The sequence below is a fragment of the Acartia tonsa genome, chromosome 10 (genome assembly GCF_053477335.1).
Source record: "Acartia tonsa isolate MP-2025a chromosome 10, ASM5347733v1, whole genome shotgun sequence".
NCBI classification, from domain to species: domain Eukaryota; kingdom Metazoa; phylum Arthropoda; class Copepoda; order Calanoida; family Acartiidae; genus Acartia; species Acartia tonsa.
In genome coordinates, this window is record NC_137269.1 from 38,440,184 (window position 1) to 38,584,362 (window position 144,179).

General features: G+C 33.6%; 1 protein-coding gene across 1 annotated transcript; it reads left to right on the top strand.

Moving 5' to 3' along the window:
• The first annotated feature begins 11,183 nt into the window (after nt 1–11,183).
• On the top strand, nt 11,184–62,876 carry LOC145330602 (glutaminase kidney isoform, mitochondrial-like). The gene is made up of 24 exons (XM_080175241.1): nt 11,184–11,312; nt 13,055–13,122; nt 13,552–13,642; nt 14,888–14,958; nt 15,405–15,476; nt 23,107–23,166; nt 23,527–23,571; nt 24,105–24,154; nt 24,606–24,670; nt 24,969–25,052; nt 25,720–25,789; nt 26,695–26,770; nt 28,337–28,375; nt 28,872–28,933; nt 31,087–31,133; nt 31,652–31,726; nt 33,605–33,679; nt 34,684–34,770; nt 34,879–35,010; nt 35,191–35,277; nt 59,122–59,189; nt 61,272–61,348; nt 61,558–61,621; nt 62,391–62,876. The coding sequence occupies exons 1-24, from the start codon at nt 11,235–11,237 to the stop codon at nt 62,527–62,529; spliced, it is 1,782 nt and encodes a 593-aa protein (XP_080031367.1). The 5' UTR covers nt 11,184–11,234; the 3' UTR covers nt 62,530–62,876.
• Nucleotides 62,877–144,179: the final 81,303 nt, after the last annotated feature.

The window sequence follows — 144,179 nt, forward strand, 5'->3', positions numbered from 1 at the left end:
ATAGTTATTTACAGCTTCGTATTATAGACAGCTATCCGCGGATATTAAAATAAAACAAAAGTTTAAAACAGTTTTGTTAAACCCGAAGTGCCAGAGGCCCATTGTAATAAAACTTGTATAAACGTTATAATTTTTAATTTAAAAATTTGATTTTAATACGATGCATGATTTTTCAGTATATCTAAGAACCGGTTCTAATCCAGTGGATATTAATCGGTTTCGAAGCCATACTTGAGAAAATATTCCCTTTCTGTTTATTTTAATTTTCAAAATTATGAAGAATTAAATCTTCAAAAGTTTTTTGAGCGAAGCTATCATACACTTTTTTTTCACAAAACATAGAACAGATTGAGTTCTCCATTTTAAGGAAGACAAATATATGTCAAATAGGAGGTTTTATGCTATTTTATTTTTATTTGGGTCTTTGGGTTTTTCTATACACACGCATCCTCTAGTAATAAATGTGATAAAAAACATTCAATTATCTAATTATGAAATAAATTTAAATTGATAGATAGGATGAGATATAAAGTTGTATAATAGTTATTTCTCGCATCGTATTATAAACGGCTTTCCGCGGATATAGAATGTACAATTATAAGATTAAAACTAGTTTTTTTAGCCCCGAGGTGCCGGCTAAAAAAACTGGTTTTAATCTTATGATTGTACATTTTTATATTCGTAGAAAGCTGGATATAATACGATGCTAGACATAGTTTTTTCGGTGACTACTAAAATGGTGGGTCCACGTATTACGTGCATGACAGATATCTTGAGTTTTTTCCGTCTTAATTTCTTACGACTTTTTATACAGTTTTGTATTGTGGGAGGCGTTGTTAGACAAATTAGTTGGGGGGGAAAGTACCAATTCAACGGTGGGCGTTCATTTCCGCATGCTATCACTTCAGCATATTGTTTCATCAATACACAAAAGCAAATTAAATTAGAAGGGGTATACAGTAGTGGGTATAATGGATCTAAAGGGATAAAGATAATAAGACAATGGCCGATAAATTAATATATACCCCAATGATGATACTTAGAATAACCCCTTCAGTAGATTAAAATTTGTGGTTGAAAAGTGTGAACAATCAACCTAATGAAGCAACCAATTTAAATTGACCCAATCCCCAAAATTGTTAAGCCAACTAATGAAAAAACGTTATTTTAAAACTTTGGGTACTATTGTCATTGCCCACTCTTTCTCTGCTGTACAAAGTTTGTACGGTGTTAACAAGGACAAAAGGGATGTAAAGTAGAAAATATTTTTTTCGTGAAATAAAAGAAATTATTTTTTTTTCATTAAATAAAAGATATATAAATATATTTTGTATCTTGTTTATAAAAATATTTTAGGTTCTAAATAAATTTTGCTGAGTAATTTACCACATCATATTATAGACATCTTTCCGTGGATAATAAGTGAAAACAAGGTTCCGAATGCCTTAACTATAAAAACTAGTGCTAATCTTATAATATTTACTTTAATACTCATGTAAAATTTCTGTAATATTAGAAGTAATAGAGTAGCCTCGCTACTAGAAAACGATTTATCTTTGTACTTAATACCCTTTCTTTAAGAGAAATAATTCTTCAATTTATACATGGGAACGTTTTATGGGGGCGTTCAAAAAAGTGGTGGTTTATGCACCACCAATAATTAAAATTTAAACAAAAATAAAAATCTGTATTTTAATGTATTTTATATACGTAAATATATTCTATTCCTTAGTATCTTTTATTTGAATGCTTACAAGCGACTTCAGATAAAGTATCAATTAATTTGCATGCGTCGCATGTGTTTTAATGTGTTCGTATGAAAGTAAATTTTGTTTGCATGAATAAATGGAGTTGAAATATGGATCTTGAAATTGTTGGCGAAGTTTATCTATAATTTGAAATGTCTGTCAGCTTGTCTATGTAACATTTTTTCTGCTTTTATTTTTAATTTTTTTTGTATTTTCCTCATAGCTTTTCAAACAGAATGACTGATTAACAGGTAGAAAAACAAAGTGAGTTACAGAGTAGATTTGCTTTAAAAATGTGTTTATCTGCCAACATTTTTATTTTGTTAGTGAGTGAATAAATATTAGTTTTTTAAAAGCAAAGCTTTTCTATAATTAGGGTCTGTCCGTCTGTATGTGAGTTTATTATTATGGGACAGTTAGCTATTCTGGTTAAAACTATGCCCCGCCCCATAACTCAAACAAGAATTATTCCCTACTCCTCCTATTTAAAAAACCAATGTTTTAATCTTTTTTTAAAAACTTTTTCAGTCGTCATACCTAAGATTCAAAATAATTTGTGACATTGTTCTATATAAATGTATGTTTAATATCTTTGATCATATTTGCTGTTATCTAATATGTCTCATACCTATATTTTTTAAGACAAAATGAATTGAAAATGATTGCTAAAATCGAAATATATCTTCATGTCTTAGAATAGTGTATTTTTTAAAAAATAGGTTGAAAAACATACTAACTTTAAAATAGGTTAATTTATATAAAATATAGGTGTTCAAGTCAATTTCAGGCTCCAGGTATGATCCTGCAGCTCCTGATCCTCGAGGTCTCCAGAAATCTTTAAAACCCTCCTGTGACCGCAATTTTTGACATAGAGCCTTCAAATTTTAAACTTACGCTTTTCTTCTACGTCTACATAATGTATTAAAATTTTATGAAGATCTGCCGCCGTTCTCCCGCTGACCGCCAACTGCGGCGGCTGGCAGGTGCCAAGTACAGCTGCGGCCGACGAAATTTATGTTTTGAGATTTCTAATATAAATTTTACATAAATATAAACATTTTCTGAAAAAAATTATTTTTCTTGTTTCAAAGATAAAAAAAAATTACAGCCTTTTGAAATTTTTAAGTAGAAAAGGAATTAAAAACAAAGGTTGTTAAATAAAATGGAGAAGAAAGCGAAAATTGACTTAGGCTCAGTTTTAGTCGGAAATTCATTATCAAACAGGGGACATGCACTGAGATAATAGGGGGGGGGGCGTTGAGCCCTACCTCCAAATGTGCGGCAAGGGGCCTCACTATTAAGGGTTAATGTCTAGTATACTTATTGTTTTGTATTAGATATATTACTTAAGGGGGGGGGGGGGGCGGATCTGACACTTTTGCGTAAACTTGGAGTATAGGCTTTGTCTTAGGAGTGAGAGGTTAGGTTATTTGGGGGAAAAGTTTAGTTTTGGGTGTATTTTCCTAATATTTTATTAAATTTATTTTATATGTCTCCAGGTTCAGGTGCTGCAGTCTGGAAGGTCACTTCTGGAAAGGTATAAATGAAAAAAAATAGTTTGAAGAGTTAGAGATCAACTTATTCAACCAAATATGCATCTTTTGGGATGTTATGAGCGTATATAAAGAAAAAATAAAAATCAGCCTCCACGGTCCTGCAGGTCTCCAGGTGAATTCTGGACAAGTAAAAACTGAAAATTTTTAATTTTATAGTTAGAACAAAAAAAACTGAAAATTTTTAATTTTATAGTTAGAACAAAACTTATTTTACAAAAGTTTCTACTTTATTAATGGTATGAACTAATTTGAAGAAAAATTTGAAATCAGGCTCCAGGTTCAGGTTTTGCAGGCCTCCAGATAAATTCTAGACAGGTAAAAACTGAAAATTTTTACTTTTGAAGTTAGAACAAAACTTATTTAGCAAAAGTTGCTACTTTATGGATAGTATTAACATTTTTGAGGAAAAATTTGAAATCGGGATCCAGGTTCAGGTACTGCAGGCCTCCAGGTGGATCCTGGACAGGTAAAAACTAAAAATTTTCACTTTTAAATTTAGGGCATAACTTATTTAACAAAAGTTGCTACTTTACGGATAGTATTAACTCATTTAAAGAAAAATTTCAAATTGGGCTCCAGGTTCAGGTACTGCAGGCCTTCAGGTGTATCCTGGACAGGTAGAAATAAAAATTTTCACTTTTAAAGTTAGGGCATAACTTATTTTGAACCTGGAGCCCAATTTCAAAATTTTCTTCAAATTAGTTAATACTATCCATAAAGTATCAACTTTTGTTAAAGAAGTTATGCTTTAACTTTAAAAGTGAAAATTTTTATTTCTACCTGTCCAGGATCCACCTGGAGGCCTGCAGGACCTGAATCTAGAGGCTGATTTTTATTTTTTCTTCATATATGCTCATAAAATCCAAAAATATGCATATTTAGTTTAATAAGTTTATCTCTAACTCTTCAAACTAATTTTTTTTTCATTTATACCTGTCCAGAAGTGACCTTCCAGCCTGCAGCACCTTAACCTGGAGACCTATCAAAAAAATTTAAATACAGTGTGTTTTTTTATGAGAACTTTTTTGAAAGCAATTTTACCCCACTTATAGTTATCAGAATTTAATGATTAATGGCTTATTTTCTTCGTTTTTTAAGGGAAATTATGAAACAACCAAAAAATGTTGAAAAAGTACAGAGCTGGATCTTTAAATCGTTTTTATAGTGCGCTGAATCGGGGCGATTCAGAGGTGAACTGTAGGTGCGCTGGTGGTTAGCCACAGCTCGCCTATAAAACAGGGATTTTTAAAATTTCGGCGCGGTGTTGCTAGATTGCTGGCGACACTCAATAACATATCCATACGTGCCGGTACAATTTTATAACTTAAAATGGGTCAGTACGGTGTTTTATATAAAAAAATATATAATTTATTTTAAAAATAACTATAAAAATGTTTTCACTATAGTTTTGCAATAAAATATTAAACTAATTTTTAAAAAATATTTATTTATTAAATATGAATCACCCCGATTTAGCGCGGCAATGCCACTCGTTGAGTGGCATTGCTGCGCCGGTTCGGCGCAACTGACTGCGCTGAATCGCCCATGCCATTTCTATTTAAAGATTGGTATTTAATAATTTGATGGCGCGCTGAATGAATCGCCCCGGTTTAAATCACCTATAAACAATTTAAAGATCCAGCTCAGTAAAGTTGAAAATTAAAAACTTAGGTGTCAACATCTAAAAATGGTTTTAGCGCATTTTTCTTATGTTCAAATATTCTACCTTTTGCAAGAATGGCTGCAAAACGCTTCAAAGTTGAGATATAGAGCTATAAATTTATACAGATACTATTGGGGACATGTACTAGAATAGGTCAAAGTTTGAAGGCCATATCTCAATCAGGGAGAAAGTACTGGCCCCCCAAAGTCGACTACTGAAAATCCAATTTTTTTCTTGCAAAGGGTAGAAGATTTGAGCATAAGAAAAATGCGCTAAAACCATTTTTAGAAGTGGTCACCTAAGTTTTTAATTTTCAACTTTACTGTACTTTTTCAACAAAAACTGTAATTTTTTTTGGTTGTTTCATAATTTCCCTTAAAAAACGAAGAAAATAAGCCATTAATCATTAAATTCTGATAACTATAAGTGGAGTAAATTGGCTTTCAAAAAAGTTCTCATAAAAAAAACACACTGTATAAGGAAAATACACCCCAAAACTAAACTTTTTTCCCAAAAAACCTATCCTCTCACTCTGAAGACAAGGCCTATACTCCATGGTTACGCAAAAGTTTCAGATCGCCCCCCCCCCCCCCACATATCAATCAAACAACAAACCCTTTGAATTCATGAACTTTTTTTTTGAAAGGCTCTTGTGACCGCAGTTTTTGACTTAGAGACTTCAAATTTTAAACCTAAGCTGTTCTAACATGTATACATGACATATTTAAATTTCATAAAAATCCAACGCTGTTTTCTTGCCGACTTCTGTCTGCAGCGTCCGGAAACTGCCAAGTACTGCTGCCGCCGCCGAAATTTATATTCAAGATTTCTAATATTATATATACATAAAGGTAAACATTTTCTGAAAAAATCTTCTTCTAGCTTTAAGAGTACAGAAATTACAGCCTTTTGAAATTTCTAAGTAAAAAAGGACCTAAAAACAAGGTTGTTCAATAAAAAAGTAAAAATTACTTTGATCCACTTATTGTCGGAAATTCAATATTAAACAGGGGACATGCACATTAGAAACAGAGATAACAGAGTGAACGTTCAATTCCCCCCTCCCCCCCCTCCTCTCCTACCCTCGACCTATTAAGGTCAATAAAGGGGACCAACCGTTAAAGGTTAAACATAAAATTCGCTACTAAAAATAAACTGTAAAGTCATCTTAGAATTGATTAAAATTTTTACTTAGTTTCCTGCGAAGAAATCTGCGATACCGTCGCTAATTTTTAAAATTATAATCTATGCTATAAAAATTGAATTCTTTAATAATTTGTATTAAATTTAAATATGGAATGTAAATATAAGTAGAAATTATTTGTTTCTATCAATGCGTTGCAAAATTTTAAGTTCGCCAAATTTGAGATATGTCAGAGAGCCAGACCCACCATTTTAGGGGTCACCGTTTTTTCGTATGGATGAGAACCGGATTCGAATGAATACGAGAAAATAAGATATGAAATATCCAATTAAAGTTTTGATATATCCATAAATATGATATAAATTAAAGTTTTGATATTTCCATAAATATCATATAAATTGCTCTGCTTATCCTATTATGCAAAGAAAAAAACTTTTCAAAAAACTTTGTTTCTACATTCAAGCAATTTTATCCTTATACTAAAGTAACAGGATGTTTGTGTGTCTGTGTGTCTGTACCGAAGGATCTCGCTAACCGCTGAACTGATTGGGTTCTCCTTAACAGGGTAGATTCTCCATAGGTTCTGGGAAGGTTTATAACTATTTTGGGGGAGGGTATAACCACCCTCCCGTTAGAAATAAAAAAAAGCTGAAAAAATTTAAATATTTGAGAGACTTGATCGAAACATAAAGAGGTATCGTAGAATTTGAAAGCATTGAAGAGGTATCGTATAGACTTGAACAAAAAAAACATTTAAAGTGCCACTAGAGGCCTCTAGGGGCGTAGCCGCTAGTAAGTAATAAGAGACTAATTAAGTTATAAGACTAAATAAGATATAAGGAGTATATTTTTTGTCATATGTTTGTTTTGTGTTTGTGTGTATTGTTTGAGTGTACTGCGTAGAGACTGTATTCTTAATAAGTACGGATTCCCGTTGGTGAAGTTAGGTTAGGTTATTTTTGGTATAGTGTAGATCCGCAGGGTTTCCATATAAAGTAAAAATATCCCACTTTCTCTTTTCTTCGAAAATTTGGAAGGATTCTGTTTTCGCCATGCACTTTTAGGAAATGCCCCATTCTTCGATTTTTTTTGCAGTTTTATAAAAACGTTGCAGAATTGTGCATAAAATAAATCCTTAAACCAATCTTAAAACTTTTCTTGTAATAAAGGAATGTCTCATAAAAGATAACTTAATCTCCATTATGGCTTCAATATCCGCTGGATTAGAACCGGTTCTCAGCCATACTAAAAAATCGTCCTATCGACGTTTGAAAGTTTGGCAACTCTATAATCATTACAAGAAAGTCCGTTCATCCATAATCATGTTGATTATACAGCTTTTCTATGATTAGGGTCTGTACGACCGTACGTCACGGTTAGCTCTTTTTATAAATTTAGGCATTGTCCTATCGATTTCAAACGTTGGATGATGTTTCCTGTAACAGGTAGGTACGATTTAGAAAGCGAAGTAACTCTATAACTGTTACCAGAAAGTCCATACTTCTATTCAAAACATATTAATTAAAAAAAATGATTTATTTATAATGTTAACATTAAAGTTCAGTAGCGCATAATACACAACTTCAACTTCATATAGCATTTTTTATTTATCCCTCTTTCCTTGTAAAGATTTAAATATAACTCCCTTGATATGTGAAATAATAAGGGAATTTTACTGAAATCTTAAGGGAAAAGACAATAGACGATAAATTGATGTACATCCACAATGATGTTTAAAAATTGGACACCACTAGTTTGTACACTTCATTTATAATTATATCAGTACCCAATATTCTAGAAAAGTGTATTAAAGAGCGTGTTTTGTTTATAAAACTTTGGGTTTCATACTAATTTATAGTCCATTGACCCCTCTGCCTCCTTGGAATTTAGGAAGAACAATGTATAAATACAAGAAATGGAGGGCTTATCAATCCCCCTTTGAGGTTTGTGGTATGTTAAAACCAGACCGCAGGTCAGCTTCCTGTACGTTTCTGGGAAATAAACCTTTTTCAATTTTAACATCAGCTAAAGTCAAAACCTGATCCAAATATATAGCATTCCCTCTTTAAAAAAAGCATCCAAACGGGTCAATATTTGGGGCTTAGTCGCCTATTGATTCATTATCTATCTAAATAACCCAAAATAAATGATAATTCATCATTTTATTGGAATTTAATGACACTTTATAATTATCAATAATAAATTTTTAATTTGTAGCACAATATCTATAATAACAGAAAGGTATATTGACCAAATAGTAAACAAAGTAATCACCAAGGCATCTGGTCACTCGAATATTATTACTGTAAATACATGGATTATTATCATATTGGTAGCAGACCTTTACAGTTATCTCATCCCCAACCTGTAGTTCTGGAATGGCTCCTTGTGTGTCATTGATCCATCCAGGTGCATAGGCACCACATTGCTCTGGTCCAGGTGATATGGTAGGTATCTGTACTCCAGCTGGGGCTTCCAGTCTATAATAGTTAGACTCATGCCAGTCAGGGCTCGTGTGGTAAGATTCATGATCACAATATTGTTCAAAACCATGGTTAATATTTCTTGTTGGATCATCAAGAATATGGTAGTCTGTGCATTGTGCTGGTCCTGGTGATACTGATGTTGTTGGTGATTGTGTGCTTGTTGGCAAGGAATCAATACAGGACATTGCTCCGCTGGAACAGCCTTGGCAGGTGGCAGTTGAGGTATCATCACTGTATTTGAAGCAGTAATTTGGAAACAGAGAATCTAAACCATACCAGGTATAGCCTACACAGTCTTCAGTATCCACACATGATTGGAAACAGTCTTCAGCTGAGTCTTCACCAACTACGCCAATAAGGAAATCAGGATCTAAATTAAAATATTCTCCATCTAATTGCTCCGGAACTGTTTTACTATGGCATTCTCTGCAGTCATGGAGATCTTCTAGGACATGGAACAGGTAGCAAATGTTAACTACTTGATCTGCAAACCATGTGTATCCAAGACATTCAGAGTTATGAAAGCAGGATGACAAGCAGGACTCAGCACTGGCTACATCAAGCAACATGTCATCTCTGTCAGCCTGGAAACTCCAGGTATAACCATCAGCTGTTGTCTGGCACTCTGCCTGCACTACAGTCAGAACAGCAGATCCAAGAAGGATTGCTCTCATGTTCATTCTGAATGATTTAGTAAAATAATTTAAAAATAATATCTATTTAATTATATTTTTATTGCAATCCTTATCACTTTAAATATTAAGTTTCTTTCAAACAGTATTAATAAATACTGCTTCAACATTGACCACAAAATGTTCGTAAAATCAAATAATTTATTAAATAATAGGGAGGGAGGAGACATTGGGATGTTTATTACTTTAGTCCCCAAAGTTTTATTATAACATTTTCTTATTCTTTGTTTTGGAAATTTCACTGAATTTTGATTGGCTGGTTCGTTAAGTTGAGTTTCCAAACATTTCAACCACTAATAAACTACAGAATGAGAAATTTTGTGTATTAAAAATTTATCTGCTATTTCTTTATCTCTTTATCTCCCTGATTAAATAATGTTGTGTTATTGATAAACAAAAATGACAATACCAAAAAGAAGAAAACTACAAAAATAATTGACAGACAATCAAACTGAATTATAGAACAGCTTCTCACTTGCCAGACAAATTAGTTTATAACAGAACTAGCGGCTGCGCCCTTACCACATGGATGCTCTGTATTTAGGAAAAATAGCCTAAAACCCTCATAAATCTTAAATCTCAAAATGAATTAGCCTAAATTGACTCAGGTATCCATGTAAAGCTTTCCCGAAAAGAATAACTTAATCACTTCACTAATTTATTGAAATCATAAGCTTCAGACAAAAAATCATTACTACTTTAAATAATTCGTCCAACAAATTTGGAGGTAACATTAATATTATTTTTTTTTAGAAATACAAATTAAAGCTTTTATTTTAGTGGCGCGATAATTTTTAGATTCGGATGTATTCATTGGCCAACCCCGCAAGAAAATAGCTTAAAACCATAGTAGTATAATTCGGAGAGGAGGAGTTCAAACAATCCATTAGTTATTGAGATCTTAACCTTCAGACATACAGTTAAACAGACATATATTGTTGTACTTAATATACTTTTCAAATATCATAAGAATTATATTTAGCTTAGTATTGCTACGTTTATCATGGGTATAGCTGTCCTTGTTAAATTAAAACTGACGGTTTCCTACATTCTGAATTAATTGTCGTACTTACGGAATTAACTGTCGTATTTACGGACAGACGCTATACGCATAAAAGCTTTGTCCTTAAAAAAGGAAAGTCAAAAAAGCAGACTCGTATTCGCTAAACTGCAGTGTCTTTTTAAAACACCATTTTTAATTTATTTTACAAAAAGATAAATTTTTTAATCGATTTATATTACTTGAATTTCTTAGCTTTAAATCGTAATAGGATTGGAATTGCTTTACTTTTTAATATAGCACTAAATTTTAAGCCGCGCAACTTATGGACAATTTTGTTCTTGTGGTATATATTACGTTTATTTGACATAATTGTTTTTGAATATTAAAAAACATCTGAAAAAGTAATAAATACTATGTTTTCTGGGCTATAAAATTTAGGATTTGTATCTTTTTTAAAAACACTGAAAATTGCTTTTCTTGCAAAGATATTTCCAATAGATTCTAAATAATTAGATTAATGAAAAGCTGCATATATAGTTTAAATTCCGATGTATTTAGGATAAAAATGCCCATAAGTAGCGGAGCACTAAAGGTTTACTTAGGATTGAAATAAGACATGGGATAGACGATAGATTGATGTACATGCCCCAATTATGATTAACATAATTACCCTTTCCGTAGATTCAAGTTATTTGTTAAACATTTTTGACACTGAAGGTTTGTTAAACAATCAAGATTGACAAAATTTAGCCGACGAATCAGAAAACTTGTTTAAAAAACTTTAGAGACGAGTATAATTTAGCGGCCAATGTCTCCTCCCTCCCCGAGTTTTGCCCACTCTATAAAACTCTATACAAAATATCTGCTAAAAGCTATGGGCTTTCCTTTTTTTCTAGTTTGTTTATAAATTGTCAGCGATTGGCTAATTTTTTTTTAATAAAAATGAAAAATATTGTGAATTTCTTGTTAAATAGTAGTTTTAATAATAAACATAATTATGTTATTCTTTTTAAACAAAAGGTTAGTTGTATTTTATTTCATTATGATTTAATAGTTATTTCTCGTATCGTATTATAAACGGCTTTCCGCGGATATAGAATGTACAATTATAAGATTAAAACTAGTTTTTTTAGCCCCGTGGTGCCGAAGGCACCGGCTAAAAAAAATGGTTTTAATCTTATGATTGTACATTTCTATATTCGTAGAAAACTGGATATAATACGATGCTAGACATAGTTTTTCCTATGGATGAGAACCGGTTCCTATCCACCGGATTCGAATGAATACGAGAAAACTGTTTAAAATGAAAAACGTTTTGTTAGTAGCAAACCTACTCTAGTATCTTGTCAGTCGTCTGACTTCTTCGTAATGCTATACACAGTGCGTTTGAAGGTGCTTTGACTTTTGTGTCAGAACCTAAATTGGGACATAGTGCATTTCATTACCCTAGGTTAGGTAACTTCATTTCACTTTTCAACAAAATCTAAAATGCAGCAGTTTTTGAGAAAATTAGATAAAATTTTAAGTATAATTTTCATCCACTAGGAGTTACCGCAAAATAATGACAAGAAAAGCAAAGATTATTTATTTAAAATTTTGAACAAGTTTGCTTCTATAAAGTTCTTCATAAAACCACTCCTTAAGTGAGTTGATTCATGGCCATTTTTATCAGTTGCTTTGCTAAGGTCACGGAAATTCAGCCTTAAATAAATCATATATAGAGAGGTTTTATGACAGACTTTATAAAAGCAAATTTGTTCAAAATTTTAAATAAATAATATTAGGTTTTCTTGTGTATAACGTAACCGTACCGTAAGCGAAAGAAATGGTTTTATTTTATTTTTCTTATTTAAATATTCGGGAAAATGGTAGGTTATGCGATACTATACATGGTTTTGTAGTATGGCTGACAACCGGTTTTAATCAAATAATATTTGTAGAGTGCAAAAACTTAATAGCAGAATATTAATTTACAAGTCTAAACAAAAATTGTATTTAGATTTAGTACAAAATTGTTCAATTACCGGATACTTTTTAAGGACACACTTGCAAAATTAGAACTTGATAGGACAACTCTACAATGCCAAAAAAATTCGATTAGAGCTATCCGTAACGAACGAACATACGGACTACCCCTAATTAAGGAAAAATTTCGCTTTTTAATTTCTCTATCTTTGTACAGAAAAAGTCACAAAGAAATAGTTGAAATATTTTCTATTGTTTGACTAAATAAAACCGGTAAAAAGTGGAATTAAGAATTATATATAACCTACACCTCTTGGCTGCATTTTAGAACCGTAACCTATAGAAGAGGGTTTTCTCGTATTCATTTGAATCCGGTGGATAGGAACCGGTTCTCATGAATACGAAAAAACTATGTCTAGCATCGTATTATATCCAGTTTTCTACGAATATAGAAATGTACAATCATAAGATTAAAACTAGTTTTTTTTAGCCGGTGCCTTCGGCACCACGGGGCTAAAAAAACTAGTTTTAATCTTATAATTGTACATTCTATATCCGCGGAAAGCCGTTTATAATACGATACGAGAAATAACTATTATACCCCTCAGACCCTTATTATCCCAGCTTTAAAATTAAGCTATAGGGCTAAAAAATTACTTTTCTAGTGTAGTGGTTTTAATAACCCATAATATAAAGGAGTATCAATATGACTTTGTTTTAATAAAGAATTAATAACTTTTTAGATTTTTAGTCACTTATATTTTCTTTCCAATAATTTTTCAATTTTTTTTATATAGAAAAGTTACAAAAATTTGAGAGGAATATCGTCAAGTTCAACAGATCATGTTCAAGAAGCATTTGATAGGTCAGTTAATTTTAAAAATAACTTTTCCAGTATGGCTTCGAAACCGATCAATATCCGCTGGATTAGAACCGGTTCTAAGCAATGATGAAAAATCATGTATTGTATTGTATTATATCCAGTTTTCTACAAATATCAAAATGAACAATTATAAGATTAAAACCAGTTTTATATCCGCGGAAAGCTGTTTATAATACCAATACGATGCGATAAATAACTATTCTATCATATTTTGTATGATATTTGTAAAACATCACTACAAGTTTAAATATTTAAAAGAAAATTAAAACTATTATTTAAGTTTTGTTTTTAAAAAGAAAATTATACTTTTTGTCGGGGATTTACTTTGCTTCCTTAAGATTTTGTTAGTACCCTACCAAAAATAAATAAAATTTTCAATCTATCTATCTATCTATCTATCTATCTATCTAGAGCTAAAACTGGTAAAGGAGTGGCAGAAACCATATTTAATCTGTACAAGAACGCAAATACAGACACAATAAATATTGGTTATCTATTTAGTGTAAGATAAATTTCATTATTTGTAGAAGCTAAGCAACTCCATAATTAGGGTTTGACTGTCTGTATGGCCTTTAGTCTCCTTCAGTACTCAGTCACATGGAGTTGGACACGTCCACATTTGTAAACTCACGAACAATTAAAGCTTGTGTCATTAACATATGCCCTCTGTTTTTTTTATCTTACTCTTTTTTAAAGCGAAGCTTTTCTATAATTAGGGTCGGTCCGTCCGTACGTCTGTCCGTCACGGATAGCTTTTTTTCATTAATTTAGGCATGTTAGAATTGTCCTATCGATTTCAAATTTTGCATGGTGATTCCTTTAGTAGATAGGTACGATTTAGAAAGCGTAGAAACTCTATAATCATTACCAAAATGTCCGTACGTCCATTTTAAACATGTTGATTTTTTTTTACTTTTTTAACAACAAATTTTTATGTGAACTAATCATCTGATTGATCTGATTTTTGCTATATTGATTCCTGAGACAACAAAGTATAATGTAATAAGCGAAGCAACTCTATAATCAAGTCCTAAAAATGTAAGTATGTCCATAAATATTATCCTGAATCAAACAGTTTTTTTCAACAAATTTACTTACAATTTTACTTTGACCCTTATACATTTATATTATGATTATTCAGTTCTGACACTATACAATTGTTAATGTCCGTTTGTCCTACCGTTTTAGTGCTTCGCTTTTATGGATGTTGTCATCCTTGTTTAAATTTCATTACATTTTAACTTTTTTAGTAACGTAGCCACTCTATAAATATAAACTAATGCGTTCGATTGTGCTACATTAAATTGTATGATTTATTATATCTTACATTAATGTCATACTCAGTGATTTACCGACAATATCTAAAAAAAATCATTCAACCAATTAAAACAAATTGTCTTATCGTTTGTTTTTTTATTAGAAACATTTCAAGCTTGTTATTGTTGCACCACTTATTGTCATGATGCTATTTAATTAGGTTACTAAAGACTACGCCACTAGGGGCCTTTAGGTGCACTTGGGGTAATATTTTAGAGGGAGTGGGGGAAGGATGGGTCGATCCTCCATTTTCAGTAAAAAAAAGTTTTTGAGGTGGGTGACTTGGAAAGGGGAAGGTACCCTTCCCTAAAATTGCTATAAACCTTTCCTGGAACTATTAAAAGCTTCTCTGTAAAGTAAAACTATATAGGCCCTGCGATCAGCAAGATCTTTCGTTACAAACACACAGACCGACATACTTTTATAATAGGTTATTGAAAGGACAGGAATACGGCCGCGTACAGATCCCAGGCTCAAAGTATTCAAAAATAATATTTTAAGGTATGAATTTTCTAGTAGCGACGCTACTCTAAGATTATGTCCGTCCGTTAAAAACTTTATGAGGAAAACGTAAATTCATCGCCTGCAATTTAAGATAGACGGCTGAATTTTTATACAATTGGCAACCTACCACAAAAAAATTAGGAGCTCTTATGAGTAAAGTCATAATGTGCTTGAATGTGTTGCTTGATTAGCTCTAGTGGCAATACAAAAGTGTTTCAGCTTACTCCATGACGACTTAGGTCCAAACCCTAAGAAACTGTGGATAATCAATCAAAATCGTTATAAATTTCTATTCATCAATGTTATTAAGAATAATTATATTCTACAACACCCTCCTCCTCCCCGGCAAAAAAATAAGAGGGATGTCGTTTTTACAAATTTCTCCGATAGTTTTGAAGATTCTATTCGTAAAATTTTCTAAATGTTAAATAAATATATTTCAGTTACAGCAAAACGTATGGAAAAGAATCCGACACCATTGAAAGTTTAAACGTTGACGAGGCTACTTTTATAAAGTAAGTATACGCATACAGGGATCCGAAGGGATAAGACAACAGACGAATGTTTTCCCCTTATGTAGATGACATTTATTGGTGCAAAAGATTGGACACTGAAAGTTTGAACCGACCAATAAAGATTTAATAAAACTACCCAAAGTTTTTTAGCCAACGAATGTATACAGTTTTTTTCCCGTAAATATGCTACCCTATAAGTCAATTGTATTTTTCAAGATAGACGGCTGCAAGTGTTAGTGAGGATTCCTATAACTTTATGCATCCGGTTTATATCGTTGGTCTGTCGATAATGCTACAAAAGTCATGAATATAATCATTTTCTGTTTATTTTTTGTTCATATTCAAAACCGAATCAACTGCTTTGTAAATATCAAAGCCACACTAATTATCTTATTTTTAGATTATACAAAGTAGAATGATGTCAGTCCTTCCGTCCGTCTATCAGTCCGTCTGTCTAAAGCTGATATCTCGGTAACCGCAGAATAATATTTCCAATTTTTTGTTGTTCACGTATAAAGTTTTTGCTGTAAATATGGATTCCCATACCAATGAGCATTTGATGTATAATATACTTGGTTCGCTGCTCGGTAATGCTTCAAATGATTAAAATCTATACATAAATGTTTCTTATTTGTTTATTTATTGTTTACGACCTATGAACATATGCTCTTTAACTAACTTCTGTTTGTCTATCCATTATTTTTGGTGCTTCGCCACTTATGGATGTTGCAATCCTTGTTTTAAAAAAATCTTTGGGACTTAGTCAAATGCTTTGTTAATATCAAAGATAAACTTATTATCTAATATACAAAGCTCAAGAATGTAACATTGTATCAAAAGTTAAAGAACTACCCCCCATCCCCCACAAAAATACTGAAGATGGTTCTCTTACTTCCCTTATTTGAATACTTTTGATAGAGGTTTCAATTTCAGGGGGGGGGGTGTATATAAATATGTATATAATTACTTTCCCACCCACCACCAATTATAAATATGTATGCGCCCTTGGACTTTGAGTATTCTTAGGTAATGGTATTCTTTGTTTTCTGTGCAGTTGAATTTACATTTATAATGCCTAGCAGTTCATACATTACAAACAAATAACAACTTTAATTTTAGAAATTCTCCTCTCTTAATTTTAAAATAAGTTAAAAATTATATGGGAGGGGGATAGTTTTTCGTTAAAACGTTGTTTGGTACTTAAGTTGGGTTATGTTAGGTTATATTAGGTACTTGATAGCCCCGCAGGGTTAGAGCACCGCAGTTATACTCCCCACAGAGGTTAGGCATAGGGGAAAAAAACCTTAATTTTTTCTCAGTTTATATATCAAAATAGTAACTCCCACTTTTATTTATCGTTTAGATGGACAGACGGACGGTTGGATAAAGCAAGTTGTAAAAAAATGAACTCAGTGATACAAAAACCAGCCATGCTTTAAATAGCTGCCAAGAAAATTATTATTAGTTGTCTGTATTACAACCCCCTTGGTTTTTAGTTTAAGGTGGCTATTAAAATTAATTGAATTAAATTATTAAAATTAAATTATTAAAGGCTGAAAGTGTCTTCAACCATTTACATCACATCCAGGGATCTAAAGGGATAAGACAGTGGCCTATAAATGGATGTTTATCCCTAATGATGATGAAAAAAATTACCCCATCTTTAATTACAATTATTGTTTAAAACGTTTGGACGCTCAACTTTATTAACCAACCAATCAAATTTCGGCAAAAGTCCCCAAAGTTGTTAAGTCATCGAATAAGAAAATGTTATTACAAATCTATTGCGAAAAGTGTATTAAACAGCCAATTGCCCCCCCTCTTTCTCTGCAATGGCATCACATCCCCTTTTAATATGCCGCTCTTACGTGGTTTTGAATTCATTGTCTCAAGGTTTGAACACCCATGCACTTGAAATTAAATTAAAACTTGACCTTGTCTTAAAGTAAACACATTCCAGAACTGGCCAGCCGCTGAATTTTAAAGCGGCTGGCTGGTAGCTCTGTGGATTTGTTTGCATAACGCAGTTGCATATTTCTAAATCTTTTATCGGATGATTAGCAAAATGCAGGATTCTTTATGAAAAATTACCTCTTCATCAAATTAAAATTATTGGTTTAAAAGTTCGGCCACTCCAAGTTTTACCAACAAATAAGGATTTTACAATAAAGCTAATGTTTTGGAGCCAAAACATGACCTTAAAAAGTCTGTTTTAAAACTTTGGGTACCGGTGAGTTCAAAGTCCTACTATCCATGGCAAGATGGGCGGTTGGCTGATTGCTGTAGATTGTTTTAATGCTTTGGCGGCTGGCTCACAGGTGCATCTGCTGGTACATTGCATAATTCCCTTTTTATTTGCATTTAGATATTAAGTTAAACACTAATGAATTTTGAAAGGTCAACTTAAAAAGTACTTTTAGCATCATTGCTGTGAAAATGCAAAGATAAAGAGATAAACACAATTGATGAAAAAATAAACTTCACCTAATTGTAATACAACTTTAGTACATAGGTTTTAATTATTTGGATTATCTTTTATTCTTATCTTCTTTATTCCAAACAATTAAAAGCTACAATAGTCATAAACTAATTCATATATTTTTTTTTTGGGGGGGGGGATGGTGGATATTTTTATAACTTACCCCCTTTCTAGAGGAAATGTTTTTTTTAATATCTCATCTGATACCTAATAGAAGCTACTCTGTAAAGAACTAAAACGGTTCAATGGTTAGCGAGATCCTTTGGTGCACCCACACAGAACCTGTTTCTTTATTTAAAAATAATAGTTATTTCTCGTATCGTATTATAAACGGCTTTCCACGGATATAGAGAGTACAATTATAAGTGTGGTATCCGCCTAGGATAAATGGCAGACACCAGAGTTCAAATGACTACGGCAGTGTGAACAGACGTGGACACCTATACTATAGAGAAGCTACGCTTCTCTAGCAATCACTAAATAATAAACAGAGTCTATTCAGTTGTTTCTTTATTGAGGGTCTAAGGATTACTAACGTTATATACAACAAACAATAACTACACAGATAGGAATAAATAATCATAAATAACATCAATATAATACATATACAATAGTCAGTTTGGGCAATAATGATCCCCCATCCCTGGAAAGGGTGGGGGGAATTAACAATACAGCTTAACCATAATAAGGCTGTCAGAATTTATCATTAATTTTAGGCATAGGGAGGGGGTCGGCAGACCCCTTCCCCAGGACTCGGGGGAGGGCCCTTGGCCCTTCCCCGAACCCAGGTCAGGGTTGCCATAGGCATGGCTCACGGTTGCCGAATACCACAACTCTCCCCTCGGAAGGCTGGGAGGGGGTCTCCCTGCCAGACTTCCGACAGTGGTTGAGGCCTTCGGCCCGCTCCTTAGGGCTAAGTTATATACAAACGATAATGATTCAATGGAATCCTAGTGGTGATTTTCATGGCTGATGGGCTCCCAACGTGGGATAGAAGGTAGAGGCTGGCTTTTGTTGGACACGTAGCTCGGCGCCAGCAGGTGTCAGATTGGCGTGGGGCACAGCCGCTGCGGGGCCGGTCAGTAACGGGGCATTCTGGTTGTTGTTGGCAGCGGCTGGGCGCTGGATGGTGTATGGCTGGGCTCTCCCTACGGGCTGGTGGCGCTGGCTGACTGGGGGTGACGGTTGTCACCCCTTCCTCTGGGGCTGCTGGCTCGTTCCAGGATCCAGGTATCTCGGTGGCGGCGACGGTTGTCGCCCCAGGCACCAGGGTGGGGGCGCTGGATAGCACCCCCCAGTCATCGCAGGTGGCGGCGCCGGATGGCGCCCCATACATCGACTCCGATGCGCTGGCTAGCGCCTCCTGCCTCTCTCGTTCAGCGGCCGCCAGGGCCTCTCCGTACACCGTCTCAGTGGCGCTGGGTAGCGCCTCTCCACGCTTGCTGGGTAGACTCGGTCTAGCAGGCCCCATCATGTTGAGGCTGAAGGGTTGAGGCCTCAGGACTTCTGGCTCGGCAATGTTGGTGGGCTGCACGAACTCCGGCCCCAGGTGATTGAGGCTGAAGCCCAGGCCAACCCGGTTGGGTTCAGCCGCTCCTCCCAGTACGTTGATTCTAGTTGGGACGGTTCCAAACTGCGGCACTCCGTCGGCTCGGCCCGCTGCGTTGGGGGCGGCTGCTTGCTGGAGTGTTGCTGGGGGCGCGCTCCCTTCCATGTTGGCTACTCTGCTGGGCTTTCCTGGGGGAGCGCCCTTGTCAGCAGCGCGCCTCCGGCCGGCTACCTGGTCCCAGTCGGCTTTGCACTCGGCCGCCGTATGGCCGGCATAGTGGCAACGGTCACACTTGGCAGGACGGTCACGGCGTGGCTGGGTGCGTCTCTCTTCTAGGCTGACCTCCATAGGCGTCGGACAGTCTCGGACTCGGTGGCCTTTCCCATGGCAGCGGTAGCAGCGACCTGGAATCTTGTCATCTGGGGCGACCTTCCCCATCTGGTGGAGACCCGGAGCCAAGGCGCCAATCTCCATTGGCTCCGACTCATCGTATTGGGGCAACTGGACGCTGGCTGACCCCGTGAGCCCGTCGGTGGCGTCCACTAGGCACACACCCTCCTTCAGCTGCTTGGTGATCATTGTGACGGTAAACATGGCTCGCCTCGTGTACTCAGGTACCGAGGCGATCTCATGACCCATCATTTCACGTTTCACATTAGCGTTACGAATGCCACGATTTAATTCGTCTATCAACAATTCAAGGTCCTCATGGCTATAGGCCTCCCTATACAATGCACACTTTGTGGATATGTATGCTTGTATAGGTTCTGTCGAGTGTTGCCTATAATCCCTGAAGGCTTGCTTCAAAGTCTGGGATTCAAAGGCTGGACGAAATAACATTTCACACTCGGCCTTGACTTGTTCGTATGTCAAGGCTTGGCCTGCCTCGCCAAACAGATGAGAGGCCATCTCCGCCGCTTGCCCCGCCAGGGATAGTAAAAGGGCGTTGCGGCGGTTTAGTGTGTCATGGGGAGGCACACGGTAAGCCGCCCATGACATCTCGAGTCTCCGGATGTGGGAATTCCAGGATTGCTTGGGCGGTCCTCTATACTCCGGCAGGTTACTCAGCATCAGCTTGCGGTACTCGGCTGGAGCCGGCTGGGGATCATCCTGGAGCCATCCTTGGAGCTGGTCGCCTCCTGGCGCTTGCGGCTGTTCCATCGGGTCAAAGGTTCAGCGGCGGGACACGAAGTTTTAAGTCAATACTATAAATGGTTTACACTTGAGGCTTTCTAGCCTAGCAGCCAACACTGTTTATCACTAGGTTGGTAGTTTAACTACAAAGATTTAAATTAGGTGTACCTAAAGTACTTGTCACTAGTTTTTCTGAGTTGTAGAGTAGGCTGGTAGGGGTAGATAGCTGTTGAGGGTCTGAACTGCTGTCAGGAACTGATTGGGTTTTCCTTTATCACACTATAGATAGGAGGGAGAAGCTTGCAAGTCTTGTTTTCTAAAAATATCTCTGTTGGATGCTATGGAGTAGCTCCGCTCCTGTGTGTGTGTGTGTGTGCGTGAAATATCCTTTCCTTGCAACGTGCTTACGCACCGTCAGATTCGCGCACACAGGTAAAACGCGCACCTATCCCTCAACCCGCTCTCTCATTGGTCCGCTTTGTCTTATTCGTCCGTTGAATTTTGTTATGCGTCCCGAGCTCTGCTGCGCGACCCGTAAATGGCGCTCTGTTCTCCCGGTCGCTATCTCCACACCGTGGGCGGACTTATTCAAGTGTGGGTAGGAAGGGGGAGTGCGTGAGGGGACGGGGTAAAACCGTCCGTTCCCCCCTATGGAGAGGGGGGAGTGCTGTGGGTTTGAGGTAACTGTGTGGTGAGGTAATTGTGCCCTTTCCTTAATCCTGAGCTTATTGTTATGTCACCTCGATTGTATTTTCTTCAATGGATGGTGGGCCCCTCCCTTTCCATTGGAATAAGGGGTGTATTTGTTGTGCTGAAGGCTTGGGGGGTTAGATTGTTTATCAATGCATTGTTATATTACATCTAGGTTCTATTTTTGGCTTTATCACAATACACAACAGATTTGCTTACCAAGCCTGTTCTATTTTTAGTTTTATCACAATACACAACAAATTGTTTACCAATCCTTGCTCATAAATCTATTGTTCAGCCTTCACACTAGGGTGGTAATCCCTACAATGTGATATAATATCTGCTTTTCTAGATGGGTGGCTGCGCTGTAGCCTCTCAGGATACTTGGAGTTAACGTAGTTTTCTTCTGCTTGGTACACTACACTCGTATGTTCGCTCGCAGCTCGCAGCTATTTGGCTTGTTTCAGCCTGTCGGCGGCAGGGAGTGTCCCGTCCTGCAGCGCCGTGTATCCGAATCCGGCTGGTGGCGGCAGGGAATGTCCCTTCCTGCAGCGCCGCTGGTTTGAATCCTGCTATCTCTTGCAGTAAATGTTGGCCTATTTTCAGCCGTTTACACTTAGTTGGCCTGTTTCAGCTCGTCCGCAGGCCTGTTTCAGCCCTTGAGCGCTCAATTCTCCGTTAGATGTCGGCGCTTCTTGCGGTTCTCCGTCAAGTTTCGCTGCTCTCCGCAGTCTCTCGTCCGATTTCGCTACTCTCCGCAGCTCGGGTTCCGCCACACTTAGTGGTCTTTCGCTAGATTTCGCTTCCACAACTGCCGGATGCAGAGTTAGACCTTGCTATCCAGGGTGGGTAATTCAGGTTGCTTGTGTCAGTTTTGCCAGTTTCACTGCTGGGAGTACCTTAGCCTCAGCTGCGCGTCTGCTCTACACTTGTGGTTTGCCGTAATCTCACACAGCTGTCACCAAAAGTTGTGGTATCCGCCTAGGATAAATGGCAGACACCAGAGTTCAAATGACTACGGCAGTGTGAACAGACGTGGACACCTATACTATAGAGAAGCTACGCTTCTCTAGCAATCACTAAATAATAAACAGAGTCTATTCAGTTGTTTCTTTATTGAGGGTCTAAGGATTACTAACGTTATATACAACAAACAATAACTACACAGATAGGAATAAATAATCATAAATAACATCAATATAATACATATACAATAGTCAGTTTGGGCAATAATGATCCCCCATCCCTGGAAAGGGTGGGGGGAATTAACAATACAGCTTAACCATAATAAGGCTGTCAGAATTTATCATTAATTTTAGGCATAGGGAGGGGGTCGGCAGACCCCTTCCCCAGGACTCGGGGGAGGGCCCTTGGCCCTTCCCCGAACCCAGGTCAGGGTTGCCATAGGCATGGCTCACGGTTGCCGAATACCACAATAAGAATAAAACTAGTTTTTTTAGCCCCGAGGTGCCGAAGGCACCGGCTAAAAAAACTGGTTTTAATCTTATGATTGTACATTTCTATATTCGTAGAAAACTTGATATAATACGATGCTAGACATAGTTTTTTCGTATGGATGAGAACCGGTTCCTATCCTTCGGCACCACGGGGCTAAAAAAACTAGTTTTAATCTTATAATTGTACATTTCTATATTCGTAGAAAACTGGTTATAATACGATGCTAGACATAGTTTTTTCGTATGGATGAGAACCGGTTCCTATCCACCGGATTCGAATGAATACGAGAAAAATTATTATAACTTAATTTTTTTCTTCAGATTGACAGAGCAAAGTTTGGTTTTACTGAGTCAAGCTTTAAGAAATGATGTTATTATACCAGGGGAGAAATAAGTTCAAATAAGCTATTCTAAACTTGCTGTCGGCCTATCTGTGACGATAAAAGACCGAATTTTTAATTATGGTTTTGGTTACTAGTGCACATATGATTTATATTTAATAAATGAGAAAATGGATGTTATTTAATCTTCTGAATATGAAATTGTATATTTTTTTTTCAAAATTGATAAATTCAGAATACTGTTTTTTTAAAAAGTTAAATATTAGAATGTTTAAAATGGACGTACGGACTTTCTGGTAGTGATTAGAGAGTAGCTACGTTTTTTGAATCATATTGTTACAGGAATAATCATGCAAAATTAATAATAAAATATTCTTTGAACTTATTGTTTTTATGTTCTAGAGTTTCCAACCTTTACTAAACAAATACACAGTATATTCAATAGGTAAGAACGATTAATTAATAAAATCTGGTTTTAGGCTATTTCAATTTAAGATTAAAGGCTTGGGGTGGTTTTAGGTTATTGTTAAATACTTCACTAATCCAAATACAGATGATAGGGGTGAAGCTGCCAGTAATGTTAGAAAGGGATATATTACTATTAGGTGGATTTAATTAAAAAGTCATATTTAATTTTTATAAATTAAGGAAGACAACATCCATGAAAGCGAAGCTCAGCATATTGGTAAACAAACAAACTTTTAAAAATAATTTTCATTTTCATAAAGAAACAGAAGTCTGAACAAAAGTTAATAAAATTTCATGAACAATTTTTCTTATTTTTGCAGGAATCTCCATGCAAATTTCAAACATACCCAAAGTTACCGGTGGATGGACTAACGGGCCAATCTTAGTTATTGCAAAGCTTTGAAGTAGAAATTCTATTTTTTATGATTGAACAAGCTTTTTAATAGCATTTTTATATTGTAAATAAAAAAAAATTTACTTTTCTCTTTTTAGTAATTAATTTTGTTTTAGATGTAAGTATAATGTAAATGGATCCCCGGCTTCCTACATTCCTCAACTAGGCATTATATATTTTTTATTTTTTTATAGAACACCTGTCTTAATTTTGATAATTATTAAAACCAGGGATAAGACAAGATAATTCTATTATATAAAGTAGTAATGTTTTTTTTCTGAAGCGTAGGATCTCAATAACTACTGAACCAAATCCATTATCTTTATGCTGCTGTTATGGTTTTAGGCTATTCTTTTTCAGATTTAAGTATTTGTATGGTTTTAAGCCTGTACGAATACGGAGCCCCTAGATTCTAGGGACGAAGCCACCAGTATTCAATAAAGTAATGATGATTAGCAAAATTACTCTTCTGTTGATTACAATTATCGGTTTTAAAAATTGAAACAAAGCTAGTTTCAACCAACCAATCAAATTAAATAAAAAAAGTACTTAAAGTTTCAAAGCCAACCAATGAAATCTTCTTTATTTTTTAAAACAAAATAAAAATCTAAAAATAGCGAAGGTTAATCCTGAGTTATGGGCTGTGTCTCTATGCACTGTGGACGGACAGAGATTGTCTTTTGTAAGTACAATCTTTATGTTAGACAGGTTAATGGATGCTAAATTTATCTTTCCCCAAATTAAACTAGCCTGCGCTGCTTCAGGATGGAACCCTTTTTTAAATAATAATTCTCTCGTTGACTCCATCAAATTTTGTTTTATCTTTATACATTTTCTAATTTGATTCATCAAATTATATTGTTAACATTTAGTAAAGTCATAACGAATGGTTTTTATTGCTACACTTCTTATGGATTCAATTGTACTATCTCAGAACGTGTATAATACAAAAAATGTTCAAATCCAAATTTTTTTCTTAGGGAAATGTGAACAAAAATTTCACACTTCAATCTTGTAGCAAGCCATTCACGTATTCACTGTGTCTTAATGAATTAGGCCATGAGGTATGATATGACATGAAGTATCATGATGATTGTCTGTCTAACAGGAAATTAAATTCAGCTAAATTGCCACTTAATATATATGATTTCTTGGGGGAAACAATATGTCTACTGTTTCTGACTATTTTGATTTCTATCCATATTTTAATATTTCTTTTCGTCAAAATAGAATATGGAAGCAGTTGATAGTGCCAAAATATGACGTCATACAATACAAATGACCAATGATAGGTCAGTATACATGTAATTGACCAATGGTGAAATATATTCTGTCCTCTCATTGGTCATTAGCATTGTATGACGGCATTTTTATTTTGAAATATATTTAATTCCTTTATTTTAACATCAAATGTCATCCTTTAGTCTAAAGTACACAAATTAAAAAATATATAAACTCTCCAAAATATTCAAACCTAACTACAAGAAGTTCCAAAAATAGTAAAAAGGCAACGTAAGTCCCAGATATTTTCAAGCACTTTTACACTAATTTTTTGTTTCTTTACTTTATAATAAGCTACTTCTTTTTTTGTAATTATGTAAAAATTATCAAGCTTTTCTGGACCAATAAAAAGCTTTATTGTAAAGTAAAACACTATCTGCGAGATTCTATGCAACACAAACAAACAGACGGACCTCCTGTTTCTTGTAATCCTTTCTATTATTGATTTAGGTTGTTCATGACTATATCGGCCAAGAACCATCAGGCAAAAACTTTAATGAAATCTGCTTAGATAATAAAAGTAAGTTTATCCCGTGTTATACTGTAGATCTATAATTATCCTTCTTTTTATAGATAAACCTCATAACCCCCTGTTAAACTATAGAGCTATAATTATTCTCTTATTGTAGATAAACCTCATAGCCCCCTGTTAAACTCTGGAGCTATAATTATCCTTCCTATTATAGATAAACCTCATAATCCCCTGTTAAACTCTGGAGCTATAATTATCCTTCTTATTATAGATAAACCTCATAACCCCCTGTTAAACTCTAGAGCTATAATTATCCTTCTTATTATAGATAAACCTCATAACCCCCTGTTAAACTATAGAGCTATAATTATCCTTCTTATTATAGATAAACCTCATGACCCTCTGTTAAACTCTGGAGCTATAATTATCCTTCTTATTATAGATAAACCTCATAACCCCTGTTAAACTCTGGAGCTATAATTATCCTTCTTATTATAGATGAACCTCATAACCCCTGGTAAACTCTGGAGTTATAATTATCCTTCTTGATATAGATAAACCTCATAACCCCCTGTTAAACTCTGGAGCTATAATTATCCTTCTTATTATAGATAAACCTCATAACCCCCTGTTAAACTCTGGAGCTATTATTATCCTTCTTATTATAGATAAACCTCATAATCCCCTGTTAAACTCTGGTGCTATAATTATCCTTCTTATTATAGATAAACCTCCTAACCCCCTGTTAAACTCTGGAGCTATAATTATTCTTCTTATTATAGATAAACCTCATAATCCCCTGTTAAACTCTGGAGCTATTATTATCCTTCTTATTATAGATAAACCTCATAACCCCCTGTTAAACTCTGGAGCTATAATTATTCTTCTTATTATAGATAAACCTCATAATCCCCTGTTAAACTCTGGAGCTATTATTATCCTTCTTATTATAGATAAACCTCATAACCCCCTGTTAAACTCTGGAGCTATAATGTCCTGTGCCCTAGTTCTCAACAAGTTACAGCCAAGGTAAGCAGTAAATTGGGGGATACGTTTATAGCTTATTTCGACTCTTAAAACCTAATAGTCCTAATGATTACTCAAAATTTCGATATTATATTAACATTATGTCTGTAACATAATTAGGAACATGGAAAGAAAATGAAGTAGCGGGTCTTATATTTACTGCAGCTTTTCTCATATTTCTAGCCCCTGCGGGTCAATCATTAACATTTACCTAACCTAACCTAAAATAACCTGTGAAAATACGACGAAACCCGCTACTCTGTTTTCTTTCATTATAGATCTAATTAGTACTTTCTACTTTTGCGACTTTTATTTATTTTGATCTTTGGTTCATTAATTGTAGTGTCCAAACGTTTCAACTACTTATTGTACTGTACAAAAGAGATGATTTTTATGTACTTATTGGGGAAGTAGCCCAATCTATCGGCCATTGTCTTATCCCTTTAGATCCCTATCAATTACCTCATACGGGCTAGGCTGATGTCCGTGACACTTGAACGTCAGGTCCAACAAAGAGTAGCTGCGCTGCTAATGAAAATCAAGTCCATATTAATCCCTGAATTGTATTCAATGCTGAGCTGGATCTTTAAATCATTTTAGTGGTGAGCCAGATCGGGGTGTGCCAACTTTCCACCAATGAGAGCATAGAATTTTATCAAATGCCGCGCTGTGATTGGCTGAAATTCGGCTCACCCCGATCTGGCTCACCACTAAAATGATTTAAAGATCCAGCTTTGAACAAATATGGAAAAAAAATACAGAATCGCTTATTTTGCAAGTTGATCGTCCAAAAATTCCTTCAACTTCTTAATTAAAGCAATGACAATTATGTCTATAAATCAAATCGTCGTCAGGGACATGATGTGTTCGAATATTGGTGCATCCTTAATTATGATACACAAAATTATACCTTCTGTAGATTTAAATTAGTGGTTTAAATGTTTGAACACTCAACATGATGTAACATCCAATCAAAATTCATTAAATTACCCAAAGTTGCAAAGGATACGAATAAGAAAACGGTAGTGTAAAACTTTGGGTACTAGTGTTATAAACAGCCTATTGTCCCCGCTCTCTCTCTGGTTTGAATATCAGCCTAACCCTGTCAACTCTAAAGATGTTTATAGTTGTACCTTTTGCTGCTTTTGTCAGTTTGGTGCCTTGGCCTAAAACAGGCACAACCACAACTTATTACCATGCACAGTTAGGACTCTGAGACAAAAGGCCTGAGATCAACCACGCCAAGAGATAAAATTATGAGGGTGTCCATGGTTCAAAATCATGTTTTAAAGATGTAAAGTGGTTGGTGGATATGTGTTATAATTTCAATAAAAATGATTTTAAGCAATTTTTTTACTCTGTAACTAGAATGTGTACGTTAGTAGGTTATTTAAAAGATTTCAAATATTAAAAACATTATTTGCTAAAGTTTCATATTTAGTGATTTTTTGACATTATCTAGATCTAACATTATACTATGATTTTTAAAAACTTACTATTGCTGCGATTCTTTTGAACCATAATTATTCCTGTTTTCCAGAATGATTAATTATTATCCTTTCTTTTCAGCAATGTCGGGTTGGCAGAGAAATATGAGTGTATTTACAGGTTATACTAATATAAAAATAACAGGGTGTCTGTCTGTCTGACTGTGTGTCTGTATTCTAAGATATTATTAAATGGTGATCCGAAATGATTCTACCTTACAATGAATCTCCACATAGGTCCAGGAATTTTTTTTCTTTTTTTTCATGGTTAAAAAGTTGAGGTTCTAACGCCTCTAGGGGCATAACCGCTAATATTATAGAATGTTACTATAATATATCTTTAAACAAATAAGCATTCATAAGCATCGAAGCACAAAAAAAAATAGAACGGACCAAGTAAATTTAATACTTGATGCTCATCACTAATGGAAGACAAAAAATTTTGAAGTATAGAAAATTTCGTTTTCACTTTACCTTTACCTTACAGATACACGGACGGATGGAATTATAGAGTAGCTTCCTTACCAAAAGAATTGAATTAGGGGAGTTTTACACCCTAGAGTAAAGAGGCGAATAAAATCATTCTTGTTTATTTGCTGCAGTTGATTAATTTGAAGGTTTATGAAGCGGATGGCTGGAGGCGAGCAAATAGGATTCAATAACTCGGTTTTTCTTTCAGGTATATATAACTATAACAAAATAAGCGCAGCAGTTAAAGCTTAACAAGTCCAGAAAATAACAGTAAATTGTTATACATTTAGAATGTTTATTTTTATAGCATATTACTCCAATTAGATAAAAAAACGCACAACTCTTTAGTTTTTCTGTCCCTTTTTTGTGTAAAATATAGAAAACCAGATTTGATTGATTTCTTGATTTAATTGCCCTCCCGGTTTGAAATAAAGTTTTCCTTTGATTTTGGAGTTGATCTTGAATGCTAGGGGTGAAGCCGCTAAAAATGTCTATGTAAAAAGACAAAAAGCCTTTAAGCGTAATGTTACCATTTTTACCATCATAATGTAAGAATAAGAGAATTATATAATATCTTTATTTAAAAAGAACCTTATTCTTTCTTCCTGTATTCGTAGGGACACTTCAAAGTGGGAGGGGTCGTCCAACATTAACAACCTTAAATTTTATACTTAAAGAATTTTTTTTTTAATTGTAATTTTTTTCTTGGGCTGATTTCCCCTAAAATATATAAACCCTTCATAGCTGCACAGTAAGGAGAAACTTTTTAGTCTAGCGGCACAGACATACAGTCAGATATCTAATTTATAGGTTGCCATGTTTCAAACATGTTTTAACCACTAAATAGATCAAACATTTCGGGTGTCAAAAAGAACAATTAAATTTTTTAGAGAAGGGGGGGGGGGGGCACATTTTACATGGAAAAGAAAACTGCAAAAATAAAGTTGAGGGTTTATTCATTTCCACATATGTTAAGAATTATTTCGTAAATTATTAAAAAGGAACATGCAGTTATTCGAAATACCCATTGAAACACCTTGGCCCATAAAATTGACCATTACACAGCCTTTAAGATGAAGGTTCTGCAATCAATAGGTTGACGTCTGTAGGCACAAAAAAATATGTGTGTGCGTGTATCTGTCTAAAAACGTTTTTCTGCGTTTGTGAAAACTTTTATTTTGCGTAAATGATAGACCACCCTGTAAGTCTAAACTAAGTTTGTATAATGAGGCATAACAAACTTACTAAAAGTATAATTTGTCTATTTCCTTCCCTAGTTGCGCTACTTCTCTATAACTAGGGTATATAAGGACATACTTACCAATACTATAATTAATCTGTTTCCTTCCCTAGTTGCGCTACTACACTATATTTAGGGTATATAAGGACATACTTATAAATAGTTCGTTTTGTCTATTTCCTTCCCTAGTTGCGCTACTTCTCTATAACTAGGGTAAATAAGGACATACTTACTAATACTATAATTAGTCCATTTCCTTCCCTAGTTGCGCTACTACTTTATAACTAGGGTCTATAAGGACATACTTACCAATAGTCTAATTTGTCTATTTTCTTCTCTAGTTGCGCTACTACACTATATTTAGGGTATATAAGGACATACTTACCAATAATCTAATTTGTCTATTTCCTTCCCTAGTTGCACTACTACTCTATAACTAGGGTATATAAAGACATACTTACCAATAGTTCGGTTTGTCTATTTCTTCCCTAGTTGTGCTTCTACTCTATAACTATGGTGTATAAGGACATACTTACCAATAGTTATAATTAGTCTATTTCCCCCTAGTTGCACTACTTCTCTATAACTAGGGTCTATAAGGACATACTTACCAAAAGTATAATTTGTCTATTTCCTTCCCTAGTTGCGCTACTGCTCTATATTTAGGGTATATAAGGACATACTTACCAATAGTCTAATTTGTCTATTTTCTATTCTAGTTGCACTACTACTCTATAACTAGGGTTTAAAAGGACATACTTACCAATAGTATAATGAGTCTATTTTCTTCCCTAGTTTCGCTACCACTTTATAACTAGGGTATATAAGGACATACTTACCAATAGTATAATTTGTCTATTTTCTTCTCTAGTTGCGCTACTACTCTATAACTAGGGAGTATTTGGACATACTTACCAATAGTATAATTAATCTGTTTCCTTCCCTAGTTGCGCTACTACTCTATAATTTGGGAATATTTGGACATACTTACCAATAGTCTAATTTGTCTATTTTCTTCTCTAGTTGCACTACTACTATACAACTAGGGTCTATAAGGACATACTTATAGCATAGGATTAAACTTTCATTGCAATTAAAAAATGAATTAAATATAATTTTAGAGAGAGAAACAGCGGATAGAAATTTTGCTATGGCTTACTATATGAAGGTATTCAAAACAGATATTTTTGAAATAATCATGATTTTTTTTTTGTTTTACTCCTGTTTTATATATTACAAGTGCGCAAAAAATGCTTCTTTTTAAATTCGAATTGCGTAGAAAAATTGAGCTCTACTTTTTGAAATTATGAATATAATCTTTGTGCTGTTTGTAGTTCAGTCGCTGAAAACAGTAAAAGTGTCTGACTATGACGTCAGAAACATTAACAATTAACCAATGAGAAGCCAGTATTCACAATGGTAAAATATATAGCGGCCTCTCATTGGTTAATTGTTAATTTTTTCTGACGTCATAGTCAGACACTTTTACTGTTTTCTCAGTCGCTACATTGAAAATCTAAAAAACAGCTGTTTTTAATAACCCCCTTAGAGCAAATTAAACAGGGTAGCGTGAAGCAAAAGTATAAAATAAGCATGAACGACCAAGCGTTTTTTTTTAAGGGGGGGGGGAGTAAACACCTCTTTACATTGATTAGATTACATAAATACTATAATACAATTTCTTAGGATTATAAAAGTTTTCCAGAGGGGGTGGACCTTAACGAGTGCCTAGATCTTTACTTTCAAACCTGTTCTATGGAGGTAAACACATAGATATATATATAATTAGAAATTAGATCTCGATATACGATAAATAGATTAATACTAGTTAGAAGAATAGTTTATATTTAAGTGATAAGTTGTTAAAATAGTAAAACAATTTAAATTTTTCATTTTAGGGGGTATTGTAACATTAAAAATCTTATTTATTATATATTGTAAGTTTTTGCATACAAGATAAAAAAATCATGCAATGAAAAAGTATCAGTTTATTTTACTGAAAAGACATTTCAAAATATAAATTTATGTATATTGTACATATCTATAGGTACAGAACAGTTATTAATGTATAGTATCTCCACTTCTAACATCTCTTAGATTATATAATTTGAGATATGAAAGGTAGAAAGTTAGTTAAAAGTTTAAATTTTTAACCCAAAAGTTTAAACATTACGTATGTCTATATGACTTTAATTGTGTAAAGCAGAGTGTTCAAAATTCAAGAATTTCCAAATACTGGAAAATATCATATATGATGAAAGGACGCTATATTTGACTGTATATCATAGTGGTACCCAAAGTTTCAAAACCACGTTAAATTTTTCATATGTATATCAATTTATCGCCCATTGGCTTTTTCTATAAGATCTCTGCAATCGCTCATATGTATTTTTTCCTGATTTAACCCATTAGTGACGAACCAGCTTTTAACGCCCGGTTCCAGAAAATGCCGAAAAAAACCGGTTCTCAGTTTTAGGATTGCATCATTCTTAGTATGAATCCCCCCTCTACTACCCTGGTTTTCATTTCCCCCTGGAGCAGGCAGTTTTACTTACTTCCGTTTGCCGGTATAGCTCAACAAAATTTGAAAACCAAGAAAAACGAGGTGATTTTAAAATACCCCTCCTAACTTTTTTGTTTATGAAGTAAAGTTAGTGATTTTTTTCGTGAAATTTAAAGTTTATTGGCAACTACATTCATTTGTGAATTCGTTTTATTCAAATTATTATTTTTTATATGATTTTTTTATCGTTTTTTTACGTTCTATATAGCTCCGGCTTGGCGCTAGTAAAGATACCCGCTAGTTTTATTGCCCTGCTCGGCGCGAGTAAAGATACCCATCCACATATAATATCAAAATTTTAAAACTTCTAGGAAACTGGCTTTTTTAACTGAAAAGGGTGGCAACTATAGCCAAAACACTAAATGTGATATAAATCGTTTTGAATCTTACTTGTAGCTCTATCAATTACATGAGGTTATGTAGTTTTCAATTACGGATCGTATCGTAGTTTTAAAAAGTGTTCATCTCACTTTGGGCGTTCAAAAATTACATTTTTAACTTTTTGGGCCAAAAAACCGGGTATTTAGGTCGAAAACGGGCTTTAATGCCGGGGGAAAGCACCAAAAAACGCCAAAAACGGTTATCAATGCTGAACGGTTTCTTTACTCGCGCCGAACCGGGTTTTATTGCAACTTTCCTGTGCACGCCACTAGAGCAAAACAAAAAAATTTGAATTTAGTTTTTACCATAACAAAGCTTCCCTGAAATTTTCAGCTCGATCGGTCCATAAAAGTGGCGCTCAGCACTAATGGGTTAATAAGATTTTGAATTCCATAATTAAAGAGTTACATTGTTACATGGATTCTTTAAAAAGCAAATTTTATGTAAAGGCTGCTGTGTTAGCCTCTTGAAAAATCACCCTCCCCCATAAAAAAAGATCCTTCCACTTTATCTAACTTTTCTTTTTAAACTAAAATTGGAGGATCAATAAAAAGACCTCCCCGCGCCCTCCCTACATTCTATAAGAACCCCTAGAGGATTCTAGGGTTGTAGTTGCTAGTTTTACATATCCTAAATACAACCCTAAATACTGGGAACCAAATTTGTTAAACATAAATTCATTATAATTTTTTTAGGTAAATACAGAATCATTAGCTGTTATGGGTGCTACTCTTGCTAATGGAGGGTTATGTCCTATTAATAATGATAAGGTAAATATATAGAAAGATATCAGAAGGATATGTGTATGGTGAAAAAAGACATAAAACCATGATGATTCCAGGTAAAACCAAAACATTTCAGCGGGGGCTTTTTGAGAAAATTAGATTTGAAAATTTCAAGTTAAATTTTCACCCGCAAGGAGTTGCCGCATAATCATGACAAGAAAAGCAAATATATTTATTTTAAATTTTGAACAACTTTGCTTTTATGAAGTCCTTCTTAAAACCTCTCTATGTATGATTTATTTTAGGCTGAATTTTCGTGACCTTTGCAAAGCAAGTGATAAAAATGGCCATTTATTAACTCCCTTCAGGAGTGGTTTTATGAAGAACTTTATAAAAGCAAAGTTGTTCAAAATTTAAAATAAATAATATTTGCTTTTCTTGTCATGATTATGCGGCATCTCCTAGGGGGGTGAAAATTGAACTTGAAATTTTCAAATCTAATTTTCTCAAAAAGCCCCGCTGAAATATTTTGGTTTTACCTGGAATCATCATAGTTTTATGTCTATTTTCACCATACATAGGTCCCAGGAAACGGCACTTACTTTTGTCTTGATTCAATTCTAGCTCACAGTGAATAGATAGATGGAAAGATATATAGTAATAGAGGCTACACTTGTTAATGGAAGGTTATACCCAATTTATAATAGTGAGGTTAATATGGTCAAATTAGGTGCTAAAAAAGCAGTTGTGTCATTTATGAGGATAGAGCTGCTCTACATATGTAGATCTGTAGATAAAGATTGAACAATGGAACACAATAAGAGAGTTTCAGGCAGAATATAACGCTGATTATCACCACCACCTAAATTAGATGAACCCTGGCAGTTTATAATAACCATGAAGATAGTTATTTTGGCTATGATTATGCTTTTATGAAAACTAAGATAAAAAGATAGATAAATGGATAAAAAAAAATAATTATTAGATGGTTAAATATATTATAAATTATGCTGTGTTACAATAGGGCATTGATATATTTTACATTTAAGGTGTTGCGACCAGATATAGTAAGGGATGTTCTAAGTTTGATGTACTCTTGTGGCATGTATAACTATAGTGGACAGTTTGCTTTCCAGGTACAGAGATAGATAGATAAAAGTATTGATGGATAAACAGATAACATGATGGAATATATGAGGTCTAAATTATATAGATGAATTGACAGATAAATAGATTTGATTTAGGTTGGATTACCAGCCAAATCTGGGGTTAGCGGTGGTATAATGCTTGTTATCCCTAACCTTATGGGGATAGCCCTTTACTCCCCAAGACTGGATGAAATTGGCAATTCTGTCAGAGGTCTTCAGTTTTGTCAGGTTGGAATTTTTTGCATTAAAGATTCATCTAAAATTATCAAAAATGTGATTAAATTCTTCTTTGACATTAGTTTATATATCTATAAATAATTAATGTTTGCTGAAAGGAAGGGATAAAATTCATGTTTTTATTTTTTCTTGCATATACTGTATAAAAAATGTTTAGATAATCTTTTTTAGGAATTAGTGGATACATTTAATTTCCACAGATTTGATAATCTGGCTCAAAGTGTGAGGAAACTTGATCCAACTAGAAAACCACATGAGGTAGGCCAATAGAGATTAGAGTTATAATAGATATTAGAGTAGCAGTATTAAGAATTTATAGTGAACACATAAATACATATAATATATATAATCCTTATACTAAAGTAACAGGATGTTTGTCTGTGTGGGTATATTCTCATAGGTCCCGGGTAGGTTTTTAACTATTTTGGGGGAGGGTACCACCACCCTCCCAAGAGAAAACACAAAAAATCGAAATTTTTTTTACGTTTCTTGATTTTAGAAAGAGAGTTCAACGCAAACATAAACGTCAAACGCAACATAGACATATTTTAAATATAAAAAAAAACATTTAAAGTGCTAGATAGTAAAGTAAAAAAAGGTAGAAATGTAAAGTTATATTGAATTATAGGAAAATCAATATAATAAAGTAAAAATATCTCTGAATGTTTGTTCCAAAGGATCTTGCTAGCTGCTTTACAAGGTAGTTTCTCATAAGACTTAAGGTTTATAACTATTTTGGGGAAGGGTACCATCACCCTCACAAGAGAAATTGCAAAAAACAAAGCAATATAACTAACCCCGTCTAGCAGCCTTTTTATTTTTTGGTAAACAGCTGATCCCACCAAAGATTAAAATAATATTTTACATGCCCCTAAAGACCTCTAGGGGTGTTAGACAATATTAGATTTAGAAGATATCAAAAGTATTTATCAAAAATAGAGGTAAAATAAATAGTAGAGGTTAGAATAATAATATAATGCCATTATAGATATTTAATCATCAATGAGTGGCAAACTGTGGGCAGCTTCTAGATTAGTTAAAAATAATATGTAAATGATAATAGTATTTGCACTGAAATATTTTTTTTATTATGTGGCAAACAAAATTTACAATTATAGGCATTAAATAATTACCTAAATAATTTTAATTTTGATATTTTGATATATCTAAATTCTGCAAGTTGATACAAGGATGTCAAAATCTTTCATTTGTTAGGTAGGTTTAGAGGTTTTTATTGAGGGGAAGTAAAGTCTAATATCAGCAGTTACCAACAACTAATCCAATTCTAAAACAAATCATTAAATCTTAAATGACAAATTTCAGTGGCAATACTTAGTCATAGTGATGACTTTTTTTATCCACCTTAAATTAATATTCTTGATTTTTTTAGTTTGTTTGCTTCACCTAACTTTTCTAACATATTTTAAAATTTGATATATCACATTCCTGCACCTCCCCCCATGGATGTCAATTGATTTATTTTGGACATTGAATGTTATTGGTCCTATTTTTTACCATCTTAAAAATAAATCTAAAAGTCTTCATACATTCTAGATAGATAGTCTGAAATTTGACCCCTCTCGCAGATCATACCAGGTTGGTTAAGTCCATGTTGTGCAAGTAAAAAAAAACAATACCAGCTTTATTTCCTATACCTCATCTAATAAAACACTAAGATGTTTTTCTTTATAAATAAGGATAATAACATATGTTAGAAGCAAAGATTGTAAAGAAACAATATTTTTGTTTTAATAGAAACTTTAAAAAAACCAAGAAAATTAAGTCATGATATAAACATAGGAATCCTCCAGGGAGTAAGGGAGGGGACAATGGATCGAATATTCAATTTTTAGGAGTCTTAGACTTTGGGGACTGGCTTAAAGGGAACATGCAAGAATTTAGCAGTTTCTAACCAATCTTGGGGACCAATTATGAATGACGTCACGCAAAATCATGCATAATCTCGCGGCAAACTAGCGCGTCAACAAAAAGATAAACAATAACTAGCAGACAGAATATTTTGATTTTGAAAATTATTATGTAAATTGAATCATTACATTTTTTATATCTAATTCTTGTTTAATGTTAATTCATTCCGATTAGTTTGTTGTAGAAAGAAATTATATTAAGATTATTTGTTATTATGAGCAAAGCCTTCCTATAATTAGGTCCCGCACATTTGTACGTCCGTAACGATTAGCTCTTTTCGTTACTTTAGACATGTTAGATGTTTCTTATTGATTTAATGTAAAGGCAAAAGTTTTTTGTCTTTAGCTTAATATTTCTGTAATTAATGATCCGATTAATTTCAAAATTTTAGGGAAAATTCACGAAGTCCTGAGTTGTTCAAGGTTTGTTTATCATTAAAATCTCAAGATGGTGTTATTATATTTTTCTGTCCTGGATGCTAGGAGCGCAGCTAACAGTTATCCTAAGATATGTTACTTAAACCTTAAGATCTTTAAAATTAAGATGTACTTATGTTCTCAACTATTTTATTTATGTAGTATGAAATTTTGACGCAAGGTATCTCATTTTATTTCGTTAAATGAAATAACTTGAGTTAAAAGTTCTGTAGGAAGGTAATTGTTTTAGTAAGTTTTGTAATATAATTATTTAAAGGCTTTTTCATGTCTAAGGTTTTTAATAAATACAATAAAAAAATTTGGGTAAAAGAAGTTGTAAAAGTAAAATGGTCTGTTTCCTTAATTTTCCGAAGTTTAAATAATAACAATTATGGAAATGAATTGTAAACAAGGGTTTCGATCTCTAGAATCAAAGGCTTGTGGTATAGCATCAGTTTAAGGATGGTGCATTTCGAATTAAAAACAATTCAAAAAGTCAAAAATTTCCACTAAAGGTTGCTATATTGCAAATACTTGTTTTATCTGGAAATATCTGGGTTTTCAACCTTAAAAGGTCACAACTATAAAATTGAATTAACTGCCCATTGTCCCCTCCCTTACTCCCTGGGAATCCTCACAAAAAATTTGAAAAAGCAAAAATGAGTTCAGATAGATCAGCATTACTTCTTCAAGCCAGTTAGAAGGAATTTTACTTGCATAATTAAGGATTCAATAATTTGTTAAAATATGTAAAAGTGATGATAGAAATTTATACATATACTTCTAATGCATAAAGTAAGCAGGCTACTAATTCTGATATGAAGTGACCTTACATTAGTATTAGAAATAAAATAACAAAATCTATTTATATGCAAACAAAAATCATTAAAAAGGGTTTATATATAACTTCAAACTTTGTATGTTATGGGGAATATAAATATTTAAACAAAAAATTGTAAAATAAAGTCTCATGTGTTTGAATAGATTTTGTTTATTTTTCTAATAATTCAATATAAATTTTGTTGGAATTTGAGAGTAGTGTAGAATACTAGTTATTTACATTAAAGTATTTAGTTTTGGGCCATGTAAATAGATTTGAATAATTTGTGTACCTAGTAAGTTATATGTGTTTAGTGTATATTTGCAACAAAATTGAAACAGCAAAATTGTCAAATATTGATCTTTATTAATATCATACTAGAAACTCTGCCCCTAGCATAAATTGGTTCTGTTTTCAAAGTGTTGAGGAAAAGCCTTGAACCATCCCTATACTTACATTTAAAATAAAATGGCCTGGAACCATCTTCAGATCTAATATACGTAGCTTTCAATAAGTTGTTTAGTAGTTATTGGAATCCTAACCTTTAGATAAAAAACCCTACTACTTTATATTATTGGATCATATAAATATTGAATTCCACAGTTTAGGGACAATTTTGAGCTAGATATTGAGATGATTTTAGTCTTATTTTCCATACTTTCACAACAGAGACCATAGATGCAAATAAATGCCCTAAGATGCAAATAAAAAGGAGACATTAACAATAAAAAGTTTTGAAAATGAAATTCTTACCCTGAATAATTTGATTGAGCTTCCACAATTAATCTTACCCTGATATTTTTTTTTTTTTTTGGGGGGGGGGGATGACGCCAGTGGGGATTGGAAGGCTATTGGTTAACTTTCTGAGAATAGGTATATCCAACTCTTATAAGCGAGGTGGACTTTTTTTGAAGTTTTGATTTTAATTTTTTTTGTAGCTTGATCTTCTACCTATACTCTAATCTGTATTGTAAATGAATAAATGAACACATCTCTCTCTCTGGTTATAACAAAGTTTATTCATATTTGTCTAAAGTTTGTATATATATCCTGCCATGGTGTAGTATCACAACCGTATAAATATCAACAGCACAATTTTTGAGTAATATCTCAAAACAGGTGCACTGCACTTTAAAGGTTTTTCTTTGTTTTTGGCCATTATGTGGGTGCGAATGGGGCGTTTGTCCAAATTTAGGTATGGAGACCGCTCTTCTATGAGTACTACTAAATTCCTACATTTACTGTAATACACATAGACATTCTCATCGTCGGTTCGTTTGTTTAGAATGCTTAACCTTCTATTCCCACAAGTATAATACGAATTTGGTTGAGCTGGTGGAAGCTCAACAAAAGACCCACGCGAAGTATTATGTTGCTTTAATCTAAGAATAAATGGTTGGTTTTGATATTCGATCAGAATTATATAAGTATATTAAATATTAAGGAAGGAAAATGTTTTTATAAAGTGTATTTATATTACAAGTGCATGAGTTAAGTATGAAAATATTTACAGGATAAGTGTTAAAATTATAAGTAGAGTAGGACAGAAATGTGCCCTAAGTCCCAAGCAGTGAATTGTGCTAAGTGTTAGAATTCTAACATAAGGCCTGAGCTCAATTCATGCTAAGTACCAAGGGGCCTAAATTTAAACTACAATGCATGCCAAACAACTAAGTCATTACCTTTTAAAGCCAGAAAGAGAAGTTGATGGTAGGGGAGTCAATAAATAACTAACTAAATTTAAGAGGTACATGCTATAACATTAGCTCTGGACCAGGATTTTAGTGTTTGTCTGTACAATTAAATGTCTGTGTGTTAATATGTGACGTAAATCAGGCATGGTTGTAGGCATACATATTTGTACTGATTATTTATATGATTACTTTAACAATAAACATAATATCTTTAATAAACATATACTATTAGCAAATCACATACAGATTACCATGAATAGGCTAGCGTTACCCATATATGGTGTCATATAGGTAGAGATAGGCCTATGAATGCATAAATTGATACAAATAATGCCTTGGGCCTAGCTAAAGTAATTGTGTCTTGCCCCTGATTGCTACTAGATAATTGCAGGGCACGCGTCAATCAAATATTCATAATATGCTCTATAAAGTGTTGACTTTATATCAAGCATGGATAGATAGCTGTGGATGCGAAGCATTTCTGTAAAAGTCTTATATGTACGTTCAAAGAATTTGAAAATTGAGGATCGCATCTCCAATGGGGGTAAGTTGTTAAAAAAGAAAAAAGAGAAAAAGAAAAAGTTTAGTAGTCCCAGTATAGGCATATATAATAAACTATAAATGTATTCCAAGCTAAGTTAAATACGCTTTCCATTAAGAAAGTAAGCTTTGCGTATTTTCATGGCTGGGCATACAAGATGATAAACCTCCCAAATAGAATACATTCTTTTCTTGAGGGGTTTATTTTTATCTAACATTGTCACATCAATAAATGTTTTTGCGTTGGTTATTCTGGATAGTTCAGCTTCTTCTGATGATGAACTAGGTGGTGAAATGCTCTCTTTCGAAGTGTAGACTGAGGTTGGGGGTGAGGTAGATATGTAGCTAAGGGCGTCCACTTGTGCTACCTCGTTGCCATTCTCGTCCAAGGTGATTGAGTGATTTTCCAGGTCATAGTAGAGTTGGTTGAGGTCATCGGTAGAGAGGGATAGTGTGCTGCTGGAGCTAATGTCACTATCGGTCTCCACTCTACTCTCTTCTCTGGTATTCAGGGCTGTATTTAACAAGAAATTCCTGATGGTGATGGACAGGTTCTCTGAGAATCCATCGTACTCTGGTGTGGTGATAATGTTGTTGTTCTCGTCTATAGCGTCAAGGTGTTGACAGGAACACAACCGCAATCCGTCCAAGGTAGGGTGGTGGTAGGGCTCCAATACTCCATGATCATCTAGGTTATCTCCAGGCTGGTCCATGGTAGATCCTAAAAAGAGTTAGTGCGCGTGCTCCAACCGGTTCCTTGGGGTATCCTGGCTATGGTAATCTAAACAAAAGAACTTTTAATAATCTTTTAGTAATCATTTTATCCCTGGGACATTGTAGAAATTCTTTTCGTTACAGATAGACCTATAATGGATTGATTAGTTATCTCTATTTCTGTTAAATATAACTGTTTCCTGAATTTAAACAATATTTTATATAAAAATTATAAGTACAATTAATATTTACATATTGTATTAATTTCTTTGGTTACATTATTCGTATATATGTATAAATATAAGGTTTTACTAACAATAGTTGGTAACCCTTGTTTGTATATTTTGTATATGTACATATGGCTTATACCATTATTGGTATTAGCTGTATTTCATTTTATTTTTAACATGAATAAATTTTAATCAATTTGAAGATTAATATCTTACGTTACATCGCTGTCAAGTATATCTTTTTAGACTTAATATCTATGAAATATATCGTTCGACGTCCGTAATTAAAATTTACGTAACAATAAGTTGTCAACCCTTTGTTTATGTTTGGGCGGTCAAAAGTGATAGGGGTTGGATTTGAGCGAGGTTATAAAAAGCTGGCGGCCCAATAATTATGCTCATTTTAACAACAATTGTCTTTGCGAGCGGAGCTTGCGTTCGAGTGTTTAATTTTACCGCTAATTCCAAGAGAATTTATATAAAAGTGATAAAATATAGTAACTCGTTTGTTTTATATAAGTGTTTTTATGTTATAGATTGTTGATATGCCCATTATTGCATTCGTTAGCCTCTATTTAAGACTCAGGAATCTCATTTTCTTCGTCGATAAGGCCTTTATCACTATATTTTTGATCAAAAGTGGGTTAGAAACAATATGGGTATATCTTCAATCTACGACAATTTTGTTTTATATAATATTTGTAGTTTTGATAGGACATATCTGAATCATCAGGTAAATTGACGTACCTTGTTTTGTTTACGTTTTCTGTCTGCAAAAGTTAAATTTGTTCATCGTAAGCAAAACTTATATTGACACAGATTTGTTCCATCACTTTATTCGTTTTAACTTTTGATTACAGCGCCCCTTTTTTGTAATCAAAATTTATTGAATATTGATTTAAATCTTCTAGAACAATTTTGCTATAGATTTTAAATTAAGATTTTCGTTTTACTTAATTCAGTTATAATGTCGTTTAATTAATAGGTTATTTACGTTACAAGTAACTCAACCATATTTATTTTGAAGTGGTCGCTTACAAAAATTATATTTAGCTAGCTTCTTCGTAGGTACTTTTAAAACATCATTGAAAATATTCAGATTTAGCTAGTACATAAGTTTTAGTTGCTTGATACATCATAATGAAAATGTTTTGATAGCTCGGCGATAGCTATTTTTAAGCTTTGAGTTATGTAAAATTAATTACACTTCTATTAGCCTAATTGAATCTACTTTTAAATGATAAAACAAAGTTTTAATGTTTGAATAGCTTAACGATAGCTATTTTTAAGCGTTGAATTATGTAAGATTAATTACACATTCTTTAACTTAAGTAAGTTTACTTTTAAATGATAAATCAAAATTTTAATGGTTAGGTAGCTCAACCATAGTTGCTTAAAATACTGGATGAAAAAAAATTATTCGTGTGTACAGTCTTTTTCATAAAATTAATTTTACTATATTGCCTTTCAGAATCACTAGTCCTTTATTTTAAATTTACATCCGCTCATTATGTATATTCCGGACAGCCTGGACGCGCATCAGAATATTAAGGAGAGATTCGAGGAGTCGATGAGAGCGGCTGCGGCCACTCTCGCCAATTCCTCGCTTCTCGAAACCTCCTTAGACGACTCGAGTTCAGTGTACAGCGACACGTCTGGGATGCCAAGCCTTGCTGACGTTGATGACTATGGGAGTACTTTTGATACTGTAGAGTCCGAAAGGGATCAAGGGGAGATGTTTGACAACGAGCATCTCTCACTGATGCTTAGTAGAACGATACAAATCATCTGGTCTCTCCTCAATTCGGTGATGCGGAATTCCTGCGGTGACATTGGTGACGATGTTGCCGGAGGTGATTCTGGGTCTGCCGAGTCGAGGAGAGACCAGAAGACGAGTCTGGACGCACTCAACATGGATGGCTTGTTCAACATGTTGTTGGGTTTAGGCTTATTTTCTTGTGCTCTCTTAGTTGTCTTCTTCGGCGCTGTAGATAACACCTCAGACAGGTCGCTGGCTCGCTGGATAAGAGATGTATGTACGCGCCTCCGTGATATAGGCGTCCGGACCATTGAGCTTCTTCACTGCGGTAACAGGACTAGATCTGGAGTTACGTCGCCAACCGTGGAGCCGTCGGATACAGGCATCTATGAAGCCGCGTCCTCTGTGATGGATGATATTCTGTCAGAAACACAGGTGAGCTTTTCTTCTTTTGTATATTTTTTTTTTCTGTTTGGTATTCTTTTTTTTTTTGTATAGCCACCCGTTTTGTCTAGTAAAGCATGATGTTGTTGCAGGATTGTTCTGTCCTATTCTCACTTCCTCAACGTTGACTTTCGGCTCTTCCATATATATCGCTCACCGTTTGTCGTCGTTTTATGTCACCAGAGAAATCCGCTCGGTTACCGCAATCAAATTGAGATACCAGTTGACATTTACTATAATCTTAATTAGCAAGCTAATATTATTTCCCTCTGGGAAGGTTGAGAGTCTGCTCGTGCCGCACGCTTCTCATTGGGGTTTTGAATGTTATTTCAAGACTTTAATGTTTTCTTTTTGTTTTTAGGCTCCCTCTGCTAGTCCATCAACTCCAGCCGAGGTGAGGTCCAGAGTTGGGCTGTTTGCTGTACACCGCCTATCTGCCACTGAGGATCGAGTTACTGGAAGTAATGTGCCTGCGGGATTGGACACCCCGTCGGGAAGTCCTGGCTTCCGTCCATTGATATTTGATCAATCAGAGCGTCTTCATGTAAGTATCCATGCTTTAGTTTTTCTATATTAATTTTCAGAAAGAGGCTGTATATTTGTACACGTATCTAGAGGTGTTTCCAACTAAAATTCTTATATTGGTAGAATATTAACCTTAAAATGTATGGTTGCGTAAGCATTTTTGAACCGTTTTAAGATTTTAATTCTATTATAAAGTGGGTTGAATCGCTACCTAATCATATAGCTTTACAGGATTTTAGGCATTCTCATTTCCTGATTTTCCTGGATTCTATTTTAGTGTTGCGATTAAACTAATAAAATCTATTATGTTTTAGGCGACGAATTCAGTTAACCTGGAGCAGCATTATACAACCATGCTAAAGTTTAGCCCGCCCAGTACTGGAGGGTCCGCGGAGAGATCCAGCTATAGTTCATCTCTATGCCTTAGTCGCATTGATTCTCCGCATTCTTATAGTTGAGACCCCAACCCCATCCCTTCCGCCAGAGACTGCCTCAGAGACGGCTAGCCTGACTTCAGTTGCGCGTTCGTCAGATAATAGCAGGGAGGAGTCCGATGCTGAGGGTGTCCCTCGGCGACGGGGTTCTGCCGGCCCTAAGCGTACGCGTTGAAGTGGCGATTGTTAGCTTGGTCGTAGACACTGCAATTTTATTTAGACAAAAACTGTTCAGACCTGTGTGACAAAAACTCTTAATCTATGTAACTAGTCAAATAGTGATCACTATTTAGTAAAATATTAGACGTTATGACTTTTATACTGTACAAGACCAAATAATTTACACCGTTGTTATTTTGTTATGTATATACATGTTAGCTTGTAAGGAACTTAGTATGTAAGGAAATAATGATGTAAGGTTGTATTTTCTTTTACCCATAATTTAAAACTTCGTGTAGTCTCAATTACTTTCTTCATAAGTGAACTAAATTTCTTTTCTCAATAGTATATTAACAACTTTAATTTCAGCCTTATATCACAATTTATTCATTCTTGTTAGCTTTTAAGGGTTATGTATATAGAGATATTTAGTCGAACTTGCGCCTCAGTACCTTTTCTCTAATCTTTCATTTATTTCCATCCCTGTGCATTAATCGTGAATTTTAATTGTGCTGTGATATATATAGAGGACTTGTAAATAGCATATATATTTTTTTTTGTAACCAATATCTAAGTAGACTGAGAGACTGACGTTAGACAAAGCTATTTAACTACGCTTATTCAAGTACTTTTAAGAGATCTCATGTAAAGACTGTTTGTAATTTTAGTATTTGAGCAATTAGTGTAGTATCATTGATCGGATAATCTCACTAAGGAAGAATTGTTTAAATTAGTAAGGTTTAGAGTAAATATCATTTCCCTTCAAAACTATAGAGCTTAACATCCCTTTTAATTCTTACTACAACAGCCGTAAAACTTAAGTTTCGGGGTAAAATTTTCTTAGGTCTGTCATTAAAGCTAAATCTAAGTTTTATTTTCACCAAATAGAATTTTCCTGATTCGAGTAGAGTCGTTGATAGGCTATGTGCCTATATATATATATATAAGTTTTTTGCATTTATTGCTCAATTATTTTTAATGATCTCGGTATTTTTCTTATGTGCCAGTATACAGCTTAAGTCAAAAAAAATATTAACTAAATTTGTTAAAACTTGTCAGAAATCTTTCTTATTATCGCAGTTTTGTTTCCAAAGATTTGTTAAATGAAAGTTTATATTCTGTTTTTGAAATTGTTTTAACTTTATAATTTTCACCAAAGAGAAGTATTTGTCAAATTTTTATACCTTTTTCTAAAAATTATCTACTTTTGTTAAAATAAATATAGAGATTTTTAAGTAACATATATACTTGTTAATTACTGGTTTAATATATGTTGTGTAAAATTCCCATTTACGTAGCTACTCTATAAGCGTTACTTGTTCGTTTGTCACGTTAGTAGTGATAATAATTAAATTAAATTGTTGCCTTTATGAAGCGTTTAGCCTAGTTTTAAAATTCGCTTATTTTATAACGATTAAATGAGTGATAACATTACCTGCTATGTTCTTTTGGTATCATAGTTACTATATATGCGGTTTATTTTCTTACCGTTTCTATCACTACCTTTTTAGATAAATCATATAATAATAACGTAGAGATTTTTATAAGAACGTACAAGAATATAAGTACCATATTGTATAGGTAAGTACGAGAGTATTATATTTTCCGTTTGGCAAAGTCTTTTATATCATTGGGAATGTCCGTAAGTCTTTCCATCTGGATACATTAGAGATCAAGTCATAAGAATCAGGTTAACTTGTATGTTTATCTGACTATTCTGTTTGAGTTTCTAGGTCGATAACTAGCGGTAGTTGCGGCGGGGTGACCTCTCCTGCCGTAGATTACCGTTAGGTTATGATGATGTGCATCTGGTCGTTGAGGGATAAGCGTTCTACCGCGTATACGCAGGCTCCTCTGAAATACTCTTAATATTCTTTTCAAGAGTCTGACTAGGAATGTAGTGACCCTGTCTAATATTATAACCATGATAATTGTTATCGACACGTATATAGCTATTTCTTCTATATGAGCGAAGATGGTTCTAATGGTCAAGGGTTCTTTAGGTTTAGGTGGGCACAGTGATTCCGATGCAAATGGTAAAGTTCGTGCCTTGGTCTGTCGGTCATAGCCTAGTGCGAATTGTGTGATCGTATCTCCCAATGTGAGATTATATGATCCTCCTGTTATAATAAAAGGAGTGGATGTAATAGTTATTGATGCATTCTCTAAACTGTAATTAGTATTCTCACTCAAGCTAGTAAAGACAATTCCATCTTGCACATAAGCATAGGGATAAGTCTGTTTCGCCAAAGGACAGTGCTTGGTTATCAATGTTTCATTAACGCTAAGTAGTCCCTTAAGGCACTGGTCACCTTCAACCGGTAGATAAGCGTTATAATAAGATTGTCTGTATACTCTTTTGGTTTTGTCCAAATAATAAATGGAATCGATGTAGCATTCATCAAAAGGAATTGGTGCATATCTGTAGATTTTTATTGGCTCAGAGCTTAATTCCATGGATAGTATAGTGGTGAATGATGTTGTACCACCACTTAAACGGCTTTGGACTTCCAATCCGAGATTATGAGTATAGTCCAGGTTAAGCTCTTGCCTTACAAAAGTTTTAATAGTGTCTGTGATATCCGTCTTTGCAAGATCTTGAATTAGAGTAAGTCTGAAGTTTAAGTCTGCTTTAAGCTCTTCTAAGTTTGTGATGGCTAAGTTGCTCAGGCTATCAACATAAGAGTATTCTGCTGTTTGCACAAAGTTAGCTGCTTTGGCATGAAGAGTTATACCACTTACGATTTGTGGTACTATCTCCGCAAGCAATAACTGTGTAAAATCAAACTTATCATGATCTAGCTTATAAGAAAGTTTATTTACGTTATTAGTCACTTCAATGCGGTTAGAACTTATTAAGGGAGTTACTGTTTCAATAGCTTCCTTGATTGTGCGGATAAGTTTCATTACATCAATAAGCAAGTCCTTAATCTTTTTGGTATATAACTTGCCTATGAGTTTAGTTTGTGCTGAAGTGAATGTGCGTCCATCGTAGCTAATGTCTAATTGAGTCTTCAGGCCATCATAGATTGCTATTTCAGGCGCTGTATTGCCTACAGATATATCAACTTGAATGGATTGAATTGCTACAGCTGTGTAGCCTATATACTCTCCACTTTGATAGTGAGTGGGTATCAAGTCTGTCATTGTGTTTGCTGTTGTACTATAGTAGTACATACTTAGTATTATTAATATTATCTTAGGATACATTGTTAAACAGCTAAGTTTATTTAATAGATGCTTATATCCACAATCAAAAGTTACTTTTCTGATTGATACACTTACACTAATAAATAAGGTCTTCACTGCTTGGAGTTCTATGATAAACTAACTTATTTTTCCAAAATCTATTTATTATCCCACTTTCGCTACTGCTAGATCCTGAGTGGGCGTTTCCGGTTTCTAACTATAATTAAAGTTTTGACATATTTTTTTTTTGTATGTAGATTGGTTATAGGCTTAATAACTAATCAAGTTCATCTCAATTCATGGCATATATATAGGTTGTCTAATAATATTGTTATGCTTGTGTGATTTACATAGTTTATATTAGATATTTTAACTCAATTTTGTATATATTGGGTTACGCAGTGACATGCGTATATTTGTACAGTTTGTATTACTCGTTTGACTCTGTTTAGACTATACAGATTCAAAACTTATACATATACAATTTTCCTTTTATATATTTTTGTGTATAAATATTTTTGAAGGGATCGACTTATTTAGTCGACGTGTATTGTATATGGTTGGTCTCCCCCTGTCAAGAGAGAAGACGTAAATTTTACCACTGGATATATAACCTTGAGTGGGAAAATTCTACATAAATTATGATATCTCAGTTATCAGATTAGAATAACATACTATTATATTGTTCCCGAGTTTACAGGGTAAACGGAAATGTAAGTAATTGCTATTAGAGTGTACTTATACTTTTGAAATCTGATATTTATAATTTATGTTCAATGTTTCTTAGATATGAATTCGGTACGTGTTCAGAATTATAGGTTTTGTATTATTTAAGTTTGCATTTTAGTTATAATGGTAATCGCTTTCGCTGCTTATTTGTGCATAAAGAGATGAATGTGCACATATTTTTGGTTGCAGATTTTGCTTTAGCCGGAAATATAAGCGGAAGCGTATTCGTTTAGTTAATGTAATTATCTTTTAATCCATGAGTTTATTGTAAGATTTTATAATTACTCTTTTGTATCCTCTATGAAAGTGTCAAAATATTCGTCAATTGGTTTGAAATCTTTTGATTTTGAAAGGGTATTTAACTTGTCTGTATTTATATCAGAGCTCCTTTCAACCATGTTTATTTTGAAAACTTACAATTTACTATATACTGTGATAGGATATGTGTGATGTTTAGGATTGGTCTTATGTGGAAAGTATTGCTTTAATTAATTCCACGAACCTTTTGTAAGTTTACCTTATATTTTTATGTGTTTTAGTTGTAATTGTATCTTTAATTAACAACTAAGGCAGGTTTTGATATGTTTTGGTATCTTTTAAAGTAGAGTTAGGGGAATTTTATTATTTAAACTTTTAAATATCCCTGTTTATCAGAAATTGCGTACAGCATATAATATCGCTTAAGGAAAGAAGAGCAAAAGTGTTCTCTTCTTATAGTATGAACTATAATTTAGCTTATATGGTTTATAACTTAAATATTTTATGGCATTATTATTAATTGTGTTTGTTGTTATAACAGTTCAAACTTTTACACTGGGGCTAGTGTTTTTTAAAATCAGTTTTGATGAATATTTGTAACTACATTATTTTTAAGCTTGTTAACATAGCTTTATGTGTCTTTGTTAAGAGTTGATACTTATCCTTTTTTCTCAGAAAGGATATTGTTATTTTAGCCTTAGGATTAGACAAATAATAAATTGATTCTTTGGTATATTCAGCGATACTAAATATACTTTGGTCAGAAATGTAATAAACCTGTTATTCATTCGTTGACAAGATGCATTAGTATTTGGGTCATATTAGAGTTCTGAATGAATTTTCGCATAAAATTTTTAAGTTTTTAACGATATCTAAGTACGATATGCACTGTCAAAAAAAAAAATTTTTTTTTTTTTTTTTTTTTGACTGAAATTTTCTTTGAGGGTAGGCAATGGCTTCTTGCCTAATTACTAGACCTTTAAAATAAAATCATTGATGGGTGCAATTGTGGCATATCACAATATATACTGTTGCTGTGTTCTCATAATAAAAGCATGAAAAGTATAGTTTTGTTCGTACAGATCTTAATCGATAGTTTTATCTTTATCACTATTATATACAAATTAGATATACTTTTGTCGCAATGTGGTTTTGGGCATATATTTCAGGCATTATTATAGGCTGATAGGTTAAGTATCCGAAGTGTGTTTCTTAGACCTAATGTTAACTGCAAGGTTACCTAAGAATTATAATTCATAGGGTTTTCAGGATAATCAAAAATTAAATTCAGGTGGTCCAATACTGTTTTCCTTAGCTTGCAAATGCAACGATAAGCTTGGTATCTTATCACCAGGAATGATATAGTATTGTATGATCATATAAGGATTAGATCAGGTGATAAAAGTGGTCTGTGAGTTCTGGCAATGCAATTTATAATAAGACTATTGCATAAAAGCTAGAGGTGGTGCCAGCTTCATTTGACAGGTTATTTTACATGTCAATATGCTAGTTAATCTACCAAAATTGGTCCAGCTGCCAAACTTTCTTAATGTCCTCTAAGTTTCACCTTTGTGCTAGGATTGAGACAAAAGTTTTATTTAACTTGAGAATATGAGTGAGCTCGAGTATGCTATTGGTTCGTTTATGCATACTGTTGTGAATATGCTCATAAAAAGTCTTATTTCAGTATAATCTGTAAGTCCAGATATCTTTTGAAAACTTCTATGCTCGCTTTCAATCTATACTGTGATAGGCGTCTAAACTTAGAACCAAGGAAAAGTCACAACTTTTCTAAGCAAGTGAAATTTTCTTAAACTTGTTTTCTCTCTTGTATGTGCGTATTTTTCCACAACTTTCTTCAGAATATTTAAAATGTATGCTCAATGATTCAGACTTCGGCCTTAGATAGTTCAATCAATTTAATGATATTCCCTAAGTATACTGGGCTCCTTGGGTGGAGGAGTGTACTATCTAGGTCATGTCCTATATATTTTTTTATACAATTTTGTCTTGTCTGTCATAGGTTGAATTTTAGTGTAAGATTTGCTTCACAAGTAATAACAGTCTTTAGGCAAAGTCCCAGAGTCATTTTAGCACAGCTGATTGTCCAAGACTTTTCTGTCTACTTGTGAATGTATGAAGATTCTAGAACTATACCGTAAAGCATTAGCTTTATTACTACCCAAGTTTTTTTTTTTTTTTTTATATTGATTTGAAATATTAGTGTGTGAGATTGTCAATCTTGACCATACACCTTAACCTAAACTCTACAACATCATCTCTGTTTTCAACGAATTTACTGTATTCAGGAATAGATGAGACTAGAAATTTTATTAGCATTAAGATGATAATCAGATTAAGATCACTCATGATATGTGAGTGCTCTGTTTGATAGCTGTATGATTTAAAGTGTATCTATCAGCTTGATAAGTTAATCAATGTGATTATTGATTTTGTGTTTCAGATTGGTATAAGAGTATTATTGGGTTGGTTACTAGTAACTAGAGTGATCTAATTAATAGCTGGTGTGTTTCGGGCTATGGCAAGTTGATCCAATTCGTCATCAGATTCGTCTATTTCTGGTAGCATAGGTAGTCCATATATGAATGACCCTGTGAAATCGAAATCAACGACTACCTCTCTGACAATAGATTGGTCGCTGGACTCTATGTAACCAGTGATAACTGTGTTGGTGATAGTGTGATTGGAGTTGTTGATTATTAGAGCTCTGCCACTGAGTTGTCCATCATCATTGATAATGAGTTGTGTTTGTCCAGGTAAGATCTTAATTCCTGCGTTTTCGTTTGAAATATGATCGTCGCTGAGGATCACTTGTGTTCCAGGTGCCAGGTTGAAAAAGTGGTTGATATTCATTACTATCACTTGGGTTTCTTTAGCTTTGATCTTTTTAACTACTCCTGTACAGAGCTGGAGCTCGAGTTCAGAACAGAAGATACTGCTCAGTGGTCCTTCAGGGTGAAGAATAGAATACAAACACGGTGCTAACCGGTACTTATTTGTGACAGGAGTCCATGTTAGCTGTAGACTTCTAATACCATTCAGTCCAATTATCATAGGTGCGACATCCTCATGGTCTTCAGCTACAATTGAAAAGAGAATTGGGTAATGACGGCTAGAAAATGATGTGGGACGAATCATGAGAGTTACTTCTCTGGGTTCGGGGATCTTGTGATCTGCACATGTGACTGGCAGCTCATGACTTTCTTCCAGCTGATTTTTATCATCGCTCATTACTATGCCAAACAACTTGCTATAGTACCTGGCTGATATGATGTTTTTATCTGTTGCTGAGTCAAGTAAGGCTGTCATGCGTACGTCATAGTCATATTTACAATCTATTTCTTCTGGCATACAACCAGAGCAATGAAAGTACAATTTCCTTTCTTCCTCCTGTACTGGTGTAATGTTGTCTCCTACTTGATCGTTAGGCTCATTGGGAATTATTTCCGCTGTGGCAGCTTTGATTCCACTGAGGTTACAATCTTTAGATGATTCCTTAGCATTAGCTTTAGCCCAGTCTTCATATGTTTGCCTGAAGACACCACTAGGTTTCACCTTACCACTATGGTACAGTTCCATCATGGCTGGCCTTCCAGGACATAGGTGTCGAGAATGGTATAACTCTTTACCATATATCTTATAACAGTTTGTGCAGAAAGCTGATGTCAATACAGTTGGGTATAACCTTCCTGTATCATCACACAATAATCTACATCCATCAGATATGTTGTGAGAATATTGTCCACATGCTACACAGTAGCGTCCAGGTGATAATCTATAAGAAGCCTGATAATCCCGCTTGGTATTCCTTTGAAAATGCCTGTCCCTGTTATCCCTATGATAAGGTTTGGGGTTGGGTGATTTTGTAGCCATTTCTCTAACAGTGGATTTTCTTTTATGATAATTTGAGATGGCCTCTATTTTGGCAATTTGTCTGTCTCTGTAGTTAGCTCTTCTCTCTTTAGATTTCGAAGTGTTGGTGTTGTTGGTTCTCTTTTGCTCTACACTCTTTGTACAGTTTGTGCAGAGATTCCTCCCAACTTCAAGTGAACCACTCGTGTTAGGTCTACCAAGTTGTATTGTGTTCAGTTTCTGTGAGAGTAGAAGTTCTTCTGCTGGCTCTGCTACTTTTGTCCGCATACGGGAAACAGTTTTCCACGAGTCTGGTAAGTTAGCTTGAGTTGATAGCGAGTCCAGAGATATCGCATTCAATTCAGGGCTCATATTCCTCTCACCAATGTGTTCTGGTTCTTCTAGATTGGATATTTGTATTTCCTCATAAGCATCAGAATCTCTAGTGTCTGTATTGGCTGAAGGGGTTTTTGAACCAGGTGTTGTCGAGCGTCCCCGACAAGGAGTGGTTTCCTTATCAGCTTCATCATCCTTCTGGCCTTGCTTGCGGGAAGTTGACATGATAATTGTTGTAAAGTCTTAGAACTATTTGTAAGTTCTTTAAATGCCTGTGAGATGTTGTACTATTTTTAAGATAAAAATAGCGAAAGTTCGAGAGGAGTACAAATAATGAGTATAGTTTAAAATGGTCAAGGATCTGTTTCTACGTCGTATATACTTGCGTGTGAGCTTTGATTGATATTCTAAAATGTGCGCTAATGCACTCTTATCCTTAATTAAGCTCAACTGTAGAAAACACCTCTACTTAACTTTCATATAGGTTTATTTATGGAGTCAATTTGAGCTAGTTAGCTATTCAAATTGGTTATCAAGTTAAGTAATGTTTGCAGCGGAGTTAATTTGGGTATGCTTATATACTATCACAAATTAACTTTAGTTTGCCCAGGAGTCGACTTTCCTAGCAAATTGTGGTTGTCGAGAAAAAGAAACAGCAATTTATAATCCTTGTTGAATTCGTACTTCACTCTAAGGATATGTGTTTATAGCCTACGATCTACTTATTCCTGTAAGGCTATTATGAATATAACTTACTAAGGTTCACTCCCAAAGGATCGTCTATATTCTAATAATATTGCAACAATTTTGCCTGAATGTCAAAGATCTCGCCACCTCTTACTTATAGTTGTATTAGGGGTTTTCCTTCCAATCCTATAAAGTAATTTGCGCAAAATTGGGGCTTCACTTATGACTTCAATTCTTATAACTGTAGTAAGATATACAATTTAGATACACCTATATTTATATATGTAAAGATTGTTTTCAAAATTATCTAACCGGATGTAATCTAATTATAATTAGTAGTAATACAATATTCAAGTGCAAGTTTACTCTGAGGAAGTGTGAGACCCTACACTAGGTGGCCAACCTATAATGTGGAGGTTGTCAATCAAACTTCAAAGGAGCCTATCAACTTTGAATTAAACGATACTTATACTTTTGAAAACTAATCTAACTGGTTTTAGTGCACTTCTTTCTAATTTATCTAAAGGTAATCTGTTAGGTTATAAAAACTCTGGGCTATATGTAGACACACTTTTATGTTACTTGGTTATAGTCTATGTGCTAGTAAGCCTAAGTAAACATACGTTTCTCGATATGTAAAAAATTTTTATGATTCCGGATATTTAAAGACAGTAGGGTACTTTCCGTAGTACTTCTGCTACTTCTTTTAGAGACGTCCTACTCTCCCAAGGTAGGCTGCTGCAACCTCCTGCTGCGTTTGGTTTATAGAACTTTGTCTCTTAAAGCGTGCTATTCAATACATATAGGGCCTATATTGTTGACTATACTTTTATATCACTAATGGTCACTATCACTAGTAATTAACTTGTCTTCACTTTCACTGCTGAATCCTGGTGGTACATGAAATAGAAATGTTAGCATTAACAAAGTAAGTAAAAATTTAGTTTTCATGTCCTACTTATTGTTGAGTGAACTGTTTATTGTATTTATGTATATGTTTGTAGGGAACATACAAAAAAAAATTTTATAAGTTAAGATTGAAAAAAAAACTTTCTAAGTCAAAATAAAATAGAATTACTCTAAGTCCAAAGTTGGAGAATTTTGACTAAGTCCAAAAAGTTTCTAATGAAATTATTCTAAGTACAAAATCAATAAATTTTGGCTAAGGGAAAAAATTTATGAAAATATCTTAAGTGCAAAATTAATAAGTTTTGACTAAGTCCAAAAAAAATTTTTTATTGAAATTATCCTAAGTACAAGGTTAGTGAATTTTGACTAAGTCCAAAAAAAATTCTTTTTCAATGAAATTATACCAAGTACAAAATTAGGGAATTTTGACTCAGTCCAAAATTTTTTTTATTTCAATGAAATTATACTAAGTACAAAATTAGTGAATTTATCCTAAGTCCAAAAAAAAATTTTTAATGAAATTATGCTAAGTACAAAATTAGTGAATTTATCCTGGGACAAAAGAAATAGAATCACTCTAAGTCCAGACGTGGAATATTTTGTCCAAGATGAAATTTCATAACAGTTCATTCACAAAGCTACTTTAGAGGTTGCCCTTAAGTCAAAAGAAATAGAATCACTCTAAGTCCACTATTGGAATATTTTGACTAAGTGCAAATCTCGCTAAGTTAAGGATTTTAAAGTCATAGAGTATTAGAGTGTTAGAATTATCCTTCACCAAAAGAAATAGAATCTCTCTAAGTCCATAATTGGAATATTTTGGCTAAGACAAAATTACTCTAAAACAAAATTATCTCTTAAGTGTGGAAAATGAAATTTGTTAATCTAGTTGGAAAAATTGCAATTATTACAAGTCCAAATTTTGGTAAATTTCCAACCAAGTTCACAATTTCATAAAAATTACTATAAGTCCAGAAATTCAAAATTCTCTCTGTAACAAAAGAAATAGAACGGTGCTAAGTCCAAAAAGTGGAATATTTTGCTCAGAGCATCAGGAAATCTTTGGAATTATTGCTGATTGCATAAAGTAATTTGTTTACACTTATATCATTCCAACCGATCGATGTTGAGAATATCTTTGAGACTTTGAAATATTTTGTTTAACTCAAAATTTTGGAGGAAATAGTTATTTTGATACATCCGCATATAAATCAGAATTACATTAGGAATATAAGGCCTAGGCATGTATAAGTAAGTGCAAATCTCAGAAAATCGGTTCTAACGGTACCAAAGTATTAGTACAGTTTAACTTGAGTATAAATGCTACAAGTTTGTAATAATCTTTTGGCCCTTTACTACGACTCAAGAGTACTAACTGCTTTCGGCATATTGTTTCAGAAACATGGCTCCAAAGACAATATGTATCCCAACTAACAGCGTTTCCCGTGTTCTATAAGATTTGCTCCTAAGTTTTCATTTAATAAGACAGTTCAAAATGGTCCTTTACAAATAGTATTTTGATAGCTTATAAATGAAAAGTTACTCCATGCTTGATTCTTAATAAGTTCTGGTTTAAGTATCAAAGATTCAAGTATTTCAACACTTAGAGAATTTCCGAATAAGTAAAAATCATACTAAGTCCGAAGATTTATATATATACTCCGCCACCTAGCACAACTCCTAGATTTCAAAATTCTGACTAAGTCCAAAAATCAAAATTTTGCACATAGCTCGATCATAGATTATTCCAACTCAAGTGTTTTACTAAAGAGAGGCGGACATGGAGGTGCCGGTGTGCTGGTATTCTCTAGGGCCTCTAGAGTGTCAACCAGTGCGAGTGTCCTTATAGGGCGGCGACCAATGGCCACAAATATGCTAGCATTCTCTAGGGCCTCTAGAGTGTCAGCTAGTGCAACTGCTCGTACACGAGGCTCTCAATTGCATTTGTGTCGTGCCTTTCAGTCCCTATCTCTTCAAACGCCTCATAGTCCTAACCTTGCTCTCAAATAGTTTCACAGGTTTTGGAAAATCCGATTTTGCCATAACTACAATTATTCGATTTTGGTAAAAATACCTGCCTTAGGCGGTTCGGGTACGGTAAGGAAAAAAAAAGAAAAAAAATTTATGAAGTAAAATTTTTCCAAGATACAACCGGTAAGTTGCACCATTGTGGGTGCGAATGGGGCGTTTGTCCAAATTTAGGTATGGAGACCGCTCTTCTATGAGTACTACTAAATTCCTACATTTACTGTAATACACATAGACATTCTCATCGTCGGTTCGTTTGTTTAGAATGCTTAACCTTCTATTCCCACAAGTATAATACGAATTTGGTTGAGCTGGTGGAAGCTCAACAAAAGACCCACGCGAAGTATTATGTTGCTTTAATCTAAGAATAAATGGTTGGTTTTGATATTAGATCAGAATTATATAAGTATATTAAATATTAAGGAAGGAAAATGTTTTTATAAAGTGTATTTATATTACAAGTGCATGAGTTAAGTATGAAAATATTTACAGGATAAGTGTTAAAATTATAAGTAGAGTAGGACAGAAATGTGCCCTAAGTCCCAAGCAGTGAATTGTGCTAAGTGTTAGAATTCTAACATAAGGCCTGAGCTCAATTCATGCTAAGTACCAAGGGGCCTAAATTTAAACTACAATGCATGCCAAACAACTAAGTCATTACCTTTTAAAGCCAGAAAGAGAAGTTGATGGTAGGGGAGTCAATAAATAACTGAATAAATTTAAGAGGTACATGCTATAACATTAGCTCTGGACCAGGATTTTAGTGTTTGTCTGTACAATTAAATGTCTGTGTGTTAATATGTGACGTAAATCAGGCATGGTTGTAGGCATACATATTTGTACTGATTATTTATATGATTACTTTAACAATAAACATAATATCTTTAATAAACATATACTATTAGCAAATCACATACAGATTACCATGAATAGGCTAGCGTTACCCATATATGGTGTCATATAGGTAGAGATAGGCCTATGAATGCATAAATTGATACAAATAATGCCTTGGGCCTAGCTAAAGTAATTGTGTCTTGCCCCTGATTGCTACTAGATAATTGCAGGGCACGCGTCAATCAAATATTCATAATATGCTCTATAAAGTGTTGACTTTATATCAAGCATGGATAGATAGCTGTGGATGCGAAGCATTTCTGTAAAAGTCTTATATGTACGTTCAAAGAATTTGAAAATTGAGGATCGCATCTCCAATTATGAAGCATTAGAGTAATTAGTGATTCTGATTATTGGCTAATCTTATACAATTGATTTCCCTATGAAATAAGGAAATGAAGGATGAGTTAATGCACACTCCTAATCATGCTAAATCAAATTACTTTTGAAGATTAAAATTATTGGAGGAAAAGATAGGACACAGCTGGATTGAACCTATCAATCAATATCTAATTAAAGTTCCTAATTTAAGATAATGAATTACAGGAAGAGCTTACAAACTCTAAGTACTTTAAATAATATTCGGTATGTAGATGCCTTGCCATTCAAATATTAGCTATTTCTAAATACTGGTTTTTGTGAGGAAGTGTGGATACACTACCCAGCCATACTATACGTATCAGCTACTCAAATTAATTTAAGTGTTTTGACAATTTAGCACATATTATATGTTTCACTAGTGGATATACTACTAGAAGACTCTAGGGGCACTTGAAGGGGGGGGGGGGTAGGAGGAGGTAAGTTGACCCTTGCCCATTTCAGTTTTTAAAAAGTTTAAAAAACGTTCTTTTGAGGGGCTATTTTCTTGAATAGTTCCCATCCCCCTTACAAACCTTTCCTAAACCTATGGAAAATACTATGTAAAGGAAAACCATATCTTTTTAGCGGTAAGCTTGATCCTATTGTACAGACAGACACTGTTTTATTTTAAGATGGGTACAATCATAGAGAGCGAAGCTTGAAAGGAGTGAATAAAAATTTATTTCCTTGATTAAAAGTTATATTGTCTTATCTTATCCTATGTAGAGAGGCAGCCCTTAAAAATATTAATAAGAAAATATCCATAATGTGTATCTTGAGAAATTTACAAATAAAGCAAAATATTTATTGAAAACTTAGTAACTGGACATAAAATAAGATTGCCATGTTAAAAATAAGCTTACTAACCTTTAGAAGTTTAACTGTCAATAAAAGTTTGCCATTTAAAAAAAAGCTTTCAGGATAATTAAAGACAATATGAAAATGGTATATTTTTTTTGCGGAATTGTTAGCACACTACTAAATCAAACTTTACTTATTATAGAGAAATTTGAAAATTTAATATTATACTTCTGTCTATCCTTTTAGTATCTCAGGAAGGAAGGGTACATTGGGCTAACATTGATAATGTTCAAGTATAGGAGAAAAGTTACTGTGAAAATACGACGAAACCCACTACTTCGTTTACTTTCCATGTTCCAAAATTTCTTTTTCAGTCACGTGGCTTGACAACACTGACCCTGATGTTCTCTGCAGTGGCTGGAGATGTTTCTGCACTTCACAGGTAACAACTACAAGTTATATCTATCTATCTATCTTAATTTCTATAATAAACGTACAAGTAAATATAGCTATATAATCCAGACAACTAACTACGTAGTTATAGAGACCATTTTCGTCTGCTAACAAAATGTTTTCTGTTCTTTTGCAGGGACGCGGCTGTGTTTAAAAGCTGATTTCAAAGACCCAAAACAAAATCGAGACATGGTCCCCGCCCTGTGGGCAGAGTTACATGTAGCTCATGCCCTCTCTATTATTTTACTTTAATGTTGTTATCCATTTATCGCGCTATATATCCACTTATTTCTCTAATATTTTTTTTCTTTAAAATATGTATTTTGAATTTTTCAATCTATCTTTCTAACTTTCATCTGCCAATGAACTTAGCGATCTATTATATATCTACTTACCATTTTCTATGTATCTGTTCTGTATTTATATTTATTAAACATAAAGTTATATTTTTTTTCAGTTAGCTGAAAGACATCATATATCTATTTTTTCCTTCTTCTTGTGTAGAATTGTATAGAGAACAAGAAATTATCCTACTTTTGGTGATACATTAAGAAATAAGGGCAGTGTACCTTAAAATAAGTCTTGCTGTATTTACAGACACTACCTGCATGTGTACCTGTGATCATGATGGTAGGACAGCTCTCCATCTGGCAGCTGCTGAGGGTATCTATCTATCTCTATATATATTTACAGACACTACCTGCAAGGAGTGGACATGTGTACCTGTGATTATGATGGCAGGACAGCTCTCCATCTGGTAGCTGCTAAGGGTATCTATCTATCTATCTATCTATCTATCTATCTATCAATATATCTATATTTATATTTACAGACACTACCTGCAAGGAGTGGACATGTGTACCTGTGATTATGATGGCAGGACAGCTCTCCATCTGGCAGCTGCAGAGGGTATCTAACTATTTATATATATATTTACAGACACTACCTGCAAGGAGTACAGACATGTGTACCTGTGATTATGATGGCAGGACAGCTCTCCATCTGGTAGCTACTGAGGGTATCTATCTATCTATCTATATATATATATAGTATATATATATTTACAGACACTACCTGCAAGGAGTGGGCATGTGTACCTGTGATTATGATGGCAGGACAGCTCTACATCTAAGCCGCTGCTGAGGGTATCTATCTATCAATATATATATACATATGTTTACAGACACTACCTGCAAGGAGTGGACATGTGTACCTGTGATTATGATTGCAGGACAGCTCTCCATCTGGCAGCTGCAGAGGGTATCTAACTATCTATCTATATGTTTACAGACACTACCTGCAAGGTGTGGACATGTGTACCTGCGATTATGATGGCAGGACAGCTCTCCATCTGGCAGCTGCTGAGGGTATCTATCTATCTATCTATCTATATATATATATAGTATATATATATTTACAGACACTACCTGCAAGGAGTGGACATGTGTACCTGTGATTATGATGGTAGGACAGCTCTCCATCTGGTAGCTACTGAGGGTATCTATCTATCTATCTATCTATCTATCTATCTATCTATCTATCTATCTATCTATCTATATATCTATCTATCTATCTATATATCTATATTTATATTTACAGACACTACCTGCAAGGAGTGGACATGTGTACCTGTGATTATGATGGCAGGACAGCTCTCCATCTGGTAGCTACTGAGGGTATCTATCTATCTATCTATCTATATATCTATATTTATATTTACAGACACTACCTGCAAGGAGTGGACATGTGTACCTGTAATTATGATGGCAGGACAGCTCTCCATCTGGTAGCTACTGAGGGTATCTATGTATCTATATATATATATATTTACAGACACTACCTGCAAGGAGTGGACATGTGTACCTGTGATTATGATGGCAGGACAGCTCTCCATCTGGCAGCTGCTGAGGGTATCTATCTATCTATCTATCAATATATATATATATTTACAGACACTACCTGCAAGGAGTGGACATTTGTACCTGTGATTATGATGGTAGGACAGCTCTCCATCTGGCAGCTGCTGAGGGTATCTATCTATCTATCTATCAATATATATATATATTTACAGACACTACCTGCAAGGAGTGGACATGTGTACCTGTGATTATGATGGCAGGACAGCTCTCCATCTGGCAGCTGCTGAAGGTATGTTAATTGTTATATAATATAGCTGGTTCCCAAACTTTTTAAATCACGTTTTCTTATTATTTGGCTTAAAATTTTGGGTCCTTGAAATCTTAATTAATTGGTTCAAACTTGCAGTGTCTCAACTTTTCAACCAATAAATTTCTACTGAAGCACTATTTTGTTTATATTCATTGGGGTTTTAAATATAAACAATGTTACCACCGCAGGTCACCTGGAGGCAGTTATCTTCCTACTGGAGACCTGTAAAGTCAATCCTGCTCCTAAGGACAGGTAAAACATTTTCTCGTATTCATTCGAATCCGGTGGATAGGAACCGGTTCTCATCAATACAAAAAAACTATGTCTAGCATCGTATTATATCCAGTTTTCTACGAATATAGAAATGTACAATCATAAGATTAAAACCAGTTTTTTTAGCCCGTGCCTTCGGCATCTTGGGGCTAAGAAAACTGGTTTTAATCTTATAATTGTACATTCTATATCCGCGGAAAGCAGTTTATAATACGATGAAAGAAATAACTATTATTTTGTCTATCTATCTATCTATGTAGTTATCTATCTATCTATCTATCTATCTATCTATCTATCTATCTATCTATCTATCTATCTATCTATCTATCTACCTATCTATCTATCTATCTATCTATATATCTATCTATCTATCTATCTATCTATCTATCTATCTATCTATCTATCTATCTATCTATCTATCTATCTATCTATCTATCTATCTATCTATCTATCTATCTATCTATCTATCTATCTATCTATCTATCTATCTATCTATCTATCTATCTACCTATCTATCTATCTATCTATCTATCTATCTATCTATCTATCTATCTATCTATCTATCTATCTATCTATCTATCTATCTATCTATCTATCTATCTATCTATCTATCTATCTATCTATCTATCTATCTATCTATCTATCTATCTATCTATCTATCTATCTATCTATCTATCTATCTATCTATCTATCTATCTATCTATCTATCTATCTGTCTATCTGTCTATCTATCTATCTATATATCTAGATGGGGCCATACTCCAGAGTCTGAAGCTGAAACCTTCGGGCACAAAGCTGTCCTGGAACACTTGAGAAAAAGAATTCGGATAACTCAACCCTTGGAAACTGAAACTATAACTACTACTGCTGAAGAAAAAGAAGGATAAATATTTGACAGTGCAGCTACCCTATAATTAATGGCATGTCCGTACGTCCGTCATGATACATATTACAAAATAGATTTATAAGTAGAGATAATATTCCAGGCAATAACCTACATAATTGACTATATTTTGTACATGACTTTTAGAATTTAAGGGCTCAATATTTCTAAATATTTTTGGGAGGGTTTTAAGCTAATTTTGCCATTCCCCCAACCACTCAATACAAAGTAAAAAGATGCAAGGGGCGTATCCGATAGTTTTATATACCTTTAATATATAGTGTTATCTATTTGTTATTTTTTAAGTTTTCATTTCAAATAAATAGTTGATAAATAATCAAAAATATAAAAGATATCCTTATAATAAAGTAACAGGATGTGTGTCTGTGTTTCTATGGAAGGATTTTGCTAACCGCTGAACTGACATGCTTCTCCATTACCGCCACCCTCCCAAGATAAATCTCCCCTAGAATAAAGAATGCCACCCCCCCCCCCAAAAAAAAAAAAAAATTAATTGAAATTGAAAATAATATTTACTTGCCAGGGAGGTATGGTCCATTGGAGTTTAAATTAAAACTGACCCTGAAAGTTTAATAGAAACGATCCCTTATCACTATTTTTATTTTAATTTACATATGATTAATTTGGTATAGTGTACTTGAGTGTGTATATAAAATTATTGCCCATTGTCTTATCTCTTAAAATCCCTTACTTTTTCAAATTTAACAACAATTTTCAATGGACTTTATTCCAGGTTTAGAAAACAGCGTAACGTCCCGCCAAAAAATGACATTATACAAACTAATTCAAGTGACCAATGAGAGGCCAGTATAAATTATATCATTGGTCAATTGCAATTTATACTGGCCTATCCCTGGTACTTTGTTTGGGGCACTTTACGCTGTTTCAAGATATAGTACATTTAATAGTCGCCAAATTTAAAATATTACAGCTGTAGCCGTTTTTACAGAAAGCTTTTGGCCACTATTGTTAGGCCAAACTGCTTAATCGCTGCCAAATTTGAATCTGGCCACGTTAAGGATTTTTGGAGTCAATCCGCACTTTAATAATGTTACAGAGACTTGATATATTATATTTTAAAATCACGAAGCCTTCCCACATTATCTAAAAGTAAGCTTATAAGATGTCATATAAGTTATACAATATTTATGTCTCCTGACTCATAAAAAGTGCTGTAAAGTGTCATGTGTGACGTCATAAAAAATACGTCTAAATACGTCTATTAACCAGAGTATGATTCACATCAAGTTATAAAAATAGTCTAGCATTAACCCTGAATAGTAAGCCCCTTTTCGGTCCTTTATTCTACCCGGTCCCCCCCTCTCCAAAACCACCTTAGTAAAGCTTTTGTACGGTTCCTCGGTTTTAATTTGAAGAATTTCCGACTTTATAAGTCCAGGAATAAGGTATAACCAACAAGCGAAATAAATTTGAAATAATATTTGGTGGGCAGATAAAAAGGTCGTCAATTTTACTAAGTGTTGCTCCCCAACGACAGCTGAAAATTGCGCATAGGTCTTGTGATTTGACTTGAATTGATTTTGTTGTTGGTAAAATCTGGTAAAAGTCAGTTTCTGCTCCCTGCAAACAATTTTTAGGACATCGGTGTAGCCACTGGCGGTTAGCAGGAAAACGGCGACATCAGGCCGCTAACTTTTTAAAACTCGACGATGGAATCACCTGAAGAGATATCAACATGTTAGTGGTTCTTGGTGTGACCTTCAGTGGCTACACAAACAAACAAACAAAGGAAAACGGCGACCGTTTTTCACAAAATAATTCAAAGTTTGCTTGTGACCTGGAGGATCAGGACCTGCATAATCTTACCTGGAACCTGTAATCGGCTTGGACATATAATTTTAAAATGTACTATCCTTCTTATATAACAATAACATGGCGTACATCTATCTTTCAGTGTGTGTAGCAAAGGATCTTGCTAACTGCTGAAACATATGGTTATCCTTTACAGTACAGCTTCTTATAGGCCCACTGAAGGTTTTTAACTATTTTGGGTTATAGTACTTTTCCCCCACTAAAATTGTAATTAGATTAATTAATATCTGCCATTGTTCTCTCCCCACCCCATGGATAATACAAAAATTTAATCTAGCATTTTTAAGCAAATTTTGAATATTTAAAAGACATTTAATAAAAGGTTATCGCATAGAAAAAGGGGGGAATAATTCAGGGGAAAAGAAATAAGTAAACAATGGGTTGCACGACTTTTGTCTTTAAGTCTTATAACTATTCATGGTAATGTGTTGCTCCTGTTTATTTTAAGGGATAAGACAATGGTGGAAATTAATATACACCCCCAATAATTATAAATAAAATTACCCATTTTGTAAATTAGAATAAGTGGGTGAAAAGTATGGATACTTCTAGCTTGGATTTAACCAATTACAAGTTATTAATACAACGAATTATGAAAGTTTGGGTATCATTGTAATTTACAATCTAATATCCTTCTCTCCTTTTCTTAAATAAAATCATTTAATATTAGGCGCACAGGGATTTTTAAAAATTTGCGAATCCACAGGGTTCGAAAGAGGGTTAGAAATTCATTCAGAATTAGGGAAGCGATGACAAACCCACTTTTTCTAATGATTTTATTTACCTTAATAAAATTTAATTTCAAATTTTATCTCTCTCAGTCTATTTTTCTTTCTCTCTCTATCTCTCTCTCTCTCTCTCTCTCTCTCTCTCTCTCTCTCTCTCTCTCACTCTCTCTCTCTCTCTCTCTCTCTCTCTCTCTCTCTCTCACTCTCACTCTCTCTCTCTCTCTCTCTCTCTCTCTCTCTCTCTCTCTTACACTCTCTTTCTCTCTCTTATTTTCTCTCTCTTTATTTCCCATTCAATTTGTATTTCTCTATCTGATGTCGTAATGATAATGAAATCAAAAGGAAAACTCTTTCAGCATTCTAGTGGATTATTAGTGACCCTTAATTTTATTTGTTAAATCTCATCTACTAAAAGGTCTGTAAATTAAAACGGTACCCAAAGTTTTAGAATCACATTGACTTAACAACGTTGGATACTCTTATTTAACCGAAATTGGCTTGTTCAAATTTTTAAATAATAACTTTAATCTATAAAAGGAATAATTTTGGTCATCATCATTGGGAATGTATGGCAATGTCAATTTGTCGTTCATTGTCTTATCCCTTACGATTTTTTTTCTAAATTCTAATACAGAAGTGGAAGGAGGGGATGGTTCTTACCCCAAATGCAAATTATGGGAATGTCTCCCAATGAAATTATTGGACCATTTAATTGTTTAATTAAAGAATGAATAGAGCTGTTGAACAAAACCAACCACGTCCACATTACAATTGTAGCAAATCTGAACATTAATCGCAAAGAGCGAGGGGACATTGGACTGTAAATGATACTGGCACCTTCAATAAAGTTTTAATATTTCTAATTTTAATACATATACAGTTAGGGAGTTGAATCCATTTTTATAGAAGCAGAAATATAATCTATGATTATGGTTTGGACCCTCTAAAACTGTAATCTACCTTTCCACTTTCCCCTCTCTTGGTGAAGATATCTTCAACGCCGATACGATTTTTGAAATGTAAGATTCTACTTTCCCCTCTCTTGGTGAAGATATCTTCAACGCCGATACGATTTTTGAAATGTAAGATTCCACTTTCCCCTCTCTTGGTGAAGATATCTTCAACGCCGATACGATTTTTGAAATTTAAGATTCCACTTTTGCCTCTCTTGGTGAAGATATCTTTAACAAGAGAGACAAAAGTGGAATCTTATATTTCAAAAATCGTATCGGCGTTGAAGATATCTTCACCAAGAGAGGGGAAAGTGGAAGGGTAGATTACAGTTTTAGAGGGTCCAAACCATAATCATAGATTATATTTCTGCTTCTATAAAAATGGATTCAACTCCCTAACTGATATACGTGAGATATGTGGAAACGTTTTGTTGGACAAGGTTAATTGCAGAAAAGCTTCGCTTCAAAGTAGCAGTTTATAGAGCTGCTACGCTATACAATGTAATCACAATTGGTTTGATTAAATTCTAAATTTCTATCTTTAATGTAGAAAAGAAAACCACATACCAAAGAATTATGACAATATATGACCAACATCTAAACAACAGGTACATGCGTTGCTCCGCCTCCAACCTCAGTTTGGGTCAGTGCCACAGTCCCCCTTAGCCCACTAAATCACACTGATAGGATGGGTTAAGCAGGCTTAACCATGTAGATTCCTTTCTGTCTGTATTTAAGAAAGAAATCTTTTACACAAAAAAATCAATTCATATCCTATTATATAAAGTAGTAAGCTTTTTTTGTCTGTAGCGAAGGATCTCGTTAACCGCTGAACCGATATGGTTCTCATTTAGAGTGAAGCTTCTTATAGGTCCCAGGGTGGTTTTAGCCTGTTTATAAAAAAGTCGTTGTAAGGTTTTAAGTTATTTTTCTGCACTTTCATGTCCCTTCTAATATCCCTAGATACTAGGGACGCAGCCGCTAGTGTTAATACAAATTGGTAAACAACAAGAATAATACATTGAAAAGCAGCGCAACTAGCCTAAATCCTGTCTGGCCACTACTCTTGAACATGGATTTTTATCTTTTCTTATCTGTTCAGTGTTCATCTATCTATTAGAAAAAATTTAAATTAACGTGATTTTTCCGACTTCTATCAAAGATATCTTATCTTTTCTGCCATTTATTTTAGGCTTCTAAAAATGATTTTGTCAGAATTTTCACTGAGCAAACCATATTCTTTTATGTAAATGGATAATTCAAATCTATCCATCAATTTTTACTGTTTTATATATTTCAATTGAATAACATTTCTTTTCATTCTTTTAAAGGGGATAAATTACTTTGTGCCCCCACCCCGTGGACCCGACTTTCAATTGGGTCTTTCAATATCAGCCAAATATCAACGCAGCCAAGTCGCTACAAAAGAGCAGAAAAAAATCATTAGCAGACGAAAAAGGTCCCCAACACTGGATCCATGTAGTTATTTGGAATTTATATCTCTACTAATACATTTTTTAAAATATCTATTTTCCAATAGAAATTAAACTTTGTTTAATTATTTTTTTCGAACAAAAAATTGTAAATTTCTTTTTTCACCTTTTAATGAAACCTTACTATTAAATTAGATATCAGTCTGAATTTGACGGAGAATCACTTGTGACGGTCAGTCAATACATAAACGAAGATATGCTACAATAACAGACAGTCAGACATTTCACAAAAACTGTTACTAATAGTTAGCTTAAGTCACTTTTTACCTAATTGTAAATATCATTACTTTAACTGTATCTTGTTCAGAGATAAAGGGAGCGAACATCTGATTGATATCAGGATCATTTCTTAGCCATACTGAAAAATCATTTATGTCATCGTATTACAGACAATTTCCCACGAATATTAAAATAAGAATAATGAAATTATATCCAAATTTGTTTACCGCAGGGTTAACAAAACTGGTTTTAATCTTATAACTTTTCATTTTAATATCCACGGAAAGCTTTCTATAATACGATGCGATAAGCAGGGACGTCCAAGCTTTTTTATTTTTTGGGGGGGAGGGGGTAAATGGCAAGCGAGGTGCACCGCAAATTTCCCCCACCCCAAAAAAAATTATCCGGGGGGGAAAATTTGCTTGGGGGGGAGGTAAATACCCTCCCTAAATGGTTGTGGGACGTCTCGCTGGTCCCGAGGAGCTAGATTTGTTAGTGTCACCTAGCTACAACTCTCACTTACTCGTAGATACAGCAGATTTAACCGTCCCGTCAGAAATATCAATGTATTTTTTAACCCTTTTGTACCATGTCCTAAATTTTAGGTCAGATTGAGACTAAGCTATTTATACTTTTTACACTTAGAGTCAGTCTGCCCTAAAACTATCAGTTTTCCTACTCAAGTTCTACTGCCAACCCTTATCCCTGGCCTTCAAAGTTTATTAAACAATTTGTTAGGACGTTATTTCCTCTAGCCTGGGTTTTAACCCAGACGTTTGTTTAATAAGCCAAAAGCGGAGGACATTCTGCTTTACATATTTATTAACAATATTGGGATTAAACCCTAAAATTAAATAAAGAGAAAAAAATCCATTTAAGTTTTAGTATTTTATTTACAGTTCTAAAATTCCAATTTAATTATTAAAAACTATTTCATTACAGGTTTTGTTGCTGTACGAGTTTACATCACAAAGGAACGGGCTTGCTGCAAGATTTAGAAACTGAACCTGAGATAGTGGTACTCCGAAAACTGATGCTGTCTTCCCTTGTCTTCTCATATTTATAGACACATCCTAGTGAAAGTTTTAATATGTGGAAGGTGAGCTAACCCTTTTTGTGATATATACTCGAACAATACAGTGAAAACTTTATGGAAAAAATAGCAAAATCACACATTTTATAGAAAAAATATTTAACATACACTATATCTTTACTACTATTTTAAAATTACGGGTTTATCTACAATAATATCTAAATGTTATCATTTTTATTTTTACATGTTAAAAATCACAAGTTTTGATAATCTATTATTATTTGATTGTTATACAATTTATTGATATTTTATATAAGTTTATACCTATCCATTTTCCAAAGAAGAAAAATACACTTTTTGTGGTAAATTTGTTGTTTTATGGAAACGTTTATCAAAGTAGAAAGTGTGTTTGTCTGTCCATTGCAATATGATTTTGTTTGCGCAAAAATAGAAGGTTGTAGCGCGTTTTATTCTAACTAGGCCATTTTAACATATCTGGATAAAACTGGATATAGAAATTGGATAGAGCGAATGTTTTATTTAAATGATTTTCATGTATGTTAAAGTGGAGTGTTCGTCCAAGTCTTTGTTATGTTGGGTGATTTTGTTTTACTTATGTTTTTAGGCCCCGAGAACAAAGACAGGGTCGAGTTCCACGGATTTTACTACTTTATTACTGTTATTTCATAACTTTCTCTTTTTCATAAAGGTCAAAGAAAAGTACTTGTTATTTTATAAAATAATTCTTAGAAACTGTTTTTTGGGTCATATATGACCCATCCTCCCCTCCTTCAGGAAAAGATTGCGTAACCTATTGATTTTCAGGCTTAAATTCAAAAGGTGGTTTTAATCTTCACTTAAGAGGGTAAAATACTAAAAAGTGTTTTTATTTCGTTTTAATACTTTTTTTGGTTTTTCTCATGTTTACATAATATTTACAAAATATTCATTAATTTAAAAATGCTCCTTTTTACTTATTCCAATTACGAAGACGATCTTATTAAGGTCGTCTTTTATACCGTAGATGCGCATATTGTTTACTGGAATGCTGCGTATTTTGTTATACTACGTAGCTTTCTCCCACATGGGCTGGTTGGTCCAGTTTACATTATACGCATTCACCGTGAGCACATCATTTTAGTTAAAAATCTATTTTAAGGCATATTATTAGTGAAAATATTAAAAATTGATCTCTGATTAATTATCATATATAAAAATTGAAATAATATTGGTGAAAATATCATATTCATAATATAAATTTTGTTATAATGTATTTTCCATGGCCTCTTATAATATGCCTTGTTTTCATTTCAGTTATTATCAAAAATTTGTTATCCTTTGTTCCACGTTCCACTCAAAGATGGAGTTGCCCTTGGGAGTCTTAGCGACCTTGGGCATCACTCTTCAAGAGTGGAACGTGTTGAATATGTTCGCCCCCCAGTACTTAGAGTCTACACTGGGGGATGGCGATTTGTCTATGGAGGTTAAAGTTATTATGTTGAAGGTAATCTTTTAAATCAATTTATATTAGCTAAAATTTTAGTATTTTGATTAACTATTATGGTTACGTTAAGTATTAAGTGTCTTATTGGGTTGTTTACTATTACATTTTACTTAGATATAAACTTTGCATATTAATAACTCAAATATTTACAGATTTAGGCTTTACTTATTAATTACTTAATATTTACGGTTAGTTACTATCTCATCTATTAAATATTTTGACATCGTTAGTTTACATTAATCATTAATAGGTTATTACACAATATATCATATACTTATAAAATCACTACTACATTTATTTAGGCACTTTCTGTTTTTTCACTATCTTTTTCACTACATCTTTTTGTTTTTTAGAGCCGGTTGAAGAGTTTACACGCACAAGGACTGTCTTGGGTGGCACAAGTCTCAGCGTGCGGTGTGGAGGGAGCCGGAGCCAGCAGCGTGGTTATTGACACGCCCAGCCTGCTAGTCGGGCTGAGTGGCGTGCTCCTTATTTTATTTGCTCTTAAGATGGGTAAGTTTTTTCACTTTTTATAGCGTTATAGTACCTTCATTAATATGATTAAAAACAAAACAAATCAAATAGTTTACTTTATTTTGGTTAAAACTGTTAAACAATACCTGATTTTTGTTTACCAGTTTTTTCCATACTTTATTTTAGACAAGAGAATCGTTTTTTCTTTCCAAATCTTTAGTTTTTTAGAGCAATCTTTTAGTAGTACTTTGTTTTGGATAGAAAGAACGATTTGGGTTATAGAGTAGTTTCGCTTGTTAATTTTAAGTTGCGTAAAATGATGTTATTTTTTCTACAGACTTTTTATTTATTTTATGCCTCATAATTATTTCAAGAAAAGAATAAAGCTTTTGATAATAATAAAATTTGAGAAATTTATACCTGTAAATGCATTTCTGTTTGTTTGTTGTTCCTCTTTTGTCTATTTTCTCTTATTCTTTTGTATAGACTTTTTCTTTTGTTTTTCCTTTGTCGGGTGTGTGGGAGTATGGATATTTTGTCCTTGTTTTTGATTTTCTTAGCTATTGACAGCAATTTTTTCATGTTTCTGTTACTCCCGACTTGGAAATTTGTAGGGCTAGTTTTGATTCCGATTGGTGTTTTAATTGCTAACCATTTTCTCAGGATTGTAGGATTTTTTCTCAGGTTTTCTTCAAGTATTTCCCAACTTTTTTGAATTGTTATATTGTGTTGTAATTTTAGGATGTGCAGTACTTCGTTTAAAATCAAGCTTCTAGATAGGTCTTTTTTCATGTTTATTGTTTCAAAATTTCCTTTTTCATTGTAATCTACGTAAGGTATTTCAGTTTGCCCTTGGAGTTGTAGTAATTCTTCTTTATATTTTTGCCTATAGTTGTTGATTAGCCTTTGCTTTTTGGCTTCTGTTGGCATATTTTCCAGAAATTTACATATGCTTTCTATGTTTTGGTGTGGGTTGTTTAAGTATTCGTCGGGTTCAGGTATGTAGGTTTCCTCTTCTTCAAACATACAGTCTTGAATTTCTTCCTTGGGAATATTGTCATAGGTGATATAGGCTTCTTTACCACCTTCGGCATATGCCCAGGTAACTGTTGTTTTGTTGTAGATTCTGGGTTTGTCGGACTTCATTAGTTCTTTGATGATTCTCATTCTGAAGTATTCCATGTGTTCTTGCCCAAAATCAATTTCTTTTTCAATCGCTGCATAATATCCATATACACAGGTAAAAACGCCACAATCAAAATTGTTGTTTTGTTGTGGTATGTTTGTTAGTTGTATTATTTGAGCATCTTTGATGTATCCTATGTGTTCTAGATATTTTGCTATATCTTCTAACATTTCTTCTTGGTTGCTGGTACAGTTGATAAGGGAGTTGTAGTGGTAGATGGTATTATTTTTTCTTTCTACTACACATAATGTCCAGTGTTCTTGTTGATGTAGAGGAATGATGGCCTTGTTTGTTTTATTTAACCAATGTTCTACTACCTTTTTCCTCATTATGTTATCGTAGTTAAATCGGGGATCTTTTATTTTGTTTCCAAAATATGTAGATGGCATAGCAATGTTTTTTCCAGAAATTATTTCAATTAGAAAGGCATTTATTATTTCACCTGAGAGTTTCCCTTCAAATATCCCATTACTATCCAGCCTTTCAAGGTCTGCCTGGCAAATTTCAATTTTATTTATTAGAGTTTTGTGCAAATAGGTTTCATTATTCTTTTCTTGTAAGTATATATCCCTGTCAGTATTCAAATATTCTAAAGGATCTGAGCTGTGGACATCTGTCCAGTTGAACCGTATCTCTTCGCCGTAGTATTTTTGGATAGAGTTGGAGCTCCCTTTTAGCTTATTCGCCGGCCCGAAATTGCCTGGGGATAGATTGCCCTTTAACTCATTATCCTGAGATACAAAATTTAATAAGTATTTTGATGTATAATTTCTTTCTTATTGGTAGGAAAGTATACTTTCGGTTCTGGGATGTTATAATCAAACTTCCAGTATAAGGTTTTTTCTCCAGAAGGTGGACGCTCACACTCTTTGAGAGAGTTATTAATTCTCTGTCCAGAGGGTACAATTGTTATTGGTGGGTCCTGTTTCCCTTCGCTTGTGGAGTATTCCATCTAAAATAATAGATTTAATTAGATATGTTATTTTGTTCTCTTTTTTATTACTACGGCTGAAGTTTAGTTTGTTCGAAATATTTGTTAATATTTTTAGCTCAGGTTTCTTTATAATATTTGAATGTAGCATTTTAGACTTTTCAAGAGCTTCTATGTATTTTTTGGTTGTTGTGCATTAAGTGTGTTAAACATTTCACTAATTTACTTCCAATTTATTTAAAATTGCGCAAAGTTTTTTCGTTATTGTTTACACACCATGCCTATGATTTTGTAGTTTTTTAAGTTTGCAGTGTTTTTCCTAAGACAGGCTTTGGGGGCTATTTATTGCTACTAATTGATACTCGGTGCTAGTAGCAGCTTCTTGTGGTCGGCAGATTAAGCAGTTTGCAAAATTTTTTAAGTCTCTTGCTGAGCAAGGACACCACCTAAGTTTTTTATCTGCCCCCACAATGAAGTTGCTAAAACACGAGTAAGCAATTATGATAGCATTAAAGCCCCCAAAGCTCATCCAGATAAAAATACTCCAACCATAAGTAATCACAAAATCATAGATCATTCCAAAAATATCAGAGAAGCTCTTGGTAAGGATAAAATGCTCTGCCAAGATTTCCGCTGTTATGATAAAATTTGCAATTAATGCCTTGTCCTTACTATAAATACTGCACATTTCATTGCATTCGTAGTACATTTGGTTCGTTAATTCAGTCCTACTTCCTCCAAAAAAATAAAAATGGTAATCACAAGTCCGGTCTATGTCACCAATGCAATCCAGTGATTCGTATTTTAGTTCAGGCCACAAACAATATATAGAGCTTGCTATAGTAGTAGTTTTAGGGCAGACCATGATAGGGGGAAAAGTTGGGGAGAAAAATATTCTATTCTTTTTCAGCTGCCAAAGCGGCATGACGCCGAATTTCATTGCTTCATAGCGATATCCATAACCTTTGTCCTCTTTAAATAGTAAAAGCCTTTCTTTATAGAAAATTGCACTTTTAATCTCATGTGGACCGATAAGGTCCTGGCAACCGTGAAATAAAGCAGGGTTGATTTGTGTAGAGTCGTCACCTAAAGGGATTATGTTCATTAAATAGTTATTTAACAAATTTAATTCTTGGGTAATTCTCAGATTTAGTTTTTTCTTAAGTTCCGTATCACTTTGACTATTAAGCACTTCATAAATTCTTTTTACCTTTAGGGTGAATTCTCGTTCTGTTATACTTAACCCTTTTTTGAATTTTATGAATTGATACATACTTACTCCTCGTTGGATGTCAGTCATTGCGTCTAAAAATTCATCTGTTTCTTTACCTTGTTGTTGTTGAGCTTTTTCTAATTCTGCTATTTTGTCCCTTAAATTTTTTACCTCTTGGGTACTTTCACCTTGTGCTTCAATCATATCTTCCAATAATTTTTTAAGCCCAGCTATTTGTACATCTTTATCTGAATTATTGTTTTCTTCAGATCTTACCTGGTTTTGGTTGCCTTGTCCGCTATCTACTTGGACGTTCATGCCACTAAGCGCGTCGCTAGTTTGTCTTTTACTCACCAGATGGCTTATTATTTCCTCTTTGCTACTTACTTCGGCTAGTAACCTTACATTTTCTAAACTTGAAGCTGTGTTTTCTTTATTTATTTTTTCAAAGCGAGTAGTTAAGGCTTGTAATTCTTCCATTTTACCCTCCAATTCTGATGTTTTAGCTTCTAAATCGTTTTTATATTTATCTCTGTCTTTCTCAGTTTGTCTTATAATGTCTTTATTTTTGGATTCCTCATTTTCTAGTTCTTTTACTGCGTCCCTACTCTCTCGTAAGTCTTTAAGTGTATTCGTAAGATTTTCTGTAACTTTCTGTATTTCCTTTTCTAGTTTTGTCCTTAAATCCTCTATGTCTTTTTTAAATTTCTCTTCCATTTCGTCTTTTTGTCTAGACAAAGTGTCATATTCTCTCTCTTTAATGTCTAACTCATTTTTACTCTTTTTTTCACAGTTTTTTAGTTCATCTACTCTTTCTCTCAATCTTTCTATTTCTTTATTAATATCATTTTCTTTATTTTTCTCTCTTTCCATTTCTGTAATTCTGTCGTCTAATTCTTCTCTTTTCTTTTCAGCTATCTCTTTTTCTAGTTTCAGTCTATCATATTTGTTAGTCAATTTATCTAGATTTTCTCTCAACTTATTCTTTTGCCTTTTTAGTAATGCTATCTCTTTATCCTTATCTTCTATTTCACCCTTATAATGAGATACATCAAATTCAAACCATGATATTTGTTCTTCTAGCCTACTTATAGCTGATTCATGAATTTTAATTTGTTTATCTGCTTCATATTTCCCTTTACTTAATGCATTATAATTATTATTCAAACCTTCATAATTCCTATTTGCTACTTCTAGTTTAAATGTTTCTGCGGCCAGATCAGTTTCTGCTTTATTTTTTAGATTTTCTAAACTATATATTTTACCTCTTAGTTCTATAACCTGGGATTGAGCTTCGTCTCTTTCTTTCTCTGAATTTTGCTTACCTGTTGTTTCTGTTTCCAGTCGGTTCTCTAAACTGACTTTTAAATTACCGATTCTTGCTATCTCATTATCTTTTTCTGTTACCTGAGATTCGAAAGTATCTCTTTGTCTTTTTATTATTTCTAACTCTTCGTTAACTAATTTTAAATCATTATCTTTACTAGTTACCTGCTGTTTATATCCATCTCTAGCGCCTATGACCGTCTGTAGGTTGCTTTCCAGGTCCTGGCTTTTAGTAATAAATGGCGTGGCATAATTTAATTGACTCTGTATTTCTGTTACCTGATCTGTTAAAGTCTCTATCTTTTTATTTTCTTCTGTTAAAATGGCTATGGCTCCCTTGGCCTCCCTTAGATTTTGTTCTAGGTTAATATGTTCTGGATTATAGCAATTACCAGTGTGGTCTTCTTGTTTTACCTGTAACAAATTACTTTGGTCTGTTAACCTATTTTGGGGGGCTTGGGTTCCTACTGTACTGGGAGGTGTAATTGTGTCTCCTATATTACCTGCATTATCTGGTGTATCAGAGGTTGGTGTATCAATATTTTCATTTTTTACCTGATTGTTAAGATTTTCTAATCCATTAGGGACATTTTCCACATTTTCATTAGATTGGTCTAATCCTTGGTCAAAATTATTTACCTGTTGTGTGGGTGTGACATTATTTACTTGATCCATATTTTCGCTACTGTTTTCTATTGGGGGGTCATTATTATTCTGTAAATTATTTAAATCTAAATTGTTTTCCTCATCCTGTACATTATCTGAGGTATCATTATCCATGTTTCCCTGTTGGTTGTTAATTGCAGGGGGTCTTCTAGTTCCACCATACCTGTCCGTGAACCATTCTTTAAAAGTGTCATCTGGCATGGCAGTCATTCCCAATACTTCACATACCTTTTTTATTACCTTTGCTTTAAGTATTTTTTTCCTGTAATTCGTGGGTATGTCCCAGTTTGCTTTATGAATAAGATTTCCTAGTTGTCCTTTTTCCCTTACCTGGTCGATTGAGCTATAGATCTGGATACTAATTATCCTTTGATCCTCTATTGACCTATCCCTGTATAAAGTGGGAATTTCTTGGTCATAAATAATGTCATAGACTCGGAGCATTGGCAAAAGGGGATATTCCATGCGTGGTTTTTTAGTAACAGGGTCATTTCGATTGTCATTATCGGGTCGAGGTCTTTTAGTAGGAAAATGCATAGGTGTGTCTGTGCTAGAAAGATCATTATTTGTTTGTCGTTTTTTGCGAGCTGATTGTTCATTAGATGTTCCTTGTGTATTAGTTATCATATCGTCTAATTCTATTATTAGATTTTCTAAATTTGCTAAGTGACATTTTACTGTTCCTTCTTCTATCCTGTTCAATGTTTTGTCCAAATTTAAATATCCTATAGCTATATCCCTTACTGCCTCAGGTGCCTCCCTGTTTGTTTGTCCAAAAAATATTTCCAGTTTCCTAGCCCATCCTACATTTACTTGTTCTGAGAATATTTTCTTTAGCAAATTTCCCCCAAGAATATCTAGGCTAAGGGTGACATTATCGGCATAGTAGGAGTTATATTTTAGGACTGGGAGGTAATGACTTTCGGAAAGATACCTTTTTTGATTATCCTGTAAGGCTTCATTTCCTCTCGTCAAAATTGTTAACACAAGTAGGAGGGAATACATTCCTAAAATGATTTTTAATTGTTTTATTTTAAGGAGACATCTTTTTTAGAACTTTCAGCTTACAAAATTTTAGTTTTTATTGTCATCATAGAGTTTTTTTAAGTGTTGTGTAGCAGTTTGGTGTGGATTAAAATCTTTCTGAGTTAATCTAAAAAGATAATCAGCCCAAATATGGTTGTATTCTCTTTTTAGATGTAGACCATTATCGTTTCCGTCTAGGATATATTTAAGAATTATACGCTGAGCCTTTTTGTTCGTACAAAGATTTTTAAATGAGAACTCAAAGTTTTTCTTTGTCAATTTCTTAATTAGATCCATGTCGTTAACGAAAATGTCTTTCAGTTTTAATCTTGTAATGAAATAATTCAATAGGTGTTTTATGCTTATTACATTTACTATTTTGACTCCTTTTATTGTGAATTCTTTTTGTATTTTAATTTGTTGTGTGTTAATTTCATCCTGAGTTAGTTTATGATCTTGTCTAATGTGTGTTTGGTTTTGACAGCACGTGAAAATAAAACGAGGCAGGGTGGGCAAAATGATAATTTTTTCCGATAGTTCTTCTCCAGATACGCCTATGGCTTTATATTGATTAATAATGAAATTGATTAGCGAGGTCATATCTGTATAATATCTACTTTGTTTTGACTCATCAAATGCAGAATTGGTCATGGGATTACAATGTTTATCTCGTGTTCTATTTTCGTAAAGACTATTGCCAGTTAAATTAATGTATACTTTCGAGTCCTTGGTCAGACTTTTCTTAAAATTTGTAAAGAAATCTTTTTTCTGTTGTATTTTTTCTGGCCTTTGAGTGTTGAGATATAAGTATTGTACATTTGTTAAAAAGAAATATACAAAATTCATTTTTACTAACCTATTTCTTATTCTGTTAAGATAAGACCCTCCTATAATTATGTCTCCCATTTTCTTGAATTCTTATGTCTGTCCAAGAACTGAAAAATATATTTTAATCTTTGCTGAGTTTTTAATAGATATTATATATAATTTATTGTTTTTATTCAGGGGCTTTATTCTCTACTATTATATTAACTGCCATATTTTATTTTCAGTTTTGTCGAAGAAGCAATTGGAAAGGTTATGTAGGTGGGTCATAGACATGTTTTTTAATCATGTCTTGGCCCGCCTACGCGGCGTGGAGAGGCGAGGCGACGTCGAGATTGGAGTGGCGGAGGAGCCCGATGAAGTGGAGGAGGGGCGATGTAGTATTATGTAAATTTTAAGTAAGTATTTCTTAACTTTTTATGTCTTAGGTCTTTATTTTTGTGGATTAGTCCCTGATTTTTATTTAGTGTTTTTACAAAACAGAAAAATATTTACATTCTTTTTATTTCTCAATTTTTTACTTTGTATTTATTTATAAGTATTTGTTCTTATTTTACTCTTTTTATTGATTTTAATCTAGTTTTTTGTTTCTAATTTTCTCTTTTAATTTTAGATTGTTTGATGGATCTTTTTGAGATCCGATGTTGTTTTTATATCCAGCCGTCTTTTCTGGGCTTTTTTCTGGAGATCTGGTGTTGTTTTTATATTCAACCGTCTTATCTGGGCTGTTTTTTCTCTGCTCCTCAGTTAATCGGTGAGTTTAGCTTAGTTAAGTTTTGTGTGAAAAAAATGGCTAATGCAACGATGTTGTATCATTACGATTATGATGATATGTTCCAAGGGGTTAGTGATTCCCCTTGGGACCTTTTTTATTGTAATGTTAGTTCCGTGAGAGAGATTATTTGCGGGTAATGTTTTCTTGATTTATTTTAATTTCTTTCTTGATTGATTGGATATTTTCTCTGTGATTAGGGTTTTTTTCTTAATATTTTGTTTCTGACTTATGTTTTTATTTATTTTTTATTTATTTTGATTTATTTATTTTCATTATTTTATTTATTTTAGATCTGGTGTTCCTCCTAATGTTTCGGATTTGACTGTCAAGTCTATGAGCGGTTCGAGTGCGAACGAAGTTCTGCAGGATTTGATTTCCGCTTTTGTCCCGCCGGCTAATCAAGGAGTAATGCTGGCGGGTTGTGTGGTTTCTCTATGGTTTTTGGCTGCTTTTTTGGTAAGTAATTATTTTCGGCTAGTTGGGATTTGTGCAATGTTCTTTCGTGAGTGTGAACTACCCAAGGGGTTAGATTACTACGTACGCTCTTTCACAGGCTAGCTACTTCCTTAATTTTTTAGTGAGCATAGTAAACTAGTTGCGGGATTTTTTAAACTACTTGTAAGCCTCTGTCCAGGATAAATCCCTCACTCGTGTTGGGCATAGTTATTTTTCCCTAAAAACCTTTCGGAAAGTCACTTGGCCAAGTATAACTTATTTTTTATAATGTATGATGTGCCTTTTTTACTTACTTTTTTGCAGTTATTAACCTTTTATTTCGGCTTTTTATTTTATTTTGCCTTTTATTTTATATTTTAATTTGTTCGTTTGGAGGAATTATGATCTTTTATGTTTTTTACGATATCCCCCTCTAAAAAAATTTCTATTTTTTAGAGTGTCTTTATTTGGGTGGGGAGGGTTTGGGTTATTTTTAGATTTTTATTGTTAAGATAGTTTATTTTTAGTTCTATTTATTTTCTCTTCTGTCCTTTGTGTATAGAGAAATAGGGGGTACATTTTCCCTATTTTTTGTGTTTATGATGTTTGTTTGTGAGTTCTATTTTTAATTCCTTTGTGTTTTGTGTGCGCATGGTTTTGCGCGTATTAGTGTTGGTTTATAAATTGAAATATTTTGGTTTATTTATTATTCGTGTTTTGTTGTTTGTTGAAAAATGTCTGAAATAGATGAGATTGAAAAGCGTCTTTCTCAGTATACATTCGATGAGGCTTCTGAGCGTTGGGAAGATCTTAGGGAGATTATTTCCTTTTTGAGAACGAGTTTTGATGAGAAAGTTTTGCTTTCTGACCGTAAAGAAATAGATGCAGCTTACGTTTCTGATTTTTCATCACGTCTGGCCTGTCTTTTTAACAAATTTATGATCGTACGCCCCGTTTTTGGCAAGGATTATAGTGATTTTGTTAATAAGATGCGGCCTATATTGGACGAGTATAAAGCTTTAGATGCTGAATTTAAAAATAATTTTGTGTAGTTAATTTTACTGCTAAATAAATGATTTGAATTCATTTAATAATTTTGTTTATTTTCTTGGCGTTGTCCTATTTATTTATTTTGTGTTTGATATTTTAGTTTTTTTCTTGTTTTTGATCTCTTTTTTATTTTCTTTTGTTATTAATTGCGCGCGGTGTCGCTGCTATGTTTTGTCCTTGAAAAGTTTTGTTTTAATTGGTTGGGGGTGTTATTTTAAAAGAGGTGATTATTTTTTATTTTTTACCTGTGGTTGGGTTTTAGTTGTATTTGTGACGTTGTTTTGGAAAGTCTGGCTATGAGTTCTACCATTGATTTTAATTTACTATGTTCTAACTATGAGGCTGAAGTGCAGAGTTGGATTTCGAATATAGAGAAAGGAATTTATGCGGATAAAAGTACTGAAGATGAGAGATTTTGGCTTCGGATGGAACTTTATGATGTTCTGTGTATGATATTGAAATATCGGCCTTATCCATTTGAGGATGTGTTTATTGTGAAAGGAAGAATGTTGTCATTAACCATAATGCTACGTGGATATTTAAGAAGAATTAGGGAGAAGACTAATTGTTCCATCTGCACTACTAGTTGTGAGACATGTTCTCTTGTTTGATTGAAATTCTCTATTTTTTAATTTGATTTATTTGTTTTAATTTGTTTTTTAAATAAATTAATCATTTATTCATTTAATTAGTGTTTTTTGTTTATTTAGTTTAATATTTGTTATTTGTGTGTATTCGTTATTTCATTTTAACCTATTTTGGAAATGGTTTTCCTTGTTTTTTTTATTTTTGGTGTTTTCTTGGTTTTCCTTTGGGGAAAAGAGAATTTTATTTGAGAGAGAAAGAATTAGGGGTGGGGGTCTAAATCATTTATATTTTATTGTGTTTAGTTGTTATCGGACTTTTTAATCCATGATTTGCTCTTCAGTTTACCGTCTATTATTGGTTTTACGAGGTGTTTTGAAGAGAGAAGTTAAAGCGCTCTGCGCTTTGTGTGTCTAGGGGTTTTTTACCTCCCCTTTTTTGGGTTAATTTGAGAGATTAAGCTAGCTTGGTTTGCGTGTGTGTGTTATTTTATTTGTACTTTCACCTTCGTTGGTTAGCGTGAGTGTGTGTGTGTGTTGTTTTGTACTATGGTGTGTGTGTGTGGCACTGTGTCTATGTGAGTGTGTGTGTTTAACTGTATTACTTGTACTTTCCTTCCAGCTGGCTGGCGTGTGTGTGTGTGTAACCTATTGGTTTAAATATAGGTGTGTGTGTCTTTTGCAAGTTGGCGCGTATGAAATAATGCAAGTTGTTTCCTTTGCTTTTCAATCTTATTTATTATTTTATTTTCGCTACTTTATGAATATTATTCCCTTGATTTTAGATACATATAAAAATTAAATAATATTAACAAGTTTTTTGGGTGAATATTTATATTTTAATCCTGATTTTTAAAAATATGATTACAAACAATATAAATCAATTTTCGTATCAATTATTTTCTTAAATGCGTCTGCTAATGCTTCTAATGGACTGTTTAATATTTTATTTGACATCTTAATGAAATTTTAATTTACATGAAATCGGGCATAAGCATAATATTATTTATGTGAACGGTTTCTTTCGTTCCAGCCTCTGGGTGGGAAACGGTCAAACTCCTCCCACAAGCCTTTAACACGGTAGAAATAATCGTCCGTGTCCTCGGCCTGGCGTATCATTTTTTCTACGGCTTGTTGTTGTTTTTCATATTTTTGTGCTCCTATTATCTCATATAGTGACTTTAACTCCCCTGCCCGTCTCATAGCCTTTGCTAATCTGGCCCTTAGGATCTTATTAGTGGCCCAGATTAGCATAGTCTGAAGATCTTCTATGCAATAATTGATGAATAGCAAGTACAAGTCGACATATTGGCGAGTCATATCGCTAGTCATATTATAGCAAAGATGAACTGAAATAGGCCTGGTAGGTATCATCCTATTGAGAAAATAGAAGCAATTACATCGATAGGGATGCATATTAAGAAAACAATATTCTGAAAATCGATCATTACTGCATGTTATAAATATTTTCCCATTGATTATTACTATAGAAGTCTATTACATTTGTCGAAATAAGTTTTCCTTTAAAGGAAAGACAAGGCGGCGGACGTTATTTCCTCAGATTATAAAATCTTGCCTTAGTCTTTTTATTGTAGGTTTTAAACATAAGAAACTTCTATTTTTATTACTATATATTTTTAATAATTAATAAAACTAAAATGTTGTAACACTATGTTTAAAAGGTTTTGACTAACTGAACCCTTTGTTGCTTGGTTTTCAGGTCTTTGAACTCACAAAGTACCTAGTTTTCAGGAATGTAGGAATATTTTTAAAAGTCTTTTCTTATTTATTCTAATAAGTTATTTTTTTCTAATATTAAAAATTATTTCATTGTTTTGTAATAATTTATTTTGGTTTTAATTTAAATATTTTTCTATATTCCTTCATTCCTGTACTCGCTTGGTCTTATACTTTTTATGTTTATTACATTCATGGGAGTGTTTTTTACTCGCTTTCTCTTTTACTAGGACAGGGAGATATTTTTTAATGTTTTTTTTGTGTTTGTTCTAATTTTTTATTTGTTTTCAGGTGATGTTGTCCTGGAGTGCTATGAGCCTTTGTCTGACTAAACGCCGTTTGTTACGTCAAATCTCCAGTCTTAACAATCAGCTTAGTGATATTGTTGTAGAGCATCGTGGTACTATTCAGCGCATGTCTCATGAGAATGACTTATTGAAAGGCCGATTAAGTTTCTTAGCGCTTAGGTACCATGATGCTCTGCTGGAGGTTAGTAGCTGGCCCCAACACCTCAGAGAGATAGCTGATACTCGGATTAGAGGTGCTGAGACAGGAAATTTTGGACCGCTTTCCTCTCATTTCGCGGTTATGGAGAACGGAGGACGTGAAAATGCCGAGCCCATATATGCTGCTTTAGATTTTTCGGGCTCGGCCGCTGGTGTGGCGGTGACCGGTCTTGTTACCGCCGCCCAGCAGGGAGTTGAGGAGAGAGGGATTTTTGATAGTGTCTCCATATCTGAAGTCGAGGAAATTGATCGGGTAAGTTTTTTATTTTGTTTAGCTTGTCTCATAGCTCTCATTTAATAATTATGTTTCTTTTGGTAATCTTTTAAAGTATTTGTTCATTTTACTGACTTCATTGAATCTTTCAATGTCGTCAATAGTGACGAGCCTAAAGTGCTTCGCTATTTTGGGGGGTAGTTGATAATTTCCAATCAATTCTGTCTTAATCACTTTTAACTGTGTCGGATTTACTCTCGCTATAGCCGTTGATACGATATTTTCTATTGTAATAAGTGTTTTTCCCACATGTCTTACTTTATAAACATATAGGTCAAATAATGGTTTGTTTTTATGAAATACGTGTCCTTTTTGTGCGTCTTTTTTGAGTAGCACAAATTGGTTAATTTTTATTTTATGTGGATATCTATATTGATTTAATTTCTTAATTTTCTTTTCTTGTCTTTTTATAATTACTTCTCTTGTTTCGTCATGTAAGCTTTTGAATGGTTTTTGAAATTCTTCAAACCTTGTTTCTAATGATTTTTCATCAAAGCTAAATTGAGGCTTAAATAAATCGTCTGTTTGAGTTATCCCTCCCTCGAAGCCGTACAGACTTAACCAGTGTAAGTTGTACGGTGAGAGGGAGGTTCCTATTAGTTTCATTGTATTTACAATATGGATTTGTGTGCTTAACGCAGTTTTGATCTTTATACTTCCTGCATGGGCCCTAGCTATTCTTATTAAGTTTTGGACTATTTTGATACGGTTCTCTATATTTCCGCGACTTGCGGATTTATAGGGAGCCGAATCTAAAAATCTAGCCCCTAATTGTCTTAGGAGTTCTGTATTATTCTGGTTTTTTAGATTTTTTCCATTATCACACCATATAAATCTGACTTTTCCATGAATCATAATATAATTAGCTAGGCCCATTTCAACACTTTTTTGTTTAAGATTTGGCAGGAAGTATAAAGTAAGATACTGTGTTGCCACATCCATCGCGACTAAAATTCCTGCGATATTTTCTAGTTTCATATCTTTGTTTTCATTTAGTCGCTTTGGAAATTCTAGAATGTCAATAGTAACAATATTATTTCTATAAAAATTTGCTCTTGTTATTGACGTTTGTTTTTCTAATTTCATATGATTTGCCTTGCTTTTCAGGCAGGTGAAACATAATGATATTTGGGCTGTAATTATTTCAAATAATTTTGACTTATGTTTTACATAGTAGATTGTTTTTATATTATCATATACTTTTTGAATTCCACTATGTATCATATCAGCATGCGTTAGTGCTGCAATATATCCATAAAGTTTAAAAGGCAAAATTAGTTTATTATTATAGTATTTTAAAGAAAATGGGTAAACATCGTTACTCATGCCTTCATTTATTTGTAACATTATAAAGGTTGACTTATTGAATACTCTAAGTCTTTCAAAAGTTGCATTAGCGTTAGGCCTTAATATAATGCTGTCATTTTCCTCGTCTTCTATATGACTGGGAAATTCATTTTCGTTTTCTTTAGAGTTTTCTTGTAGTTTTACTGATTGGTCTAGATAATTTTCTATTATTTCTTTTCGCATGATTTCCCTTTCTTCCCTGGTTGGTTTTTTATTTAATCTGTGTTCTAAAGATCTTAAACTTTTTGCAAGCACTGGTTGATTTGAACTATGTAATATTGAGTTTAAGTCATCATAATTTATTATGTTGTTGTCGAAAGTATTTTCTAAGCTGGGGGAAAGTGTGCTTTTATTCTTACTTTCTCCCGCACTTGATAATTTATTATCTGGTATTTTAATGTTACTTTCTAATTTTTTCCCTTCAGGTTTTTTAGAAAGTTTATCTTTGCTTTCAGGGGTTAAGGGATCATTAATTTCATTGGTTTTATTCTCTGTTATTATTATTTCGTTGTTTTTGCTAACTGTTTTTTCTGATAATTGTTTACTTTCAATTTTCTTAGAAATTTGATTTGTAATATCTCTCTTCGGAGTATTTATTACCTTTTTTTCTTTATTATTACTTATTATGTCAGTAATAATATGTTGTGGAGTGGGGTATTGTACCTTTATAGGTTTTTTGGTCGGCGTTTTTTCAGGCATTATACTTATCACTTTTTCTTTAATTGCCTTCCCTGTTTTTTTCAACTCCTCATATTTTTTAATAGCTTTGTCCGCCACTCCCCTTGTTATGGCTTGAATATCTACTTGATTATTTTTATTTTCAAACCCTTCTCGGTCACGAGCAATGGGTGTGGGTTCGTAGATTTCAAAATCTTTTCCTATGTATACTGGTTTTATGTTGTCAATTATGAAATTTAGTCTTTGTTTTTGCTCAGGCAGGAGTCTGCTTACAAAATCAGCGAGTTGCTCTTTTGTCGATATACTTAAAAATGAAATATATCTTCCTACCCAGAATAATATTTTTTGACTTATCCAATCTAATTTTGACTTTCTATTTTCTATTTTAGTATTTTTTAATATTTTAAAACAAGCAATATTGTCTGTCAATACTAAAGTTTTTACTGGCTTTATGTCCGTCTCAAAGAAAGTAAGTCCCTCAAATATTGCTAAGATTTCTAGATAGACAATGCCTGTCTGCTCCATAACATTCGGGGCAACTGTCTTTGAGAAAAATCCTAAAATTTTCCCTCTGTTTTTTATGTCATTTGTGCCTTTTTTCATTGATTCTTCTACTAGAGAATATATTTCTTTATCGCTTATATCTAGATTTTTGTCTACCTTTTTGTAGATTTTGTCGTTTATTTTAACATCTTCTTTTGAGCCAATATAATAATATATCCCATTATAATATATTATATTTATTTCAGATGACTCTGTCTGAGAAAATCGACGATGGAGATCTTGGTCAATAAACTTCCCATCTCTGCATGACTGGTAAGTTAATTTTATTTTTCTTTTGCTGAAAGTCGAAAAAGACATAAATAGGAACATTTGATAAACAGGACATTCTGGCGGGTATCCCCCAGCCCGCAAAGTATTCATTCTTTCTACGAATAATTTATTTTTCTGTAATTTATCCAATTCTACATTATCTTCTGTTGTTTCAAGAAGATAGGCCAATTCTACATTCATTGTATAATGTATGGAAAAATTTGTTTTCCATTTTTCAAAATCTTCATTCTTGTCAATGTTTAAGAAATTAGAAATTTTATGAAACAAAGATAAATAATCTTCATCTTGGTATATTATACCAATTTCATTTGAATTATTTAAATATGCCTTTATTTTTTCTGGCATTTCTAAAAAGGGGGGGAGATTGACTGGTATTAGGTCCCTTATTTTATATCCTATTAAACTTGCACCGATTGCGTTCTTAGACGCGTCGGTATAGAGCAGTTGAACATTGCAATCGATGGCTGCGTCATTACTAAGGGAATCTTCTAAGAAAATCTTTTTTATGCTTTGGAAATTATACTCGGCTTCTTCATCCCAACTAAAGTTTCTTACTTGTTTATATAAAGCATTCATATGGCCATGTATAGTTAGGGATAAAAGGCTTCTGTAGTATTGAAGATTTCCTAAAAAGCTTTGAAGATCTTTTAAATTTTTTGGTCTATCTATTTTGGCTATAAATTTCCTTTTCTTATCAGGGATTACAATTTTCCCTTCTCCTATATCGTAGCCAAGAACAGTTACTTTTTCCTTGCTTAAATCTACCATAAATTTGCATTTATCTAGATTCAGTTTAAGATTAAGTCTATTTAATCTACTAAGTAGAATATCTAGTTTGGCTAGATGGTCCTCAATGCTTTCTTCTTTCCAAGAAAACATTGAGAGATCATCAAACCAAACTAGAAGTAATTCAATAATTTCTTGTAGACCCATTTTATTTATATGGATATTGGATAAAATGTAGTGTAAAAGTAAACTAGGTGTCCCTGCATATCCTGTTATAGCACGTTTGAAACGAAAACACCCAAAACTAGTCACTATGTTACTTACACCACTTTCTAAAACTTTATCTGATAATCTTAAGTTATAAAAAGCGTTCTTAATGTCTACAAAAGTGCCATATCGGACATGGGGTAAAATGGATTTAAGCGTTTGCATGGGGTCCATTGTTATACTACTTACATTATAAGGGATACTTTCATTAACTTGCCTAGCATCTATTATTATGCGGGGGGGAGCTTGCCGGTCCTTTCTCCCTGTAACAAATACTGGAGAACCAAATTGTTGGTCTGGGGGCGAGCATTCTATTATATCCATTTTAATGCAAAGGTCTATAAAATATCTTAAGTGAAGGGTATCTACTAGAGTTAAATTATAAACTTTGGTATTATGGTTAAAGTTTTTTGGGCAAGGAAAGTCCTATTTCTACATTTGAAGCTCCTATATCAAAATTATGACTAGCACCCGAGTTATACTTTAGTAATAACTCGGCTACTTTTTGTTTATGATTCTCATTTGTTATATAATCTAACTTTGCTTTAATTTCATCTAATGTTAATGGCGGAGGGGGGAGTGGAGCGGTGATTTCAATTCCTTCTTTGTTATTTATAAACTTATCTTCTACATCTTTTAAGCAAAGAGCGCTATTTTCATCTGCAGAAAATATACTATTTATCTTAAGTTTTGTTTGAATACTTTTATATATTTGGTCCTTTTCAAATATAATAGTCTTAGGCTGGGGTTTTTTCAATTTTTTAGTTTCACTTCAAATGGGAAACTTTCTACTAGTTTGGTTAAATAATTTGCTACTATATTATTTTTTATGTAGTGTTGTAGGATAATAAAAATGGCTGAAACTATAGAACGAAAATTCATTTGTACTACTAGGTCTTTAGATTGCTCATTATTTTGATTTTTTTCGTCCATTGTCTCAACTTTTCTTATAGATCCTATCTTACTTTTTTTAAAACCTTTAATTTTATTAATTGGTTCTTTTTTATTTTCAGGTGTGTAAGGGATTAATCCAAGCAGGAGATCTCCGCTTTTCAAGACAAGATCGTTCTCTCCCACATTTTTTATGGTCACACCGAGTGTCACGCTGTTTTTGCGATCAATTTTATATATTCTATAGTAAATGCTTATATTGTTGTGGTTGCTATGATGAGGTAGGTAGAGTTCTTCTTGACCTTTATTTTTTATACTAAAAATTTCCTCTTTTTCCTCCCCTTGACTGAGTTTAATATTGTTGATGTTTACACAATAAGGTATTTTAGCTTCTTTAGTTTTTTTCACTGGATTAAGGTTTATTGTTATTTTCTCCCCTTTAACTTCTAGTGAAATATTCATCTTGGTCATAAACGGGCGTCCTAAAAGGCTAATATTATCTTCCTTTAGTATATGAAAGTCAAGAAAAACTTTACCTTCATCGTCGAATACACATGGTATTTTTTTACAGGATTCAACTTCTATGTTGGCTCCTTCGACAGAATTAAGGCGATATTGTTTGGCACTTTTTAGGAACTTGTATGTGGGGAGCAACTGTTTAATTAAGTTGGCTGATATGCAGTTTACTGCTGCCCCACAATCAAGTTCCGAAATGTGCCTCTGGTTGTTAATTAGATAGGGTACCTCAATTTTTTCGAGTACTGAAATGTTTGATTGAATAGTTTTGATTTTTAGGCCTTCTTCAATATTATTCAAATCAAACATTTTCTCATTTTTGTTACTGATTGTGTTTATCCACTCATTCAATTTTAACTTCCCATAATTAAAACAGTATAACATAGTGCTTATACCCATTATTAACCATGGCGCAAAGTGACCGAGAGAGTTAATAAGCATTATCAGTAACAAAGTACTAATTAGTGTGTTTTCCTCTAGTTTGTTTTTAATCTTTGATTTCATTTTATTGAATATGCTAATATTTTCTGGGTCATTGTTTTCAATGTTTCCCTCTGATTTTTTGTATTGATCTATGTATTGTGTTTCAGAAAACAATGATTGGCTTGTGTTTATTGAATTGTCTGGAGTTTGTGCGCTATTCCCTTCAATATTTATTGTACCTTCTAATAAGGTAAATATATCTGTTTCTTTATCAGAAGTTTTGTCTGTTTGTTCGTCATTTAAATTAATATTAGCAACTACGTATGCTAATTTTTCTATTTTTTCTTCTATATTGTCCGTATTATTATTTTCTTCAAATTCTTTAAAAATTTCGCTTAAATTGGTTAGATATTCTTCAGAATTTGTACTATTTGTACTTATAATGTCATCATTAATACTGTCCTCTTTGTCTGATAGAATATTAATATCGTCATCGCTATTGTTTATGAATTTTTCTAATTCATCTCTTATTTCCGCTCGACTCATATTACAGTTTTCCATTAGTAAGTCTGTATCATCAATGTCATATTTAAAAATGTCACTTGGCAATTCTTCATTGTCCTCGTTACTATTATCTGTGTTTAATGATTCATTATTCGGATTATTTTCTATTTTGTTTATATCTATTTGTTCGTCTTCTGATTTTTCATCAGACTGATTTGTTTGGACGTTATTATCATCCATATATAATGAAGGGGTTATTAGTGATTCGAGACTGCTTGTCCGACTATAATTGGGTGTGGACACGTTACTTGTAGTTATAGAAAACATATCATTAAATTCCTTATCGATTTTATTTACATGAATATTTAATGGTTCTAATAAGTTTTCCTTATCAATGTCCGAATTTTCATCCTTATTTATTGTTATCTCATGCATTTTTTGTTTTAAAATTTCAGAATCTTGTAATTCTTCAAAATTTAAGTTCGTGTTATCTAGACTTTTTTCTACTAGTTCTAATTGTTTTAACTCTATTATGTTATCTATTTTAGGTTGAGGCGTTAATTCTATATTTGTATCTGGCTCCATGGGTGGAACGTGTTGAATATTATTTAAAGGTGAGTTTTTTTCATTTATATTTTCTTGGCGGCAACCGCCGGGCATTTCCCAATAAGTGTCGGACATATTTACTTTATTTACATTAAGTTGGGCTTGTTGGGAGATGCTCGGCTGCCTATCTAGTTTTTTTCTGGGATATTGCAGTGATTTATGGGGTGGTGCCTACGGAATAAACCGTATTTTTCGCACCTCTTGCATGGATCTTGGCAAGGCGTCACCCCTTTAAAAATAGGACAAGTATCGGCAGCGTGGCTGTCCTGATTGCATAAGAGACATTTTAATTGTAGTCTTATAGCTGCTTCCATCCTTTTCTTTTCAACCCAATCCCTATTCTTTTGGCGCTGATCTGGGTCAGGATGTCGCATACAATGTTCCTCCAAATGTGTTTCTTTTGCACAATGAGGGCAAGGGGGAAATATTTTCCTTGGAGGCCTATAGTTTTGATTTTTGGACTGGCTTATTTTGGTTTTCATTTGTGTCCACCTTTTTATCTTCAGTTATAGGCATTTGTTTAACTGGTTTTGGGTTAGACTTATTTTCCTTTTTTCCCTGTATTTGACCTATATTTGCCTTATTTTCGGGCCTTTCTTTATTTCTCCTTTTCCTTTCAATGGCTTGGTCAAAGAAAATTTTGTTCACACTAAACCAGTTTAGAATAACTTCAAGGTTGCAGTCTGGGGTGTTAGTTGCAGTTATAAAACTACTTTGCAAGTTACTAGGGATAAGATAATTATTCACTTTTTCCCTTAGCTTACTCATTTGAGCCTCTGGTGTCTGTCCAGTCTTTTTTAGCCACGCTGCCAAATTTATGGCACAAACATTAGGGCGATCCTCATCTTTAGGGGTGAATTTGTATGTATGGAACTTTTTCTCGTAGTCCGACGATGTAAGTAATTCACCTCCTATTGTTGTGATAATTTTGGTCACAAATTCAGTCCCTTTTAAGTTATTCGGATCTATTTCTAATTGGTCCATTTTATTTCGGGCCTCTGGGCTGAAATAATGAGCCAAAAGATTATTGTATGTTGAGTGTGTGAAAGGCCTTTTAAAGTCATTTATATATGAAAAGGATCCTACAAAGAGTATAGGATTAGTAGCTTCAGAAAAGGTGTTCGGTATCTTACCGAGCACCTTTATCTCTTTGCTAATTCTATAATGATCACATGGTCCTTTAATTAGTGATTTTGGCACAAGTTTTATAATTTTCTTTATATTAAGGTCTACAGCTGAGTGTGTGGATGTTAGTAACTGCTTGAGTTGGTGGACTTGACTGTCTGATAATTCTAATTGTTTTAACAGGTTGGTGTTTTTCTCAGCTTTAGTTTTATAGCCGTAGGAGTGTTCGTCATCACTTGACGAACTGCTTTCTGACGAACTACTAGACCAATAATGTTTATCCCTTTTATTTTTTCTGTCTTTTTTTCTGTCATTGTCACTGTCTGTGCTACTATCATCACTGCTATCTCCGTGACCTTTTCTTTCTCTTTGTTTGTTTTCTCTTTTTTTATTGCCTTTTTTATCTTTTTTGTCATTTTTGTCATTTTTGTCATTTTTGTCATTTTTGCGGCGTTTGTCATTGTCCTTTCCACGTTGGTCCTTGCCGTGGTTTTTGTATTTTGTGTCTTGTCTGTCATTATCTGTTGTGTCATCTGTATCACTTCTGTCATTTTTGTGATACTTTTTTGTTTTTGTCTGTCTGACAGTTTCAGACTCACTGTCAGATGAATCACTGCTGTATGTGTCATATTTTGTTTGTTGCTTTTTTGTCTTGTTAGTTCTTTTTCTTTTATAGCTGCTGTCTGTATCTGACTGGTCACTAGGATCTTTATTGTGACTTTTTTTGTTTTTGCCTTTTTTATCTATTTTAGTTCTCTCATCCACGTCAGTTGCGTCATATTCAAATTCTGTGTAATCTGATGGTAGGCCTCTAGCTTTTGGATATGAGTCAATGTCATTTGGGATATTTTCTTTGATTGGTCTATTAGTTTTGTCTAGTTTTTCTTCCTTAATACGCGGAGGGGCTACTGGCCTATTCTCCTTGTGTACATCGGCTTGTACTGTAATATTTTGTGTCCTGTTTTTTAATTTGTTAAATAGCGACATTGCGGTAGCGGAATTTATATTTTGACGAGACTCAGCTCTCTCAAGATATTGTATATCTCCGTCAAAATCGTTTGCACGGAGATATATTTCGCTACCGCTGGAATGTGCGTATTCTGGGTTAAATGGATATTGGTTAAAGGGATGATCTTCAATATATAGATCATCATCTAATGATTGTATATGATCTCTAACTTTGCTTGTCATTATAATTTTATTTTATTTTAGGTGCTGCTGTGAGATTATGTTGCCAGAGGCTGCCTTTGTCTGGGCCCTGACCTTCCTTCTACTCTATGTTGCCTTAGCTGTCCGATTTGTTATAATGATCTGGTTCTATTTTGAATATTTATTGGTAAGTTTATATAAAATTTACATCTGTATCCTACATTACTATTATTTTCTCGTTTTGGTCCTTTTGTGAGAATAGAATAGTAATTCCGGGGAGGTATTCACTTTTTTATCTATTTGGAAAAATAGGTAAAAATGTGAAAAAATTGTATTTTGAAACAGCCTAATGTGTTATTCAAGTAAATAGGCCTTTTTTACTCAATTATATTAGCTAGTTCCAAAATATCCCCCTCTGGAAAAAAATTTCTATTATTACTATGGTTACTTACTTTGATTGGGTGACGATGAATCCGGTAACGGAACCACTTCTGGGACGTCTCGCTGGTCCCGAGGAGCTAGATTTGTTAGTGTCACCTAGCTACAACTCTCACTTACTCGTAGATACAGCAGATTTAACCGTCCCGTCAGAAATATCAATGTATTTTTTAACCCTTTTGTACCATGTCCTAAATTTTAGGTCAGATTGAGACTAAGCTATTTATACTTTTTACACTTAGAGTCAGTCTGCCCTAAAACTATCAGTTTTCCTACTCAAGTTCTACTGCCAACCCTTATCCCTGGCCTTCAAAGTTTATTAAACAATTTGTTAGGACGTTATTTCCTCTAGCCTGGGTTTTAACCCAGACGTTTGTTTAATAAGCCAAAAGCGGAGGACATTCTGCTTTACATATTTATTAACAATATTGGGATTAAACCCTAAAATTAAATAAAGAGAAAAAAATCCATTTAAGTTTTAGTATTTTATTTACAGTTCTAAAATTCCAATTTAATTATTAAAAACTATTTCATTACAGGTTTTGTTGCTGTACGAGTTTACATCACAAAGGAACGGGCTTGCTGCAAGATTTAGAAACTGAACCTGAGATAGTGGTACTCCGAAAACTGATGCTGTCTTCCCTTGTCTTCTCATATTTATAGACACATCCTAGTGAAAGTTTTAATATGTGGAAGGTGAGCTAACCCTTTTTGTGATATATACTCGAACAATACAGTGAAAACTTTATGGAAAAAATAGCAAAATCACACATTTTATAGAAAAAATATTTAACATACACTATATCTTTACTACTATTTTAAAATTACGGGTTTATCTACAATAATATCTAAATGTTATCATTTTTATTTTTACATGTTAAAAATCACAAGTTTTGATAATCTATTATTATTTGATTGTTATACAATTTATTGATATTTTATATAAGTTTATACCTATCCATTTTCCAAAGAAGAAAAATACACTTTTTGTGGTAAATTTGTTGTTTTATGGAAACGTTTATCAAAGTAGAAAGTGTGTTTGTCTGTCCATTGCAATATGATTTTGTTTGCGCAAAAATAGAAGGTTGTAGCGCGTTTTATTCTAACTAGGCCATTTTAACATATCTGGATAAAACTGGATATAGAAATTGGATAGAGCGAATGTTTTATTTAAATGATTTTCATGTATGTTAAAGTGGAGTGTTCGTCCAAGTCTTTGTTATGTTGGGTGATTTTGTTTTACTTATGTTTTTAGGCCCCGAGAACAAAGACAGGGTCGAGTTCCACGGATTTTACTACTTTATTACTGTTATTTCATAACTTTCTCTTTTTCATAAAGGTCAAAGAAAAGTACTTGTTATTTTATAAAATAATTCTTAGAAACTGTTTTTTGGGTCATATATGACCCAGTTGAGTAAATTTTATATGGGGGGGGGGGGGTAATCACCATCCTAACCCCCCCCCCTTGGACGTCCTTGGCGATAAGTAACTATTCTTTCTTTCTTTACCTTTAAATATGAATTAGTAAAGAAAGGATTCTATACACTATACTCGGCTAGGGAAGAGTATTTATTTTCCATTGCCAGATCCATAAAACCCTGGATTTGCTTAAAATACACAACAAGAAAAATTATTTTAAAAACAAGGAGTATTTGTTTAAAAGCACTAGCAGTTTGTTTGGTCTGTTTTATATTTAAGAATCGCAGCTACTCTATAACTGAGGAATGTCCTATTAAGTTAAATAAAAATGATGAAAAATACTGCATGTTTGTTGGAGAATCGCAGAGTCCTGTCCAAAAATATTGTAGTTATTATGTCAACAGTATATAGTCAAATTGAATTTACAAGACCAATTTTATTTAAGTCAATGTAGTCAATAAATAGACACGAACTATACTAGGAAAAGCCTCATATTCAAGAATTACTGGGGAAAATTGAAATTAAACAAAAACTGCCTAAAATAATCATTAATATTAAGATAATTTTCTGGTAATTACTCTTACTGATATATGTAGATAGAAAGTTAGATGGATAGATAGATAAATAGATAGATAGATAGATGGATAGATGGATAGATAGATAGATAGATAGATAGATAGATAGATAGATAGATAGATAGATAGATAGACAGATAAATAGATATATAGATAGGTAGGTAGATAGATAGATAGATAGATAGATAGATAGATAGATAGATAGATAGATAGATAGATAGATAGATAGATAGATAGATAGATAGATAGATAAATAGATAGATAGATAGATAGATAGATAGATAGATAGATAGATAGATAGATAGATAGATAGATAGATAGATAGATAGATAGATAGATAGATAGATAGATAGATAGATATATAGATAGATAGATAGATAGATAGATAGATAGATAGATAGATAGATATATAGATAGAAAGATAGGTAGATAGATAGATAGATAGATAGATAGATAGATAGATAGATAGATAGATAGATAGATAGATAGATAGATAGATAGATAGATAGATAGATAGATAGATAGATAGATAGATAGATAGATAGATAGATAGATAGATAGATAGATATATAGATAGATAGATAGATAGATAGATAGATAGATAGATAGATAGATAGATAGATAGATAGATAGATAGATAAATAGATAGATTTATCATATTCGGACTAAAAAATTCTTTACAAGATTGATATAACAAATGAAGACAAAATGATAATTCCTTACTTAATTTGTACGTTTTCATTTTATACAATAGACATATGAAAACTTTTTACATTACAAATCACTAATAATACACTGCACTATAGATTGGTGTCGAAAAAGTGTAGAGTTTGAGTAATGTCTACACCGCGCCATTCTAGAGGCGTTAAAAATTATAGCTAAGCCTACTGCTACTATGCCTGAGTAAGGAGAAAACCTTGGCCCATAACAGGCGCAAACATGCCCAGTTAAGACTTCCAGACAAAGGTCTGCAATCAAAGGGTTGGTTGTCTGATGGATGTGATTCAACTTAATATCTCATTGCAAACGGACGAAGGGTTTCTCTAGATTGAAATCAAATTATAATTCTCGCCCCAACTAGGTGATGATGATGATGACTTTGGGGCTTAGTGATGCATGCTTTGGGTACAAGTCCTCTTCATGTCACCATTGAACATACTATGCATTTTGAATTTCAGTTTAACGTTTTTAATCACGTTGGGTAACCAACTTCCATCAGACAGCCAACCCTATGATTGCACGACCTTTGTTTGAGAAGTCCTAATTGTGCATAGTAATGATATTCACCTGTTTTGGGCCTAGGCAATCTCCCTACTGTCGCACATCTGACATAGCAGCAGCAGGAACTATTATTAACGTCTTTAGTTTCAACGCGGTTTTGGACCAAGATTCGAACCTATCACCTACCCGCCGACGACGAATGGATGCTTTTTATGTTAAGCCACTTTCGCGGATTAATTAACTAGGTAGTACTTCATATATCTATTTTATCACATATACTGACTAATTAATGTTCAAAGTTTCACACATTTCTATAGGGGTGTGTTTACACTACCGCTAATGTGACATATTTTCAAATCATCAGATCTGTATTTTATTAAAACAGCACAGATGCTACTCATGTAATACAAAGCTTTGGTGTGTGGTTGCTGAAAGCCCAACTATTGTGGTTCCGAGCAGGTTTTAGGCTATTTGTAATCAAATGGAGCGGGTGTAATGGGGTTCACGACATTGCTTAATTATAGGAAATACTTAACTCCCCCCCCCCCCGCCCCACCAGCCTGTCTTCCAAGTTAAGCTTATGGGCGGTTAGCTTTAAATATAATTTTCTAGGGGCTAAAACTACCCTACATCAGAATATACCAAAATAACTAACCTGGAGCTACCAAGCTTTTCTGTAAATTAGGCCAAATTCGGTTATCGAGATTTTTTTACAAACACATTGAAAAACATTTTTATATTTTTATTGTATGATTATTTTTCACTGTTTTATGTTACGTTAATTTCTTTAATAGACGTTTCTTTCTTTCATAATTTATATAACATATTTATTGTGAAATTATAAGCAAAGCTACCAAACACTTTAGGCGGTCGGTTGGTAGGTCTTTTAGTCGATTTTAAAGTACTAGCGGCTACGCCCCTAGAGGCCTTTAAATGTTTTTGTTTTTTAAAATAATACGATACCTACCTATGTTGCTTTCAGAGGTGGATTCTTAAAAAAAATTGCCCCACTAATTGCTTAATGGGGCAAAATTGTTTTCGTGAAAAATCCTTCAAAATCACATAAAAAATCTACAAAAATTAAATCAAATCTTATGTTCATAACCCTTCTATGATTTTGTTTATTTTTTGTAGATTTTTAATGTGATTTTGGTGGATTTATCACGAAAACAATTTTGCCCCACTAAGCGATTAGTGGGGCAAACTTTTTTTTAAGAATCCACCTCTGGTCTCTACGATAATAACTTTCAATATTGAGTTCAAGTCTCTTTAGGTAAAAAAATTTAGATTTTTTAATGATTTCTCTTGGAAAGGGTGGAGGTACCCTCCCCCAAAATAGTTATAAACCTTCCCTGGAACTATGAGAAGCTACCCTGTAAAGGAGAATTATATGGGTTTAGCGGTTAGCGAGATTCTTCGGTACAAACATACAAACACACAGACAAACACAAGAGCTCGATCTTTAAATCGTTTATAGGTGATTTAAACCGGGGCGATTCATTTGGCGCACCATCAAATTATTAATATCAATCTTTAAATCGAATTTGCATGGGCGATTTGAATCGGGCAGTGGCGCGGGCCCGGCGCGGCAATGGCACTCACCGAGTGCCATTGCCGAACCAAATCGGGGTGATTTATTTAATAAATAAATATTTTTTTTCAATTACTTTAATATTTTATTGCAAAACTATCGTGAAAACATTTTTATAGTTATTTTTAAAATAAATTATATATTAATGTTTTATATAAAATACCATACGGACACGGCATTTTATATAAAATACCTTACTGACACTGCTTAAGTAATAAAGTTGTACTGGTGCGGATCGATATTTTAGTGAGTGCGCAGGCGATTTAACAACACTGCGCCGAAAATCTTTTAAAAATCCATGTTTTATAGGTGCGCTGTGGCTTAACACCAACGCACCTACGGTTCACCTCTGAATCTCCCCGGTTTAAATCACCATAAAAACGATTTAAAGATCAAGCTAAGGACAAATAGACAGAAAGATATCCTGTTACTTTAGTATAAGGATACACTCTCTTACCGAAAAAATGTATAGTAATATTGTCATAAGATTATTTTTATGACAATAATATGACAGCCAAGACCCAGCTCATACCAATAACGAAATGAATTCGGGAAAAAATCACGAAACCTTTACATGTTTTTCAGGTGTCGTTGGGGGGCAACAAATCGTAAAATTGACGACCTCTCCATTTGCCCCCCAAATATTATTTTAGATTTAATTCCCTTGTTGGTTATACCTTATTCCTGGCCAAGACCACTTTCTCTAAAAGATGTGTAGTCGAAATTAGATCATTGATTTTTATATAAAGATTTTTCTTATAATGCCATTTTTCTTATGAAGCTTAAGATCTCAGTAACTACTGAACCGATTGGGCTCTACTCTTCAGGGAATATACCTACTGGTCCTGTGATGGTTTTAAGCTGTTTTCTTGGGGGGTGGGACACCCCCAACCCCTCCCAAAAATGAAAAATACCCCCCAAAAAAATTTTTTGATCAACCTAATTTTTCGTATTTTAGATTTAAAAAGAAAAAGTAAAAAAAAATGAACACAGTAATAGTGTCTGACTGATTATGACGTAACAAAAAAAATAGCCAATGAGAGGCCACTATAAATTTTACCATTTGTCAATAACGGCCTCTCCTTGGCTATTTTTTTTGTTACGTCATAATCAGTCAGACACTATTACTGTGTTCAATTTTTTTTACTTTTTCTTTTTAAATCTAAAATACGAAAAATTAGGTTATTCAAACCTCTTGGGGCAAAGCCCCTAGAGGCTAGGGGCGAAGCCGCTAGTATGATATAAAGGATGACATTGTGTTGAATTTGTGTCAGAAGATCTCGGTAACTGCAGAACTGATTGGGTATACCAATTTAGTAAAATATGTCCCGAAGGGGTTTAGTTTATCCACCCTATCAAGAGAAATACTTTAAAAATTAAGTTGTTGGATTGCTCCCCTCCCTTCCCCCCCCCCAACCCAACCTTCAACCTTTGTTTAAGAATTTATATTACAGCAAGGCTTCGCTGGTCATTAACGAAATTATACTTGTTTATCATTTATTAACCTTGTTCGTTAATTATTACATTTTTTGGTCAATTGTAAATTAATGAAAGAAAACAGAAAAGTATTATGCAGTAAGAATAAATATATAATTTATGTTTTATTTTTGTTTTTAAAAAGTTGAGATTATTTATTAGACTATTTTTTTTATTTAATGAAGTTAAATAAAAGTTTTATAATCAAATAAGTCATATGGAATCAAATTCTGATTCTAAAATTTAAAATGAGGTATATTTTGAAAATTTTACCTTTTTCCCCCTCCAAAAGTAGGGTAAAAATCTAGACTAACGACTCATTATTTCAATTTTACTAGGGTATACTCTCTTTTCTTATTAAAAGCGAAGCTTTTCTATAATTAGGGTAGGTCCGTACGTCCGTCCGTCCGAGATAGATAGCTTTTATTCGTTAATTTAGGCATGTTAGAATTGTCCTATCGATTTCAAACCTTGCATGATGGTTCCTGTAGTAGTAAGGTACGATTTAGAAAGCGTAGCAACTCTATAATCATTACCAGAATGTCCGTACGTCCATTTTAAACATGTTGATTTTTTTTACTTTTTTAACAACAAATTTTTATGTGATCCTAATTATCCGTTTGATCTGATTTTTGGTATATTGATTCCTGGGACAACAAAGAACAATATTTAAGCGAAGCAACTCTATAATCAAGTCCTAAAAATGTAAGTATATCCATAAACATTATCCTGTATCAAGCAGTTTTCCAACAAATTTACTTAAATTTTGCTTCGACTCTTTCGATACTTTTATATTCTGATTATTCAGTTCAGACACTATACAAGTGTTAATGTCCGTTTGTCCTACCGTTTCAGTGCTTCGCTTTTATGGATGTTGTCATCCTTGTTAACCTAACCTGATCCTAAAATAAACATTAAAATTATGTTGAAATAAGCTAGAGACTTGGTCACTTGTTTTTCAAGAAAAACCCTAAAAAGCTATATCTTACTTCAAAATGGTTTAAAAGTCAGCTAGAGAAAGATAGAAAGATAGATAATGAGTGTATTTATATTTGACCTGGGGCTAAATATCTCTATACCAAACGCCCAAACCGCATATTAATATGTTTATGCAAAAAAGGTAAACTTTTTTTGTCTATATTTAGCGCAGTTACAAGAAGATAATACTAATTTTTGTACAAAAGCAATAGGATGTTTGTGTGTCTATTTGGAAGGATCTCGCTAACAGCTGAACCGATTAGGTTATCCTCTCCAGTGTAGCTTCTAGGTCCAGGGAGGTTTATAATCATTTTGGGGGAGGACAACTCCACAATACGAGGATAATTCATTCCTAGAAAAAATTACCAACCACAAAAATTTGGGGGGTGATACCTCCGCCCTTAAGGAATCGCCTGTGGAAAAATTTAAAAAAAGTTTACTAAATCGGACACAAATAATTTTCATCTACATTTTAAAATAGTTTCTTTTTATATCCTAGTTGTAAGAATACCTTATGATTTTTAGGTCAGAAATAAAGAAATGAGTAAAAAAACAGAAAAGGAAAGGATGAGGGTGAGAGAGAGAGAGAGAGAGAGAGAAAGAGAGAGAGAGAAAGAAAGAAAGAAAGAGAGAGAGAGAGAGAGAGAGAGAGAGAGAGAGAGAAAGAAAGAAAGAAAGAAAGAGAGCGTGAGAGAAAGAGAAGGAGAGTGAGAATGAGAGTGAGAGACAGAGAGACAGAGAAAGAGAGAGAGAGGGAGAGTAGACAAATAAACTTTTTCAGTTTTGTACATTTTTTTAGTTAATATATCAATTCTTTATACCCTGAAGTAGCAAGGGGCAAAAATATGAACACCCTAAAATTGTTCTGTGTCTAACATATGTGGCCCACTTTTTACGCAAACAAGGAACTATTAAATCCAAATATTGCGCAGCAATATCAAGTTATAAATGGGAGTGAGGACTGTAGATTACACAGGTAAACACGTTCTCACGTTTGTTGGCTCAAAATGTTGAATACCATGATATTAAACCTAGAATTGTTTGTTTAAACCAGCGACACAAAAATTTTTCAACAATTTTTATACCTTTAGATCCGTTGCCAAAAAACTTTAAAAATACACAATAACAATGTACTGTAATACAATAATATATAAGAAATAAAAAAATTATTGTTTGAAAGACAAAATTATCACATATACAAATTATTATTTAAATTCTAAAGTTTTTTATTTGAACGTTCAGATTTCACTAACCACTGAACCAAATGAGTTATCTATTAAGCGAAACTTTTTTAAGTATCCTTTGAAGGTTTTTGTCTCTTATGCACTTTGATTTAAGGAAGAAATGGCCGTTTTATACATTTGTGTGTGTGTGTGTGTGTGTGCATGATTGTTAGAGAAACTGCGTAGGAATACATACTGTTTAGAGACTGTATTCCAAACTTTCTTGTAGTTATAGGAATCTTGCTGATTAACGGACGTATATAACATAGATAAAGAGTATCTACGCTACTAAAAAAAGCTTCTGTATATAATTTACTTCATTCTGAAGACAGATTAAGAATAGAGCTATGTTGCGGCCGCTTAAATCATTTATTTTGATAGATATACCAGCCGTCAGCCGCTAGTTAACCGCAATTTTTTTTTAAAATTAAATCCCTTAAAATTAAGATTTTTTTTGTGTATTTTAAACACAATAATTTGTTTAGTATAGAAGTCTTTTTGACCTACTGTCTGATTTTAGAGCTTCGCCCTAATGTATGTTGTCTTTCGTTTTTTTTTAAAGCGAAGCTTTTCTATAATTAGGGTCGGTCCGTCCGTCCGTACGTCGGTCCGTACGTCCGTAACGGATAGCTTTTTTCGTTAATTTATGCATGTTAGAATTGTCCTATCGATTTCAAACTTTGCATGGTGATTCCTAAAGTAGTTAGGTACGATTTAGAAAGCGTAGCAACTCAATAATCATTACAAGAATGTCCGCATGTCCATTTTAAACATGTTGCTTTTTTACTTTTTTAACAACAAATTTTTATGTGATCTAATCATCCAATTGATCTGAATTTTGGTACACTGATTTCTGGGACAACAAAGTATAATGTTATAAGCGAAGCAACTCAATAATCAAGTCCTAAAAATGTAAATATGTCCATACACATTATCCTGTATCAAGCAGTTTTTTAACAAATTTACTTACAATTTTGCTTTGACTCTTATACATTTATATTCTAATTATTCAGTTCTGACACTATATAAGTGTTAATGTCCGTTTGTCCTACCGTTTCAGTGCTTCGCTTTTATGGATGTTGTCATCCTTGTTTATTTAACAAGAAAATTGATTTTAAAATTCAAATCGATAGGATAATCAAATCATGTAAAAACGAGAAACTGCTTTCAAGATTTTAAATAGAACTATTAAATTTTGATTAACTAGCTACTGCGCCCCTAGCCTCTAGGGGCTTTGTATTTCAATGGGTAGAAAATAACAGAATAGTCTAAAACCATCCCTAGACTTAAATTGAAAATAAAAAAAATGCCTCAAACCATCCTGTATCTATATGAAGGTTCTCTACAATGGGGAACCTAATCGGTTCAGCGGTTAGCGAGATCCATTGTTACAGACTAAAAAAGCTTACTACTTTATATAATTCTAGCGGCTGCTCCCCCAGCATCTAGGAGCTCTAAATTCGAAAGGATATGGAGGGGCAGAAAAATAGGTTAAAACCATACAAAGACTTAGTTATAAAAATATAAAAATAGCCTAAAACCATCTCAGGGCCTATACGAAACTTCCCTCTAAAGGAGAACCATATCGGTTCAGTGGTTAGCGAGATCCTTCGCTACAGACAAAAAAAGGTTAGTACTTTATATAATAGGACTAGAGGCTTCGCCCCTAGCCTCTAGGGGCTTCGCCCCAAGAGGTGATTGAAAAAAAATTTGGGCGAAATACGTAAAAGGACCAAAGAAATTCCCTACAAAAAAAAAAAAATGGGGGGGGATTTTTTTGTTTTTGGGGGGGTTAGGGGTGTCCCACCCCCCAAGAAAATAGCCTAAAACCACCACAGGACCAGTAGGTATATTCCCTGAAGAGTAGAATCTGATCGGTTCAGTGGTTACCGAGATCTTAAGGGACAGACAGACAGACAGACGGACAGACAGACATCGTTCTACTTTGTATTATAGATTAAAAAGGTGTTTGATTAAAACAATAGTTATCTAATTTTTAACCTCTTTTGTATGATTAATTTTTGCATAACAACATATGCACAAATTAGGCAAAATTATATACACGTACAATATATATACATATTTTATGTCTTAATATGTTTTATCCTTTTACTAAAGAAACAGGATGTCTGTTTGTCTGTGTGTTTGTATTTAAGGATCTTGCTAACCGCTGAACCGATCGGGTTCTTCTTAACTGGGTAGATTCTTATAGGTTTATAACTATTTTGGGGGAGGATACCACCACCCTCCCAAGAGAAATAACAATAAATCATTTTTTTTGCTCGAATAGAGACTCCTCTGAAACATTGCAAAGTATCGTAGAAATTTAATAGAGACTCCTTCACAACATTGCAAGGTATCATATTATTTTTTTAAAAACACCAAACATTTAAAGTGCCACTAGAGGCCTCTAGGGGGGTAGCCGCTAGTATTTTATATTTTAATATACATATCCTGTTAGTATAAAGTAACATGATGTCTGCATTTGTACATTTGTATATGCAACGAAAGATCTCACTAACCCCTGACACTAATTTACTTCTTAAGAGTCTAGAAAAGGTTTTTAACTATTTTGGTTAAGGTTACCTTTTACCCTCCCTCAAGAAATTGGCTCTATGAAAGAAAAAACCTTTATGGAAAAAATGTAAATCATTTTTAAAAGCGAAGCTTTTCTATAATTAGGATAGGTCCTCCTTACGTCCGGAACGAAAAGTTTTTTTTACTTTAATTTAGGCATGTTAGAATTGTCCTATCGATTTCAAACTTCGCTTTATGATTCCTGTAGTAGTTAGGTTTATTAATAATTAGTTTTGACACTCTACAAGTGTTTTTATTCGTTTGTTTTACCGTTTAAATTTAGATCTTGCTTAAATGGATGGTGTCATCCTTGTTTCTTAAGAATCCTACTTCATATTTATCTATCTATATAATAATACACTAATAAAGACATATTATACAAAAGTTCATTAACTTTTTTTGTGTAAGGAGAACAGAAATGAGAAAAAGAAAAATTTTATTTTTTTCTGCAAGAACAGTTATATCCACTAGTAGTGCAGCAATTATATGCTTTAGAGTTTTATAGTTTATTCAAACACTAGCGGCTTCGCCCCTAGCCTCTAGGGGCTTTGCCCCAAGAGGTAATTTAAAATAAATTAGGTATTTCTGGTACTGCCATTTATTTGAAAATAACTGCCTAAAAAAATGGTGGAGCGATTTTTTTTTGTTTTTTGGGGTGGTTGTGGGTGTCCTACCCCCAAGAAAATAGCCTGAAACCACCACAGGACCAGTAGGTATATTCCCTGAAGAGTAGAATCCAATCGGTTCAGTGGTTACCGAGATCTTAAGGGATGGACGGACAGACGGACACACATCATTCTACTTTGTATTATAGACTATCATTATGTCTTTAATTTGTTTTGTGTTTATGTTCTTTAATCGCCATAGCTAACTTCTATAATCACACAGAGGTGCTTAGTTAAAAATAGTTAGTTAGATGCACTGCTTTTACTTAAGAATTAAAAGCACTGACATATTTAGTAGCACTACAAATCATCTTAGGCAATCGGGTGTCAATCGAAACCTATTCTACGATTAGAATCGTCTTATTAACTGCAAACTTGCACAACAATTCCTTAAACATTTAGATACAATTTAGAAAGTTTGGCAAAGCTTTAATATTTACCCAAAAGTTTAAATGTCAGTTTTAGTAATTTAGGTTTTGTTGAGAATCTAAAGATATTTTGACATAATTTTTCTACTTGTTTTTTTTACCTCCTAATATGATTTATGAAATGGTTACTAAAAGTCTAAAAATGACAGTAAGTCGATTAAAATTATCCTTTATTATCCAAATAATCCATCCAGAGCTGGATCTTTAAATGTGTAGCCGTAGCCGTACCCGTGGCCGTAGTCGTAGCTGTAGTTTAGCCGTCGCCACTGCCAGTGCTGCCAATAAAACATGGATTTATAAATGTTTGAAGTGTTTACGTATTATTATTATTTTGTTCCATATTTTTACTTAAAATTCCAAAAGGGGTTGTCATTTAAAGATCGCATTTTAGATCACTATTAAAGATCACTATTAGGTTAGTAGATGTACCTCTGGCAGCGGCAACGGCTACACATTTAAAAATCCAGCTCAGCTTTAGTTTGTCAGTGTTCATTTTCCTGCTAATTTATAAGCTTCACTATTGTGGGTTGCCATCCTTGTTTTCTAATGAATAAATAATGTTCTGTAAGAAAGCTTATGTAAAAAAATGTTGATTATAAAAAGGCAAAGAGTAGACTAGGGTTATGTCAAAAATAATAAATAATTAAGGATAAAAATTATATATCTTGATGATCAAAGTTTGAATATAAAAACCTTGGCTCTAGTGTAGATCACGGTATAATGTTCCTGGGAACGTTCATCTCTAAAATTTATGAACCTTAGCTTGCAGCCTTTAAAGTTCGTCCATTTTTGTTGGTAATCGATCCTTGGAACATTTACCATGAACTGCATTATAGCCAAAAAACCTCTATTAGATGCAAGTCAAATTTTAAAATCAGAATCATTCGCTTGGATATTATTCGCATAGGACAACAAATATTATCAATAAGTATCAAGTTGATAATTTCAGGTTTTTTACCTTCCATTATTTATTATCTCAAAGAATATCCAAACTATTACTACATGTACATATATCCATTTGTCAATAATCGATTAGGTCAGTCTCACTATAACTACTCAATACTTGACGTATCAGATTAGATGTACACTAGGAAAGATTAGGTCAGTCTCACTATAACTACTCAATACTTGACATATGAGATTAGATGTACACTAGGAAAGATTAGGTCAGTCTCACTATAACTATTCAATACTGGACGTATAAGATTAGATGTACACTAGGAAAGATTAGGTCAGTCTCACTATAACTACTCAATACTTGACATATGAGATTAGATATGCACTAGGAAATATTAGGTCAGTCTCACTATAACTACTCAATACTTGACATATAAGATTAGATGTACACTAGGAAAGATTAGGTCAGTCTCACTATAACTACTCTATTCTTGACATATGAGATTAGATATGCACTAGGAAATATTAGGTCAATCTCACTATAACTACTCTATTCTTGACATAAGAGATTAGATGTACACTCGGAAAGATTAGGTCAGTCTCACTATAACTACTCTATTCTTGACATAAGAGATTAGATGTACACTCGGAAAGATTAGGTCAGTCTCACTATAACTACTCTATTCTTGACATAAGAGATTAGATGTACACTCGGAAAGATTAGGTCAGTCTCACTATAAATACTCAATACTTGACATATGAGATTAGATGTACACTAGGAAAGATAAGATCAGTCTTACTATAAATACTCAATACTTGACATATGAGATTAGATGTACACTAGGAAAGATAAGATCAGTCTCACTATAACTACTCATTACTTGACATATGAGATTAGATGTACACTAGGAAAGATAAGATCAGGTCAGTCTCACTATAACTACTCAATACTTGACATATGAGATTAGATATGCACTAGGAAATATTAGGTCAGTCTCACTATAACTACTCAATACTTGACATATAAGATTAGATGTACACTAGGAATGATTAGGTCAGTCTCACTATAACTACTCTATTCTTGACATATGAGATTAGATGTACACTAGGAAAGATTAGGTCAGTCTCACTATAACTACTCTATTCTTGACATATGAGATTAGATGTACACTAGGAAAGATTAGGTCAGTCTCACTATAACTACTCTATTCTTGACATAAGAGATTAGATGTACACTCGGAAAGATTAGGTCAGTCTCACTATAACTACTCTATTCTTGACATAAGAGATTAGATGTACACTCGGAAAGATTAGGTCAGTCTCACTATAACTACTCTATTCTTGACATAAGAGATTAGATGTACACTCGGAAAGATTAGGTCAGTCTCACTATAACTACTCTATTCTTGACATAAGAGATTAGATGTACACTCGGAAAGATTAGGTCAGTCTCACTATAAATACTCAATACTTGACATATGAGATTAGATGTACACTAGGAAAGATAAGATCAGTCTTACTATAAATACTCAATACTTGACATATGAGATTAGATGTACACTAGGAAAGATAAGATCAGTCTCACTATAACTACTCATTACTTGACATATGAGATTAGATGTACACTAGGAAAGAGCACTTGTATACATTGACCCCTTGCTTAGAACAAGAGAAAAAATAGAAATATAGGTTCAGATATTGCACTACAAATTATTAGGGGAGTGAGGAATGTGATTCTGACAAACCAATCTAATTGAAAATTTCCCAACAACCCTCTTCCTTATTTTGTCCCCTTCTTACCCACTTCCCTTCAGTTACAAAAAACAAGTTTAACGCCAACCCTACGCCATCAAATATCTACTGGGTTCAATATATATTGTATTTATGTATCCTCTATTCTATAACTTTATTGTCTAACTCTAACTACTCAATAAACCCACTTACGTACAATTCAAGGAGTTTATTATTACGGAACAGAAAAAAATGGTTTCTTATTTAATCCTTCCATTCTTTAGAGAAATATTCAAAAAGAAAAGTCAGGATTCTTTGGCAATGTTTAGATCTGTTACGCTTCTTTTACTGTTGAGTTGGCCACCTATATAGGGGGTCACCTAAATATAAAAATACACCGCCCTTGTTGTCTTAATACAACCCCCTCGAGTTTGGTTTATGGGGGGGGGGGTGTCCTGTGCACGCCACTGCATGGTTTAGAATTTTAGTTAGTGAGATCTTTTGGTATACACACAGAGACAAACAAACATCCTAATACTATTCTATTAGGATTGTTTTTCAACCTTTCATGAATAATACACTACAACATTAATACGTATAAAAAAAAACATCAAGTATTTTATGCATAGTTTTTTTTGTCTAAATGTATTTTTTGGTTAAAACCGCTTTAAGATCTCTGAAAGGTCAAAGTTTTTTGCCTGGGGTTGAATCTTTTGGGGAGTTCCTCTCACCCCCTTCCACCATAAAATTTAAATTACTTTATAAACACGTTTTCTGATTCGTTGGCTCAAAAACTTTTATTGAATATTAATTGGTTGGTTCGAAAACAATAGTGTTTAAACTTTTCAACCAATAATTATAATCTAATGAAGGATTATTCCATGGTCTTATCTATTGAATAAACAAAATTTTTCATCTTATTTGTTTACCGTCTATGAGATTTAGCTGGACACGCACAAATAAAAATACAATAAGCTATCCCAATAAATAAAGTAGTAAGGTTTTTTTTTAGTCTTATATAGCTTAAGATTTCGACAAATACTAAACCGATTGAAATCTCCATTCTATGAAAGCCTCGTATAGGTCCCTGGATGGTCTTGTGCTATTTATTTTCATATAAGTCTTGGGATGGTTTTAGACTATTTTTAGTCTTGTGATGGATTTAGACTATTTTAAGTCTTGGGATGGTTTTAGGCTATTTTTCTGCTTTTCCTACATTTCGAATACAGAGCTCCTAGATGCTAGGGGCGAATCTAGCTTTGATAAATAAGATTACGCATTACAAAATTAAGCTAAAGTGCGTTTATAAAACAAGGAAAACAAGGTTGTGCAAGTTCAAAATAGGCGAATATCTTTATCTACCTAAGAACTTAGACTTTAGAGGCATCTTTGGATGTTTTACTTTGGATTTTCGGGGATATAGATTTGAGAGTATTTTTTTCACTGAAGGAATTATTATAGAGTGGAGCTAACATTCCCCGAAGAATTTAAAACCAGCTTATACCAACAACGAAATTAGTATCTAAAAAATCCAAAACCTATAAATGATTTTCAGCTGTCGTTTGGGGTAACACTTAGTAAAATTGACGACCTTTTTATCTGGCCCCAGAATATCATTTTAGATTTTTTCGTTTTTTGGCTGTACATTGTTTCTGAAATGAAACATTCAAAAGGACATACATAGAGCTTCCCTGAAAAATAAACAGGATCTCTGTCTTTCTGTACCGATCTCGATGTGGTTCTCCTTTACAGGATGGCTTTTCATAGGTCCTGGTAAGGTTAATAACTATTTTAACCCTCCCAAGTGCCCCTATAGACCTCTAGGAGTGAAGCCGCTTGTGATAATATATAGTAAATCTTGAAACACAGATAAAGAAGAAATACTTACTATAAACTAACTAACCTGAAAACATATACTTCACAGATTAGCTTCGCAATATATAGTCAGGACAATTAATTCATTAGCTATTTTCTCCCGTTATCCTTAGGGAAAAAATAATCAATTATGCCCTGGGAAATATGGATAGGAAAATAGGTAACTTATCAGAGAGGGAGAGGATATTGGACTGTAAATTACTCTTGTACAAAAAGTTTTATTATCACATTTAAAAAAAATAAAATTAGGGGTGTTTCAGTGGTTAAGAAACACGTTTGAGTGAAAGCAGCACCTGTTTAAAAAGCATGTTATAAATTATCTTTAGTTTGTGTAAAGATCTCGAAATCTGTGTGGCTGTGTGACATAATTAAAATCACTTAAATGATAAACTCATTTATACAAATGTATTGATAAAATAAATTAAGGATGGCGACTTTTGGACTGTTTAGTGTTTATTACACTAGTCCTCAAAGTTTTAAAATAACGTTTTCTTATTTGTTGCCTCAATCACATTGGGGACTTTACTTGAATTTTGATTGGCTGGTTCATTTAGTAGAGTGTCTAAACGTTTCAACCACTAATTGTAATTTTTTTTATTATACTTGGTAGTGTATATCAATTTATTGTCCCATTACTTCCAAACCGATAACAGTTCGGAAGGGGGGCCTACTAAAGACTGTAACCCATTTGTAGATTGACAGATGGATTTCCTCTGATTGTAGGACAGCTACGCTTTTAATATCTTTACCTTAAATCCTAGGTATAGAATGAATTGTATAATAAAACCACTTTAGAATAAATTTATAAACGTAATACTTAATTCTTTCAAATAAAACTGCCATTTTCTGTTTAATAGCAAATTTCGTTTTTATGCTGCAACCTTGTTTAAAAGTAACATGATGTTTTACGTTCTGTTTTTTTCTGCGAAGGATCTTGCTATTGATTCAGATGATATTGATCTCATCGCTTAACGTTTTTGAACTTAATTATAGCGATGCTTAGCTTATGATATTGTACCTGGTTGTCCTAGGTATCATTATTTAAAAAAAAACACTTGAAAAGATTGATTATATCATACAAAATATTCGTCAAAACAGGCAAATTTAAAAAAATTGACGTACGGACTGATATCGATTATAGAATTGATACCCTTTTTTAAAATCTTACTGTTAAAGTAATTAACATGTAAAGTTTAAAATCGATTTGGCAATTTTATCATGCCTAAATTAGTGATACCAGCTATTCATTTCAGACAGAACCTAATTATAGAGAACCTTCAGTTTTAAAAGGTTTAACAATAACTTAGATATTATATGGACGTTATTTATATCGTCTAGAGGTAAAGATAAGATTTAACATATGTGGTATTTACTGAAAGATTTTATTTAAATGAAAAGTTGTGGCCACATGAGCCGTTCAAAGTTTCCTGGAGACCTGCAGTATCATACCCGAAACCTAAAGCTTTGTTGTACACCATTGTGTGCAACAAAACAGGGTGTTTTTCATCCCGGATAATTTATTTTTGAAGGAAAAGTAAATTTAGATCAGCTGCCAAAAAAATGGAATACACACAAGGATGACAGTAGTTCGAAATCTCGGATTTTTTAAAACTTGTTTTGTTCCCCCCCCTTATTTTTGTGCATTAACTGGTGTTTATACAAATGAGCCAATTTCAAATCCCCTACCTAAAATTTTTTTATAATATTTTTTATTAAAACTCAAATTAAAAAGTAGAAAGGCGGTTGACTTATCCCCCTCCCACTTTAATAATACCTAAAGGCTTCTTGGGGGTGTTGCCCCTCGTCTATCTTAAAATAAAAGCTATATCTTGCATTATTTTTTTCAATTAGGTGTTTGAACACGAATTGCATATAGTAAAAATATTTTTCTTTTTTAATTGTTATCCTAATAAGATAAAAGTTATACTTAAAAATTATTTTAATAGTTATCATTATATTTAGCATTTTTAAAAGAACACCAAAATTGACCAAAATATGCGTATATATTTTGTACTCACTTGCGTCATTTATATTTCAGATTTTATTTACCCGTCATCACACACAAGGACGTACAAGCTTTTTTTGAGAGGGGTAAAATCAGGGGTGTCCAAGCTTTTTATTTTGGGGGTAGTAAAAATTTTTTAGGGGGGGGTAATTCGTGTTTGGGGGGGGTAAAATGGCGCGTGAAGCGCGCCGCAAATTTTTTTTTACCCCCCCCAAAAATTTTTTACCCCGGGGGTAAAATTTGCTTGGGGGGGGGGGACGGGGTAATTACCCCCCCTGCAATCTGTTGGCAGGGGTAAATTTAGTTTCCCCCCCCAAAAATTTACCCCTGGGGTAAAATTTTTGGGGGGGGTAATTTAAATTTTATTAAATATATAGTATTAAAAATGCGCGCAAAGCGCGCAAAAATTTTTTTTATTAGAGATTTTTTATTTTGGGGGGTATTTACCCCCCCAAAATTGTTTGGGGGGGGGTAATCATCCCATTACCCCCCCCCCCTTGGACGCCTATGGGTAAAATGATGGATTTCAAAGGATTTAGGCTGTTAATATAATGTATTTTTTATTTTAAGGTGGAAGGGGGCTAAAATAATGGGTTTCAAAGTTTAAGGGGAGTAAACACCCCTTTACTCACTCCTCATACCATTGGACGTCTGAAATAATTTTTAGTCCATATTTAAATTTCATAATGCTTAAATTTTGATGAATGGAAGTAAATATGATTTCAATGTTTCTAAAATTACTTATCATGTATTCTTAGGCTTTGTCAATTAGCTTGACATAAAATAAATGATTCTACCGTGAAGATTCTTATAGATCCATGGAAGGTTTATAACTATATTTTTGGAGGTTAAAGAGAACCCAAAGCCAAAAAAGCCCCTAAATATTATTTTCTTTTATTTTTCTTTCTAAAACTATAAAATTTGAAGCTCAGTTTCCCGACCTCGATACGTCTAGGGCCCCTAGGGGATTCTAGAGGCGTAGCCATTAGTATTGGAGAACATCCTGGATGTATTCATCCTTGTTTTTCTAGAGGCAATATTTGGAGTATATAGATATTAGTAAACTGTAATTGTATAAATACAGATAAGAAGTTAGAGAGAGGAAGGGAGAGTAAAATCATTTCTAAACAGCAATTTAATGAAAAGTAATATGTGAAAATCCTTTAATAATTCATTTTTCAGTATGCCTCTGAATCCGTATCATTATTTTTAAGCAATGTGATAATAGTTATTTCTCGTATCGTATTATAAATGGCTTTCCGCGGATATAGAATGTACAATTAGAATATTAAAACCATTTTTTATCCCCGAGGTGCCGAATGCATGGGCTAAAAAAACTGGTTTTAATCTTATGATTGTACATTTTTATATTCGTAGAAAGCTGGATATAATACGATGCTAGACATAGTTTTTTCGTATGGATGAGAAGCGGTTCCTATCCACCGGATTTGAATGAATACGAGAAAATCTTTTAATAATTAATTTTTCAGTATGCCTTTGAATCCGATTCATTATTTTTAAGCGATGTGATAAATAACTATTAAGTTGTAAAGCTACTCTACAGTTATTTCTTTCACTTTCTCGTTTGTTTTCTAATCATCTTGTTTTTTTCTCCTCTATGCTTTAATTCTCTCCCTCTCTCTCTCTCTCTCTCTCTCTCTCTCTCTCTCTCTCTCTCTCTGTCTCTCTCTCTCTCTCTATCTATCTCTCTCTCTCCCTCTCTCTGTCTCTCTCTCTCTGTCTATCTCTCTCTCTCTCTGTCTCTCTGTCTCTCTCTCTCTCTCTGTCTCTCTCTGTCTCTCTATCTATCTCTCTCTCTCTCTCTCTCTCTCTCTCTCTCTCTCTCTCTCTCTCTCTCTCTCTCTCTCTCTCTATCTCTCTCTCTCTCCCTCTCTCTCTCTCTCTCTCTCTCTCTCTCTCTATCTATCTATCTATCTCTTTCTCTCCCTCTTTTTTTCTTTCTCTCCCTTTCTATATATCAAAGTTTTATGCCCCGACACTAAAGGACCTAACTTTACATCTTATATGTAGTTCGTTTGTCCGACCGACTGATTTGTTGAGCTTCACATACTCTTAAGGTCCGCCAGTAGCAGAAATGCCAGAACGGAGCTGCCAAAAATCATTCATTTTACGTCTCCCTATAACCATGACCGTTTGAAATGTCTCCAAAAAATCTGGCTGAATACCCTTTTATTGTTATGTTGAATTAGAAAAGGGAAGGGCCGAAGAGAAATGATTTTAAGTAAAGGAATACTGTTGTAGGGTTGTGACGGTTTTAGAAGCAAAGCTTTCCTATAACTAGGGTAGGTCCGTCAGTCAGTAACGGTTAGGTTAAACTAGACATGTTAGAATTGTCCTATTGATTTCAAACTGTACATGATGATTCCTAAAACAGTTAGCTATGATTTAGAAATCGTACCAACTCTATAATCATTCAGGGGCGTCCAAGCTTTTTTTGGGGGGGGGGTAAAAAATTTTAGGGGGGGGGGTAATTCGTGTTTGGGGGGGGGGGTAAAATGGCGCGCGAAGCCCGCCGAAATTTTTTTTTACCCCCCCCAAAATTTTTACCCCGGGGGTAAAATTTAATTGGGGGGGGTAATTACCCCCCCTAAAGTCTGTTGGGGGGGGGTAAATACTCCCCCCAAATCTGTTGGGGGGGGTAATTACCCCCCCAAACTAATTTACCCAGGGGGTAAAATTTGTGGGGGGGGGTAATTTAATTATGTAAAAAAAGCACCTACCTAATCTATTAAGTTAATAAGTACTATCTTATAACATAAAGTAGTAAGAAGGTTTATTTGACTATAGCTTCAGATTTCATTACTTTTAATACTGAGTTCTCCTTTTTAGGAAAGCTTCACATAGATCCCATGATGGTTCCACACTATTATAGGTCAATCCTTTGAGTGGTTTTAGGCTTTTTTTCTCATCCCTTTTTACCCTTTAGAAAACACTAGTTCTTAGATGCTAAGGGCGCCACTACTATTCAAATATATAGTAGTATCTCATTCTTTAGAACATAAAAATACAATAATTAACTCACTAACCAATGAACCAATATGATTTTACTTTAAAGTGAAGCGTCTTATAGGTCCTGGTAAGTTTTATAACTAGTTTTGAGACACCCTGACATCCTCCCAAAAGAAATCGCCTATAGAAATTCTTTTTCATTATTTAATGAAATATTTAATTTAGTTAGATATCTATTTTATGGAATCTTCAGTGCTTTACAATTACATCATAGATCCCCGGGATGGTTTTAGCCCTTATAAAGGCCCAAGCAAATAAAACATGATCAAACTATTAAATTTTTTGTTATCATGGTTAAGAACTGTTTTAACTGGTTGGACAGTAAAATTTTTTTTTTAAGAACATTCAATTTGGGGGGGGTAAATACCCCCCCCAAAAATTTTTTTATAAAGAACATTTATTTTGGGGGGGGTAATTACCCCCCCCCCCCCAAAATCGTTGGGGGTAATTTTTTTTTTGGGGGGGGGTATTGTTTACAAAATTTTGGGGGTGCCAAATGGCCCATTACCCCTCCCCCTTGGACGCCTATGTAATCATTACAAGAATGTCCGTACGTCCATTTAAATATTGTTGGATACGAGTATTGTAATTATCCTATATGTCTGATTTTTGGAATTGTGATTCCTAGGAAAACAAACTACAATATCATAAGCAAAGCATCTCTATAATCAAGTCCTAAATTGTAATTATGTCCTTAAATATAATCCTGTATTTAACAGTTTTTCAACAAATTTATATGATTTTTTGTCAAAACGTATACATTTATATTATGGTTATTAAATTCTAACTAAAGTTAATAAACGTTTGTCCTACCGTTTCAGAGCTTTGCTTTTATGGATGTTGTCATCCTCGTTTCAATGTCATTTAAATACAAACTGTTCTTGAACATCAATTATGAACTGAATTATAAATATACTTGTTACAGTCATATTTTTTTAAGTAACAGAGAAAGCTGCTTTTAATTTTGTGGCAACCCTATAATTTAAAATGGATAAAAGGGTAAAATTATTGCAATCATAAAATAATTAGAGGAAAGGGATAATATTGTAAATTTATAGCAACTTTATAACAATAAGGAGATTAGGGAAAAGGATTTGTAAACTCAAGGCAACCCTATCATGATAAGAGTAAAATAGAAAAATAGTTTTTAATTTCGTAACATCCCTATTATAATAAGGGGAATAGGGAAAACCATTTGTAAACTCATGGCAACCCTATCATAATAAGGAGATTAGGGAAAAGCTTTTGTACACTCATTGCAACCCTATCCTAATAAGGAAAATAGGGAAAAGTATTTGTAAACTCATGGCAACCCTATCAAAATAAGGAGAATAGGGAAAAGCATTTGTAAACACATGGCAACCCTATCATAATATTGAGAATAGGGAAAATCATTTGTAAACAAACGGCAACCCTATCATAATAAGAGTAAAAATAATAATAGTTTTTAAATTCGTGGCAACCCTATTATGATAAGGGGAATAGGGAAAACCATTTGGCACAATCCGCTCTTTACTTAAATGTTTTCTTTAAGAGGACATTAATAGATAGATAGATAGATAGATATTTGTAATGTATATGTATATATACAAGTATATAATATAATATTTTTTTTTCATTTATAAATATTCGGAAATTTGCTGTTTTTTATTCTTTCTGTCAGTTTATGCACTAAAAGATGTACTTTGTAAACTTAGGCTATTAAAGTTATTTTGTAGCAATTAACTAATGGTTATTGTATGGTTAATATATATTGGGCTGTAAATTATTATGGTAACCAAATTTTTATATAAAAGCTTAAAAACTTTAGGTAATTTTATTTATTAAATCTTGACTGGTTGGTTTCAACTAGCAGTGTGCATATTTTTAAACCAACAATTTTAATCTACAGAAGGGAAATAGTTAAGACATACATACATTTACAAATACAGGATACCTTATGAGTACAGTACTTGCTTATATACTTAACAGACAAACTAACGAACCGTCTCTAAATATAGAACAGCTTCAATTTTAAAAGCAAATGATAAAAAGAGAGAAGAAGGGAAATTAAAAGTGAAAAAAAAGATAATATAAACATTAAAAACATGCATTACAGGCATACAAAAAGACTGACAGACACTGTAAATTTTAGATAAGCTTTGCTAATACAAAGCATATGGATTCAGAACCCCTGACTCACATCCTCCATAGCCGTCCAGGGGAGGGGTGGGGTGATGGGGTGTTTACCCCCCTCAAACTTGAAAACTCTTTTTTTACCCCCCTAAAAATTTTAAAAGAAATACATTAGATTACCCACCTTAAACCTTTGAAACCCCTCATTTTATCTCCCTCAAAATTTTTTTAAAAAATACATAAGATTAACCCCCCCCCCCTTAAACCTTTGAAACCCTGAATCCCCCCCCCCCCTCCTACCAAAAAAGCTTTGTTATCCTTGCTCACATCACCCTTCACATTCTATTTTCAATATATAGTCAATAAACAGTTTAAGAAACTATAAAAAATCCCTTTTATCCGAAGCATATTATACCATTCCAGTCTAAAGTTGTCAAGTGTAAAAATAGATGTTTTTTCTTGCATAGAATTTAATTGAAGTTCTTTAAACCTACTAGCGGCTGCGTTCCTAGCATCTAGTAGCTCTGTATTCGAAAGTAGGGAAAGTAGGAATATGGCTTAAAACCATCCAGGGACCTATAAGAAGCTTCTATAAAATGAAGAACTTATTCGGTTCAGTATTTATTGAAATCTTAAGCTACAAACAAAAATAACCTTACTACATTATATAATAGGATATAAAAGGGTATAAAGGTAAAAACTGTCGGCCGAGGCCATGTCGTCATATTAGAATAGTACATTATTCCAATGTGACTTAATTTGATTTTAGTTCTTAAGCTTATCCCCCTTTATATAGGCACTATAAGGGGCTTCAATTAAATTTTAAAATCTTAAGGATCTATCAAAAACAAGATGCCATTAATAATTTTTTCAATTTGGGTTTATAAATGTAAGGAATTTTAACACCAAAAACAGGGAACTTATGACCATTGTTAAAGGGGGTTGAACACCATTGGGTGGTATATACAATACAACCCAATTTTTTGTACCAGAGGGGTGTTTTCAACCCCCGTATGCACGCCTCTTATTGTGATTCTTGTAAAATTACGACAACATACAACTCATTTCAAGGAAATTTCTTCGGTACATTTCATACATAGATAACGATCATAGAATAAGGAGGAATAGAAATGAAAACCTCAAATATTTTAGGGAATATTGAAGAAAAGTTGCGTTTGCGTAATAAAAACATAATATGAAACTTGAATGGTACACATGACAAGTTGGGACAAAACTGAAATAATATCTTTTTAATATCTTTTTATCAAAAAGTATTAGATTTTTCCTCTAACTTTATGTCTCTACTGCATAGAAATTAAATTTATGTTTATCTAATATTGTTTACATTTTACCACTGTCAATGTACTTTATGACGCAACTTGCGTAATCACTCAATTCAAAATGTAAACGTAACTTGCGTATAACTCAACAATTAATAAAATAATTTATGATAATAATTGAAATTAAAATACTTAAAAATATATAATTGGATATAAACATCTTTTACTCTCAGACCTTGAAAGAATTAAAAATCAGCTGCTAAGGATTTTTTGTAAACAAATTCATGCGCAACCCTAATACAAATGCCGTGATCATTATTTCTTAACCAAATATTTTTAAAGTCATTTTTTTACTAAATTCATGTTGAAATGAATTTTTGTTTAAAGTTTTGCTAATACTATAAGGTTTTAATTCATTGTGAATAGGACAAATATGGCTGGACGATTGGCTGTATGGCTTTTAGTATACTATTAAAAAAGGCATTTATTTTTCATATCATTTCTCGATAATATCTGAAATCATATGATTTTACTACAAGCCTTGTAGCCATTTAGGGCTTTCAAAAGTTCCAATTTTATTTCAGGCTAGCCAGGCAGAATCTTCTACCTGGATTCTATTCTATACTTTATCTTCTTTGATAACGACCCTCAAATACACTTGTTAATAAATTCTTTTCTTTTCTCTTCTTTCTATCTTTGAGCTTTGTGATCGAGTAAAAGAAGATTACAGCTTTTCAAAATTTTTCATTTATAAAGGAGCTAAGATTGTTGTGTTTGTTTTCAAATGACATATTTCATCTTTAGAAAAATATCATACATAATTAACTGAAATTGTACATGCACAATACAAAATAAAATGATGTTTTTGTTCTAATAGCCACATTTTGATAAACTAAGATACTTTATATTTTGATCAGCGGCTACGACATTTTATTACGCATAGTAGGTAGCATTGCTACAAATAGATAATGTCATTGCAGTTCATACAATAGATTATCATTACGAGAGTAAATAATTTGAAAAAATCATAATTTTAAAATTAGATTAAATGTAGTAAATTTTGTCACATGAATTAGAAGTTACTAATAAGATACTTAAGATTTGAAAGATTTTTTTATTATATCTTTTTAATTTACATATTTCCTTAATTAAAATCAAATAAAAATTAAGGGAGAATAATTTGTAAGCAAAGCCCCTAGTTTTAAATTAATTTTAGTTTTAAAGTTTTAGACAATTTCAAGAAAAACTAAAATGTTTCATTAGTTTCATATGAAACTATAAGCTATCCCATTTTAATGTTAAAAATATTTATACCTATTTTTCTTATAATACGACTTACATGTATAGTTTTTAGATTTCAATGTCATTTAAGATCACGAAAACCATTGGATTAATCGTTTCACTTAATAAAGGAAAGCTAAGCATTTTGGCAGGTTTTGGCCCATTTATTTGAAAAAAATGGTAGAAGGTTAGGGGAGTTTGAGCGAATTAGACCATATTAGATTTGAAGGAAAAGTCCAATTTTACTGAAAACTTAAGATAAAAGTTTTTATAACAAAATTGGATTTAATTCAAACTTTAAAAGTATTCGTTCATTATTACAAACTAATTTATAATAATATGTATGTAATTGGCTATTTAATTTAATTAAGAAATTTATTAAGAGTCTAAATAACCTCAAAAGGTTATGTTTGGTAGATTACCCCTCCCCTGCATTTAATTATAATTGAATTCACACACCTAGCTTAAAGTCTCTAGTACAACGCAGTGCATGGCAAAATCATGATACTATCTACTAAATTATTTAACAAATTTTGGTTAAAAGTTACGAACAACTTTTTGAAGAAAATTTATATAAAGGAAAATTGTGCTCTAGTCTGATTATTAATGCAGAGGCGTTCTCTGGAATTTGCATCTATCTATCTATCTATCTATCTATCTATATATCTATATATCTATATATCTATATATCTATCTATCTATCAATCTATCTATCTATATATCTATCTATCTATCTATCTATCTATCTATCTATCTATCTATCTATCCATCTATCTATCTATCTATCTATCTATCTATCTATCTATCTATCTATCTATCTATCTATCTATCTATCTATCTATCTATCTATCTATCTATCTATCTATCTATCTATCTATGTATCTATCTATATATATATCTATCTATATATCCATCTATCTATCTATCTATCTATCTATCTATCTATCTATCTATCTATCTATCTATCTATCTATCTATCTATCTATCTATCTATCTATCTATCTATCTATGTATCTATCTATATATATATCTATCTATATATCCATCCATCTATCTATCTATCTATCTATCTATCTATCTATCTATCTATCTATCTATCTATCTATCTATCTATCTATCTATCTATCTATCTATCTATCTAAAGTATCAATAAGCAGGCATGTAGCTTGTCAATATAAAGACGTATCAGCACTTTTAGCCATGGATTAGGTATTTGTTTTATGAAAAAAAAAATACAGTAGTGCAGCTTCCCTATAGTTAAGGTCTGTGTATGAGTCCATTTGTCTGTTTGTCCGTCCGAATAAAAGAGGTACTTTTAAGTACTTGATTTTTATGAATAACAAGGATGACAACATCCATTAAAGCGAAGCACTGAAACGGTAGGACAAACGGACATTAACACTTGTCTAGTGTCTGAACTGAATAATCAGAATATAAAAGTATCGAAAGAGTCGAATCAAAATTGTAAGTAAATTTGTTGAAAAACTGCTTGATACAGGATAATGTTTTGGACATACTTACATTTTTAGGACTTGATTATAGAGTTGCTTTGCTTATACTATTGTTCTTTGTTGTCCCAGAAATCAATATACCAAAAATCAGATCAAACGGATAATTAGATCACATAAAAATTTGTTGCTAAAAAAGTAGAAAAATCAACATGTTTAAAATGGACATACGGACATTCTGGTAATGATTATAGAGTTGCTACGCTTTCTAAATCGTACCTAACTACTACAGGAATCATCATGCAAAGTTTGAAATCGATAGGACAATTCTAAGGACGGACGGACGTACGGACCGACCCTAATTATAGAAAAGCTTCGCTTTTAAAAATATAATATTATTTTTATGAAAATGATTCCCTGATATGAATGGTTTTATTCCCCTTTGTCTTTTGCTTTATTCCCTTTTATAATTCCTATTTTTATTGATGCTTTTTGGGCTCTGCATCCGACTTTTCATTTAAAGTTGCAAAATAATCTGTTAAGGCAAAAATGTTTGTGCACCAAACCTATCTTTTCACTTTGCAATGCCCCTTGTAGGTTCTGGAAGCGTAAGTTCTATCAAAGATTAGAGGTAGTTATTATTATAATATGAAATATAATTATGATGTAAACTTTTCATGTAAATAACTAAGACAAATAAAGAATCAAATAATAATAAAAGGATAAGAGTGGCTTTGCCACTGACCCCTTTGAGCTTAATCCAAAACATTTTATTATAATCAGCGTAGATGAAATCAGGGTATTTTAATAGGAAAATAGCTGAAAACCAACAAAGGACCTTGTGAAGCGCAGCCTTATTGGTTAAGTGGATTCCGTGATCTCTAGCTTTAGACTGACAGACAAACGGACAGACTTTGTATTATTGATTAGAAATAAATTTTCTGAAAAAACATTGAATCTGTTGGTAAAACAAGCAAATTTTCTGTTCTTTAATCTGAAACAAATTCTAAGAAAATCTTATTAACCAAACCTAAGCATCAGGCAAATAGGGACAGGTTTTTATTTATCTTTTAAACAAAGGCTTTTAAGGCGGAGAGAGAGAGAGTGGACAATTGGATATTTATTACAAGTTCCCAAAGTTTTAAAACAACGCTTTCTTATTTTCTTTGGGGACTTTAGTGAATTTTAATTGATTGGTTCATTAAGTTGAGTGTTTAAACGTTTCAACCACTAATTTTGATTTATTGAAGGGATGAAAACTAATTAATACCTCTAGGTAAGGATATTAAAGCTTTTTAACGAGGTGGGTAAAGTGAGGGGTTTTAAAGGTTTGAGGGGAGTAATCTATTGAAATACAATTTTATAGGGGGTAAATGAGGGGTTTCAAAGTTTCGAGGGGTAAAAACTCCTTTACCCCTCCCCCCCCCTCCTTTGGACGGTTTCCTCTTGGGGCCAGACCTTTATAATGGGTCAAAAATTTTGCAACTATTGTAGACATCCAACCCTTAAAAAGCACAACCTTTGCCTTGAAGCCCTAACTGTGCATGGTAATAACTTAAGTTGCGCATGTTTTAGGCCAAGGTATTCATCATGATTATCTTTCATAATATTTTATGAAATATGGAAGTATAATAAACTATAAACTTTTAACGACTAGTTTCTTCGGGGCAAAAGGATAATTATTTAAGTTTTAAAACAATAGAATTTGGGTGTTATTCTTAAAAATAGAATGTCAGGTATGGGAGGGGCATTGTATTGTAAAATACTCTGGTATCATAGACGTCCAAGTTTTTTTTGTTTGGGGGGGGGTATAAAATTTTAGGGGGGGGGGGGGGTAATTCGTATTTGGGGGGGGGGGGGTTAATCGCCCCATTACCCCCCCCCCCCCTTGGAAGTCTATGTCTGGTACCCAAAGTTTTATAAACACACTCTCTCAATTATTGAATTAAAAACCTTATGATTTTTGAAAGATATTGATTGGTCGGTTCAAACTAACAGTTTATAAGTACGAACTACATTTCCGTTTTAAACCCCCTAAACATTTCACGACCCTATTCTGATTCACCATGCACGCCACTGTATCGCACATTGCTAGTTTATGGAAGAACGTTTTCGTGAATTATGAAGGGTTGTTGTAAAAAGTCATAAAACATTGCAAATTGCTACATAAACTTGTAAGAATAATGCGATAATTTGACAATTATGAAACATATGAAGTAGAAGAGTAGATTTTTTAATCTCGTCGCGCAGCTACCCTATAACTAGATTTTGTCTGCAAACTTCGTTTAAAGTGGGCATCCAAAGAGTCAGAGCATCTTGCAATTGTAATTGGATGCGATACTCTGACACCCAAGGATATTAGGTTATATAACATCCAACTGGAATCTCTTCCATTGATTGCACGATCTTTGTCTGATAATGAGTTGTGTCTGTGTATGGGCCAAGATATTACCGATACTCTCACTAATATTGTCACATGGCAGATATAGCAGCAATATCAATTATTCATTATTAAACCTCTTAACCAACATGGTTCTCCTTTACATCAACGATTTTTATAGGTTTAGGGAAGGTTTATAACTGTTTTGTTGGAGTTTTATTTCACCCAACCCAGAGAATTCAATTCTAGAAAAAAAAATCCCCCAACATTCTTATTTTTAAATTTTTCAGATATAAAGTAAAGGCTCGACTCCTCCCTCTCAAGCGCCCGAGATGTCTCTAAAGGAACAAACATGCAATAAATAAAGAATAAGGTATAAAAACACAAAAATGCTATAATCAGGTGTATAAAGATATTTTTCAATGCTAGGGATGCAGCCTCTATTTGATATAAATTGTATTAAATCTAACAATAAACTAAACGGACCAGAAATTAATTAATCCATTTATCTGCAATACCCCCGAAATTGTTAGGGCTCAATCTACCCCCCCCCCCCCACAAACAGTCATTAAAAAGTGTAATGTTTATTAAAAATTAGGTGGGCCATAAGTAATTTATTATTTTGTTAAGCACAATTTTATGGATGTTTTCATCCTTGTTTTATTTTATACTAGCGGCTTCGCCCCTAGCATCTAGGGGCTTCGCCCCATGAGGAAATAAAAAAAAATAAGGTGAAATTCGTAAAAGGACCAAGGAAATCTTCAGCAAAAAAAAGGACCAAGGAAATCTTCTGCAAAAAAGGACCAAGGAAATCTTCTGCAAAAAAATAAAAAAATTGGGGGGGATTTTTTTGTTTTTTTTTTGGGGGGGGTTTGGGGATGTCCCAACCCCCAAAAAATAGTCTAAAACCACCAAAGGACCAGTAGGTATATACCCTGAAGAGTAGAATCCAATCGGTTCAGTGGCTACCGAGATCTTAAGCTTCAGACGGACGGACAGACATCATTCTACTTTGTATTATAGATATGCTAAAAAGTAAAAGATACCAAACCAATTTATATCATTAGAAATTAATGCGCAGATTAAATTACATCAAATGCCCATTATTGAGCTACTACACAGCAATCTACTAGGAATCTTAAGGGATAAGACAATGAAAAAAAAATTGATGTATATTACCAATTGTGATAAATAAAATTACCCCTTCTGTAAATTATTAGTTGAAAAGTTGGACACTACTAGTTTGAAAAAACCAATCAAAATTCGATTAAAGTATTCAAGTATCTGAGCCAACTAATAACAGTGTAACAGTATAAATTACAGTACAATGTCCCCTCCATCCCTGCAATTTACTTTATTTGTCTGCCTTTTCATACTTTAGTTAACCCTTAACTGTCGGGGGGGGGGGGGGGCGTTGAACGCCCCGCCCATCCGGTTTTTTCTATCTCATTTTCTGTGTGTGAAAGATGAAGAGCCCAAACTGCTTGACTTTTTAAGTATGGGTATGACACATAACTGAGAGTTGGAATTTTTTGAATATCTCCATCCTGGCGGGCACAGGATGCCAGCAAAAGATGCCAGGTAAAGAGCAAAACTATTTTTTTGACTAAAACAAAGCATTTTATCATACCAAAATACTAAAAAATCCTCTAGTAGTACATCCTTATATGAAATACAGGTGTTCAAGTCACTTTCAGGTTCCAGGTATGATCCTGCAGGTCCTGATCCTGCAGGTCTCCAGAAATCTTTAAAAGGCCGCAATTTTTGACTTAGAGACTTCAAATTTTAAACTTAAGCTTTACTTACATGTCTACATAACGTATTAAAATTTCATGAAGATCCGCCGCCGTTTTCCCGCCGACCGCCGACTGCGGCGGCTGGCAGCTGCCAAGTACAGCTGCGGCCGCTGAAATTTATATTTTGATAATTCTAATGTAAAATTTACATAAAGATAAACATTTTCTGGAAAAAAATTTTTCTTCTAGCTTCAAAAATAAGAAAATTACAGCCGTTTGAAATTTTTAAGTAAAAAAGGACCTAAAAACAAAGGTTGTTAAATAAAAGGGTGAAGGAAGCGAAAATTGACTTAGACTTATAAAAGGTCGGAAATTCATTATCAAACAGGGGACTTGCACAAAAAAATTTAGCCCTCTAGCTCTAATAGGAACTGAGATAATAAGGGTGGGCGTTGAACGCCCCCCCCCCCCCCCCGACTGATTAAGGTGCGGCAAGGGGCCCGACTGTAAAGGGTTAATATCCTTATAATAAAGTAAAAGGATGATTTTATGTTTGTTTGTCTGTTTGCCTGTCTGTACCGAAGGATCTCGCTAACCGCTGAACCAATCGGGTTCTCCTAAAAAGGTTAGCTTCTCATAGGTCCCGGGAAGGTTTATAACTATTTTAGGGGAGGGTACCACAACCCTTCCAAGATAAATCGCCCATAGAAAAAAATCCCCACCCAAAACAATTTTTTTTTAAATTTGAAAAATGGGTTTTGGGATTGAACTCCCTAATCTTCAAGTGCCCCTAGAGGCCTCTAGGGCCGTAGCCTCTAGTTATATATAAACAACTAGCGGCTACGTCCCTAGATGCCTCTAGCTAAAAGTGAGGAAGTGTAGGTTTTCCGACCCAGCACCTTAATTTGTAGTTTTCAAAGGGAGGCAGTTATTTTTGAGGGAATGGAGATACCCTTTAAACATAGATATGAAACTTCCCAGGACCTATAAGAAGCTTCACTGTAAAGGAGACCAATGTCGGTTCATTAGTTAACAAGATATTTACGTTACAAACAGACATCCGACAGACACACATACTATTACTTTAGAATATCATTCTTTGTTATATTTATGATTATAAAAATCTTCTTGTACAGAAATTTAAAATCTTTAATTTTAAGAAGTCGATGAAGCTGTTCTTCTAATGGTTTCAACTGACCTTGTTTTAAAATGAACATTTATGTCCATAATAGCGCGGCAACAACAAGCCAAAACGTATAGCCCCCCAAAACCAAAAAAAATCAGCTGAAATTGACAAATATTTTTTCGAATTTATTTGGTTATAGGTTACAGCTGTTGTTTACCGCTAAAGTGAACCAATCATACGGCTTCTTTGGCTTAAGACAGCCAATAATACGCTAGTATTTTTACAAGGAGAAACGTAAATTGTTAATTTTAGCGGTAAGTTCCAGGGAGAAAGGAGACATTGGGCTGTTTAGTGTTTATTTCACTGGTCCTAAGAGCTTTGAAAAAAACCGTTTTAATATTCATTGGCTTAACATCTTTGAAGACTTATATTGAACTCTGATTGGTTGGTTCTTTAAGTTCAAAGTCCAAACAATTAAATAAATAACTGCAATTTACTAAAGTGATATTGTACATCAATTTTGGGGATGTACTGTACAGTATATCAATATATCGGCCATTGTCTTATCACTTTAGACCCATGGGCAAGTCTTTATTTTGAATTAGTTCTTGATTTCAAATTACAAGACGTACAGACATGACCTATATATAGAGTAGCTGTGCTTCGCTAAAATTGTTATTTTCTAAATATTAAATTAAATTTTCGTGAAGAGAGAAATCATTAGTTTAATCAACAAAATCATTTCTTTATGTTAATTATTAGTAGCGAAGGTTCTCTATAATAATAGATTGATTACAAAGTGGAAACCCATTCCCTTTTACTGGATGAACGAACTGTCTAATAAATGATATCCATGTTAGCAACCTTGATTGACGACAATTTTTCCCTGTCATAATATACACGTATATTCTATATCCATTACTATAGTAAAGGGGTGTTTGTCTGTATGTCTGTTGACGTTCGTAAGGACATACTATTGCTATAGAGTATCTTCACTCCTAAAAATTGGAATTAATAGATAAATGTAGTTTAAATTTTCCTATAAAAGGTGCATCCATTTTAAATATTAAGTATGTCTAAGCTATACCTATCACTAGGTTTAATCTTAAATGTGTTTACCTACTTATAAAATTCCAAAATCAAAATATGCATGCATGTCTTCATCGTAGTAATGTTATTCATTAATAAATTAAACAATGATGACAACATCCTTAAATAGCGAAGCACAGCAATATAAAACAAAAAGAAAGATGGCAGATTACGGACAAAATAAGTAACATAATGTATTAGGGGAATCGTCTTAATGAATTTAAGCTTACTAGAAAGTAGGCAGAACATTTGGATCTACTGCAGTTGACGGTAAAATATTGCTGGTAACGAATATTGCCAAAAATCTATGATTTTTAAAGGCTGCTAGCTGCCAAACGGCTGAACGTACAGATCATGCCCACACACTGTTATAAGCGGCATAAAAAGGCCTACAAATAATCTGGAATAGCCATAAATTAATAATGTATAATTATCTCGCATTGCAAAGAAATGCGCGAAAAAGACCTATTTTACGCGTTTTTTCTTCAGTGAATCTTATCCTGTGCATCATTGGATCTTGGCTATTCCAGATTATTTTTAGGCCTTCTTATGCCGCTTAAAATGTTGTGCGGGTGTGACCTGTACGTTCAGCCGTTTGGCGGCTAGCAGCCTTTAAAATTAATAGATTTTTGGCAAGATTCGTTACCAGCAATATTTTACCGTCAACTGCAGTAGATCCGAACATTTAGCAGTTCATCTTTAACAGCGGCCAAGAAAATAATATTTTACCAACATAATTAATATGTTTCAAAGCACTAACGACAACAATACATATCTGTTTCAAAAAGAAACAAGTACGGACTAACGAACAAGCATATATTTGTTATGATTATAGAGTAGGTTGGCTGGTATAATGAAAGTAAATGAATTAAACAGATTGCCACCTTGAACTAAATCTACAAAATTAGATTAAACTGCCAATCTAACAAGGATAGTACACCTAATCCATACCAGCGAAACTATACATGATAGAAATTTAAAGGGATAAGACAATTGACGATAAGTTAAAATACATCCTCAATGATGATAAACAAAACACTTCTTCGGTAGTTAAAACTACATGCTGAAAACTTAAATTAATGAACCAACCAATTTAGATTTACCTGTATGAATTACTTTGATAAATGAAGAGGTTTTAAGCATGTATGAAAATGTAGCGTCTTAAAAGAAATAATCTATCATGCAACCATCAAAAAGACGTGAAGGACTCAAAGAAAAGCTTTGCTTTTAAAAATGGTTTCACTGCTTTGATGCTTATAGTATAAGATAGATTATTTGCTTTAGAGAAAGTGCATAGCTTCCACAGGGAGGCAGGGATAACACAATGGATGAGTAATTATTCTTCCCCTAAAAGTTGTAATCTATGCTTTTGGAGACAATTGTTTTAAAAAAAAAGGGTTGGAGATTTTTTAATCATTTTCCTTCTGAAATCTGCAAGGGAGGGAAGGGACATGGGACTGTAAAATTTACACTATTAACCATGCAAAGTTTTATAACTACATACGTTATTTTATTCCTAATTTTATTGAATTTCTATTATTTAGAACCAGAATAGAAGTGTCTTTTTCAACTTTTCAACCTGTAATTTTAATCTGCATAATGGATAATCTTGTTTATCATCACTGGGGAGTTGATACTGAATATAAATCTATCATTCATTGTCTTATCCCTTATGACCCCTGCAGACACACAGAAAACTGTCCCGAATTTGTATTAATTTTGAGGAACAAGACTCCAGTGACGTCATATTTTTCTTTCCCGAAAAAGGGAAGGGGGGAAGAAAATCTCTTCAAAAGAGATGGGGAAAACCCCCTTTTCTCCCATCTCTTTTTTCTTCCCCCCTTCCCTTTTTTTTCTTTCCCCCTTCCCTTTTTCGGGAAAGAAAAATATGACGTAACTGGAGTCTTGTTCCTCAAAATTAATACAAATTCGGGACAATTTTCTGTGTGTCCCCCTGCACATCTTCAGAGTTTACCAGGTAAAGATTTGATGGAAATTTAAAAAAAACAAAAAACAATGTTTTTTTAACCAATAACTCAGTATTACATATCATCATGGCCACTTCCTTGGACTCATAAGAAGCTTCACTGTTAAAAAAGAACTAATAAGATTAGGCAGTTTGCAAGATCTTTTGGTACAAATAGGCATTCTACCTCTTTTATAAATTTCTTTTTAATCAATGACTACTTTGGTGGGGAAATTGCATTCAAATTAAGCTCATTTATTAATAAACAAATTCTCTCATTCGTTGTCTTTAAACTTTGGGTACTTTTAAAAATCTTCAACGTTCAACCAACATTTTCTATTTGCAGATGTGGTAATTTGGTTCATCATTATTGGAGATGTACCTTAATTTGTCGGTCATTGTCTTATCCCTTTAGATCCCTGTTACTTACAACTTTGTATTTTAGTCTTCTTGAGTATTTTTACCCAGGGAAGGAGGGGACAATGAGCTGTTTATCTTACAATAACGTTTTCATATTCGTTGGCTTTACAACCTTGGGGACTTTTATTAAATTTTGATTGGTTGGTCATTTTTTTGAGTGTCCAAACTTATCAATAACTAATTGTAATCTACGGAAGGGGTAATTTTGTGTAATTCATTGGCCATTGTCTTGATCCTTAAGATCCCTGTTACTTCCAGAGAACTGTGTGTGTACTTTAGTCTTCTTGAGTATTTTTACCTAACTCCGATGCAACTTTGAGAGGCCCGACATTTTTAACATGCAGATAATTCAACACTGGATATCCCGAGCAAAACTATCTCAGTTTTGTTAAATAGATCAGAATAGAACGTTTAAGGAAAGAATACAGTAAACTTATATTTCAAGGGATAAGACAGTGAACGATATACATCCCCAATTATGTTCAACATAATTCAATCTTCTGTAGATAATATTATTGATTGAAAAGTTTGGACACTACTAGTTCGGAACAAATTAATCAAAGTACACAAAGTTTGTATAAGGGAACGTGTACCAGTGCAGAGCAATTAACAATACAATGTCTTCTTCCTCCCTTGATCTTTTTAAAAGCGAAGCTTTTCTATAATTAGGGTCGGTCCGTCAGTACGTCCGTCCGTCCGTCCGTACGTCCGTAACGGATAGCTTTTTCGTTAATTTAGGCATGTTAGAATTGTCCTATCGATTTCAAATTTTGCATGGTGATTCCTTTAATAGTTAGGTACGATTTAGAAAGCGTAGCAACTCTATAATCATCACCAAAATGTCCGTACGTCCATTTTAAACACGTTGATTTTTTTACTTTTTTAACAACAAATTTTTATGTGATCTAATCATCCGATTGATCTGATTTTTGGTATATTGATTCCTGGGACAACAAAGTATAATGTAATAAGCGAAGCAACTCTATAATCAAGTCCTAGAAATGTAAGTATGTCCATAAACAGTATCCTGAATCAAGCAGTTTTTCAACAAATTTACTTACAATTTTGCTTCAAATCTTATACTTTTATATTCTGATTATTCAGTTCAGACACTATACAAGTGTTAATGTCCGTTTGTCCTACAGTTTCAGTGCTTCGCTTTTATGGATGTTGTCATCCTTGTTTTTATGCATTTGAGTATTAAAAACTTTGGGATGTAGCAGGGGGGGGGGGGGAAATATGCTGACTTGATTACACAACTAACAGGATATGGGTGGGGACCAGGGATAAGACCCCCCCTCCCAATGAAAATAAATAATATTAACCCTTGATTAAGAACATTGGTTGACAAGTTAGACACTTCTATTTCGATAAAACCAATTAAGATTTAATAAACGTAATCAAAGGTTTTAAGCCAAAATTGGCGGGAATTTGAAACGTTGGGCACTAGTAAAGTCTGCAATCCATTGTCACCTCCCTCCCTGGTGGGGATATATTCCACAATAATATTGGGGTAGGGAGAGAAGGGGGGGGGGGAGGAAACCCGAAACATTATTCTAATTGTTATCTCTACTCTTCTCCAGTCGGGGTGAGATATCAAATCCGTATAAAGTCATATAAAAGATAGCTATGATCTATAATAGTGAAAAAATCACATTTCCCCCATAGTATTACGGATGGATTGACTAACGGACAGAAAAAAGTGATTTATAGAATATCTTTACTACTAACAAGGATAACAACATTCATAAAAACCAAACTAAACAAATATGACTGACTAAAGAACATTGACAAAAAATAAGAACCAACGTATTTATTATTCAAAAGTCTAAACAAAAAATCCGTGGAAATCTGTCCCCAACTTATACATATACTCTTTAAAAGTGCCTAATTGCCCTAGAAATCAAAAATTCAAAAATTTGATAAATATGACAGATATATCTCATAATTTTTCATCAATTAGTTACAAACATGATTCAAATGGGCGGACGTTCTTTTATTGATTTTAGAGTGCCTTTTTGGTTCCAGGAATCAACATGCAAAGTTTGAAATCGATTGGACAATTCTAACCTACCTAAATTAACGTTAAAACTTATCCCTTAAGGACGTACGGAACAATCCAAGAATCGAATAGCTACGCTTATTAAAATAATATGCAAAACTTATGACTTTTGCATTATGTAAAATTGCGGTAGTGATATTTAACCCGTTGATATATTGTAATACTGGAACATGAAATACCAAGTATTCCGATAATGTACGCACGCTCTAAAAGTACAAATATGAAAAACCACTAAAATACTAATGGAAATAGAATGTACGTGAATATATTGACAAAGTAAAAAATTTGTCGTCAATTTAGCTTGCTAATATGGACCTCACTATTTGATCAGTTAGTTCATCCAGTAGGAGGGGAGGGGATGTGGTAAAGGTTGTGGATGAGGAGTATCGTTATTTTAGTCAGCTGCTAGTATTACTTTATCAGAGTACATACAATTCTGGTGCAACATCCAAGTATTAATATATCCATTAGAATACTGAAGTTGAAAAGGATAATATTAGATTTTTAGAATATCTTTGATTTGAACCTTTTTGTAGATAAAATAGTTTTATACTTTAGAAAAAAAACATATGTAAATAACACGTACTGTACAAAATTGAACCCTAAATTTGTCTGTCATCGAAAAATTGTCATATTGTCATTAAGCCTAGCTATACTATAGAAAAGAGATATTTTTTGGTTTTGGTATCAACTTAATAAAATATAGTAGATGCTTATTGTAATCCTAGATATACCTCCCCATTTTGGAGAGAAGTTATACCTATTTTTAAGTCCTTTCATGTAAAGTAGTATGTTTTTTTTTGTCTAAAGCTGAAATCTCGAAATGTGCAGGTCTAAATTGATTACACTATTTGGTAAAGCTTTTTAAATGTTTTTGGGTGGTTCAAGGCTATTTTCCTCACCTCCTTCGCCCTCCCCTAAGGGCTAGGGGGGAAGCAACTAGTTCTAGATATTGTGCTGTCTCGAAATGGATTTAGGCTATTCTCAAACTGCTAATAAAGAACTCCTAAATAGATACTAGGGGCAAAGCCACTAGTATGTAGATAATTTGTAGGGGTAAAAAAGCTTTCTTTTCTAAAATTGAAAATGTTCAGCATGTAACAATAGTATGTAAATGCATCTAAACCTATTGGAACTTAACTAATTTTCAGGGATCTTAAGGGATAAGACAATTGATGATAAATTGATGTACTTCCCCAGTGATTATAAACAAAATTACCCTTTGTTAAAATTCTTGGTTGAAAAGTAGGACCTGCCAGCTTGAACCAACCAATCAAAATTTGTTATAATTACCCAAAGTTTTAGAGGTGACGAAAAAGTGAGCATGTTTATAAAACTTTGGATACCAATATAATTTTCAGTCAAGTGTCCTTTCCCTCCCTGCTTATTCCTAAGTTTGCCAAACCAAAAACTATTTCTCTTTTTAATTAAAGCGAAGCTTTTCCACATTAAGGGTGTGTTTGTATGTCGGTATGTATCTGTAATGGATAGCTTTGGATTGAGTGAAAATTCCTATGACAACAACACATGACTAACCATTGTTTAAAACTATCCCTGTGTTTAAAATTATGATATCCTGTACGATTGAGCACAATGTTTTACTCGAAGCAACTATATTATAACGTCTTAAAACGTAGGTACGTCTATATTAAGCTTCTTGTATTTACGTAATTTTAGGTTAGATTTAAACAAAGTTTTCTTTCAGGCTTCAAAGTTCAAAATAATGTTCAATATTAATATTTAATACGTTGTTAATTGATTTATAATTACTTGGATCTTACCAGATTTATGTTCTGTAATAAAGTGAACCTTATAGGGGGCTATAGCAACGATCTCCCCCATCCCCTCCCCTCCTACTGGATGAACAGCCCGACCAATAAATGACAGGGAAAATAGCAAGCTAAATTGACGAAAATTTTTCTCGTGTCATAATATCCATATATATTCTAAATCCATTAAATTGTTACTTTATAAGTGCTAATATTTGTCTGACCATGTGATTTATTGATTGTATTATCCTTGTTTTGTATTACACATAAGTATGCCCAAATAAAATTACTTGCCAAAATGTTATCTTTATGTCAAGTGGTAATAATCTGGAATATAGGGATAGGAATAGTTATTTCTCGCATCGTATTATAAACAGCTTTCCGCGGATATAGAATGTACAATCATGAGATTAAAACTAGTTTTTTTAGCCCCGAGGTGACGAAGTCACCGGCTAAAAACACTAGTTTTAATCTTATGATTGTATATTTTTATATTCGTAGAAAACTGGATATAATACGATGCTAGACATAGTTTTTTCGTATGGATGAGAACCGGTTCCTATCCACCGGATTCGAATGAATACGAGAAAATGAATGATAGATAATTGTTATACCCCAGGGTAAGGTGGGACATACCCAATTAAATTTTTAGGGATTCCCTTCATCTCCTCTAACCCCCTCATCCAAACCCTTAACCTAAATCCAACCTCAAAAAAATTAAGGCAAAAAAACGCAAAAAATGGCAATTGAAATGTGACGATTTTGTAACTTTTTTTGCTCCGACCATTTAGGAAGCAACCTAAAGCAAATAACAATTACTTTGACAATTAGTGCAATATTATTAGTATAAGGGGTAAATAATATTAATTGAAGATTCCCAGTACAATTCAGTTTTACAATATAATTTAATGTAAACATTTTTCACCCTTTTCTTATAAATATATATTATGAATTATTTGTACATTAATTTTTAATTCCTTTATTTTATTTCTTGTTTTATTGGATTACTATAGTTCTAAGGGAATTTATGTACAGAAAAATACCAGCTATAGAGCAGCTATGCTGCAAATATCCCCCGATTCCCAGGGACCTCAAGGAATAAGACAATAAATTATGAATCAATATACACCCTGAACACCTTGTCCCTTGTGTAAATTAAAATTTTGGTTGAAAAGTTAGGACATAACTAGTTTGAACAATCCAATCAAGATTTAATAAAAGTACCCAACGCATAATTTTGAGTACCAGTATACTTTACAGTCCAATGTGCCATCCCTCCTTGGTGATTTGTACCAATTGTTATTATTTGTTTACCTTCAACATATAATAATAATCCGCGATTATCTTTTTTTCCAAGATGTTAATACGAATCAGCACATGTTTTGGTGCTTTCTTTTATTTTGCCTAGTCGAGCATGGTTTCCCCCTCATTAAGGAGAAAGAGGTTAGTTATCCTGTGTTATTGCTTTACTTTAGACTAAGTTAGGTTAGGTTATATTAGGTAGAGGGTAGCCACGCAAGGTATTGCAACTCAGTTATAGTCCCAGAAGTATTAGGGCCCACCACAAGGTTTAGACTGATAGAGAAAAACAACCGCATTCTAGAGGATACACCATTAAGTCTTTTTTTTTGGGGTACCTCTTGCTAGTCAAACGTCAAGTGCTATGTCAAACGTCCTAGAGACAACCAATCCTTTGATAGCACAGCTCTTATCCGGAAGTCTCAACTGTGCAAGAATACGTTGCGCCTGTTTTTGGCCGAGGCATCCCCCTATTTTCTCCATTCTCAACGTTTTTACTCCATAAGTTTACTATATTAATCAACCAAAATAATCACTTTTGCACCACTTTTGATTACTGTGACGGAATAAAAATGAGGGATTCTTCATCTCTTTTTTAGGGGTTTTCTTTCCCACTTCTCCTCTCATCTCCCTCATTATTTGACGTCACAGGAATAAAAAGTGGTACAGATTGGGCTTCGTCCAAAATAATAACTGCTTTGTTCGTTTTTCATATACTAGTATTTTGTGTGGCTACTATTGTTCTTTTGGACAATCTTGTCCTTGTCGGTGGGATAGAGGAATAAGACAATGGACGATAAATTAATTTCCTTCCACCCAAAAAATCTGATTTTGGAAGCCCCAAAATATTTGTAAGGAAAAAAAGGGAATAATGTTTGATTTTAACGTGAATGTAAAAATGTAACCAGTAACATGTATCATATATTTTCATATCATTTGCAATGTTTATTTAGCTCTTTTTATTGGTAATTGTGGCTGCGCCTTTAGTTTTAGTGACTCTTTATACAAGAGGGAGCCCCTAAAAACGCCCAAGACTTTTTATATAAATATAAAACAGCACATAACCATTGTGGGACCGAAGTCAAGCTTCTCAAAAATGAAGAACTTAATCGGTTCAGTGATTCGCAAGCTCTTAACAGACAAACCTTTTTAAAATAGGATATCAATTAATAGTATAATAGATAATAAATATAAATATGGCCTATCCATTCTTCCGTATAACTTTTTTGCTCTTTGAAAAATATAAAAGTATTAAGTTTAAACTTCTTAAAGTTATATTAAATATTTTTCATATTCCTATATTTTCTCAATATAACACTTTATTGTTTTGTTTTGCAATCAAATAACTGTTACCTTATTATTGCTGCGCTACCGATAGATTTTTAGCCATAAAAAGTACTTTTTCATTAAAATAAACTCTGTTTTGGCTATTTTGATGGCGGTGCTCTGCAACTGCGAGTTTTTAAACGCACTGTTCAAGTTGCATACTTCTATAAAACAGGCAGCATGTGGCTGTATTTCAATAGAAATACATGTAGATGTATCATTGTACATGGTAAAAGTGGCTCAAAGTCAATGGAAAAATCCCCCATGGACATGTAGACTAAGAGATATAAGTTTTCCGGAATTTTAATGTAGGGAGGAGATTTGAAATCTGCATCAAATTTTAAGGATTTTTTATAAAATTCGTTTTTTGTATAATTCTTTATCTAAAAGCGGAAATACAAATTAAGTTAATTAATTTTGGCATCCGTGATTGGTGGATTAAAAAAATCAGCGCTCTGATTGGATGTCGTACATCATTCAACCAATTAGAGCGCAGGTAGTTTAAAATCCACCTATCCTATTGGTCAAAATTAATTAACTTAATATGTATTTCCGCTTTTAGATAAAGAATTATACAAAAAACGAATTTTATAAAAAATCCTTAAAATTTGATGCAGATTTCAAATCTCCTCCCTACATTAAAATTCCGGAAAACTTATATATCTTAATGTAGACGGACATACGTAAGTAGTAGAGAAGCTTCACTGTGATTAATAATGTTTTATTATATGAATAAATATTATATTTATGTGTGTATTTTGGAATTACAAATAGGATTACGTACAGGCATACGAATATTACTTTACTTTATCTTTTAATTAGCGGCTACGCCCCTAGAGGTCTCTAGGGGCACTTGAGGAGGAGAATTTAATAACCCAATTTATTATTTTAGATTTTAAAAGAAAAAGTAAAAAAAAAAAATTTTTTTTGGGGTGGGGGTTGCTCCCCCCCCCCTCATTTTTAATTTTAGTTAATCGTTATTAGCCTTCCCGGGACCTATGAGAAGCTACCCAATCGTTTCAGCGGTTAGCGAGATCCTTCGGTACAGACACACAGATACACAGATACACACACAGACAAATAAACATCCTGTTACTTTAGTATAAGGATTAGCGGTTACGCCCCTAGAGGAATGATATAATTGTCCCTCTCACACTTTCAATATTAGTTTTTTTTTAAAAAGGGGGGGGATATTTTTTCTGAGGGCGATATCTTTTGGAAAAGAGGTGGTACTCTTCTATATATATCCCAACAAGTTTAAATATAATATTGAACACAGAGATGGAGGGGACATTAGGCTGTTTATTACACAAGTCCCCAAAGTTTTACAATAACGTTATCTTATTCGTAAAATCGAGGACTTTAATTGTATTAAGTGTCCAAATGTTTCATCCACTTATTGTAATCTTCAAAAGGGGTAAATTTTTTTATATTTTCATTGGGGATGTACAATACATCAATTTACCGGCCATTGTCTTATTCCTTTAGATCCCTGCCTTGAACAAGTATATAATTTATATTTATCGAGTATCTCCGCTACTTAAATAGGTGATGATTGATAGGTTAAAGTAAATGTTTTTGTTTTTACAAATTCTAATTGTTTTTGCTTTAACAAATGCTAATATAATAGATACAAATATATTAGATATATATTTTAAAGATTCAAGATGTATTGTCCCAAACTGTCTTATTTTCAATTTAGATTTATGAAAAAAAAACTATTTTTAACAGGGATCTAAAGTGATAAGACAATGGCCGATAGATTGATGTACATCCTGGATGATGTTACTCTAAATTACCTTTTTTTTTGTAGATTACAATTAGTGATTAAAACGTTTGAACACTTAATTTAATGATATACCAATTAAAATTTAATATAGTCTCCACAGTTGTAAAGCTAACGTTTAAAAAACGTCATTATAAAACTTTGGGAACCTGGGTAATAAACAGCCAAATGTCCCCTCCCTCCCTGATAATTAAGAAATATGTTTAAAAAACAGAAATTATAAATGTATAAGTATAGATGTATAATCCAGACTACTTGCCCCAAGTGACAAGAGACCCTTTTTATCTGCCAGCAAATCTTTGTTTTAGATATATTTTACGACACCATAAGCTGATTTCAAAGACCTAATATAAAATCGGAACAGGGTTCCTGCTCTTAGGGGAGAGTTACATAAACAGGAATCTTAGCAGTTCAGTTCAGTTCAGTTCAGTTCGCATCTCCATCGGTGATGGTCATACGTAAATCAGTGTCCACGTAAATTTTTTCTCTTCCCCATTACCCCTCAGCGTACTGAACTTACCGACTCACCCCTTTCTCTGGCCCCCCAAGGGAGAAAGGAGAGTCAATTGTGCTAGGAAAAAAGAGTACAATACTAGAGCAACTCCAAGCTCGCCTAACTTCCAAACTCCTACATCCAATAAAAATCGAGATACAATCACGTGACAATTACCGGTGATATCTCATTGGTTTAATCTACAACCAACCGTGATCAGTGGTTTAATCATGTGATATTTTCCTACCAATGATTGGACACCAAATATGGTCAAAACAGCAGACTAGCCATTTCCACGTGAACACTTAAAACATAACAATAAACATTAGTGATACTTTACACGCGATAAATTATTAGTTATTTTTCATCGATAATTAATTTTTAATAGACTTTTCCTTTAATCTATACCTCCAAAATATTAATAAAAACGTTTATTTCAACAATTAGTGATAAATTAATCGATAGTCGTGTATAAATTAAAATTATTCATAAATACTCTCTTTTTTCTGATTACATAATCTTTTAAATTTCAGAGAAAAACTATAGCATCGGAAATGGCTAGCGAGAGTTGTGATAATATTAAAGACATTGTTTTCAAATTTGCTAACCCGGCGAACAACTCTATAAGCGCCACGGCACTAGTGAATATTCTCACCAAGGTGCTCAAGGGTGAGGATGGTATCGATGCCAAAGACCAGCTGGAGAGGCTGGAAAGCATCGAAAGGAACCTGGAGGACATAAAGAGGAGAGGCAGCGACAACTCTGAGAAGATTCAAAACATACAGGGAAGCATTGACAGCCTGAGGAAATCCATCCAGGACACGGACACGGCAATCCAAACAAGAATGGACGAGATGGTCATCCACTATGATCATAGAGTGGACAAGCTGGAAAAACTTTCAATGTTCCAGATACTGCAGCTCAACAACCGCGAAAGGAGAGACCGCTCATTCTCTTTAAAGGTCCACAACTTCATTGACTACTCCATAGCCGGTCAACCCCAGCTCAAGCATATCTTCGACACTATTCTGAAGCCAAGCATGGAGGACGCCTTCAAGAAGGGAGAACTGGAGGAGGTCCCGACGTCCTGGCACCAAGCAATTGAATACGGACATTCGTTAAACAGCAAGGACGCCTCAGCCCCACAGAACTACATCATCAGACTACGTTCCAGATTTTATTTGAATGCCATACTGAGATTCAAGGGCCCTCATGTTAATGACCTTAACGAACGCAACAAGAAGGCCAGTAAATCCTATGCTGAAGCGGTCCAAGCAGGTAAATTCTACCCGTGCCGCGTAGGCAATGATGTGACGTCACTAGACAAGGAGGTACTATCATGGCTGTGCCGGCACCCTGAAGTCAACAGAGCTTACCTGAGAGGCCAACGTCTAGTTTTCAGCCTAATCAACAAGCCTCAAGCATTTTATACAGTCCAGAATCCCTACGGTAGAACCTTAAAGGAACTAATCAGCCCGGTCGTAGATGAGAAGCATTGGATTCGCTCCAAAAATAAACAGAGCCCCTTTGCCCAGCCTGCCTTTGTCAAGGGCGCCCCCAATGAGGGCCACTTCATGGACATGAAGAACCCTACTAAGATAAACCCTCTCCTGGTCGACGAGGAGGAGATCATGGACGAAGGATCAGATAGCGCAGCAGATCAGGTGTCCAACAAACGTAAGCACAGTTACCTTACACCCCTGAAACTTTTCAACAGCAACAGTCGACGTGTGAGCCCAGCTAACAAACAGATTAAATTCAACACGCCCCTCCACAATCGATTCGAGATTCTCTCACCTGAAATAGAGCTGGATGCACAGGACACAATTACTCGAGAGCCAACAAGGTTTCAGCTTGAAAAAGAGACAGCCAAGGAGGATGCAATGAAGGACAAAAGTGAGATCTCTGACCTAACGTCGAATAAGAAGCGTGCCAACGAAATTGCGCTAGCACTGATAGCCAACCAAGTCCAGGATCTAATCGACTCACCAACTGACAAGGATCAAGACGCACCACCGGCAGCTAGAAGTTCATCTCGGAACTCTTCAAGAAATACATCCAGGGATGTATCCAGAAACTCTAGAGCTGCATCCAGCGAGGAGGACCAACCATTGCACAGCCAACAGTCAAAGGACCAGAGGAAGTCCACCCGCAACAGAGCCAGCAGACAATAACTAGCGGCAGTTCTCTTGCATTAAATTGCAGACTTACCACCTGCGGTAAATTACCAGCAGAGTGCTCAAAGTCCACCTGCGGCCTTTATGCCACCTGCGGCACAATTATGCACTACGCCACCTGCGGCAGTCATAGCCACCTGCGGTTAAACTTAGCACTGGCCACCTGCGGCAGTTAAACACCACCTGCGGTACAGCACACGCAGGTTAACTTAATTTAACCCATCGCAAGTTAATAATTGTATTTTTGAACTATGGGTCACTTGCGGCAATAAATACCACTTGCGGTTCAGCTATCATAGCCACCTGCGGTTAAACTTAGCACTGGCCACCTGCGGCAGATAAACACCACCTGCGGTATAGCACACGCAGGTTAACTTAACTTAACTTAACCTATCGCAAGTTAATAACTGTATTTTTGAACTATGGGCCACTTGCGGCAATAAATACCACTTGCGGTTCAGCTATCTAAAATACTCGCAAGCTTACATTTGTTATATTGAACTATTGGCCACTTGCGGCAGTAAATACCACTTGCGGTACAGTAAGTTAGCATTAATTTTTGAACTATAGGCCACTTGCGGCAATGAAAACCACTTGCGGTTCTGCAAGTTAATATAATTTCAACATGAACTTTTGGCCACCTGCGGCAAGTAATACCACTTGCGGTTGAGGACGCAGGATAATAATAATAGTTTTAATGGTAATTATCATCGTAATTTATATTAGGCCACCTGCGGCATCAGTTATAGTAACCGCAAGTCGCACCTAATTTTATTCACCAAATGTAACCGCAAATTAAATTAAATTAAATCAAGTAAAACAAAATATTTGTCCAAGGGACTTATCTTATGTTTCCTTCTATATTATCAGTTCTAAAAGCTTTGTTTTTCACCTTCTTTCCATTTATAAATTTAATAATTTACTGAATACAAGCAAGAGTTAAATTTTCAATGAACTGCAGGATAATAATAGTAATTATCTTAGTAATTAATATTAGGCCACCTGCGGCATCAATTATAAAACCGCAAGTCGCACATAATTTTTGTTCACCAATTGTTATTGTAAATTAAAGCAAATATAAGCAACAAAATAAATGTATCAAATACTCTATCTTTCATATTATTACTAATCAGAAAAGCATCGTTTCTCACCTTCTTTTCATTTCATTTCATGAAGCAAGTATTAAATTTTCAATGATCTACTCTTTTAATGGTGAACTAACACAAATACTAATGTATAATTGTAATATAGTAGCCAGTTTACATAATTTATTATAATAAATACCGCAAATCAAATTGAATTAAATTTTTTCAACAAAGGAAATGAAATGTAAATAAACAATAAGCAACAAATCTCTTTTTTATTTCATCTTGGAAAATTAAGTTGATTGCTTTACTTTGAATATTACTCTTGAAATAATGTACTTATTTTTGTTGTCAATTTTATTATAGCTTTTCTCTGAAATGTATACATAATGTTTGAGTGCTCGTATTGATTTTTTCATATATTCTCGTATTATAATATCATTCGTTTCTATTTTTAATGTCTTTAGTATGTAAGTAATACTTTAAACTATATCAGTGAACTCTCCATGATACTCTAAATAACTTATATTAACCTTCTAACTATTTCATGAAACTTTAATTGTTATCTTTTTTTAATTGTTATCTTTTTTTCCACTTAATTTAACATTAAAATAGGGTTCGGTAATACAGTACTAACTGGGGGGGGGGGGGGGGGGGATTGAATCACTGCGCGTAAACTGATTATAGGACCCACCTCAGAGTGGTTGGGAACGGCGGCGTTTGGGGGGGGGGCACAGGGGAACAGTGGTGGATTATGGAACTACAACTTAATCAAAATTGTGCTTGATCTATGGTTGAATAATTTGTTAATATTAGGTACCCTCTTTATAATAACTAATGGATGATAACTCAGACAATGACGACATAGCTATGCTTAGGGAACAAGTTAGGATTGCAAACATGGATATTAATATTAATGTAAACGAGTCCAATAACATTCATCAACTTATTGATAGAGATATAACAAATCTCAATAATGATTTAAGACTCAACTTAAAGTGTCAAGTATTATATGGAACTAATTATGCTGAACTAGTAGATGACTTTAACTTACCTCCATGCAATTACTATAGCGAAGAAACGATTAAGGACTTTCTCAACTCAACTAACATTCATTATCTTTCTGCTTATTCTATCAACGTGCAGTCTATTTTAAGTAAGTTTAACGAAGTAACACTCTTTTTAGATAACATGAACGACGGTAAATCTAAAGTTGACATATTAAGCCTTCAAGAAATTTGGCACTCCTTTGATTTAACATTTAACGGTTATCAATACTTTAAGAACAATAGAAGCACGGGACAAGGGGGCGGGGTTGGTTTCTTGATTAGGAAAGGTATCTCCGTTGTACAGTTAAATGACAGCATTTATTTTAAGGACAGATTGTATGAATGCTTAACATTAAAAATAACGATAAATAATCAAAATTTTATTCTCTTAAATGTCTACCACCCTCCGAACACACCCGGTATGACTAGAAGCGCAGCAACTAGTGAATTTATATTAAGATTTGAAGCACATATTGAATCGTTAGATATTCATAATTCACCAGTAATAATCTTTTCAGACTTTAACATCAACTTTTTCAAATTAAACCAACCAAACTCGGAAGCATTAGATCTTTTTAATATATTAATTGCCAATGCATACATCCCAACTATTAGTAAAGCAACAAGAATAACAGACAACTCTTACTCTTTGATTGATAACATTACATGTAAAGACATAATTGGATCAATAGACTTATGTGGTATCATTCCATCAAATATTTCGGATCATTACATGCTAGTCAACTTAATTAAACTTAATGTTAATCCCAAAAATAAAGTTAAACCTCCACCTATATATAAAAGGTCCTTTTGTACCGAGAACTTAGAGAAATTTAGGACAGCACTAGCAGTTACGGACTGGAGACACGTTATGGCAGAGAAAGAAGACGTTGACAGAGCCTATTCCATATTTATCGACAAATTCTTGACAATACTAGACCAGAATATACCAAAAAGACTGATTAAATTTAATGACAGAACCACTCCGATAAACCAACACATGACTAAAGACCTAATGTTGAGCAGACTGAAAAAGAGGCAACTTTATCTTGCCAGACGGAACTCACCCCAGGACGCAGAGAACTACAGGATTTATCGTAACAACTTCAATAAGGCAAACAGGAAAGCTAAGAAACTACATTACAGAGAGAGAATTGAAGACTCCAGAGGGAACTCGAAAAAACTTTGGGACGTTTTAAAGGACACAATGGGCACAAGTAAGAAGGACACACGGATAGAATATATTGAAGTCAATAATAAAAAAATCTTTGATGACGTAGAAATAGCAAATAACTTTAACGAATATTTAGCTAATATTGGCCATAACTTAACACCTCTCTTGCCCAAAATACATAGCAAAACATTTCAGGATTACCTACCCCCACCAGCCGAAGATACTTTTTTCATAAGACCAGTAACTGAAAGGTCCTTGCTTGAGATTTTGGGCAAGATGAAGCATAAAAAGTCATCTGATGACAATGATATAAGTTTATTTTTAGTTAATTTTGTAAGAATAACAATAGTTAGGCCACTTCTACATATAATTAATCTTAGTTTTAAAACAGGCAAAATGCCTGATCAGCAAAAGATCACGCGCACCATCCTCATCCATAAAAGCGGACCTTTTTATCTTTTAGATAACTTTAGAGGAGTTTCTCTTATAAATAGTTTTTCAAAAATTCAGGAAAAGTGTCTTTACATTCAACTAATGGACTTTTTAAATCAAAAACAATACTTTAATAAGTTACAATATGGCTTCAGACCAAAAAGGTCTACCTAT

Coding starts and splice junctions, on each gene's coding strand:
- LOC145330602 (XM_080175241.1), top strand. CDS start 11,235: ATGAAAAATATTGTGAATTTCTTGTTAAATAGTAGTTTTAATAATAAA. Junction 15,477..23,106: donor GACGAGGCTACTTTTATAAA/GTAAGTATACGC, acceptor TTTTTTCTTCAG/ATTGACAGAGCAAAGTTTGG. Junction 61,622..62,390: donor AATCCTGCTCCTAAGGACAG/GTAAAACATTTT, acceptor CTATATATCTAG/ATGGGGCCATACTCCAGAGT.